The sequence below is a fragment of the Thermobia domestica genome, unplaced genomic scaffold (assembly GCF_964235325.1).
Source record: "Thermobia domestica unplaced genomic scaffold, izTheDome1.hap1.1 HAP1_SCAFFOLD_574, whole genome shotgun sequence".
Taxonomy (NCBI): Eukaryota; Metazoa; Arthropoda; class Insecta; order Zygentoma; family Lepismatidae; genus Thermobia; species Thermobia domestica.
The window spans coordinates 1-114537 of NW_027656284.1; the positions used below are offsets into that span (position 1 = coordinate 1).

Consider the following 114537-nt stretch of genomic DNA (forward strand, 5'->3'; position numbering starts at 1 on the left):
ATGGTATTTTATATTTAAATATAATAAGATCTATGAGTGTGTCGCGAGAATTCAAGTTACACCCATAGTGTGCCGCAAGTTAAAAAAGGTTGGGAAACGCTGCTCTACCGCCACCTGAAATAAATTAAAAAGAATATACATTAATAACAATATAACAACAAGAGACCCAGTGCGAAACAAACATTGGTTTGTACATATTTCTTCTGAGTTTTTCCTGTCTTTTACTACTTCTTTTTATGTTAATATTTTGTTTATTTCTTGAGATCGCACCAAACATTCATATTTAAGACACACAATTAACAATATGACACTAGCACTGACACTAAACACAAAACAAGAGTAGCGTCTTCCTAAGTGGGAGGAAACGGGAGGAATGAAGAAAGTGGGAGGAAACGGGAGAACCCCGAGAAAACCCACGCACACGGTGTTTGTCCATCACAAAGTTCACTTGGCGGGGGCTGAGATTGAACCCGAGACCCCAAGCACCAGAGGTGAACGCTCTACTACTGAGCCACCGCGGCCCCTACAGGTTACTATATGACAGACTTGAATAAAGAGGATGTTTGTACATTTCACATAAAGTACTCGACAAATTTTTTAATGGAACGCCATGAAAATATAATTTATTTAACCTAATCTACTATATTTTAATATTTATCTATTTGTTATATAATATAATTATATATTGGTACATAAATTTTACAATACCCACTAAAACATAAGTTCCTTCTTTCGAGCTTACAGTTAGGAATGCAGTTTGTCCCGAATTAGGAGGGACATCCCGAATTTTAAGAAAATTTTCAGCATCCCGAATCATACGGCCAAGAAGACGTGTTATATGGCAGGATGATAAATTATCTAAAACATTTACAAAATATCCGAGAGAAATTCCTAGTGATATTTTGTAAATTTGGATCCACAATGTATACCTATGACTATCAGGATATCGACATAGTCCTACCGCTAAAATATTTTGATGATTGGCAGCCAGAAATGCCCGAAAGTTTTTTTTTTTCAAGGGGAATGGGGCAGGGAACAAAAGGTCAACAGACGAACGAAGTCGCGAATATACGCATCTTGATACACATAGTACTTATATAAAACAATTATTATTGGCGGGCATTGCGTAACTTTATTAACTACAATGAATAAATTAATTGCTACAGTGGGTGAGTAAGCAAATCCAATGTGTTTTGACATATATTTTGAAGAACTGAACCCTTTTCTAAGATCCAAGGGGGCAATTGCCCATTTCTCCCCCTCCCGCTGCAGGCGCCCATACTGGTAGCAATCCGCCTATGACGTTATTCCTTGATTGGTTCAATGGTTCATAACTTCTGTTAACTAACCGTCAACAAACTTATGATGCTATGAGTTTTCTCTGTGTGTGTGTCTGGTTTAAATTTTCATTGAAAAGAGAACATGTCCGAGGACATCTAGTAACCTTATACAAGGAGCTTGTTGTGTGTACTGTATTGAGGTCTTTAGGGGGAGCTCAATAGCAAGGTTTCTCAAACTTTTTTCAATTGGGTTACACTTTTATTAGAATGTTCTACGACCGGCTCAACCCTTAACTTACCTTTAATTTTGTATTAGTATTAACAGAAGAAAACACACATTAGTTTGTTTCAATATTTTTTTATAATAATATAAGCTATTATAATTAGTATAACCTTTACCCTAATAAAATGTATAATATCATCATCATCACCATAAGTATTCTGCAATTATTAGCAAGTCACTTGCCGCAACTGAGAAGCTTCCTTGCTCCACGGTTTTCCGCTAATCTCTTCGTCTTCACGTACGATTTTTCTGTTTTGATATCGTCCGTTAATTGTAGTCTCCTTCGCCCCCTCCGTCTCTTTCCTGCCACCATACCCTCTAGCACATCCCTCACGATACAGTTTCTTCTTAGCCAATGTCCCAACCAGTTTCTCTCCCTCTCCTTAATACTGTCTAAAATTGTTCTTTCCCCCCACCATTTCTAACACTCTCTCATAAATTTTCCACTTTACCCAGTTAATTCTCTCCACTCTTCTCCACACTCACATTTCGAAAGCTTCAAGTTTCATTATTTTTGCGTAATATCCTTGTTTCTGGCCCATACAGTACTCCACACAAAGCATTTTATAAGTCTTTTTCTCAACTCTTTATTTAAGATCCCACAAAAGTGATGTGTAGGGCTAATCTATTATCTCCATAATTTACACTTACCTGTTCGACATTATGAACAAGGGGCGTACGCAGGAATTTATTTCTGGTGGGTCCCAATTTATTATGAGGATAAATTATATTAAAATTTGTAAAATTACCACTAAAATGAGACCATATTTACAGAAAAGTTAGAATTTCGGGGTTCTGGACTTCCAGGATCCACATCTCTACGTCCCTGCTTAATTGCACTATGCAATATGCAATTCACTTTAATTTAATTTTTCCGTTTATTTTTTTAAAATCAATGTTCAGTCCAAGATGACCACAAGGTGATACCTGGAGGTGTTGGCGGATCCAGTTCAGGACCGGCGGCCTAAGCCCCCAGTTTTTTCAATGACAAAAAAAAATTAAGCTATTATTTATATATTTTTCAAAATTTATACAAAATCATGATGCATATACCATACTGTGAGTTCTGGTTGTCTCCCTCCCTAGCAGTTTTTTACCTTCTAGGTCCGTCACTGCCTGGAGGACCACTTATGGTCCGCGGATTATAGTTTGAGGAGCGTTCCTATACACAAAATTCATCAAGCCCCTTCTCTGGTCTAGTAGCCAGCGCGCGCGTGCGCCTCTGTTCCACAAGATCTCGGGTTCGAATCCCAGTGGAAGAACCAGCCTTGAACGTATTACAGTTGTTAGTATCCCATTGTAATTTTTTTTCTTTTTTCAACTTCACGTCAAACATAGTCTTGGCGCTGAACAGAGACTAAAAATTTCAATAAACAAACATATTCATCATCAGTAGTTCGTTACTGCTTTTGTGTGGTGATGAAAAGAAAGCGGTATAAAGGAAAAATAGTCTTTTAAAAATCTGTTATATAAAGTTTATTTTTGTTGCATAACATTCGTACCTACTGACTCAAGAAGCAAGTTTAAAAAAAAATAAATAAATAACGGGAACGAGTGAGAATTGAGAGGCAAAGAGAAAAAAAAAACAAACAAACAAACAGCAAGACATTTCAAATTCATTTTGCTGTGGTCATGGTACATTCACCTGCGTGCAGTATTTCGCTTCATAACAAACGAATACACAATATATCTTATCTTGATCTATAGCGCTTATCGTTAAGACAATTTCAAGTATCGTACAGTACAAGCAGAATGAGTTAGTACTTCTCATGGTTACACGTCGCAAAGAATACTTTTTTTTTTTTTACTTTCTTTTTCTCGTCACCTGTTTGGAGTGGAAGAAAATATTAAATGCTAGACGCTTCGTGACCTTGATACTACTACTACACAAGTTAAATAGATTTTAAAGACATTATTAAAGGAACCTGGTCATCAGAAGAAAGGTAGTACCCAAAAGAAAGGAAAACCGTCAGTTACTAGTTGGTTTGGTAGTCATGTGACCAATGACGACGAACCAGTAGTAAAAACTTGTGAACTTGGTTAGAAATAAGAATCAGATGGTTGCGTGACATGTGGTAGTGTTCAACACTCAACGCGCGCAGTGCAAAGGAAGCTTTCAACACAAGAAAAGAAAATGCTGGACTTGGAAATTGAAAGGTAAATAATCAATATTTATTTTTCTTTTTTCAGACTTAGCATATATAGTGCATTACAATATAAATGTATATATAAATATATATACACAGTACACTATATTTGTATGTGAACGTAGAGCTAAACCAAGTGACAAATCTTGACTGGAAATAGCTATATTTAAGGTACTAGCGTTGGAGATTTTTTTTTCCTTTGGTTGCTTATTTGTGTATGAAGAAATTTTATTCTGTCACTAGTTTTTTTGTAACATGACTCGTGTGTTTACATAATAAGTAGATTACGAAATTCTTCATTTAGTAACATATGAAAACAAAGCAATTTTGATATAATGAAGGACCGTTTATGAGTGTTCTTTTGTTTTGAACTTTCCCGAACACAAATTAAATTTGATTTAAGATCATGCGTAACTACAAAGGTATTTAAATTTATGTTTAATTACAATCTAGTATTTTTGGAATTTATATGATCCTTTTCAAGCCGGTAGCCAGCCCAAAAATGTAGTGAAGGGGGCCCGGCTGAAGTTAGGGGGCGCCCGATCCAACCATATTATAGTTCGTCACCATATTTTAGTTCAATTGCAAGCCTACCGTGAAAATTTTAAGGGGTCCAGCAAAAATTTAGGGGGATCGCCCCCTAGACTCCCCTGGATACGGGCCTGATCCTTTTAATGTGTCATGTAGGTACGATTCTTCCTTTCTTTTTAAGAAGTAATATTATTCTGGGGGCAAAATGAACAGCACCTTACGTTCTTTCGTTTACAATCTAGGCCAGCGTTTCCCAACCGGTGTGCCGCGGCACACTGGTGTGCCGTGAATGGGCCGTTGGTGTGCCGCGAGGAATCGAAACAAAATTATTAATTTTATAGCAATCAAATTGTAAAACGTAGGGCAAAATGTATATTTGTATTTCACATTACTATGAACCTCTACTATGAATCTACAATTTTAAGTTTCATACCGGGTTACTGTTCTGTACATTTCTAATGTTGAAAAAAGTATTTGTTATCATTGTTATGACCATTATTGATTCTTTATTGTTGCAGATTATTTCGTAACTTGAAAATTTAAAATATCACTCAATCCTTTCGACAAATTACCTACATTTGTGTTTTAAAAGTAAAAGAGATTTGTTTGTTCGTTCGTTATTTAGTGATTTTCTTCTTAGTAAAAGGTTGGATACAGTTTTCGCAAAAGAAAGCTTAGTTTTAAAAACCTGAGTCCAATATTTCATTGCAATTGTTTTCTATTTTTAAATTAGAATGAAAAATAAGCATAATGATTTACCACGGGGAAAAACCAGTGTTTGAGCTTTCTTCTCTGTGAGAAGGAGATCAATAACAGACAAAATATCACTATGTTTTATATTTACAAATAATATTTATAAGTGTGCCGCGAGAATCCAAGTAACACCTGTAGTGTGCCGCAAGTTGAAAAAGGTTGGGAAACGCTGATCTAGGCTATTAATTACTACAGTGAATTGACTTTTGCAATATTATATGATTATATCATTATGTATTTGTATATTATTATTATTATTATTATTATATTTGCTGATATGCCAAAACGAATAGGTATATAATCCCCCCCCCCGCTTCATACTGGTCCGCCTTAGCACAACGCAAAGGTTTCGTTTCTGACAGAGACTAAACACATATTACTCGCCGTTGAAAATTAAAATGTCATGTGTCAACTGCAGCATATTTTAATTGTATCTTTAAAACGTAGAAATAAAGGAGGGGGGACAGTACATACTTGTGATACTAGAGAAATATTGTTTCTTTCGTAAATACTATATTTAGAGGTGGAAAGACAATGTTAACACCTGGTTTGGGCGAACCGGCTGAATGACATAACTGTATACAACTTGCACTTTCCACTAACGGTGTACTTTTCTAGACATCGCTTGGCAATGTTATTGGGGATGAGACATGCAAGTAGCAATAGAATGAAATTATTGTTTGTGTAGTTTAATGTCCTGTTTCAGAAGAGAGGCTGTGTGAGACGAGAACCTATAACGTAACATGGGATACAAATCACATATACACTTACCGGAGTTTGAACTCAGGTCTTTAGTATACGTGCAGTAGCTGTGCCAATCCTTCATTTGTGGGCTTTCCTTCAATCCTTCAATCTATGGCCACATAAAGCTGTCACATATGAAGGATGATCAGCAATCACACACCCTGGAAATTGGGGAGGAAGGAAGTGGCCTGGGACTATTGTTAACCATCCCGGTGTTTACCTGATGTGAATAAGGAAAACCTTTCTCAGGATGACTGACTACAGTTTTTCGACCCAGTGCCCCTGTCGGAAATCGAACCCAAGACGTAGGGTAATTTAGTGGTAGTGTGTTAAACCTCTGATAAGAGTGGTCCAAGGTTTGATTCCAGGCCATATGAGTTTGTAATAGACAAGGGTCTTCGTGCTCGTGGGTTTCTTCGCAGTTCTCCAATTTTCACTTCATCAGTTAACTCATACTCCGTGAGGTACGCAGAATTTCGTCAAGGGGTAGGCCAAGCACTCAATTTAATTTCCTCTTCGGACAAATGAGATTTAGATATATAATGAATAGTCTTCGACTAGCTGGTGACTTCCGTAGCAGGCACTTGTGTCTCATATTTCAGCCCCTTTGCTTCCATTCTTTACATGTCAAGAATACGTTTATGGCATTATACTTTGCGAAAAATTTAAAGTTCTTTTCTCCTTAGAATCGACCAAAGTGTTAAAGTGTTCAAAAATTTATTTCAAATGACGCACCCGTTTTCCCGTGATGATGGTACTGACAACCTTGAAGTCGTTTTTTGTATATTGAGAGAAAAATAGCCCCCTTTTCTCGTTTAAAGCGGATATTTGGAACCCTGTGTGACGGAATTTCTGGATACGCTGTGGCAGTAGCGTAGCCAGGATGTGTGTTTGGGGGGGGAGTGCTGTTGTAGGTACACATAGAAAAATTACAAACAAAAAATATAAACATAAAAATATATAAAAAAATTACAAACATCAAAGTACCAGAGTACATTGTCGGACCTCTTTTGGGGGGGGGGGCCTCTGGGCCCCCCTTCTCTACGCCACTGCGCTGTGGTATATACCCATTTGTTTTGAATAAGGAATTTATGTACTAAGAGTAAGTTCCATATCCGTAACATGTTGCTAATCTCAAGGTATTTCGAGATACGGCTATCTTATAACAATCGCATACCCAACCTTTTCTTATTCCCTTCTAAAGAAAATACCAAGAAACGCTTAGACACGTATTTAATTAACGAAGACTAAATACCAAATTCGTGACTTTAACCTTAAGAGATTTCAAGATATGGCGATCCTATTACAATAATTGTAACTCCCATTCTTTTTTCTGTCCACTTTTCGTAGTCACTTCTAGGGAAAATATCAAAAAAACGCTTAAACCTGTCTAATTACTTTAAATGAAAAGTATAAATACAAATATCATGTTTGTACCCTTAGTGGATTTTGAGATATAACCAACCAATTATAACAATTGTAATCCTATCTTTTTTCCGACTTTTTTCTTCCCTTCTAGGACAAATATTTAAAAAAACGGCGAAACTCGTGTCTAATTGTTTTAAATGAGAAGTTCAAATACTGAATTTCATGTCTTTAACCTTAAGAGATTCCTAGATATGAGCATCTTATAATAATTATTTCCACCTCTTCTTCCTTCCCACCCCTTTTCTTCCCTTCTATGTCAAATATTAAAAAAAAAAAACCGAAACGCGTGTCTAATTATTTTAAATGAGAAGTACATAATACCAAATTTCGAGTCTCTAACCTTGAAAGATTCAGAATATGGTCATTTTAAGGTAATAATTGCCACTCCTCTTTTCCCTAGTCGAATTTCCAAAATTCCTTCCCTAGTGGTACAGTATCTTACATCACAAATCTCTTGTCCTGTGAAAATTTCAGGTTTCTAGCCAGGCCCGCAACCAGAGGGGGCCTGATCGCCCCTAAACTTTTCGTGGTCCCTTCAGACCGTAACACAAAATGCTATTATTAATACAAAAATCACAATTTAGCTATTTGTAAGAGAATTTTTAATAACTTGGTCCCCCTAATATATTCATGGCCCCCCCAAACTTCTGTGGCTGACTTCTGTTGCAGGCCTGTTTCTAGCTTATGTGGTTCGGCCTGAACGTTGATCAGCTAGTCATTCACTGAGGACTTTTTTTTTTTTTTGGAAAGAGATATATATACAGTAAATGCTTACTTTTCCATAATATCTTGATCGAAGGGAATTTAAACCCTGAACCCCCTTGTGTACGCCACTGCCCATAATCAATATTTTTCATCAATCATCCGTCTCTTATAGACCTGTTTTGTTAAGAATGGCTAATTTCTACTAACACAATAGATCAATGTTTCTCAACCTTTTGCTAGTCATGTTCTGTGGACTACAATTTTCTTAATCTCTTTAAAGCAAATTTATCAGTTAAAAATGTTTTGAGCATATACCAGTATACTTATATTTTAAAAGTGCTGTTAATGAAAATTCCATCTGTTTTATACATGTATTAGGATAAGAAAGTGCATACCCAAGATTTACGAACAACCTTCCTGAATATCCTCTTTCTTCTGCCCATGGACAATATTTCCAAACGCCCGCAACTACAATCCCACTCGCTCAGTAGTATTTTCCTTTAACGTAAACAGTTTTTACCAGAGCTGTACTCAAAAACTTTACTTTTTTAAAACTCTATTTTGCACTTTGTGTTATTTTAGCTACCATTGTGGGTAATTAAGGTAAGACAAGGCTAATTTAATTTTTATTCTATGTTCTGTATCACAGAAAAAAAAAACAGTTTAAATGTTTAAAAAAATCATTCCGTATTCATGTTTCTAAAACGAATTAATTGTACTGTATTTACATGAATTTCAATGTGTGGTGGACAAACACCGTGTGCGTGGGTTTTCTCGGGGTTCTCCCGTTTCCTCCCACTTTCTTCATTCCATCATTTCATTCATTTCTCATCATCACCGTCTCCTTTAGCCTAACCGGCATAATCGTGGGACGTAAAACTCAAAGATTTCATTTCTTTTTCTTTTTTAATTTCAATGGGGAAAAAATATTTCGACTCGCGATCAGCGTTATGGAACGGATCAAGTTCGTGACCCGAAGGTTTACCATATGTCTTTTTTTTAATAATTGAAGGCTATCAAAAATAGTTTATAATATAATACCTGTATCTAAGTTATAGTATTTATATGCTAAGAGGCCGCAGCGACTCAGTGGTGCTAAGAGAGGCTATGATTGTGAAATGAACAAAATTGTGAATGAAGAAAGTGGGAGGAAACAGGGGACCCCCCCAAAAGAAACACACTCGCAATGTTTGCCTTTGGTGCACGTGGTCCCAGGTTTGATTCCCGGTGGAAGGGAGTTAAAATTTTTAAAAGAAATAAGTTTGGTTAAAGAAAAAAGTGACAAAGGAATCACCTATGTTGCATGGAATCCCTGGTTCGATCTGAGCTCGTGTCAAGTAGGCTTGGTCGTGGACAAATTCCATATGCATGTCCTTTCCCGGGGGTTCTCTCGTTTTCTCGCACTTCCTTAATTCCAACATTTCTTTCATTATTATTATTATCACAGTCTCTCTTAGGCTTGGAGCATAAAACCGGCTGCATATTGACCAGAGGAAAGCCGGTCAAGTCGAGGAAGAGGAAGCCAGGAGAAGATGCGGAGAAAATGGCTTGAATGCATTGACTGCGTGCCTCAGTCACAACGTTGAAGAGGCGGGTATGCTCGAGTGAACATGCCGTATGAGGCTTTCTTGCATTGGTTACAGTATTGAACCTCGGCTCGGCTATCCTGTCCTCTAGTCAATATATTGCTGGCCTAAATGTAGGACGTTAAAGAATGTTTACGAAATTGTAAAATTTATTACTCATATAACCTACCTTTTTGAAAATTTCAATTGTAGTGTGAAATATGCAGTTTATTTGAATTTAATTTTTGGGTTTTCCTTTGATTAATGTTTGTTCTAAGAGGATCACTAAGACAAACGTTGAGGACCACAGTTTGAGAAACAGTGATACAGGCAACATTGAAGAGAAGACCTCAGTCTTCAGTTGCCCTCTTGGCACAAGTCACTTTCGAACCTGAAACCTCGTGATTACAAAGCGAAAACTCTAGTCATACATATACGAGGACGTATCAAAAAGTTCATGCAACCACCTAGAAAAGATCCACTCTAGAAAACTCTGACACTATGATGGTATTAGTCCTTCTGTACATAGTCACCGTGCCTAGCGACACATTTTTGCCAGCGGTTCTTCACTTTCTGTAAGCCCATTTTGTAAAAGTCTACAGTTTAGCTTTGAAACCACAGTTCAACCTCAGAAATGACGTCACCCCTACTGTAAAAATGGCATTCTCTTAGTGGACGCTTCATTTGTGGAAAAAGAAGTCACTGGTGCTAGGTCCGGTGAGTATGGGGTAGGGCAATATTTCATATACTAATTCCACTGCCTTCGTCATCGATGCACGGACGCAATGAGCTGGTGCTAGTGTTGCCACGAGACGAGACGAGACGAGACTTTAGGCTGTCTCGACTCGTCTCGTGTAAAGCTTGTCTCGTCTCGTGTCTCGTCTCGAAAAAATGTGCTCGTCCCGTCTCGTCTCGAGGGGTTCTGTCCCGTCTCGTCTCGTCTCGTCTCGTTTGTCTCGTTTTGTCTCGTAAAAAATATAGCAGCATACCATGGGAACGAAAGTAAAATGTAGCAGACAGCACCATGCTAATCAAGATACAACTAAGTTACACGTATTACCCAGAACACACAAGACAAGAAATGTCACGGTAGCTACACCGTGAAGCCTTCACCTCTGGTGTATGTGGTCGTCGGTTCGATCTCGGTTAGTGCCATGTGAGCTTTGTGGTGGACAAACGTCGAATGTGTGTGGGGGGCGCGGTAGGTCAGTGGTAGAGCGTTCACCTCTGGTGCTTGGGGTCTCGGGTTCGATCCTAGCCCCCGCCAAGTGAACTTTGTGGTGGACAAACACCGTGTGCGTGGGTTTTCTCGGGGTTCTCTCGTTTCTTCCCACTTTCTTCATTCCACCATTTCATTCATTACTCATCATCACCGTCTCCTTTAGCCTAACCGGCATAATTGTGGGACGTAAAACTCAAAGATTTCATTTCATTTCATTTCATTTTTCGTATGTGTGTGTTTTCTCGAAGTTGTCTAGTATCCTACCACTTTCTTCATTCCCATCAACACTAATTTTCCCATCAACATCCATTCGGGGTGGGCCAAAGTTGCCTAAAGGTCTTAAAAATAAATTCAAATAAGCTCACGAGGCAAGGAAAAATAGTTTACAAGATAATATATCTCTGCTGTTAGTTGTCTGAGGCTTCTCGACCCTGTTTTTTTTTTTTTTTTTTACATTCTGAAACATTGTAATTTGTTTCACCAGTTTCAATACACGAATATACAGTAAATTGCTCATAGGTACGTCGAAGATGAAGACACTAATGTCAAATAACACTGGTATACAAAATTTTGCTTATTTTTATTTCTTGATGAATTTTTATGTATTTTGACCCCCTGAACACGAATCTGGCACTTATTTTTATGCAGTGTCAATATTTTCAATGATATAAGCATGTTTTATTTTTCTCCTATACTGATTTGTGTAGAGTAATTTGCGTCCTTTTACTTCGATACTCGCTAGGTGTTATCGCATTTGTTATTAAAGATAATTGTTCGAAGTACGAAACAGAGAATATAGATTCTAAAGATACATAGCAGAATTGTAAATTGATTAAATAGAGTTAGTTATTCAAGTGTGAAGCTGATGTTGGAGAAAACAAAATATAAGGAACATCAATGGGACGTGTGTGGGGATTTCAATATTATTGGTTTTCTTCTTGGGTTGCAAAGTGGTTATACTAAATATTCCTGCTTTCTATGTCTGTGGGACACTCGGACAACTAACCAGCATTATGATCAAACCGTGTGGCCTGAAAGAACGGAGCTTATTCCAGGAACACATAATGTGATAAATGCAGTATTAGTGCCCAGGGGGAAAATTCTCATTCCAACATTACATATTAAGCTGGGATTGGCAAAACAATTTGTGAAAGCTCTGGGTCGCAATTCACCTACCCTACAATGTATCAAACAAATGTTTCCAGCTTTATCAGAGGCAAAAGTTCTGGCTGGCATTTTCACAGGGCCTCAGATTCGTGTCATGCTTAATAGTGCTCCACTTAAACAAAAAATGATGGAGTTGGAAAGAAACGCTTAGGAGGCCTTTCATAAATTGGTGACGGGATTTCTTGTGCATAACCGAAGTGAAGCGTTTGAACACCAAGTTAAGACACTCATTGATCAATATCGAGCATTGGGATGTAGAATGTCTTTAAAATTACATATGCTACATTCATACTTGGATTTCTTTAGGGAGAATTAAGGAGATGTTAGCGAAGAGCAGGGAAACGTTTCCATAAGGACATTGAGGTAATGGAAAGCAGATACCAAGAAAGGTGGGTCTGTGCAATGATGGGTGATTATATTTGGGGGTTAGTCCATGACTAAGTGAGCGTTTCCCACAAAAGAAAAAGAACCAATAACTTTCACTTTTGACTACGGAATTTCAGTACTTGATGAACACTTCCCTCCAATCTCAAGTACTTTTGTATATAATTTTTATAAGAAATGTAATATTCATATATTTTAGTATTTATGTATTGTTATGTAGATTTTTGTTACCCAGAAAGTTGATGTCCAAAATGTGTTATGTTTGTAATTCAATGTTCCTATAAGACACAATTGTATAATATATTACTGTTTGAGTAAAATCTAATATGCTTATAGCATTACAAATTTTGACATTACGGGAAAGTAACTGTCATACTCGTGTTCAGCGGGTGCAAATCATTAAGAAACCAATGAAAATCAACAGAAGCACGACTACAATGTTTGTGTTATGCTTGTAGTTCAATGTTCTCATAAGATACAATTGTATAATATGTTACTGTTTTAATAAAATCTGATATGCTTATATCATCACGACATTACGGGAAAGTAACTGTTATACTCGTCTTCAGCGGGTGCAAGTCATTAAGAAACCAATGAAAAATCAACAGAAGCACGACTACAATGTTTGTGTTATGCTTGTAGTTCAATGTTCTCGTAAGATACAATTGTATAATATATTACTGTTTTAATAAAATCTGATATGCTTATATTATCACAAATTTTTACATTACGGGAAAATAACTGTCATACTCGTGTTCAGCGGGTGCAAATCATTAAGAAACCGACGAAAAACCAACATAAGCACGACCTTGATCAAAATTTGTATACTAGTGTAATGTTTACATGACAAGCAAAGTTCGATGTAAAGGTGTCACCATCCCCGACACTATCAGCCCACTTGCTTTATAGTGTCTGTATATATATATATATATATATATATATATATATATATATATATATATATATATATATATATATATATATATATATATATATATATATATATATATATATGTAGAGAGAGAGATGGAAAGATATATAGATAAATAGAGAGATAGATATGTGTGTACACTTTGATTTCATATATTCCAGCCTTTAGGTTTCCATACCAATCCAAAAACTACTTTCCATTTTAGCATATTTAGATTTGTTGCAGTTCTTCTTTTTAAAAAAAAAAAAAAAAGTTCGGAACCAAATAATTTTATTGAGTAATGGAAAATATTTGATTGAAATGTTATATGTTACTGCACAGTAAGCTCTACTTAAAGTGTCATAGTAATGGGAGCTGAAAGACACATTGGACCAAAGAATGCTTGGGGCCAGTCTTCACCTCCATGGTACAAATCTGTTCCCATAACCGCGGGGTGTGTGCCACTATATGGTGGTTGCCCCGTTTGTGTAACAAACTTATGACAGTACACCCAGATTAGCTAGTAGTCTAAAAGAGTAGTTGATAGTGGCCATTTTGGATTAAAGTTTCTTATATTGTCGTGATCTATTCGCAATCATACAACGTACATCTTCATACCAAGCCGAGCGGTCTGCGGCGATAGACCATCGGCTTGAAGGCCCCGGGTTGAGTCCCGGAAGGGTCATGTGTATGGATTTTAACAGCATTTGTTTTTTCGTATTGTGTCAGGGAGCGAAATCGTACGGGATAACAGGATTTCAGTCTGAAAAAATTGGAGAGAATATCCTCCCCAGGATACTTTCATGGGAGTAAGAAATTAGTAAAAATATAGGATATACATTTTATAGCAGGTTTAAAATTATGGGTATCCTATTTCTTTTCTGTTAATTATGTTCTTCAATGTTCGCATTTTGATCATTCTCATGATATTTTCTGCTTTCAACGGAGTTCCATGAATGTTATACCAAATGTTCTTTACACTCTGTAAGAAACCATTTCTGAAGATAATTTAGGCCCTAATGAATATTATTCACTAGGAAAGGGAAATATTCCTCTCCTCTCAACATGGAAGCAGAGAGCAATTTCGCACTCTGGTCAGATCAAACATTTCCGCGTAACAAAACGAAGGTCCTCCTGTAAAACCTCTTCACTTCTAAGTGTTATTGTTAGTATCATAAATTTGCTGAAAGCAAACAATTTGAAGTGTTCGTCGATAATATCTTCGCTTTTTTGTCCTTCGACCGCCTTCCAAACAAAGAGGTGAATTTTACAACATGACTGCTGTATAATAAGCGAGCGATTGGTAAAACGGTAAAAGTGTGTTTTTATGTGTATGTGTGTGTGTGTGTGTGTGAGAGAGAGAGAGAGAGAGAGAGAGAGAGAGGACAAAATTTTAGTTGCAAGATGACATACTTCAATTGCCGTTTTCGGTTCATATAGCAAAAAGAATACCGCCACCAGAGAATAAAGACAAGTGTAGTGTGTTCTGTTCTCTTCCGCCATAGCAGCCAGAACTTTCAACTACAGCCTGTAATGAGTGTAGACCTTATCCAGTTTTCAAATTGAATAGATGGTCGTGGTAGTTTGGTTTCTTGACCTTGTAAAAATCTTCCCTGTCTTTGATTTTGTTTGTCATTATTCCAGCCAGAAATGAAAAAAAAAAATGAGAATACCTCAGTTTACAGCAAGGGGAATTGGGGACAAGACATTAAGGATGATATTCCTGGAAGCTCATGTATCACGATTGTTTCATTCAATAGACAGAGGACACTTTTCTATGAAGGTTTTCAACATGTTTTCACACAAACATGTCTTCTCCTTTTGCAATCTATATGACTACTGGCAATTTCAATCTTGGCCATTTCCGCCAGCGTTTTCATTTTCGAGACACGAGACGAGACGAGACATTTCAAGAGACGTCCCGTCTCGTCTCGTGTCTCGTCTCGTTTTCGAGACGGGACAAATAGTCTGTCTCGTCTAAAAGGTTCTGTCTCGTCTCGTGGCAACACTAGCTGGTGCGTTGTCTGCCAACAGCAACATCCCTTTTATGACGAATCCACGATGTTTTTTCTTCAGTTACTTCCATAACTTAGTCAGGAGATGGGAATTATAGGTACTAGTAGTAGTTTGTCCCTGTGGTAGGTAATCTGTCGTGATCAGCCCTTCACATTCCCAGAAAACTAAAAGCATCAACTTGGTGGCAGACTTCTACACTTGTGCTATTTTAGGGTCTGGGGAGGAGGGGTGTTTCCAATGTTTGCTCATTTCCTTTGTTTCTGGATCATAAAGATAAACCTAACTTTCATCCATGGTCACTAGTCTGCTGAAAAAGTATCTTCATCCAACTCGCAATGTTTCTCTTGCAGCGTTCTTACTATTTCTGTTCTGGAAAGGTGTGTGCAGTCGTGGCACGTACCGTGCCGACACTTTCTGAAAATGCAGCCGGTTGTGAATGGTATTCCAGGCAGACTCATAACTTATACCTATTGTACACGTAACACTTTCAATGGTTATCCTCCTGTCTTCTATTATGATCTTCACAACTTTCTTCATCAAGGTGGCATCATCAATGAAAAATGGTCTTCCAGATCTAGAGGCGTCCGCGGTGGTCATGTGTCCAGTTTGGAATTGCCGTTTCCATTTGAATACCATCTCCTAGGATGGGCTTTCATATCCATAGTCTTCTTACATCTCTTTGTGGATTTGTTTTGCTGATTGCAGATGGAACAACTTAATTACGCTCGGTGCCTCAAGCTTGTCAATCATCGTATATTTAGTGGTTTACCAGAAAAAAAAATAACGAGTCCAGAATTTGCATGTTAACATACAAAGACCTAACTGTAAAATGCATGTCCGAGGGAGTTCGTAGTTTGTCACCTTCTAGGATTGCACGAACTTTTTGATACTTCCTCGTACGTCCTTCAGAATTTGAAATATGTCGACCAAATACACGGTGATTCTTTATAGGATTTACAATTTCCATCAGTTATAATTCTTTATTGGAGCCACATACAGACTTTGTTTATATGTCATTATAATGCAAATCACTTCAAGTTTGACTTACCTAGTGAGTAGTTGCGGAGTTGACCACACGCGGCGCCATCGGTCAGTCGTTGAAAATTGAGACTCACTGGTGCAGAAAGAGCTATGTGAATGTTATGGTTTGAAGAAACGAAGTCAGCAACGAGTGTACAGCATAAGTATCGCATACACAATATGGCAAGGAACCACCCAGCAGACCAACAGTGTACAAATGGCACCAGACATTTGTTGAAACAGGTTGTTCTGTGCGACACACAAAGGCTCCAGGGCGCTCAGTTGTGACTGACGATGTGGTGGAAGCAGTTAGGGAGAGTTTTGTCCGCAGTCCTCCAAAATCTGTACGGTGTGCATCACAAGAAACTGGTATCCCTCAGACCGCTGTTTGGCGTGTAATGCGTAGATGTTTGTCCATGAAGTCATACAGACTGCCCTTGGTTCAAGCACTGAGTGAAGCGGATAAACATACCCGACATGAATTCTGTGTTACCATATCGGATCACGTTAGTGGTGATGAGTCATTCTTGAACAATGTGGTATTTAGTGAAGAATCAATTTTTCACCTTTCCGGCCGAGTTAACACACACAATTGTCGTATTTGGGGCACGGAAAATCCACATGCGCACGTGGAGCTGGTTCGTGACAGCCCCAAATTGAACGTGTTTTGCGCTGTATGCATCATTCTTCTTTGCAGAGAGCACCATCACCGGCACCGCCTATCTTGATTTGCTCCAGAACTTCCTTGTTCCACAGTTAAGTTATCACGATGGCCGCTTATGGTTGCAACAAGATGACGCCCTGCCGCACTACCTGATTGACGTAAGAGAATTTCTTGATTAGCGTTTCCCGTATAAGTGGATAAGTTATGGTGGCCGCCACGGTCTCCAGTTTACACGCTATTTGACTTCTTTCTGTGGGCATTTGTGAAAGATAAGGTGCACACCCCTCCCCTACCTAATAATGGTAAACAACTGAAACATCGCATCACAACAGCCATTGCGGACGATACCTCCGAAATGCTGGCTACTGCTTGGCACCATATCGACTTTCGTTGGAATGTGTCCAGGATGACCGCAACTGCACACATTGAGCCATAATGGATGTGTCACAAAAAACTTGAAGTGTTTTGCACTATAATGACATATAGACCAAGTCTGTCTGTTTCCAATAAAGAATGATAGCTGATTGAATTTGTAAATTTTATAAAGAATCACCCTGTATTTAATTACCTTACCAATTTTATACGGCCTATATTTAATAAAGTAAGTCTGTCCTAGTTTATTTTCTTTTAAATGTAAATATCGTTCGTAAACAATTTTATTTTATGAATTTACAGTTGCATACATAAGTATTTATGCTTAATGTTGTCAATGGTTTGTTGTCTCCATCATCTGGTGATGAAATCTGTTTGTGTACTGCTGATGCATCTGTTTCACTTCTTGTGGTGTATTGTCTGTTTTTTTTACTTGCTTTCACCAAACTATTATATATATATATATATATATATATATATATATATATATATATATATATATATATATATATATATATATCTCTAGTTCAACAGTCTTGTATAACTCGTGTCATCTTTACCCTTGGATAGCAACTGCAATAGACACACGTGTTCAAGAAGTTTGTCCTTGCCCTCAAATATTCATTTCTGTTAACTTTGTGACGAGCAGTTTCTTTCATTGTGCTAGGATTTAAATAATCCATCTGAATCACAAAGATGGTGAGAAACAAAGTCGAGATTTTATTAGATTACAATCAACTAACATCAAGGTTACAAGATACTCACTTGCTATATTTGAATTTTATATTTGTCATTCTCCAGGAATGGGGAATTTTGAGTTTATTTTCTGAGAAAAATATGTTTGAGAATTACATATTATTATTATTATTATTATTATTATTATTATTATTATTATTATTATTATTATTATTATTATTATTATTATTATTTGGTCTAGGAATTAATTCGTGCGGGTGGACAAGAGATGGCGCAACGAACGGAGCGTCCCACAGTTCCGTGTATCCACACATGTGTTGCAAACCCCTGTCATCGCGTATCGTTCGTAGTATAGGGCAGTGGATTAAAGCGTCAACAACACCAGTTTGTAGTTAAGTGAACATGGCGCAATTTGTGCCTGATAAAGTGTTTTTGCGGGGTGTCCTGCTGCATTACTTTAACATGCAGAAAAGTGCGACTGAAAGTCATCGTATTTTGGTGGAAGTGTATGGTGACCATGCTCTAGCTGAGCGAAAGTGTCAGAAGTGGTTTGCACGGTTTAGAAGTGGTGATTTCGGCTTGGCAGACCAAGAGCGAGCTGGACAGCCAAAAAAAATTTCAAGACGAAGAATTGACAGCATTGCTCGAGCAGGATTCGTGTCAAACGCAGGAACAACTTGCAGCAGCATTAGGCGTTGATCAAACAACAGTCTCCAAACGCTTGAAAGCCATGGGAATGATTCAAAAGATGTCACATTGGGTTCCACATGAATTGAAAGACAGAGACGTTGAAAGACGAAAAACCATTTGCGAATTGCTGCTTCAAGGACAGAGCAGAAAGGGGTTTCTGCATCGAATTATTACGGGTGATGAGAAGTGGATCCATTACGAGAACCCTAAACGAAAAAAGGCCTGGGTGAAACCAGGTGAACCAGGTCCATCACAACCAAAACGAGATATTCACTGTGCAAAGGTTATGCTGTGCATATGGTGGGATATGAAAGGTGTGGTGTACTATGAGCTGCTGCAACCGGGTGAAACTATGAATGGAGAACGTTATCGACGACAATTAATGCGTTTGAAGCAAGCTCTGGCCAGAACACGACCAGAATGGGAGAACAGACATGATAAACTTATTGTTCAACATGATAACGCTCGCCCACATGTCGCAAAACCGGTCAAAACCTATTTAGAAAATGTCGGATGGGAAGTTTTACCCCACCCGCCGTATTCACCAGACGTTGCTCCTTCGGACTACTACTTGTTCGATTGCATGAACAACGATTTGATTGGACAGCGGTTTACTTCTTCAGAAGATATCGAAACATGGGTCTCTGACTGGATCGCTTCCAAGGATGAGGACTTCTTTCGCCACGGAATCCGTACATTGCCTGACAGATGGGCGAAAGTGGTGGCTAGCGATGGACAATATTTTTCTTAAGGTATTTATGTATTTTGTGTTTGTACTACAGCTTCAATGTGTGCGTACCAACCGCACGAATTAATTTCTAGACCTATTATTATTATTATTATTATTATTATTATTATTATTATTATTATTATTATTATTATTATTATTATTATTATTATTTTGAAGCACATTAATGTAGTAAGTGTATTTTGGTGGTCAGCAGAGATTAAAACTCATTACGTACTTTTTTTTTTTTTTACTAGTTTTTAAATTTTATTTCGTTCATTCCATGGATCTGACTATACTTCATACGAAGTTGATAGTGGCGCGGAGCAGGCACTATTGGCATTGCGTTGATTCTCAATATGGATTTTTATTTAATTATTTATACATATTTCTGGGTGTAACAGCCTTTATGGACTTAAGTTCGTCACGCATGAGGGATGACGTCCCTCGGCTGCGAGCGCACTATCCAGAGGAAGGAGGAAGGAAGGAAGCGGCCTGGGGCCGGTACGTTAGGTACCATCCCGGCATTTGCCTGGTGTGAATGAGGAATACACAGAAGAAAACACCCTCTGGACGAATGACCTGCAAGAGCTTTTCTTTACCATTTCGACCGAGCGTCCCCACCAAGAATCGAACCCGGAACCGCTTGCATTGATCCTCAATTAGAGAACAATGAAGTTTCTGTACATATTTATTTCCGGACTTAGACTTTGACCTACGAAACCTAAAAAGAGAATTATATATGAAAAGTGACTAACAATTAGTTTTGAACCTGGATAACTAATTTGAGAAAAATAAATGTGAATCATATTTAACTGTAATTTTCCGTCAACTGAACGAGTGGAATGTTTTACCGTTAGCTTTTTGAGAGTAGCTAATAATGTGTAAAATACTTACATATATACATAAAAAAAAAAAGAAACTTTTCAAACTCGTAGTGAAATGAAATTCTTGTAATAAAGTAACTGCTTTCGAAGCTATCTCATGTTGCGAAAGCTTTCACAACTTTAGCCTTTTAAGAGATTCCTTCTACGATGAAGGCTGATAAAAGCAGACAACACACTTGTTTAATATCTTTTTCCTCCTCCCACAATTCGACTTCTAGGAATAAAAACGCTTGTCTTGGTTTTTTCACATAAATTTGATGTGAAACAAATAATTTCCATCATTTTTGTTATTGTATCCTTTACCCGAGGGGTTTGTCTACTATGTAAATAATCATTTAGAAATATATATATATATATATGTCTATTTTCCAATCTCCCCTAAAATCAGTAATTTTATTGGGGATCTATGTGAAATTTTACGAACTTTATAATTCATAATTGCTCTAATCATTTTCAAACATATATAGTTTTCGTATTTTTTTCTGCATAAACTCTAGAGAGACTTTATTTTCATTTTTGTTCTTTCCCATTACTTGAGCGAAGGACGAAGTTTGCTTTTATTTCCGAAACAAGTAATTGAACTTTAACCATTTCTTCACCTCCGTGAGCTCCCTCGTTTCTAAGCGGTTAGCGTACACTCCTTTGGCGTGGGAGACAAGGATTCGATTTACGGTCGAATCTCATGTAGTTCGGATTCCACGTTAATCAGTATGTCTGCGTCTAATATAGCCTACCTGCTGAAAGGGACACTAAATTCAGACTCAAATCTTCACCTTTGTAGATAATCTTAGACCTTTTGTTATTTTCCTACGTTTGTTTTAGGATAATTTTTAATTTGTTGTTGCCATATTTCATATTTCTTCATATTCATATTGTCATATATCTTTTAGGTTTTTGAACTTTCTTTTCAAGTTCAAGCACCTTTCCTCTACACTTTTTTGTTGTGTGCGAGCGGTCCCGAGTTCGATTCCCGGTAGGGGCACTCGGTCGAAAAAAGTGGAAAAAGCTTTTTCAACCCAGCCATCCTGAATGAGTTTTTCTTAGGTTTTCTCATTCATACCAAGCTCATAGACGCCGAAAGCATAGAAATCTAAATTCTAAATCTTCTATTGTTGTCTTATGTTTTCCCTCCTGTTTTCTTTCTCGATCTGAGAGAACAAAGACCACTATCACTTTTTTGAATTATTATTTTTACTGCTATCATGAGAGCGTACATTAAGTTGAGAGCTACAAACATTAGGTCCGGATATCGGTTAATCGTGATGAGCATCTTGATGTGGAACTTCGTTTATATCAAGATCAGTGCTTGGTGGAGGAATGTCAGTGTTAATACTAACGCCCCTTATCTTTCGATTAATCCTAAATGAGCTCAAAGATAATAAGGACGGGACCTACAGTTTAACTTGGATTCCAAACCACGAGATCAAGAGTGATGAACCTACATGTTCGGAATAGTATTCGAACTTACGATCTCTATCTGCAAAGGTGAACGTGCTCCATGTTAGTCACTTTAAAATTTATCAACAAAACTAGTTTTTTTCGTGACATACAACGAAAAACAAAAAAGACGCAGATTACATTCGTTGAAACGAATTCTCTTAAATGTAAAAAAAGAAAAAAAAATCCATTAATTTTCTTAAAGAAAACCCTTGTCCATTAACTTATTCAATAGAAAGTGTCTTCAACTGACCAAAATAAGGTTGTCCACTCCATGCCATAACTACTATCAGCTCCATGGATGTGAATAATATACGTAGTGTCATGGAGCTGAGGAAATCACCAATAAATATGGCTGTGCAATCGTACTTTCCAAAGAAGAACAATGAACTAGTGCACACAATTTTCAGTTGATGTGATCTAGTAGTTAACATTTATATTGGCAAGAAACTTCTACAACTATTCTATATATAACATAAACATTCAAACTCAGCAATACTGTACCAATGCATTTAGAAATGTAAGCATATGGAGCTGAGATTTTATATATAACTAGCATTGATTACCCACTTCGCTGGGTTGGAATAAAAATTATAAATGCACAACTCCTTTATATACATTCCCCTCTCTCAAATTGCGGAGCTGAATTTTGATTTAAACTGCATTGGAAGTGTCATTGTTCGTCTCAGTGATCCCGAAAACTGTGACTTCTACATTAATATCGTTCATTTTCAATCATTTTTATATATCTCCCTCTCCTCCGCCTCTCCCAAGTTGCGGGGATGAATTTGGATTTAAACGCCATCGGAAGGGTTTCTGTTCGTCTCAGCTATCCCCAAAACTATGGATTTGGCACTAATATTGGTATCATTTTTGATCTTTTTAAATATCTCTCCTCCCTAAGTTGCACTGTCAAAGTGAAATGATAGAAACCTTTCAAGGCTCGAACCTCATCTATGTTGAAAATTTGATCGAGATCGGTCGGGTGCTCGAAGAGTTAGTCACTTTCACTTTAATTTTATAGATTATAAAAGAAAACTAATAATCTTTAATGTTGAAATTGTAAATTGCAGTGTCCCAATACCTTCCCCTGATGCTCTTCATTATTTTATTAACTACAATTAAAAGAGCATTCATACAAAACCACAATAAACCAGTATCAAATCACAATGCCTAGTTTCTGTGGAGAATTACCCATATGTATAAAAAAAAAAGTCTCTGACTATCTGGGGACTTCGCTTCCAGAGCGCATTTGCTCGGCCTGCGGCCTCGCACTAGGAATGCGCTCAAGTCGAGACACGTCTCGAATCTCGACTCGACTCGTCTCGAATTTGAGTCGAGATTCGAGACGAGGCATATTTTGTAAAATTCGAGACGAGTCGATACAAATGTATTTTTCGACTCGAATCTTCGAGTCGAGACTGCTCGTAAAAATCCCGACTCGACTCGAATATCTCGAAACTCTTTCTATAATTTTTAATATTATTTTGAAGAAAGTATTCACTCAGAAACATATTTCGATATCAAGATTTAATTTTCAGCTCAATTCAGTTAATTAATGTGATATTTAGTTGTACTTCAAATATAATAATAATAATAATAATAATAATAATAATAATAATAATAATAATAATAATAATAATAATAATAATTGATTATCTAGTTTGTATAAAATATTGCGATAAAGTGAACTTCATAAATTCTCTGAATGAGTAATTGGCAGTCTATAGTAATTTAGCATAGTTATAATTATTGTATTTTCGTTCCCATGAACGCAATAGGGCTATATAACTTCCGGATTATTCGCTTCCTCAACTATTTTGAGGCTTTAATGTATTGCAGCATATCACAAGTTACGGATAATATATAATGTAACATTTGTTGTACATCACACATTGTAATACAAGACTATTTTACATAGTATATTACAATAAATGGAGTGCTTGAATGCCAAGAATAGTACAAGCAGGTACGTTTCACTTCTATAGATATGTATTTTTTTAAAAGGATTTTTGTAAACACAAAATTATAAAACAATTAACTACATAGAGTAGTTATGGTTCTGGTTCCCAACATAAAAGAAATATGGGTTGTTCATGAGATATTGAACTTCAACTTTCACTCCTGGAAAATTTGAATTTTGGAGTTGGACCACTTGGCATTAAAGCAGTTTATTGTGAGATGAAGACACTCCTCACTTTACTCTAGTAACATAGTTGTTCAGGAGCCTGGGGTTTCCATCCTCTCAAATAAAAACTGAACGATTGCTTGATACAAACTGACTATATAGGAGTAATAGTGTATTAAGTTTTCGAGCTTTGGTGCGTATTCGTATTTTTGGAATTTACGGGAATTTAAGGGAATTAAGTGACCTGTGTATGCATATGTGGTGCCAACTCTTTCCAGCGACCTACCAAGTATCATGCGTCCATGCCAAGACGCGTAGCCGTTGTTATCCGTACCAAAGGTGAACATATTGACAAATAGGTAGGTAGTCATAATGCTCTGGCTGATGTGTGCGTATATTTTAACCCGTATATTTTGTCTCGACTCGAATTTCGAGACGTCTCATCTCGAATTCGAGTCAAGTCGAGACAGAAACATATTTTCGAGTCGAGATACGAGTCGCGACAATATTTGCTCGAGATGAGTCGAGACAGGCTTAAATCTCGACTCGACTCGACTCGTGCGCATCCCTACCTCGCACCTCTCATACCCCTAACCTCTAACCTCTCCCCTAACCCCTAAATCAAGCTGAACAATATAATATTCTTCGGGGCAGGGACGGACGCAGGAGGTACATTCTGGGGTCCGGACATCCTCGAAATCTCGATTTTTCTATAAATTTAGTCTAGGGATAATTTTTTACAAATGTTAATATAATTTATTCTCATATTGAATTTGAACCTCCTCGAAAAACCTTGTACTCCTCGAAATAAATTCCTGCATACGTCCCTACTTGGGGGTAAATTATCATCCGTAGGTTTTGAGAAAATAAAAAAAAGAAAAAAACTTTTGTGGCGCTAAAAAGTATCATTTGCGTTGCCAATAATAAGTTACAGTTTTTAATTTGCTGAGAGAATTGTTACTTTTGTATCTACTGTATATGTAGCAAAATACGCTGTTAACTAGCAGATTGTATCTATCTTCTGTTATATGTCTTTAGCTACCAGTGACACACATCACTCCTTTAAGCACATACTACTTTAAAACCTGACCAAAGTGAACAGTTATTATTACTAATTTGTGTTACAGTTTTCGGCAATATATCATTGCTATATATTTTCTACGTACTTCTGAAGTTGTAACACAAGTTAATATTAACCTTTATAAACCGGACAGGGATTTGAAAGAAATCGTAGACTCTCACGTTAGGTGTTCGATTCCCGGCGGGAGCTTATGTGGTTCGGATTCCACGTTAATCAGTAAGTCCACGTCTCACATAGCCTCGCTGCTGAAAGGGACGCTAAACTAAAATCAAATGAAATCAAATCTCACGTTAGGTGCCCTGATGGCTCCCTAATTACCACAGAATAATAATTCATACATCATTGGAAAGCTTATGGATCATCGTTTCCAACGAGGTAACGCTTCTGTAATTCCCGCCCTATTCGTAGAAGAAGAAACAAAAAACCTTTAAAAAACTATTAAAAATATAATTGGGAGGATGGTAACCCTTATAGTTACTCTACGCTGACCAAATGGGGCTAATTTCTAGGCAATATACTTGTGACAATAGACCCTAATATTAGAAAATAGTAGCCATTTTTACAATACAAAGCCAGATAAAAATTCAGAACAAAATTCCTATAAAACGCCCTGTGTATCAATCTCGAGGGCTGTTGCAGACATTCACGTTGTCGCGCTGGTGACTTACGTAATTATTACAGTCATAATTGATACATCGTTGGAAAGCATATAGAACACAAATTCCGCGTTAACATTTGTGCAGATCAGTTCAATGAAAAGATATTCTGTTTTATATGGAACTGTCCTGAAAACAAATGTAATTTACATATATAACTAAGGCTCAAAAATTGGCCAACTTTGCCCCTCCGCTACTTCCCTCATATAAGCAACAAGTACTTTTGCAGAGTATTAGCGTGTAATGAACTACTTCATTGCTTCACAACTACCAATTTTTATGACTGTATCCCCAAGGCGGAATTGGTCCCCAAAAAATCCTGAGTCAAAAAAAAAAAAACGAACTTTACCCTTCCCCTCTCCACCGTGGTACCCCAACATACATAAAATACATATCGATGGCAAGCTTCATCCTTCGGGAACACATTGATACCAAAATTATCTTTCTAGCTTAATTAGAGACTGAGCTATTTAGGTTTAAAGTATTGACGCAGCAGTTGTTTAAAGGGTTTCTTTCGTCAAATTTTATTTTTATTTTTTTTAAATAAGTAGTGTTCTGATAGGTTAATTCTAAAGTTAATATGGTAATGGTGGGACACATATTTTCTTCCTAAATAACCATCCAACACCGGTATGCTCCGCAATTTAAAAGAACATTATTAAAATTACATGTTGACAATGGAAAGGAAACAAATGAACTCTTTATACTGTATAAATAAGGAAAAATTACTATTTGCAAATACTTCCTCTTGCTGAGAGGAGTTTGAAGCAGAAAACTGTATGAAAGGTCAACGTTCTTGGATGGGCTTCTATCAAGGGTTCTCAATATATTCATCTAATCAGCTGGCATAACCATTGACAAGGTCACGTTGAGTAAACATTTGAAACTAATTGCGTAATTCAATAGTTTAGAAAATGGCTTTTTTTTATCCAATTAAATCGTCAGCAATCTGGAAAAAGAAAGAAAAAAACTAAAATAGAAAATAAGGAAATCAGATCACAGTCCCGCACATGCGGAAATAAACGTACCAATGTACGAAATGTGTATAATTATCTTTAGCACTATCAAACTATCACCCCTTACCTTGAACCCAATACTGTCGACTGTTATTTAACACAAATAGAAAGGAATGCTTAAAATATGTTTACTTTCTCCATGATTCACATTTAATGTCCAGAAAGCATTGTCCAAAAACATAGCATTGTCCTATTTAAATAGAACTACGTACTTACTGTTTAATTTATTTTATGGACAGTATATATGCAATTGCGTGTTTGCCGTATATGCTACGAGTATTTAATTACAATTACGGATTTTTATAGCACGGAAATAGCTTTTAATGTTCTTTTATTTAGGAAATTAAACAAATAAAAAGAAAACTTTCTAAATGAGAGTAATTTGTAATAATTTGCAAGTTGTTCAGTGCGTAATACAATTAAGCATGTCTAAGAGGCCAGGCCATGTTTCGTTTCACAATACATATTCAACTCTCATTAATTTATTTATTTTATTTAGGGGAAATGGCACAGAGACGCCATTGGTTTATCCACATAAAAGGTCGCTCAAGTAGCCCAAGTTTTCAATTAAATCGTGTATTATTAGAAGTATCCTGTAAAATGCAGTATTTTTGGACTTACAGTTCGGTGTTTTGTGTCTAGGCCGTGATCATTCGATGCATCTATCTTCATTTTGAATACGCTTTCCTCACCTTTCCTTTTAGGCCTGACATTTATCCTGAGAAAATTGGACACCTTGGTGGGGGTGGGGGGTTGCCAAGTTTTTGGTGTTGCTTTGGATTCAGAAACTGTGCTATATTATTTGCCTCGAAGATGCCTCTTAAGGTTTTCAAACAAAATAAAATTGAAAGGGGTTAGGTCCGGGTTGTGTGGGGGTGAGGTATGATTGTGCGCAAGAGGTCAGTTCAAGTGCCAGCGTGAGGTTTGTCATAATGGAATATTGTGGCCTTTCTGTAATTTATTTTCTTTTCCACTATTTTATCAGTTTGTCAGTTCGCCTGAGAATACCTTCCCTCGATCACTGTCACATCTTCCTCCAGTTGCACCATGAGACTATGAGAACCATCCTATTTTATCTCAAAGCACAGTCAACATAATTTTGTACTCGTTTCAAAATATGGGTTTCTTGTTCCTGGAAAGTTAGTTGTGAAGCCATTCCATAGACTATTGCTTCGAATAATGACCATACAATTATGCTCACGTTTCATGTCCTGTTACATCATCAACGAAGCCATATTTCCATTTAACACATGTCTTTATAAGGTCCTGGCAAATTACTTTTCTTTAAGCCATCATATCCTTTGTAAGGAGCGGGAGACCCGGGTTCGATTCCCGGCGGGAGCTCATATGGTTCGGATTCTACGTTAATCAGTAGGTCCACGTCTCATATAGCCTTGCTGCTGAATGGGACGTTAAACTCAAACTTAAACCAACCTTTGTAAGGAGCTTAGAGACCCATTAGGTGCATATCTTGCTGCAACCAAATTCATTTATCATACTAAATACACTCCCATTGGGACAATGTAAGGCTTTCATCATGGTATGACTCTTGTCATTTCGAATCAATTAGTCCCATCCTACCTGAATTTAGATTCGGTATCACCGATTGAAGTTTTACACTTTTCTGGTCGGTCATGGATAATTGCTTTGCTAGCCATTGAAGTGTGGAAGTCATCTAAGTACATCAATGTAGTTTTTTCCAGTTGTCAACAAGTTTAGATTTCAGAACTGAATATATTTTCGTAGATTCCTTAGAGGAGGCGAAGATAGGCCTACAGGAAAATACTTTAGTATCAGTAAGACGACTTTGCGTCACTAAATGCAGAGTAGTATTTAGTATTCTCGGTGTGTATTGAAGAAAAATTTCATAGAAATGTTTTCTCGGTGTATTGTAGTGTACGGTACAAAAATTGAAGATTATGAAGAAAACTGAAAATTTACGCTCAAAGCATGGATATTGAGAAAAATACAGAAAGTAATGGCGAGAATGGGACGACAAGAACAATATCGAACGTAAGTAAAAGAAAGAAGAGAAACTGACTTAAATATAGAAAACAAATTGTATTTTAAGGTTTGTGATAGGAGATATATGGAGTAAGGAAAAAGTAATAAGATGTAAAGACTGTTTGTCTCGAAATGACATTAGGAAGGCTCAGACAAGGCAAGAGTGAAACGAGACAGTCTCAACTCGGCGGTCATGGGCGGGTTATGGGTCACCGGATCACTGTGAGACGATCCGCTGATCCGGTTCAGCGGTATTTTTTTAAAATTTTCTAAACAAGTTTTACAGATCGATTCCACTTCGACTATTCCCTCATAAGAGAAACATGTAGTTTATATTTTCTGTGATTTTTACGTGTTATAGGGGAGCCAGCGAGAGAAGGTCCCTGACAGCTCGCAGTGATGTTGCCACTACTCACGTGTCAAAGCTTTTTTCAGTGCATCTATAATGGCAATTTTTAATTAATAGTGTAAGACAGAGTGACCGTGGTTGGTAACAGTAGTACCAAATCAGGGGCTACATTGTCCCTCCGCGTGGTAAGAAACGTCAGAGACCATCTCTTGTTGGCTCCACTATAGTACTCTGATAAACCTTGTAGTTATATTTCAGTGAATGGTTGACACACACACTGCGAACAACAAACGAGAAAGAAAATTACATTTAGTGAAAAGGACATGAGAAGAGGATCATGTTTATTAGAATTGCATTAGTAGCCTCATACATACTCCCCATTTATATGTGGGCGTTTCGTGTCCGGGTTGTAACATGTCACTCCGGGTCATGCGGACAGACCTGGTCACTCCGTATTACGGGTCTGTCCAGGACAGATTTGGTCACTCCGGACTATGGGTCTGTCCGAGATAGACCTAGTCACTCCGAACAATGGGTCTGTCCGAGACAGACCTGGTCACTCCGGATTATGGGTCCGTCTGGATCAGACAGGGTCTCTCCGGGTCACTACTGTTCACCGGATCAGGTGGGAAATGGGTCTTGACTAGTGATGTAAGGTGGAAAATTTTCCGTTCTAACTCTCTCTCGCGCGCGCTGTGTGTGTGTGTGTGTGTGTGTGTGTGTGTGTGTGTGTGTGTGTGTGTGTGTGTGTGAAGAGCAGGGAACATAAATAAGTGAGTGGAGTTGATTTTGAGTTTAACGCCCTGTTCAGCAGCGATGCTATATGAGACGTTGACCTACTGATTAACGTGGAATCCGAATCATATGAGCTTCCATCAGGAATCAAACCCAGGTCTCCCACGCCAAAGGCGCGTACGCTAACCGCTTATCTACGAAGGAGTTCTGAACATAAATCGAGTTCGTAGAATACAAATATATCATACCATTGTTTAAAATGTAACAAGAAAGCGAAAAGAAACTTTTGTGATTTTATCTATCATTTCAAAAACAAAATTCCACTATTTCTTCACATATACGCCTGCCTATGTAATGAAATAACTACATAAAACATAAAAGTTCCAGTTCCTTATAACGATTACCTTTGTAACAGAAAATAAGAAGAAATGCTTTGATTTTATTGTGTTTAAAGCTATGAGAAAACACCGTCTTTTACGTATTAAATTAAGGAAATGTGAGATCAAAGGTGAATTTTGAGGAAAGAACATATTGAAGCTTTTGAAACATTTTTGCAGAAATGAAGAATTGTTAGATTTTCACTTCATGAAACTTTTTTCAAACAATATTTAATACAAATAAATTTTACGGCTAAACAACGATATAGGAATAAGTGGATTATGTTTTTATGAATAGGAAAATTTTCTGGAAACATCACTGGTCTTGACTGTCTTGGGTTTCTTAGAATCACGGGTCACGAATTTCGTGATCCATTGCATATATATGAGGAGAAATTTCACTGACCCGCCTCTGAAATCATCACTGGTCTCGTCTTATCTCGTCTCCCTTTTCTTGGTTGATTAAACCGATTGAACTTTAGTGACCCTTTCAGCAGTGAGGCTATATGAGACATGGACTTGCAGTTAAACGTATGATCCCAAACACATGAGGTGCCGCCAAGAATCTAACCTGATCTCCCGCGCCGAAGACTCCCTGTCGTCTTGTACAATACAGTGGCGTAACTGAGGGGCTCCCAGGGCCTGCAGTGCAGAGGGCCCGCAGAGTTTGGGGGTCCACCGCGAAGCATATGCCAAGAACTATAGGCTACAAAAAGTGAGCTGAATACGGAATATCCATTTCCCTGAACAACATTATTTACTTTAGAAAAAAATATATGCTCTGGGTGAAAATTCATCCTTCTAGCAACACCAGTTTAAAAAATCATCTTAGCACTCGAAGGTTAAGGGAAAATAAATTTTGCCTTTTTCGGTGAGTATTAATTTTAATTGTAATTTTATTATAGCCCATGGATTTATTAACCATTGTCTTCTACAGGGACATAATATAGTGGGAAATTATTGGGCATGGGAAGCGCGGCCCAAAAGTAATCCTGCGGGGCCCGTACATTTTTCCGTTACGCTACTGGTCTTGTAGGCAGCCCTAAGCAAGGCATTGTAGTGAAGGTGGCAGAACACTTACACATAGTCGTTGTGAGAACTGAAAATGCATCCTGCGGCCTTGAGCACTATATTTCATAATCTAAGATAAACGATTCTTTTACTTTTCCGTTACGTTGATGAAAGTGAGTACTTGGTGTTGCATTCCTTTCCCTGACTCAAGTGTTTCGTCAGACAGATTTTACTCTACAGCTTCTCTTGTCTTCGTTCATTATCTTACGCACAATATCTTTGGTCTGAAACTCCTATAGTTCATCACTGCTCTACTATTGAAAAATTCTTAAAGGATTTGAAGTAACGAAAACAAAATCGTCTTGCTAAAAGCTTATGTCCAATTAATGTCCTAGAACAGCGACTCGTAAACTGTGGTTCGCGGGCCCCTCGCTTTCTTGAGCGTATAGTTGGAGATCTACAAATCAAACTAAATTTTATTTAATTTCATTATGATGAAAATACGAGTACAATCAATCATTCATGTTTTGGAATATAATTATAGCTTATTTTGTTATTGACCAAGCTAGTTTTTTGCAAACTTAGTAATGCAGCTACTAAACGTGAGTTGAGTTGATTTTGAGTTTAGCGTCCCGTTCAGCAGCGAGGCTATATGAGACGTGGACCTACTGATTAACGTGGAATCCGAACCACATGAGCTCCCGCCGGGAATCGAACCCGGGTCTCCCGCGCCAAGGGCGCGTACGCTAACAGCTTAGCCACGGAGGAGCTCACTACTAAACGTGAGATTGTAATAATTTGTGCAAATAAAAATACCGTATGGATATGGTTATTTTCTTCCTTCTGTTAAAGAAATAGTAAGAAGTCTGACAGAATGCGTATCATATATATATCAAAGGGTCCTCGAAATTGCAAAGTTTAAGAACCGCTGTCGTAAGGTATTTGTTATAAGGATAACTCTAGCGTTATATCCTAAGGCAGCCCTGTAGAAGGTGGCGCCCGTAGCATGCTTTCCTGGCGCTCTCTGAAATCTGTTTTTATTGATATCGCGCCTGCTATCTACGGTGTGGAAATACTTCAAGATTTACAACTTGCTGTTGTAGCACTGGCGCAAATCCTGGGGAGATGAGGGGGACATGTCCCCTCCAATCTTGGAACTGGGGGAACTGTCTCCCCCAATAATCCGATTTGAAATGTGCTCTTTGGGAAGAAGTGTCATGATTTGTGAACGATTGCCACAAAGCAAAGTGAGATGAAATTGATGTGTCCCCAGAATAAGTCTCAAATCTGCCCGCCTCCCAATGTTGAAGACAACTCTGCTCCCATGATCCTCCACAGGATTGTTTTTCAACTTCACAAATGTGAAAGCATCGTTTCACAAAAAAAGAAAAAAAGAAAAGAAAAGAAAACTGTCTTACTTGTCCCCCCCCCCTCCAATGTTGAAAACATATTTGCGCCGTTGCCCTGTAGTAGATTTCCTATATAGTTAAAAAAAATACTGACTTCAGTTTCAGTTTTATTAGTAGTATAGTAGTAGTGTAAGCCAACTATGTGCTGTTAATCAATGGTACATTGAAGACACTTACTAAACTACGAGGTAATTAGTAGTCATAGTCATTTCTAATGTTATGTGTAACAATTAATAAGTGGAATATACAGTTTGGCAATACGGAAGGATCAAGAATTGAGATGCACGAATTGTCCCTTCAATGCATGTGTGATTAAAAATGTTGATACGCTTGTCAGCGTTAATAGTGCTCTATAATGCGAAAAGAAAAATCACTTTTATTTCCTTACTTTAAAGACACATATAATGCTATGGGAGTGACACTACATGAGAATTCACTTTACTTTAGCCTTGGAATAAAGATGTTAATAAGCTCATCTGTAATCTATATATATAAAAGAGAACGCACAAATCCTTTGTGAACTCATCACGCTAATACGGCTGAACCAATTTCTTTCATTTTTGGGGGGTTGTTAGGATTTGGACCCTAGATGGTTTTTATCATATCACTTTAATTTTTAATTACCAGTGTCTTGAGATAATTGACCATTCAAGTGTCCATACGTACAAATCCTTTGTTATTAGTTCATCATAGGTAAAAATAAACGTATTTATATGCAACCCGCATGACCATGTGACTCGGCGGGTTAACATAAATGACAGGCGCTATAATTTTAACATTTACTGCAATTTGAAAGCGAAAAAGTAAAAATTATCTAAGTAACAAAGTTTATTGCGTTCCGGGGTGACCGCAGCGAAGCGGGGTGAACGCTGCTAGTGCTATATATTGCTTTATGCACAAGGAACTCAACACTTTCTTCCTGTACCTTGGTTTGTCAACAACTCTGGAATAAATTAACCAATTAGAGTACCGTTAGCGTACTATACGTTTCCTTAACGTCATAGAAGATTACCAACATTGGTCAGTTTAGCTCTAGTGGAATGTTAATTCACAAAATAATATAATAGAGAGCAGGGGTAAAAGTGGATCTGAAAAGGTAGGGGCACGCATGACGTCACGCCATTCTCATGCCTATCTTTACCCATTGTAATTTTTAGGAAGTGGGGGGATGCCATATATATTTTTTTTTTTTGAAGTGGAGTAACGTTTTCCCCCGCGTTCCCTCTCGCTTTTACCCCTGTTGGAGAGAAGATAACCGATTTTATTGGCAATAATAAAATACTATAGGGGTGAAATCTTATAGCTAAGTGTTCAAATTACTGAACGATAAAAAGTCAAGATCATTTGGACCACGTGTTGCCTGTTAGCAAACAATCGGACACCACGTGTTCTCTGAGAGGAGTTGGGTCCGCTGTCAACATTATAAGAATGTCCACACTGTTTTCAAACAGAAGATATTTTGATGTTAGATGAGAGAAGAAAATCCCTGAACATAAAGCAAGTGGGTTTTCTTTCATGTTGTGGAACTACGGTTGATTTCTAAACAATGCGGAACCAATATTGAAACTCACTGATTGAGATTAGAGATAGAATGTTAAACTTTTTAGACGCTGAATCCTAATCAGAAACTGTTTCTTCTTATATAGTTTTCGGTCTATAGAAACCAACATTGGTATCAAAATTCTACCATTTCCGGTTTCAGAAGAAAGAGATACTGTATAACCTAGCTTTGTGACACTGGATCAGATAATTATTTTCCGTTGTTTATTACAGTTTTCTCTCTGCGCCGAAAGCACGTACACTAACCTTATTGCTAAGAGGGAGCTAACCTCATAGTTATGTGTAGCACAGTTTGGAAGTCTAAAATGTTAAAAAAAAGAAAAAAAATGAGAGAAAGAGAGATAGTAACCGGTGTGCGACTTTTAAATAGAAAATTACGAATTGTTAATCCAGTATTCCTAAGTTTTAAGAAGCTAAATCTTCGATTTAGAAACCATTGAAAGTACAATTATTTTAACTGAATTCTGAAAACCAGAAAAAAAAAAAACACACACACACATACATATATATATATATACTGTGATCAAAAGTATCCGGACATCCCCAAAAACATAAGTTTTTCATATTAGGTGCATTGTGCTGCTACCTACTGCCAGGTACTCATTATCAGCGACCTTAGTAGGAATTAGACATCGTGAGAAAGCAGAATGGGGCGCTCCGCGGAACTCACGGACTTCGAACGTAGTCAGGTGATTGGGTGTCACTTGTGTCAGAAGTCTGTACGTGAGATTTCCACAGTAGTCCACTGTGTCTAATGTGATAGTGAAGTGAAAACGTGAAGGGACACGTGGTACAGCACAAAAGCGTACAGGCCGACCTCGTCTGTTGACTGATAGAGATCGCCGACTGTTGAACAAGGCCGTAAGGTGTAATAGGCAGACATCTATCCAGACCATCACACAGGAATTCCAAACTGCATCAGGATCCACTCCAAGTACTATCAGGATCCAACGTGAGGTGAGAAAACTTGGCTTTCATGGTCGAGCGGCTGCTCATAAGCCACACATCACGCAGGTAAATGCCAAACGACGCCTCGCTTGGTGTATGGAGCGTAAGCATTGAACGATTGAACAGTGGAAAAACGTTTTGTAGAGTCACGAATCACGGTACATAATGTGGCGATTCGATGGCAGGCTGTGGGTATGGCGAATTCCCGGTGAACGTCATCTGTCAGCGCGTGTAGTGCCAACAGTAAAATTCGGAGGTGGCGGTGTTATGGTGTGGTCGTGTTTTTCTTGGAGGGAGCTTGCACTCCTTGTTTTGCGTGGCACTCTCAAAGCGGAGCCCTACATTGATGTTTTAAGCACCTTCTTGCTTCTCAGTGTTGAAGAGCAATTCGGGGCAGAGTTGGCGTGGGTCAATGAAAACTTGACCCACGACCCACCGTGACCCACTCTGACCCACCACCCACCGTGACCCACTCTGACCCACCACCCACCATGACTTACCGTGACCCACCACCCACCATGAACCACTCTCATCCACTGTCACCTACTCTGACTCACCAAAATCCATCGTAATCAACTCTGAACACGATCCACGGCCCCTTCTATACTGACTAAAGAGTTTACACTTGTAATAAAACAAAACTGACATTGTCACTAATCGGAGTTTGAATTACTAGTCAATCGCTCAAGCACTACTCTGTTACAATAACGGTGGATCTGACGTTTACGATATAAAATGGTAAAGTGTTTGTCAGTGAGGAAATTGAAACAGTTCGAGGTGGGGGAAATTAGTGTGTGCCTAAAATATACTTGTACTAAGAGAGTATTCTTGCAAGTGTTAATTTCTGAACGCATTTCAAAAGAAACTTCTATTCGCAGGAAGATACCTCTGTAAAATATGGAAAAGGTTATGGTTTCTCAATTCACAGTATTTTTCTCACAAAAGACTTGAAAAATCAGTTTTTCACAGTGTATAAAGGTGCTCGGGTAGCCTATGTGAGAGTATCTCCATAAGGTATGCTCATAATTGTAATTTGTGTAATCACTAAAACACCACGTTAAATTTAAGTTACAAATATGCATAATTGCAATTAATATGTATATTTATTCAAAGTAGTTGACCTAAAGCAAAGAAGAGACTTACTAAAAATTAGGTACAAAGTTGAATAATACAAATAAGCCATTAGTAATACAAGTATACATTTTCCATAATTCGTAATTTTCCACCTTAAAACAAATCTGAAATCGGGTTTATTTCCTGTTGGTAACTTTTTCGTAGTAAATCATCCTCAGCGGAATGATGCCCATCCTTCATCAAGAAATAACTAGCTCGTCTATTTCGAGCTTGTCTAGCGGTGGGTCATTGATGAACAACAAGTTATACAATGTTTGAGCACTTAATCTATTTCTAATATCAGTCATCTGTAAATTCATAAGGGGAAATCTCCGTTCGCACTCTATCGTGGAAATTGATAATACTTCTACCCAATTTCTGCAACTCCTCATCGACAACCTGCTTGTTAGACTTAAGTCTGATAACGATTTTTCTTGGTCAGTTTTGAAATATTCAGCAAGAAGTATCTCTCTCTATCACCATACATCTTTTCCATATCGATCATGTCAGTTTGCAATGTCGATTCATGGAGAACAGAAACTTCATCTACCACGCCTTCGATAGGGAATCTTGTGAATAAATTATCAATTAAAGCCTGATAAACTGATGATTTCTTATTTGTTTATAAATTTAATTTTTGTAATTACACATGAAGGTTTGATGCCATTACCAAATTCCCTACCCCGTCTAGAAAGCGAAAGGGAACGAGGTTCCTGGAAAGTGCTCAGAGGTGAATGGGAATTTCCCTTCTTCCCCTTCAATTACCACATTGCTGTTTGCCATGTGCCACATTACGATTAAATTGTCATAGTATAATTATTTCCTTGATGAATTATCGATACTTTTCAGTGAAAAAAAGGATGAAATTTGAAAGTTCCAAATCAAGGTAAGTAGACCAACGTAAAGGGGGGAAAAGTGTAAACCTTTTCATATAATTATGCGTACAATCCAAACTTAAAATTTCCGTGTAATTAAGCTTACGGTACAAATTGTATGCCTATTTTTCTCACAACTTAATGGGTTGATTGCTCTGTGATGTAAACGCTCCATATAATAAACATAATCTTCAGCAATTATTATAGGAGAAAGCAATGGATATATGAAACCAAGCATTGTATTTTTTGTTTGATTTTTTCTTAAATAATATCGATCGTTTTCGATCATTTTTACAAACCAACTCACTACCAATTTTCCATATATAGAAAGTCACCCACCCACCCACCCACCCACACACACACACACACACACACACACACACATAAAGAAGAATTTAAAAAAATGCTAGGACACATTTTGTTTATTTTCAATAAAGAGCTAATACACTGATTTTCAGCTCCGTAAGTTTAACGGTTTGCGAGATACTCAATTTTTTCTCAAAAATTCGGATCCTCACTACTCCTTAGGATATTATGCATTATAATGAAAGCAATATAACATCCCGGTTTGGATTAAGGCCTAACTATATACCAAAAATAATTTCATTTGACTTTGCAATTTGACCGTGATGATCAGGCACACATAGTTACATTCAGTTTTTTATATAATTTATATATAAATATTACAGTCATCCAAAAATGTATTTTTGCAGTAGTTAGCTCTTCTAAAAACTCACAGGCCTCGAAAGCCAAGTAGTAGTATAAGTCCTATTGCTATTATTATAATTAAAAATATCAATATCCAAAAGTGCCTGAAGTTCTTTTTTCACTTAGATATACTCACCTCAGGTAAGTAGACAGAAACAAATGGAAAAGGAAGGGAAATGAAGGTCTTGAAAGTAAAACAGACAAATTTACCAGTCTTCAGAAGATACTGTCTACAATGCAGTGAGCAGAGTGAGTCGGTAGATCATACTGAGTCGGTGGGTCGCAGTGGGTCATGGTGGGTGGTGGGTCGCAGTGGGTGGTGGGTCACGGTGGGTCACATGCTGTTGACCCACGACTTACTGACCCACCCAGAAAACTTGATCCACTGACCCACTCCATCTCTGATTCGGGGATGGCGATTACATCTTTCCAGTGGCGGATCCGGGGGGGGATCGAGGTAATCGCCTCCCTCAGAAGAGGAAACTTTCTTATTTTATACATATAAATAAAACCCATCCCAGAGTTTGGAGCTCTTAAAAGTAGCTCTAACTAGCAGTATCACAACTCACCGCCCCCCAGAAGTCTGTCCTGGATCCGTCCCTGCATCTTTCAACACGATCGACCACCTGTTCATACTGCACAGCCTGTGACGGACTGGTTACACGACCATAACATCCCTGTAATGGACTGGCCTGCATAGAGTCCTGACTTGAATCCTATAGAACACCTTTGGAATGTTTTGGAACGCCGACTTCGTGCCAGGCCTCACCGACCTACATCGATACCTCTCCTCAGTTCAGCACTCCGTGAAGAATGGGCTGCCATTCCCCAAGAAACCTTCCAAAACCTTCCAGCACCTGATTGAAAGCATGCCTGCGAGAGTGGAAGTTGTCATCAAGGCTAAGAGTGGGCCAACACCATATTGAACCCCAGCAGTACCGATGGAGGGCGCCAGGAACTTATAAGTCATTTTCAGCCAGGTGTCCGGATACTTCTGATCACATAGTATATATATATATAATATTGAGCGGAAGAGTCTCTTGGTCTTGCAATTTTTGCAAGAGTCTTGCATGCAAGACCAAGACTCTTGTGCAAGAGTCTTGCACAAGTACCGGCTCAGTGGTACAGCGTACATCTTTGGTGCATGGAGTCCCTGGTTTGATCCCATCTTGCGCCACGTAAACATTTTTGGTGAACAAACACCGTGTTCGTGGTTTTTCTCAGTGTTTTCCTGTTTTCTTCATTCCACCATTTCATTCATTTCTCATCATCACCGTCACCCTTGGCTTCGGTGCATAAACGCGTTACGTTAATTTAGATATTTAATTTCAATTCATTTCAAAACATTAATGGAATTCTTCTTCCAAAATTTAAGAGAAATGTAGTATTGAACACAGGGGCGGATCCAGGACGGACTTCTGGAGGGATGCGATGGGTTGTAATACTGCTACTTAGAGCTACGTTTCAGAGCTCCAAATTCTGGGATTGGTTTTATTTATATATAAAATAAGAAAGTTTCCTCTTCTGGGAGGGAAGGGCAATTGCCCCGACCGTCTCTCCTGGATCCGCCACTGATTGAACATTGGTAATTCCGAACACCACAGGTGCCGACTACATGGGTAGGCTTATGACCTTGGCCCTGAGGCTCAAGCATCCATTGGAAATTTTTAATGTGTGCTCATAAAATTAATATCGAAATAACATTTTTATGACATTGACAAAAACTAGTACATGTGACTGCAAGTTTGATGTCATGGGCGGGTTTTATACGTTGAATAATTATTTATCAATATAACTTTTAGCCTCCTTAGGTATTTGGTACTTCGAAGATTGAGAAATATAACATTATACAACAATAAATCATCCATATTCACAAATGAAAAGTGATTTTGTACTGTTATTTTAAATCACTTGGAGTTTGATGTCGTTTTGTATTTCTAATATAGGTCAAAAGTATTTATATCAATTGAGTTTACATAAAAGACATAAACAGTTGAGTCGTATTCAGTTTTCTCCCAAATTATTCTAAAATATTATTAGGTTTGATTATAATCATTATTATTTTATTTCTCTCTCTCTCTCTCTCTCCTTTTCTAATAGTGCTAAACATATCAGCCTAGCTATTCTGCCATTATTAGCAGGTCGCTTGCTGCAACTGAAAAGCTTCGATTAGGATGGTTCTTAGCTAGTCTCACAAGTAAACCTTACGTTTGGGTGAATCGAGTTGCTGACTGAGACACATATGAGAAAGTAGTACTAAATGTAGTCAGTATTTCAGTGAAGTTGTAGCTGAGAAGCTCCAGGGGTTTAGGAGATACAGCTACCAGAACATCACATGGAAATACAGAATAGTCTTCATACAGTTGGTTGTAAAAGCTCTGTAAGACCTCTTGTAACGACAAAAGATGAATAACAAATATATGGGTACATATTAGGACTAGGGAGAAGTCATATAGTAAGGGTATACCTGACGGCGGCCATCTTGAAATCCGTCATTTTGAATTAAGGTTAAGTTTTTAAAATAGGAATAGGGTCATGTGATACATGATTTAAGGCGCAAATTTAACCAGAAGAACAATGGTGACGTTAATTTTGATTTACGCGCAAGTGGTAAAAAGTTACAGGGAAATTAAATATTGTTGCAGCATATGTATTAGTCCTTTACCCCACCTCGTAAATTTTGTGATAATAATTAAATAAAAAGCAGGTGGATAAATATTAGGTCTATGGTAAGAGTTGCCTTGATGGCGTCCATGTTCAAATCCGCCATTTTGAAACAGACAAAAGTTTTAAACAAAACGCATAACAGTGACACCTTATTAATAGCGACGATCCCAGCCCCCGCCAAGTGAACTTTGTGGTGGACAAACACCGTGTGCGTGGGTTTTCTCGGGGTTCTCCCGTTTCCTCCCACTTTCTTCATTCCATCATTTCATTCATTATTCATTATCACCGTTTCCTTTAGCCTAACCGGCATATCCGTGGGACGTAAAACTTTAAGATTTCATTTCATTTTTTATTAATAGCGAATTTTACCATAAATCCAACGGTATAACCATTTTTGCTTTATCATTAACCAGCATTTGTTATCGCATAAACAAGTTGCTAATTTAAGGAAAAATGACCAAAGTGGAATTGAGTCATAATTGAACTTGGGTCTTTCTTCCAGGAAAGTCCTCAGTTAGTACAATCAATATGTAGTTCAGAAAAGAGTGCATGACTTGCACAAATGCTCTGCTCACAGTGAGCACACCTAACAAGGCAATCGATTTGAAAATGGCCGCCATCAAGGCAACTCTTACCATAGACCTAATATTTATCCACCTCCTTTTTATTTAATTATTATCATTAACACAAAATTTACAAGGTGAGGTAAAGGACTAATACATATGCTGCAACAATATTTAATTTCCCTGTAACTTTTTACCAATTGCGCGTAAATCAAAATTAACGTCACCATTGTTCTTCTGATTAAATTTGCGCCTTAAATCATGTATCACATGACGCTATTCCTATTTTAAAAACTTAACCTTAATTCAAAATGGCGGATTTCAAGATGGCCGCCGTCAGGTATACCCTTACTATATGACTTCTCCCTAGTCCTAATATGTACCCACATATTTGTTATTCACCTTTTGTCGTTACAAGAGGTCTTACAGAGCTTTTACCTCCAACGGTATGAAGACTATTGTGTACTTCCATGTGATGTTCTGGTAGCTGTATCTCCTAAACCCCTGGAGCTTCGCAGCTACAACTTCACTGAAATACTGACTACATTTAGTACTACTTTCTCATATGTGTCTCAGTCAGCAACTCGATTCACCCAAACGTAAGGTTTACTTGTCAGTCTTGACGCAGCAATTTTTTGTTTTAACACCTTCCTCCAAATACAGTCTCCTTCACTTCTTCCTCTCTTTCATTCTACCATACTCTCTACCACGTCCCTAATAAAACAGTTCCTCCTCAACCAATGTCCAAAACCAGTTAAATAGATATATATATCTCATCTTAAATATATCTCAAATTCTTCTTTTCTCCCTTACTGCTACTATTTCTAACATCTCATTCATTTCTGTTCAACCCAGCTAATTCTCTCCTTTTTTTCTCCATGCCCACCCTCCAATTTTTTCATCCCTTTTGCATAATGTCCATGTTTCTGCCTCATAGAGTACATATTGGAATAAGTAAACCAAAATCTCAATATTTAATGGGAAGTTTGTTCAATACAAAGATTATCTAATCGTGGTTGAACAGAAAAAAATCTGACGCCTTTAGAGTGTAAAAATAATTTTGCAATTCATGACATTTCAGTAATCTGTGCTGTCTTGATTTTCTTTCATGCGTCTCAGGGGTAGCTTCCCCAGTTTGGGAACCAGAGGAGTATTGGATCTGTTAAAAACTATAAAACGATAACGAAACATTGTGACTTATCTTATAAGTAGTGAAGCGTGAACACTAATTATAAAAATAAAGCTCATCGCCTATGTTGTACACTATATCATACCTACACGAAGTTAAACTATATTACATTTAGAAACATACTTTGTATTTCCATTACTATCGGCGCATTGCACAATTTATTATCCCTTATATCCAGAGTAAAATTTACCTATGAAAAGCATAAGATTTCTTGCATGACTTGCAAGACTGTCGCAAGCAACACCAAGACCAAGACCAAGAGTACCACTGCAAGACCAAGACCACCCGGGGCTTGGTCTTGATCTTGCATTTGTTGTCTCTCTCTCTCTCTCTCTCTCTCTCTCTCTCTCTCTATATATATATATATATATATATATATATAGAGGAAGGTTACCAAAGAGCACGCACTTAATATTCATTTTCAAAAAGCTCCGAAAGTAATGAAGCAAAAATTATATAAATTGTACAAAATTTTAATTGAAGTTTAGGCTACATTGTAAGAAATAGAAAAGTTTACTACTAGATGTTGAAATGGAGATATACGTTAAAAAGTTAAAAAACTCAAATGCGTACTCTTAAGGACTAGTGTCCCAAAGAGTGCGTTTTGCGGTCCCTAAGAGGGCGCACTCAACACCTATCATACTTGAAACCTAAACCCCTTCGTAAACTTTAATTTACCCTAAGGTTTGTTCGTATACAGGCAATTCTAAACTATTTTGCTTTTGCTTCCAACAATTTCTTCATTACACGTCCATGTGGTTTTAAAGAATTTATTATGAACGTACACGAAATTTAAAACATTAAAGAAAATCTTCGTTTAGTTTCACCCACAAATTATGATTTTTATGAGTAAAATTAATGATTATTTTTTAAAATTCTTAGTTCGTGGTTTCATTACATTATTCCACCAACTGGAAAAGAATCCTGAACAACACCTTTAGTGTATGTCTTTTTTAATTCTTAGTTTGTGGTTTCATTACAATCGTAATCGAAGCCATATTTCACTCAGCATCTTCCTCCAGAACACTTCCAGAATCTTTATTTTGGTAATTTCCTCACTACTTAGGACGACATCATCATACTATGAAAGGCAATGGCAAACTACCATGGACCAAAGGCCTACCTTCGGGCAGAACACCACATCATCATTGTAATTTAAGAAATTTTGTGAATTTAAAATACTTCTTATATATGATTTACAGTTGGTGCTTGAATCGAAGACAAACAATTACAAATAATTCTACAATCCATTCAAACATCATATTACACTCCGAGAGTAACTGATGAGAATAACCATAGTCCGTAATATGAATGCCGCTACCCACACACACTATCAAAGAAATTCTCCCAAAGAGTATGTGCGCGTTCTTTGGTAACTCACTAACGCGCACTCTTTGGGAAACAGCAGTCAACTCGAGTAAAATTCATCCATGTGGCTGCATATGCAAGACCCCCGAAACAAAGCCATCGTAAACAATTCTATCTGCATTCATGTTTCCTACCATGCAACAAGAGTACTGTAGTTAGCTGCTATATCAGAATAATTTCTTAACTAAGAGTATTAAAATATTACATCAAGAATTCAAAAAAGTTATTTTTAGCTGGATTTTCTGTTTGCAGCGATCCGTTAACTTCCCTTTTCTTCGTATCAACTCTCACACAAAGACGCATCAAACAGCGTAGCAATAACAATTCTGTGTGTTACCACTTCAGCGTAATTGGCACTGCGCGCTCTTAGGGCGTGCGTACTCTTTGGTAACCCTCCTCTCTCTCTCTCTCTCTCTCTCTCTCTATATATATATATATATATATATATATATATATATATATATATATATATATAATATGGCCGGATCCAAGATTTTCTGAGGGGGCTGCACCAATGACTATCAGTACATTTGAATCAAATTGAATTTTTAAAAAATGCCTTTAGCATCTGTGATGTGTATGAGGAACTGACTTAAACTATTGTGTAACGGAGGGGGTGCACCCCCTAAATCCAGCCCTGTATATATATATATATATATATATATATATATATATATATATATATATATATATATATATATATATATATAGATATATATATATATATATATATATATATATATATATAGATATATAGATAGATATATAGATATATAGATATATAGATAGATAGATAGATAGATATAGATAGATATAATATACAACATAATACAGAACATACAATGGTTATCTATTGACATTCAACATGGACATTGTGTACGTCTATTAGAAGGCCATATTATGTTTAGTATGTTAATGACACAGGTTCAATGGTAGAGGCATGCAAGGAGTCCCTAGTTCTTTCTCGCGCCAAGTGGGCTTTGTGGTGGACAAACACCGTGTGCGTGGGTTTCCTCGGGGTTCTCCCGTTTCTCTCTCACTTTCTTCATTCCACCATTTCATTCATTTCTCATCATCACCGTCTCCTTTAGTCTAGCCGGAATAACCGTGGGACGTAATCATTTTTTTCTCCTGGTTCGCTGTGAGTTTTCGATGGATACATCGTTTTCGTGAGTTGTTTCTTTCTTGTAGCTTGTCCTGTTCTCTTCCACATTCTCAGTTATCTGTTCTTTTAATTAATTATCGTTCGTTAATTATCCATCTTATTTGTAGGTTACAGGGCATAAGCATAGGACAGTAAAACTAAATACAGGAATCCATTGCATTCTTGATTAATTCATTGCAAGAAACGTCCGCGCTTGGAAAACCATGTTGATCGAGGTCTATTTGTGTAATGTTTAAATTGAAAAAATGAAATCTTCGTGTTTTACGTCCTACATTTATGCCGGTTAGGCTAAAGGAGACGGTGATTATGACTAATGAGTGAAATGGTGGAATGAAGAAAGTGGAAGGAAACGGGAGAACCCCGAGAAAACCCACGCACACGGTGTTCGCCCACCACAAAGTTCACTTGGCGGGGGCTAGAATCGAACCCGGGACCCCAAGCACCAGAGGTGAACGTTCTACCACTGACCCACCGCGGCCCTAAGCTTAAATTGAATTTGTTTAACACAAAAATTACGATAATCAAGTCTTAAAATTAAAAAAAGAAATTAATAATACAGAAAATTCTTTTAAAGATACAAAAAAGCAGCTTGCCAGTATTTGTTAATCGTTTTCATTTTATGGCGATAAACGTTGAAACCGAAGATAATTTCATCCACTTCCGGTTTGAATAACGGATTAACAAAGAAAATTTTTGAGACGCTGAACCAATTGCAAGAAAACTCTTCTCGATATCTCTTACAGTTTTTGTTCCGATACATGTCGACAGACAAACGGACGGACAAAGCTGTTCTATAAGATCCGACACTTATGCATAGCATAGTTATGAAGTCGAATAATAAAAACTACGTTAGAACAAAACCCACCTGCATATATCAGGGGCGAATCACGGGGCATCCACGGCGTCCGGACTCCTCCCGAGCTCATTCCTGGTTAAGCGGTTAGCTACGCGCGTTTAGTTTGGGAAACCCGGGTTCGATTCCTGGCGGGAGCTCACTTGGTTCAGATTCCACGTGAATCAGTTGGTCCCGTCTCATATAACCTCGCTGCTGAAAGGGACGTTAAAATCAAAGTCAACTCAACTCAACCGGACCTCTGCTCCCCCCCTCCAAAAAATAAAATTTCGTAACACGACAGATATACATTTTTGTGTTGCTTAAGTTCATTTTCTTAATAAAATATACTTGCTTTTAATAGGAAAATGATTTATGTAGCCTGAAAATTTGGCGCTACACTTCATTTAGTTTCTTTGCTTATGAAAATAATTTAGTTTTATATTGTTTTAAGTAAAATAATTTAGTTTTATAATTTTTTAAATAATTTAGTTTTATCATTAAGAATTATCTATCAGTTTTTTTTCTGGTAAGGCATAAATAAAATTCAGTACTACATAGACGTAATGTCTTGTATTGGACCCAGAGTTGCCAACATTTCTTAAGAAAAAAAAAAAACGGAACGGGACAATAAGTGTTGGAGCCCCCTCCCCCCAGAGACGACTGCACGTGTCAGAAATCGGTACAGTCCCGATAGAACCGGGACGGTTGGCAACCCTGATTGAATCCTTCCAGAATATTGGAGCCTTCCCCAACAAAAAATTGATCACCCGTCATTTTGCATTCTATAGACGGGAAATGGATTAACTGAAATGCTATAGATGATATCCTGTGCCGTATAAGATTTGTTTTTCCCTTTAATAATGGCAAAGCAGTAAACTTGAACAATCTAACAAACCGCAGTTACGTTTTGTCTTGATTTTTAACCGATGACGTCAGAATAACAACAACAACCATGACGACGACTTTGAAAGTTCCACGTTGGTTAAGATTCGTAGAAGTCATTGACAGCACTGGAACTGCTGATACATCAACATATAAAATAGAAATAGGTTAGAAATAAACAGTCTGTTGTTACGTAAATAGAAAGAACGATTTTTGTCTTGAGAAAGGCAACGAACACTTAGAATGATGATACATTAAAAGTAGCACACAACGTTGAGATAATGAAATGAGGACACAACACTTCTTTCTTTCGTTCTTCTTTTGATCTGAAGGAATGCATCCAAAGACGTTTCTTAACTCTGTTTGTATCGTATAGCACAGGCTTGTGCAAAATTGCCAGTTCTTGTTATATAAAAGGTGAATAGTCTTCTTTAAATACCAAAATGAAGTGAAATACTTTCATTTTCTGCCTCACTGGTTTTAAAGAGCCTTATTTTATTTATTTATTTATTTTTTTTTAAACGTCGAAACAAGTAGATTAACATTTGAAGTTGCTTAATTTTCATGACTATATGTTCTATAGGCTAATTTCAAATTAAGTTACAAACAAGTGAATTTTATTTTTCATTTTATGTAACTAAATTAGGCTCCTAAAAGTATCCAAATTCATTATTGAAACCATAAATAATACATCTCACTAACTTTCGAATGCAATAAAGGGATAAAGTCAGGGATGGGATTTGTTTCTTGCTGTATGCTACTGAATCAATATTTAAAAACATTCTTCTCGTTATGACATTTTTTTCACTATAGCAACTACTATTAAAACCGGAAATCGTAAATTTCCGCCACTTCCGGTTTGAACAGAGCAATAAGGGTAAGACGCTGAATCCATATCAAAAAGTTCGATCCCCCTCCAAGTAAGTTTGTGGTGGACAACATCGTGTCCGTGGGTTTTCTCGGGGTATTCCCCGTTTTCTGCCACTTTCTCTTTCCACCAATTCTTCCATCATCATTCACTTGCTTTAGTCATTGTATTCCTTAGCCTAGAGGGCATAATAGTGGGACGTTAACTTGAAATATTTCATTTTTCTATATCAAAAAGCTATTCCTACCTATATTTCACCGTTTTGGTGTACGAATGTCAGTACTGAAACCGGAAGTTGTAGTAAATTTCTACCACTTCCGGCTTTAGTAGAGAGAAAGAGGGATAATAGTGGAGATTGGATTTGTTCTTGGGACGGTGAATAGATTCCAAGAAACCGCGTCTCATTATCTCTTATCATTTAAGCTTTGATACCCATCAATAGATGAATTGTGACGAACAGATTTCGGCAGTGGCAGATTTAGAAGGTAAAAATTAGGGGGGGGGGTCAGCTAGATCCCAGACTATGATACGTGTATCATGAGTTTACTATAAACTTTCAAAAATATATAAATAATAGCTTCAATTATTTTTGTTACTCAAAAAGCTGGGGCCTAAGCCGCCCGGCCCCGGGCTAGACCCGCCACCGGATTTCGGGGTACGAAATCCTGAGGGGGCAGAGGGAATTCCTCTCCATTTATTGTTTTTGTATTAACATTTCCCCATTGATAAGCTACTAGGTGGATGAATAAATGGCATTATTGTCAGAAATTTTCGAATTAATTATGGTAATTCATATCCTAATTATAGAAACAACACACCTCAATCTGACAGACACGCTAATTCCTAGTAGTTTAGTCAGACGACACGAATAGTTTAGTAGTTGACACGAAGCTGTTGCTGGTTTAAGAGCGCGAAGGCTTGGAGAGAAAGAATTTACAAGTGAACTAGTGGTTAGTTGTATTCAGTGTAGTTTAATAAGTGTGGATGTTCAAGTATGTGAAGTCAGTGCTAACTAATTCTCTTGGCTATTAGTAATAATATTTTCTAAGCACGGGGGTAACACATCCATGAAAACGAAACTTTAACTTAAAATAATCAAGTCATGATTACTCTAAGATGGGCAACTACTTCCTTATCAAAAATATCAAGTAATTAGTCAAATTATATAATTTATTCTGTCAGTTAAAATTTACTATGGGGCTGTGGTGGTTGAGTGAGAGAACACATCTCTGGCGTATGGGGTCTTTGGTTCGATCCCAGTTCCCACCAAGTGGGTTTTGTGGTGGAAAAACACCGTTGTGGGAGTTTTCTTGAGGTTCTTCCGTTCCGTCCTATTTTCGTCATTTCACCATTTTATCATTCATGCTGTCTCCCTTAGCCTCGGTGCATAATCGTGGGACGTTAAACTAAAAATAAATACCTGTATATTATTTGGTATAAGATTCAACCGAGGCAAAGAAACCACAATTAAATATGGTAGTTTAGTGTGTATACCTCTTTAACTCGATAATTACGGAAATTACACCTTTCTTGACTGCAATGTGGGAGTTTTCTCATAAAGGATTTGATAATTCCAGCTGTTGAAATCCTTAAACTTTCCTATTATGTAATCCTGCTCTTTGTATTAACTAATAAAAGAAATTTTGAAGTTTACCTTTAAACTGAAAAGAATTCAAGTTATACAAACAGAATAAAATTGATTTTAATGTGGATGCAGTCTACATCATATATTAAATGATTTTTTTAAAATGTAGATAAAGTGTTGAGTTTTTTTTATTCGTCTGTGATTACTGCATTTCATAGGTTTATTGAATTATTGTGTATCGTCGTTGAATATTTATTTAAAATAAAACATTTACAAAAACGAGTAAACATACAACCCTATAATGTAAGTTGTTTGAAGCAAAATGGATATTTTAAAATTAAAGCTTTAGGGTACTGGTATAGATATATAAAATTTGGTTTGGGGCCGCGATGGCTCAGTGGTAGGGCGATCACTTCTGGTGCATCAGATCCCTGGTTCGATCCCAGCTGGCGCCAAGTAAACTTTGTGGTGAACAAACATCGTCTGCGTGGGTTTTCTCGGGGTTCTCCCTTTCCCTCCCACTTTACTTATTCCACCATTTCATTCATTTCTCATAATCACCGTCTCCTTTAGCCTAGCCGGCATAAACGTGGGATGTAAAACCTGAAAGATTTCATTTCACTTTATTTGATAAAATTCGGATCATAAGCAAACGCGAGATTATTTTATCTTCTTACAGAGTTTGATTTTATATATTTGTCTTGACTGTCTGTGTGACCATCTGCGCGTACAGAAAACAAAAAACTTCAATAACTACTTGATGGATTACCACCAGTTTGGCCATGATATGGAGAGTCAAGAATTGGGAATGAAATTCGTTGATGGAGGTGATATTCAAACCGGAAGTAATGGAAACGAAGCACTTCCGGTTTAAATGTTGATCACTATAGAGCAAAAACGCTAATGGATAGCAAGACACGGTTTCCCCGAAATCGTTGAAGCGTTCAAAAATACATTGTATCTCAATCTTTAACTCTCCACTAACACCACAAGTGATTGAAATCCACTCCAACTTTCGATTTCCATATTCGACCTAATTGAGAAGATATGATTCTATAAGAACCAAAGCTCTTCACGTGAGTCACGTAGTGTATCGCACGATATTACAACTTTTTTTGTGAATGAAATAAAAGCTGGTACCTAACATGCAAACATCACTTAGAACAATATTAATGATATATTGGGAGTACTTGTGTGTCCCTAATGTCAAGTCAGGTGCAAAAGAATAGAGCTTTACTCCAAAACTTCACAATGGGTTAACCGATTTTATTTCAGATTCTCCTTAAGTTATTGAAAATGGAACATCCTTATTTGACCTTATTCGATAATACACTCCGGTCATTTCCAACTAGATGCTCTCTGATGTCACCTTTTGGTGTTCTCGTTTTCAGGAAACCACAAAGAGAGAAAAAGGAGCATACAGAAAAGCTGGAGTTAACGAAATCAGTGTTGACACCCTAACAAGAACGTTGATGGCATAGTGGATGGTTTTGGAGATACGTCACTTGTGAATCTATGACTACGCGTACACTGCCAACACTTACTTTGTCCCATTCTCCTATGCTTTCATTTACCCTAATTCACGCTACCTATTGATGAACACGGTAGCTCAGTGGTAGGGCTCTTACCTTTGGTGTGTGGGGTTCCTGGTTCAATCCCCTGACAAGTAAGTTTGTGGTGGGCAACATCGTGTCCGTGGGTTTTCTCGGGTATTCCTGTTTCCTCCCACATTGTCGTTCCACCAATTCTTCCACCATCATTCACTTGCCTTAATCATCCATTTCCCTTAGACTAACGGCTATAATTGTGGGACATTAAACTTTAAAAAAAAAATCCTTTTTTAGCCCATTGTACGAAACCTGGCCCAAGGGGAATGCAGTAACGCTGTAAAAATGGAAACCACAGACCTGGGGACAATAAAACTAATTATGTAATGTTTCGAAATCTAGCTTTATGATTTGAGTTGTAATATAAAGTTAGTTTCTTTTTTTATTTTACAAATCTGTCTGGTAATAGGTATGTTCCTCGATTCTTAAGTCACCACCCGCACCTCAGAAAGATGAGTACACAGACCTATTGTCAATTATTTATCCCGGAATGGGTCAACCCATACTGGGATCCCTCCTATTGGCCATCCGAAACGCATGAGCTTCCACTGGGAGTCGAACCCATGTCTCCCGTGCCAGAGTCGTACGCTTACAATATAGCCACGAGGAAGCTTGATGGCAGAGTGAATTAGGTAGTCACGAAATGGAGGGCAAACGGAAAATACATCTTACGACGCTAATTTCAAGTGTAAAGTATGTAACTGTTCGTTTTAAATGTTTCTTTCGTGTAGGTACTGCGGTATTATATTTGACAATAAATGTATCACATAAATAACTCTGTTCTTGTCAGTTTATATACAAATCCATTGTTGTATATAAAGAAAAAATGCTTTACAGTACGGTCGGAAAGTCTTGTCACTCCCCATGTTTCAGCTTGTTTAGTAATTACCATCAATGTTGAGGCACAATATGATACGGCGCCGCCATGTCCTGTGTGAAATTTTCCGCAACATGGATGGTGTGATTTCCTTGAATGCCTTCCTAACAGCTTGCTTTAAATCTTCAGTTGTCTGGTATTACTGATTCGAGATATACTGCTTAACCATTTCCCACAGGGAGTTACCGCACGACGTTACATCTGGGCTTCTGGGAGGCCACTCGATTGATACTGATATATTCACTGATTCTCTGCCTATCCACTTCTAGTATAACATCTCATCCAAGAATTCCCAAACAAGAAGAGCGTAGTGGGCTGGAGCTCCATCTTGTTGAAGCAAATTGTAAGCAACAATGTTCAGTCTCTTGGAGCTTTGGTGTAAACAAATCCCGCAATATTTGGTGGTAAGAATGTTTGATTGACTATACCGTAAAAAAAAAAGAAAAAAAAAACTTATGAGGTGCCTGCTGGACATTTCAGCCTATATTTTAACATGTGGGGCATTGTGTTCTAATTTCTGAATAATACGGGCTTTCCTTGCTCCAGAAACACACTCCCCTATTTCTACAAGATCGATAAATTGTACATTTGTCTAAGAAGAAAACTTTGCTCCAGTGTGGGAGCGTCATGAACACAATGAGTAAATTAAAGAATCTTCATGTCTTGGTCTCATGTTCATATCACTCAACTCGTTTACGAGTGTGTAAGTATAGTCTTTTTGGAACTCCAAGTTCACAGGATCTTTTCCGCGACTATTTTCTGGGAGATCTCATCAGCACATCCGTTACCTTTGCATACGTTTCTTCTGTTGGATAATGGTCGACCTGTCCTCTTGTTATCCAAAATGGATCCAGTTCGGAAGAGTTACTCTTCCTATTGCAGTATCGTTGCTTCGGTGGTACTTCTTTATTGAATCGTGGTGCACAGTCCCGTTATGGGGCGTTTACACTTGGTCGATTTAGTCGCACGGCTAAATCGACTCGCTGCATTTGCGACTAAATCGAAGCAACTAGACCGAATGAGATCGATGGATGTGTTCAATTGTTTCAACCGAAATTGAATGCTGCTTGTCGACTCACTCTCCTCTGGTCGATTCGAAATCGACTGGTAATTTTAAAGATGTCCAAGCAAAAAGTAATTGCTACAATTTGCGGTGTTATACAGGGGTGCCCACAAGGGGGGGCTATGACGCAAACTGCGTCATTGAAATATTTGGGGGGGGGGGTTAAAAATCTATATAAATATGTTTGGCGGGGGGGGTAAAATTAATCGAAAAGATTTTTTTTCATGGAAGAATACCTATAGATAGACAATTGCGGGGGGGTGCGTCATGGACATAAGGGGGGGTGGGCACCACTGTGTTATAGCAGAAGAAAATAGAATCGACCACAGAAAATAGAACGTCTTTCAATTCAGTTGCTAGTCGATTAGTTGCTTTCGATCAACAAGCGATTAAGTTGAAGTCCTGTTTACACGGTCGATTAAGTTGAAAGTAACGTCAATTCAACTGAATCGAACGCAAATCGACTAAGTGTAAACGCCCCATTACACATCTTCCATGGTATCTCCGGTGTGTGGGCGTTCATGAGCATATGCACTTGCCAGAACACATTCCTGCACACTGCATGTACTTATGTCAGTCATGTGAAAAGAAATTGGACAATAAATACACACAGATTTTTTTTAAAAAAAAGTGTCATACATATGAAAAGAAAATGGAGTAGAAGTACAAATACATACAATAAAAAAAAGAGGGTGATGAGACTTTTGGATCATACTGTACTGTTGATGCTCGTTACATTTTGTCCCAACTTTTTTTCCTCCAAGATATTGTAAAAGTCGAAGAACGATAGTTTCTACGCAATTTTTCTAGCTAGTACAATGAGTTCAAGGTTTTTGAGAGTCTTCGTCCTTGTCCAGTTGCTTTTCTGAGAACATAATATTTTTTTTTTTAATGAGAACGATGTCACATTTTTAAAAAAATACATATTCTTTGACAATGTGGATTTTTTTTAAAAAAAAAAAAAAAGCTTCTTATTATCTTACTGTTTTGTTCTGGTATCCGTCAACAGACGGACACGCCGGTTTTATACGATCTTCTATGCTTATGCATAGCGTATTCTGAAAGTATTATTATTATTATTATTATTATTATTATTATTATTATTTCTCTGATAATATTTTCGTGTTTAGAAAGTACTGCTTCGATATATAATCGATTCGGCGTCCCAAGCATACGTCTCGTCTCCTCCCTTAACCTTCTGTTCAAACCATTACTCGTGTTTATATATGATACCCCCACCAGGGTCGAACCCACGATCGCGTATGATGAAAGCATGTGAGTTACTACTTAACTACGAAGAAGCAGTTTTCTGCTTTTTCAATTCTTATATGTTTTGCTTTTTACTAGCAATATTATTCTACTTAGATCTCTTAGAAACTACGTAGAAAAAATATTTGGCGAAGAAATTAAGAATAGCACCGGGAAAATCGTAGTACTATTTCGTGTAGAATCTGTTGTCATCACAATACACACTGAAATAATTTAAAGTAGAAAAATAAAAAATAAAACACATAAATAGCATAATTTTATCCGTTGTACTGTATGGTTGTGAAAGTTGAGCCTCACAAAAAAAGACATGCTGAGTTTTCGAGAGTCAAATCGTGAAGAAATATTTGATAAGCAAATAAACGGATGAAGGGAGAATATTATACAATATCACAGTATGTATACATTATTGAAAAATGTGTGGATAGTAAGATTAAGGCATATGGCATAATAGTGACACGTTTCTTTCAGAGATCTAAGGGAGTTTATAGGATTCTACTTTGCAAGCAATAAGTAAGGGGTCTTTGAGTGGACGAAGAACAATTCGGTTTGAGAGCCGAACTGCTTTTTTTTTTCTTCGAAAAACAATTGCTGGGTAGAATTTCAAGAGAGTTTATGATAAAACTAGTTCGAAACCCGATAACTAATTTGACTTTCTTAGGAAATCGGTTCTGGTTCGAAAACCGAAATCGATTTTTAAAAAATTATTGGGTCCGTTATCGGAAATAATATTGTAACAAGTCCGACCTTTCGTTACTGTTGGTGGTTCTCTCATGTTATTTCACAATTGAGGAGCTCAGCGCAAGAGTGGTCTAACCCTCTCTGCCACGAATTTCTGTATTGAGGTGCAATCTGTTGTTCACATGAAAGACTATCTAGGCATGATGTTGGTTAGACCACAATGTGATAATTTTAATGCGTACAAGTTTTGTGATTTTTTGCCCTGACTAAATTGTATAAATAGCTGAGTGCAACAGTGGTCTAACCCAATTTAGCCAATGGGGAGAGAAAGAATAGTCACATGTCAAAACAAACAATATGGCAGACAGTAGACAGTCTGTGGACATAGAAAGTCCCAATCTTGAAGTTGGTATGTCTAAAGAAGAACAATATTGGGGCAAAAAGAGAAAACGAAATGAACAACAATGGTCAAGGAATGTAAAAATGAACAAAATAAACAGTGGACAGGAATATACAAGTAGCACAGGAAAGAAAATATCTGCCCATCAACCTGGTCTCCCATGCAGCTGTGTAAAAAAAATGTTACGAAAGTATTGGTGAAAGTGCTCGTAAAACATAGTTTCAAAACTTTTGGAGTCTTGCTGACTTTAGTATGCAAAATGCGTTCATAAATGGTTGTGTTAAAGTTAAGTCTGTGAAGGAAAGGTATGGTATGGACAAAGACAAAAGCAGACGTCAGTTTACACGTGAGTATTGTGTGCGTGTTGATGGTAGTGATAAAAATGTGTGCAAGGAGCATTTATTTGTTAGACATTAGTAATGGTAGATTTTCTCGTGCTGTGAAAATGAAACAAACTGAAGGTGTACCTAAGCATGATAAGAGGGGTAAACATACTGCGAGGCCTAACAAAACGTCGCAGGCTCAGATAGACTTTGTGAAAGAACATATAGGTAGCTTTCCGAAACGTGCCAGTCATTATTCACGACAGAAAACACCACACAAAGCATTTCTGTCTGAAGGTCTGAACATTGCAACAATGTACAAACTTTATGTTGATTGGTTGAAAAGGGAACATAATGGGGAAAGTGTTGTGAGTGACATATTTAATACACAGTTTAATCTAAGTTTTTGCAAGCCTGCGGGTGACACATGCAAAGTTTGTGACCTACTGAAGGTCAAAATACAGTCAGCTGATAATAAGGACAAACAAGCTCTCCAGTGCCAACTTGATCTGCACCAAAGTAAAGCTGAAAAGGCATACCATGAGTTAAAATCCGATGTTGAGAAATCTAAGAAAGATGGCAGCAATATTAAAGTGATTGTGTTTGACATGCAACAGGCATTGCCAAAACCATATGTTCACACAGGGGAAGTGTTTTGTAAACGACAGTTGTGGACATATAACTTCTGTGTACATGATTGCACTACCGAAGATGCGTATATGTTTGTTTGGCCAGAAACCATCGCAGGTCATGGGGCAGATGAAGTGACATCATGTCTACTTAAATATACACAATTTAATGAAACCCTACATAATGTGGACAGACTAATCGTGTATTCTGACAATTACTTTGGACAGAATAAAAACATTTCGTTAGTGGCATTTTGGTTACAGCTTATACATAAACAATGTGTCAAAACAGTTGAACATAAATATCTTGTTTCTGGCCGTAGCTACCTACCTTGTGACAGGGACTTTGGTCTTATTGAAAAGAAAAAGCGTCTACAGAAGTACGTGTTTACACCAAGTGAGTGGGTTGATGTTATAAAACAATCAAAAACATCACGGAAAACATTTCATGTTACGGAAATGCAGCAGAGCGATTTTGTTACAGCGAAGCCTTTGCTTGCTTAAGTGTGTAACAGAAAAGTTACTGAAAGAAAGCACCCAGTTCGGTTTTCTCGCGTTGCAGTGTTAAAAGTAGCATGTGAGCATCCATGGAAATATTTTGTTAAATATTCATATAGTGATGAATGATTTTAGTGTGATAAATGATTTAAGGGTAAAGTTCGCCGTGAGAAACACACTCTCGAACTGCATGCAATAGGTTTGCCTCAAAAGTACGAGAACCAAAAACCAATAAAAGTTAGCAAATTAAATGATATTAACGCTCTACTGCAGTACGATCCACCAATGCATCACGCTTTCTATGAGAACTTGATATCCGACAACTCACACGATTGTAGCGATGAGGAAGGGCAATATTTGAGTTTCACGACTATGTCTAAAACAAAATATTGCGTAACAGTCTAAAATCTAGCAGACCGGTGTGTATTAATGGTATTGATCTTGAAAGTAATCTAAAAATGACTTTATGTTTGCCTTTAGCTGCAAGATAGGATTTTTTCTTATGTTTCATAAAATGCTGCTTATACTGGGATAGAAGAACTTGTAAAACAATGATTAAACAACATGACTAGAACGCTGTTGTAAAAATAGGACAAAAGTGCTGTAATAATGCGGAGTTTGCTCTGTTATCAATAAAATTTAGTAGTAGTAGCAGTAAACGAGTTATTCTTATAAGCATGGTGTGTTTTGGGAGTAGATGTCCCGTATTTCTCGTGTATTTTCGCGTGAATAACGGGACATTCCGTATAATGCGGGACAAATGGCAACTATAAAAAAATGTTATTCATACTCTTCATTATAATATGGTCGTAAGTTATTCACAACTTTGATTTATATACGCGGAGATGTGTGTGTGGGGGGGGGCACTACCTCCAAAAGCTTCAGTACAAAATGTGTACAATAGCTTCATATACTTTTATAGTATGTTATCAGTTTGTCCACCGCCCCAAATGCACCCTCCTCAGCAATATTGCCGTATTTCCTCCTATGTTCATAACATATGCAATATACATTGGTAAATAGTACCTTTTCTTAGTCTTCACGGCATTAATTTGGGATAGACCGTTTTTGCACACAAACATCTGACAAGTGCAGCACTTCGGTGCAAAACTGGTCTAACCCGACATACAGAGGTTTCAGGAATCTTTCTGCATCTATTTCAGCACCTTATCTAACGAAAATGACAAAACAATGTTTCTCACATGATAAAGAGATTACTTGTTAACAACCTGACCAAGTACAGAAACGTTTTCTCCTTACCATGAAAAACCAGACTTTCTCAACTTTAGGTTTAATTTTCTCAAAACTAACAAAATGTGGGTTAGACCACTCTTGCGCTGAGCTCCTCAATTGTTCAACATCTTTTGCAGCTTGTAAGCATTTTAGATAACGATGTTTGCAAATTATAACGATGAAACTTTCGAAAACGTAATTCAATATGACTTCAGTTTCTTGAGCCAGAGATCGAGTGGGTCAGTTGGTCGTGGGTCAAGATTTGTGAGAGGGTAAGTGGGTCATGGCTAAACAGGATGTGGCAAACTGCGACCCACCACACACCGTGACTCACTCTGACCCACCATGACCCACTATGACCCACAACAACCCACTCTTCTCGGTGCATTGTAGACAGCATTTTCTGAACAGTGGTGAATTTGTCTACATTTTTCTTTCAAGGCCTCATTTTTCTTCCTTTTTCACTTTTTTCTTTTTACTTACCTGAGATGAGTATATCTAAAAGAAAAAAGAACTTCAGGCACTTTTGTGTATTGATATTTGTAATTGTAATAATAGCAATAGTACTTACTACTTGGCTTTCGAGACAGCCGAATTTTACACTGCTTTATTTATTTATTTATTTACTAGCAGCGTTCACCCCGCTTCGCTGCGGTCACCCCGGAACGCAATAAACTTTGTTACTTAGATAATTTTTACTTTTTCGCTTTCAAGTGATATGATAAAAACCATAGAAGATTGCAGTAAATCTTAACATTATATCGCCTGTCATTTATGTTAACCCGCCCCGCTTCGCTGCGGTCATCCCGGTGCTGGCATATTGTAAAAGTGTCTGTAAAAATAAGCAAATCAATTAAAAAATTTTAAACAGAAGATTCAAGCTATTTTCCGCTGTATATCGCCTGTCATTTATGTTAACCCGCCGAGTGACACGGTCATGCGGGTTGCATATAAATACGTTTATTTTTACCTATGATGAACTAATAACAAAGGATTTGTACGTTATGGACACTTGAATGGTCAATTATCTCAAGACACTGGTAATTAAAAATTAAAGTGATATGATAAAAACCATCTAGGGTCCAAATCCTAATAACCCCCCAAAAATGAAAGAAATTGGTTCAGCCGTATTAGCGTGATGAGCGGACAAAGGATTTTGTACGTTCTCTTTTATATATATAGAAGATAGATTTATTTATTTTGTTACCCCTTTACGTTGGTCTACTTCACCTTGATTTGAGACCTTCAAATTTTATCTTATTTTCTATTGAAAAATATCTGTAATTCAAGAATGAAATAATCATATATGATGAAATTCATCCTAATATGGCCCATGAAAAACACTGCACCATTTTATATCGTAAAGTTCAGATCCACCGGTTTTGTGACAGAACAGTGTTTGAGCAATTGTCCTTAGAAATTCAAATTCCGGTTAGTGATAATTTCACTGCCTTGTTTTATTACAAGTGTAAACTCTTTAGTCAGTGGAGATGAGAGCGTGAATTATGAGTCAAAGTTGATGACGATGCGTTTTGGTGGGTCAGAGCGGGTCATGGTTGGTCACAGTGGCTCAATGGTATAACTACAACAATACTGCGGCGAGGACCACCAAATTTATATGAGACTAAATCCCAACAGGATTGAGTATAGCCCGCTGCCCCCAGTGATTTTTAACGAATCATAGTGATTCTAACGATTCATACTAGTTCATAATGAGTCGGAATCGCATGTTATAAAGATTTAAGATGTAAATCTTGTGGTAAGGAAGCTTTAGTATAAGTAGTAGTAGTAGTAGCGGTAGTAGTAGTAGTTAGTAGCAATAGTATTAGTAATAGTAGTAGTAGGAACGGGTTAGAATCCCTGCAGGGGTTGGTTGGGTTCTGTTCTCGATATAAGTAGTAGTAGTAGCAGCAGCAGCACTAGTAGTAGTAGTGACTTTTCCAGTTCCGGTGACAAAGAACTGGGGGGAGCGGGATACACAAACCTTCCAACAGTTCATATATATTTATACAACTACAAGGCTACTGATTTGTCAAAAGCCATTTTATACACTAAATCAAGTTATTACCCTTTTATTATGGCACTTAACAAATTAAGCAAATGCACTTCTTAGAATTATGCATGTAGTCTTTTACAAGATGGATCCGTAATTATGAATTGTTTATTCTTCGTTGCTATGACAACTAGAAAATAAATTACATCTCAAGGATCTTATAAAATAGAGGATCTGCCCTTACAACAAAATCTTGAAGGACGTCACAGTTTCGCCACTCTCTACTCTGCACACTCCGCTCAATAGGATCGCAATGTTTTGAGCCAACAATCATGGCTGAAACGAAAGTAGCCAATCAGACGATGGTGGAAACGAGAGTAGCCAATCAGACGTGCCGATGCTCGGTTGTGTTTTGGCTTCATCGATTTAATAGGATGACGATACATATGGGCAGATCCTCTATTTATAACATCCTTGTTACATCTATATATTTTTTTCTTCATAATCTTCTTCTTCCTTTCTTGAGCAGCTTGTGCATAATTTAAAAGTACTTCTGCCCACAAATACAAATAAAGATATAATAAAGAGTGATGAAATACAAGTATCGTTGTAATGGGCCATGGGTAAGTTTTCATTGACCCATGCCATCTCTGTCTTGAGCAGAACCGATACGTCGAAATGTATTTCGGTTCTTATTCCGAACCACGCCAAATGAAAACATTTATTTAGGTTCCTGAGCCTGAGCGGAAAATATTTTTGGTTTTGTTACCATTAATAAACCTAGTTAAATGACAACAAAGTCCTACCTTGTTACAAAACAGATTTCAATAGCTTTTTCTGCAGCAATGAATGTAATGCTAAGTATTAGTTCTGCTAAACCTCAAGTAATTCGTTACTCGAATTATAGATTCTTCGAATAATTGTTCGAATTTTGAAAACGAATATTGAAATACTTGCAAAGAATTTTATCGGCTAAATAATCACTTGGCACGTTATGGCCTTGATCTCAATTCAAGATGTTTCGCTTATTTCCGACCTCGTAGTCAGGGATTAATATTAAGTGCGGATATAATCAAATTTTCAATCGCCTTTTTCGTTTTCTCAAGGGATCCCGTTTGCTCATTAATTGACCGCTCACATCTGGTCATAAGGTCTCTAATTTGATCCCAGCTCGCGTCAAATGAACTTTGTTATGAACAAACACTGTGTGCATGGGTTTTCCCGGGATTCTCCTGTTTTCTCCCACTTTCTTCACTCCACAATTTCATTTATTATCATTATCGTCTTCCTTAACATCGGAACATATTTGTAGGACGTTAGGGTCTAATTTAAAAATATATATAATTTCTGCTGAAGGCATTTGCTGTAGAAAAGGGTTTTGTCGTATTTCCGAGTGGGTAGTGCAAATGAATCATAGGTTCTAGTATACCTAGTGCATGTAATACCTCATGAGATAGGACAATCCCATCCTTTCTTCGGAAGAAAGTTAGGTAGCTACCATACTATAAATGGAAGGAGATTTGCTTTGTGTGATAGTAAGCTCACTATAAACCATTCCAACCAATGTTTTACTTATAGAAGGAAGCTCATTATGGACCATTCCAATCAATGTTTTACTCACAGGAGGAAGCTCATTATGGATCATTCCAAACAGTATTTTATTGATAGAAGGAATCTCAGCATAGTCATCATCATCATCACAGGTATTCTGCCTTTATTGGCAGGTCACTTGCTGCAGCGGAAAAGCTTCCATGCTCTACGGTCCTCCGCTAACTTCTTCGTCTTCGCGTACGATCTTTCTGTTTTTATATCATCCATTAATTGTAGTCTCCTTCGCCCCCTCCCTCTCTTTCCCGCCACCATACCCTCTAGAACGTCCCTCATGATACAATCTCTTCTTAGGCAATGTCCCAACCAGTTTCTCTTCCTCTTCCTTCACCATAGACTATCCCATTAATCCAGGAGAGACGAATTAATTTTCTTCACTCTAAATCGCTCATTTAGAAAATGTGTTAATCTGTAATTATGCCCTTGGTTTCATAGCTTTAGTATCAATAGTAACATATACAATGTGTATTACTTTAATAGTTTTGCATCTGCCATTTTATATAGACTAGTTCCCGCTTAATTTTCTTAATTTCAGTTGATCATTTGGAAACAAAGCGCTCGTTCCATAAAATATGATCGCTCATGCATCTAACCTTCGACAGAAAATAAAAATATCCACTTCCAAATAAGAAATATATTCAGAAACACGTTTTCTTTGTGTCTATATAATGTGTATAAAAGCTGAACATTATGCTACTAGTAGCTGAGATCCCGCAGAAAAGTCAGGGTCACCAAAGCTCTCGACCTTCTTAAGCGACAGCAGGAGCCGAATAAATCAAGCTGTGAGTAAGTCGTCAACCTAGAAAATAATAGAAGCATAGAGATTAGTATATGCGCTACTACATGATTTCATTAAACATAAGTGTTTATCAAGTTGTTGATTGTATTCATTGAATATCAAGACTCTAAAACGAAGTTTCTCTCCACGTGTGTACACTTAACACATGTTAAATCCGTTATTTTTAAACTTCTATTTACCTGAATATCACGCTTCCTAGAATTGTTTGTTATCTTTCGGGTTAATCGCCATAATAAAAGTTACATTGTATGCATAACCTGTTAACTCTCGCGCTCGTGCTATATTACGTACATCTGTATTATCATAGTTATTGCTAGAGTTTTTTGCTTTCGACCGACTATGAAAGTGAATAAAGCTTTTCTAATGATAAAGAGAAGTAGAATTCGAGATTACGACTCATTTATACGTTATTTGCACTTATGGGGATGGCATTTTGTTTGTACTTGTATTGGATTCAGATTTTCTTTTCTGTGAACAAGTTTGAAGTTCAGGACAGGAAGGGAGGGGGCGTTGAAATTTCAATGTTCTACCACCGAGACTCGAACTCGTGACCGCGCGCGCTAGCCATTAGACCAGCGGGGAGGACTGCAGACAAATTGGAACTAGTTCCTTTGCTCTATACAAATCCACAAGCCTATAATCGAAGAATACCAAGTGAAAGAAAAATCACACATGTTAATTTTATTATTTGTGTAATATCTATATCTATATCTATATCTATATATATCTATATTTATATCTATCTATCTATCTATCTATCTATCTATCTATCTATATCTATATATATATATATATATATATATATATATATATATATATATATATATATACAGCAGTCTAAAATGGTAATTTCGTTTTCCATATTTGGCAGAAATGTAAGTAATGGCATCGAAAGCAATTATATGGATATTCTGTGTTAGTGTAATGTTATTCGATTCATTGATGTTATTGACGAATCCATGATTAGATTTTGAACTTATAAAGGAAACGTAGAAAGTTCTGTCGCTCTTTCACCCACTACCTTCGAAAATTGATATGTCACCTAAGACGTATTTGGAAGATCAAAAATAGTCCCCATCAGCTAAGACGATCTTCCGTCAACGTTCTGGGGGGCCATGGATTCAATCGCGGTAGAACTTGGTGGGCCATGAAGCGAAGAACGTATCAAGTGCATTTTGTACTTTTACTAGGGATTTGAACGGCATAGGTGATCTTCAAGGGATGGAACAGGTGATAATTGAACGGTGCCATGTCCGGTGAGTATGGAGGATGCAATAGTGTTTCCCATCCAAGGCGTAGAATGGTGTCTCGGTTCATCCTAGCCACGTAGGACTTAGCGTTGTCCTGTAACAGGAGGACCCCTTTGAGATTCAGAAGTGCTGGCTTCAGAGTTTTGAGTTTTTCTTTAACACTGCTCAACTGCTGACAGTACAGAGTTGCATTGATGCTCTGACCAGCTGGTAGCAGCTCCCGATGCACGATACCACCAAATACACAGGAAGACCTTCTTCTGGTGCAGTGCTGGTTTCGGCTGTTTTGGGGCCGGTTCATGGGATGCTAACCAATCATGACAATGAAGTGGAGCTTCGTACGGGATTCACTTCTCATCACATGTTATCACCCTGTCCAGAAATGGCTCCTTCCTCAGACGAGGTAGCAAAGAAACAGGTGTCTGCTCGCGTTGCCTTTCTCCCCGGAGTCAAATCATGTGGGACCCATCGACCCAACTTGTAGTGTTTCCCAAGTTGATGGAGGTGCTGTCGAATGGTTTCTCCACTCACACTGAAATGTAGTCCAGTTCCTCACATATCTGGCCACTGTTCGCCTCAATTGCTGCCTGAAGATCTTCATTTTGTACATGTGTTGGTCTTCCGGCACGTGATAGTCTTCGAACGCTTCGTCACCGTCCTTAATCTTGTTAAACCACCACTGCACTATCCGCGTAGTCATGGCACCCTCACCAAAGACCTGGTATATCTTCCACCCTTCTGCAATGGCGTTTAACCGCAGTTTGAACTCGTACAGCATACACGCCCTTATAGGTTCCATACAGGCCCCATGTTCACTCTGTCCTTACGCAAGTTTACGGTGTAACTGAACAGCCACAACTAGGTAGCATGTTGGATATACCCACACCAATAACTGACCTTCGCCTTATTTCCATTCGCACTCAGCTCACGGTGTGAGGGTCAATAGAATGCAGACCTCCCTCAAAAGCGACAGATGTTCCTTGATTACCTTTATACATAGAAATGAATTGTCAAAATGCTAACTTGCCAGATTTAGGATGAATTCAGTCGAGTTGTTATGTGGGCAGCGTAGGAAGGTTGGAAAATTAAATCTGTATTAGAGTGGCGGGAATTCAAAGCGATGTCAGACATTAGGAAGAAGCTTGCCACGTATCACAAGCCGAAGACTTAATAAAATGTCACCCACTATTCTTTCTGCCGGGAGTTCATGCTAAAGCTCAGTTCCCATAAATATTTTGTAGCAACTATTATTAACTTCTCATTTCTTAAGGAGGAAAACGATCAATTTACAAGGTCTTCGCCACAATCCCTTGTAACAAAATTCCTCAATAATAATAATAATAATAATAATAATAATAATAATAATAATAATAATAATAATAATAATAATAATAATAATAATAATAATAATAATAATATAAATACATTTTCCTTATTTTTACGTCCTATAGTTATGTCCTACAGGCTAAAATAGGCGGATGATTAATGACGCTGAATACTTATAATACAATTAATGAAATGAGAATGTAGGAGATAACGGAAGAATCATGAGAACCCACAGACAGAATGTTGTGCACGACAAACCATCTTGCCTATAATAGAACCCGGACCCCTTTTACTAGAAGTAGGTGATCTACCACTGAGCTAATGTTCCCCTCCTAATAAAGAATTCCGAAAATTAAAATATAACAAACAAAGACCAGCTATATTGTACTATTAGAAAAAAGTGCAACACATAGTCAAATTCATTTAAAAATTGGAATTTCTGTTTTCCATTGAAGATCGTTTTGGTTTATTTGTTTGAGTCACATGAACCAAATGGGGCAAGATGTAAATAGACTGTGAGAGTAATGTCAATATGCAGAATATCTGTAGTTCAGTAGTTCAAGGTTGATTCGAGTGTTGAGAATTAGGGCACGAAAGTATGTCACATTTGCGCATTTTATGCACATAAGTCAGGACATATCAACGCAAGACTGGTGATAATAGGTTATAGGCGTATAGTGCACAGGGGCCAACAGATCTCCTTGACAATACACAGTCCAAACTGTATTTGCCGTCATCTCGTTCTTCTCAGAGAACAAATATTGACTCTGAACACAAGATCATACAACTGGTAAGATTCGGTAACTCTTCCACCCACAGGTTTCTTCTTTTTCACTTTTTTTTTTCTGTAATTCTAAAATAGTAGTTCCCGTGGCTCATGTTTCACCTAGCCCCCCTTAAAGTTATGATTTCCTCCATAACTTTTTTTTAGCTTGCACTACTAATTTTATTAAAAGTGTGTGTGTTTGAAAAAAATTGAAAAACTTAGTACAAAATACAAAAGCAATCAAAAATAAACCAGTTGAGAATGCTCCAACAGCATTGCCAGAAAGAAGTTAAAAATAATTAATAGTTCTTATTAACTTCTACAGGCTTTTATACCAATTGTTCTATGTACTTTATTATTATGCTCATTAATTGTTGTAATATATCTATCCATTTTAAATTTCCTTGAGTACTAAATTTTCTCCACATGTTTTGTTTAAGAGTTCTGTTAAAACGTTCTATGATACGTTGTTTTAACGAAGAGACATACTCAAGATGAAGGGCTCCAAATTGGAAATTCGCAAAATCATCTCTCTATGACTTACGGTTCCCGAGATATGGCTCCTGAAATCCGAACTTTTTCGGCTAATATTTGGGGAACGGTGGCCAGTTGGCCAGTGGCTACCGGTTACTATTTGGTACCAAAATGTTCACCATCCTCTTTAGGTATTGATCTACACCAATGTGATCTCTTTATGACTTAGGGTCCCGAGATACCGCCCCATAAATCTCCTGAAATCGAAACTTTTTTGACTAATATCTCGGGAAGTGACTCGAAAACTTCCATTACTTTCTCAGATAGTCAAGTGGAGGGCTCAAAATTGAAAAATTTGCAAATAACACACATACAGAGGTATAGAGAATTCAGTAAAATACAGAAATATTTACAGTTAGAACATGATCTTCTTGTAATATTTGTAATAACTTATATTGTTTCTTTCAAATTAATGGAAATATTATATAAGTCATCAGTATCTGTAGAAGAGGTGGTGACAAATCCTTCAATTTACGATTTTACTACTGAATTGATTTTTTGTAAATCATCATTTATATATTGTTTGTTATACTGCAAAATTGTATAATTGTTTCGATTTCTAAGTAGAAAAACTCAATCCTGTTTTAAAACCCTAAATTAAAGGATTCTTCACCATGCTGTCTGTCAGGGCCGAATTAAGGGAGGAGCTTAGGGGGATGTTGCCTCGGGCCTCCACTCTGATCAAAATCTCAACTGGCTGTCTATAAAGAATCATGCAAGATACAATTATCACCATAAGATAAGACATAATCAAAAATATGAAACATATTCCCTTAATTTTCCTGCTGAACTTTCACAGAAGTGTTTTAGGCGAAGTCAGCAGGGGCCACATATTTTTTCTAGCTCCGAGCCTCCAGATGGGTTAATCCGGTCCTGTTGTATGTGAAAAAAGCTTAATTTTAACAGTGGCTTTTTTTTTATTTTATAAATTGTATAATGTATCTAAGTTCACGAATTGCTTTCCTAAAAAATCAAATTTCCCCCAGTGCTGCATGCACCCCACATTGGGAACCACTGTTCTAAACCAAAGAGATAGGTAAGGTTACAAAGAGCTAGGCTAGGTAAGATGAAGGTAGGAAGATATTTCTGTTGTCGAATAATGATATCCGTTGACATACTTATATAACATACTTGATTTTGTAATCAAAGTTTAAATACATTTGATATCAATACTTTTTCTATCAAATTTACAATGAATATTATAAAAATATAAAAATACTTCCTTAATAAAATAAATGTTCATTGATATATATATATTTTTTTTACCAAACATTGTTAGGGTCATCAAGTCTAGGAGGCTCAGATGGGCAGGTCATGTAGCCAGAATGAAAAAAAGTAAGAACGCTTTCAAAATTGTAATAGCAAAATTAATTGGGAAATAACCATTAGAAATTCCTAGCTGCAGATAGGAGGATAATATTAGAATGGATCTCCCAGAAACAGGAATACAAAGTAGAAATTTGATCCAGTTGGCTAGGGACAGAAGTGAATGGAAAGCTATTTGTGAACTCGGCATTGAACCTCCGGGTTCCATAGAATTAGTGTTCATATTACCATAACTGTACAATATCAAAGTTGGGATACGCAGTGGCTCAGTAGTAGAACGCCCTCCTCTGGAGCAAGGGGTCCTTGGTGCGATCCCTGGCCACGTGAGTCTGTGGTGCATATCATTATGTCCATGAGTATTCTCTGAGTTCTCCGAGTTTCCTCCCACATTCTCATTCCAACAATATTTCAGAATCATCCACTTTCATTATTCGTCCTTCTCCTTTAACCTAAAGCAGTAGCTTTAGGGAAATTTAGAATTTAAAAATCATATCTTAAAATCAATTTTAAAACAGACTTTACTATTTAAGAGGCTGTATCACAGCGAAATTAAAATACCGCTAATTTTACAGTAATTATGTGTTATCTTCAAATAGATAAAAGATAATCGAAAAGTGAAACAAGAGCTCCCTAGACAATATTATTTTACATTAGATACTGTTATCACGACTCACTTATCTGCTTTCGATTTTCAGCCATTTAGAAAATCGGAATTATTTTCGCGTTTCTAAATGGCTGCAAACGGAAAGCTACTAGGTGACTTGTGATAACGGTACCCCATGCAAAATAATAGTATTGTCTAGGGCGATCTTGTTCCACATTTTCATTATCTTTTATCTATATGAAGATATCACATCCTTACTGTAAAATTGACGGTATTTTAATTTCGCAGGGATAAGGCCTCTTAACTCCTACAACGACAGCAACAACACTCAGTATTGCATAGCCTAGAGATACTACTTTATACAAAGTTTTGGTCTTATACTCATATAATTCATATTATTCTTTAACAAAATAATAATAATAATAATAATAATAATAATAATAATAATAATAATAAAGTGTGTCATGATATCGTGAGTGTTCAATTAAGTGTGTCGTCAGTAAAGAACGGTTGCAAACCACTGGCCTAAAGCCAACCATTTCAGTTTAATGCCCCACGATTATGCCTTTTAATCTAAGGGAGACGGTCATGGCTAAGGCAAATTAATGATGATTGAAAAATTAATGGAATGATAATATAGGAGGAAATGAATGTACCCGAAAAAATCCACGGACACAATATTATCCCCCATGTCTTTTCGTATGTTATACAGACACGCTTTATGATTTAGTGTGTTTCTCGTTCTATAGTTGGCGCGTGATCGAACAACCTTGCACGTGTTTCATTGCCTTGGCTCGAACCGCCACTGGAACATTGCTTAACAGCTCACACAGACGTAACAGCTCAAATTTGGTTGTCTGATGTAGAGGGGGGGGGGGGTCAACAGTAAGGAATCTTGTTCGTTGATAGAGCTGGTCTATTCAATTAATTCCGTGACTAAGCAAATCAAAAATCGATTTCCCATGTATTCCTATGGGTGTAATTATGTATATCATCCTTGCGTGATAGACTACCTGCATTGCTGAGATTAACGGCTTAGTATAATTGCCGGGATGTAAAATACTAATATGTATGTGGAATACAGAACTGAAATGAAACTAAAATGACTTTCAACTCGACAGATCCAAATATTTAAACACTTTCTATTTTTAAATAGTCATTAATCTTAAAGAAAACTTCATTTGATTTACGGTAAAATTCTTTTAGTGAGAAATGGGAGTGAGGGAAAATGAATTTAGTGGAAAATGAAGAGTGAGGGGAAAATACTTTTAGTGAGAAATGGAGAGTAAGTGGAAAATGCTTTTAGTGAGAAATGGAGAGTGAGGGGAAATACTTTTAGTGAGAAATGGAGAGTGAGGGGAAGTACTTTTAGTAAGAAATAGAGAGTGAGGGGAAAATGCTTTTAGTGAGAAATGGAGAGTTAGGGCATTTGCACACGGCAACGATAATATCGGTGGAAGCGCCGATAATGTCGGCGGTGAAATCGATTTCAATGTACTTAAATCGTAGCTTGCACACGCCACCGACATTATTGGCCGATCCTCCGATACGCAGATGTTGTCGGCCAAGCACCCGATATTGTCGGCGATATCGCCGACACCGATTTTGTCGGGGGCAATGTTTTCTTATGATTGGATGCACACGCGGCCGATAACGTCGGCCGGCCAGTGGGTTAGATGAAGAGAGTGAATGACAAGGCGCTCTGTATTCTTGTTTCTTTCTTGTCTTTGGAATTTTATTGTTTACATTTTTCTATTACAATTGTATATTATTATTATTATTATTATTATTATTATTATTATTATTATTATTATTATTATTATTATTTTATTATCTTGTCCTACAAACAACTTCAGAACTGCTTATTATTTTTTTTACAGTCTCTGTTTTGGAGTAGCTAATTCCCTTTATTAAATAAAGTATAAAATGTGGGAAGTCTGAAGAGTACTGGTTTCCCTCTAAATAGGCATTACCAAATAGAATATAAGAAATTTAGATTACCAATATCTTGATTATTTTCCACTCCTTTTTAAAAATTTTTGTTCTCTTTCTCTCACACACACACTCTTTCCTGGTATCTTTTTTAATCTACTAATGCATTTAAATTTTAATACATCCTGGAAATTAATTTCAGCGTAATTTTCAAAGTTTGATACACTGTGAACATAAACATATGAAAAAAAATCCTGATTATTATTACTTTCTTTTATTTTTATCAGAATTGCGTGCAGATCACTTTTACCGGTCTCACTCAATAAAAAATGATTGAATAGAATATTTGTTGACAAGTCAAAGTAGAATTATTATTATTTTGAAACTAAACCAGCACAATTAAACACTCTTTGCAAAGCTCCAAGGACAAGTGACTCATTTGGTAGTTTTTTGATTGTGATCTCAACAACAGGGATGTGACTCCATGCTTCACTTGTTGCAGATTTTTTCTCTCACTTCCAAAACTATCCCAAATCCCCCATTTTTTAAAAATAATTTCTGGAATGGCAATTGAAAACAAAGACCAAAGCTATGTATCCAAGTTTTCCCTCTCCCCTTTGTACCGGGCTCGATCCCTCTGATAAGAGTTCTGCAGTTTAGCTACAGTGACTGTATGGAAAGGTTGGTATTATTGCATTCTTACCTTTCTAGTTTTGCTTAGAATTTTAGAGATGGCAAGAATTTTTCCATATGATATTTTAACCCTTATTGAACTTGTGGAATGTAGACCTTGCATATGGGATAAGATAACAGACTCTTTCAAGGACAGAATTCAAAAGCAAAAAACATGGTGAGAAGTTTATGCAGGCCTTGCCGAGGATTTTGGTTCATGGACAAAAAGAAACGAGAAACGACAGATGTGTATGGAGCAATGTAAAACAAAATTACAAATTCGAATCTTATCATTTAATCTACTATGACATAAGTGTTAATTGCATGGGAAACAAAATAATATACATACATACAATATGTAACAGTGTTTCAACAAAAATTAAAATTAATATAGTTTGCAATGTACCGCAGCATCAATCCTCATCGAAACGAAAATAATGTTTACGAAATCTATTTAAAACGGCACTGTTAAATCTAAACATGTTTAGGCATAGGCCTATTTTTTCTAAGTTTTGTACCGTCCTCCACACCTCTTCAGAACAGTTTTTGTAGTCCTTGTTTTAAAAAATAATTTTCCCGATTATTATTACTTTTTGCTTTCATATATGGAGATAATTTTTAAAAACACAGTGCAGTATAATGTCTGTGTCGATTACTTCGCTCATCACCGGCAACGATATTGTCGGGGCTTCCACCGACATTGTCGGCGACGTGTGCAAAGTATACCGACACCTATATTATCGGGGTTTCCTCCGATTTTGTCGGTATCGTGTGCAAACACGCTAAGGGAGAATGTAAATATTAAAAAGACAATTTTTACGTTGTGTATACTGTGATAAACCATACTCCGCCACGTGTAACATTGCTTGAAGATGTGTGAATTTTATTTGCATGTAAAGTATAGGACATTCTTCAACACATCTGTGCAAAATTGATCTTAGTTGAAGAGGTCATACTCCAAGTCTTTTTCATCATAAACTCTATTAATTTAGCTTGTTGATGAACTGTCAAATATCTGCGAGTCACAAAGGAGGAAAATGTCCACATAAATACTGCCTCATACCAGTACGAGATATATTATTTAACCTCTAACTGAGAAAGGAGGAAAAGAGAAAGAAAGAGATTAGATTCTAGTGAATAATCAGTGTGTTGCTCTGGGAAGTATGAGGAGAAAGACCTTTCGCGTGGTCAGTTGATTGATTGATTTATTGAAATTTAATGTACGTTTCACCACTTAGGTTATATGAGATGGAATGTATTGCTTAAAGTGGGATCCAAATCACTACTAAGGTTTCTAGCTAAGTTTTGTGTCCCCCCTCCCCCAAGGATTGAAGCCGGAACCATACATCCAGAAACTACCTGCCCTAGTTACTGGGTCTAGAAGAGGCACTTTTGGGAGGACGAGAAGATGGGAGAATAATATTTGATTGGTGCGATTGAAAATTTGCCCAATAAACATCTGTCGCTTTCAAATGGAACATTAATAATAATAATAATAATAATAATAATAATAATAATAATAATAATAATAATAATAATAATAATAATAATTAATAATAATTAATAATACAGCTTCACACACACTCCGGATAAGCCAGTGGTTCCTAACGATTTTTGACTGAAGACACTTTTACTAAACGCCGATGATATTGTGATACACTTACTTGTTTTTTTTTTAATTAATAATAATGTGAATTACTATAGTGTAAAATTCTGTTTCTATGAAAATAGTGACTATGTAACATTTAGTATTGGTGCTGCTGCTGCTGCTGCTGAAGACGCTGAGTAGTATAATCTCTCTCAAAATTGATTTTTTACAAATTATTAAATACTTCTTGGTTTTGATATTATAAAATTTCGTGACACACCATGGGACTGCGCGACCTACCAGTTGGAAGCTATTGCAATACAAGGATGAGGCATAAGTCTTGGAAATACTCTAGTACGCAACGTACCCGTAGTTATTACAATATAATGAGAGCAGATTAACATTCAAAGCAGAGCCCCTCGTGTTGGACTGTTTGCATTCACTTTCCTACCAGTTTCTAAATTCCACGTCGATACAATGTCTTGTTCTTAGAGGTGAAAAAAAAAAAAAAAAAAAAGGTCAGTCACTACTGTTTCCACCTCCTGCTGCATGGTGATTTCAAGAAGTGCGTCATGAACCGATACAGGTAGTAATCCGAACGGGCAATGTCAGTACTGTATGCTGGGTATGGCATTAGTTCGATGCCATCAAGTTCCTGAGTTTCTGTTGCGATTTTCGACCCAAACGTAGTTTTGTGTTATCCTGTTGCAGCAGGGCGTGTTTTCGATTCACTAATGCAGGATATTTTTGGCGTAGTGCAGCATATATCCACTTTAATTGTTCGGAATAATAGTTGGCATTGATGGTACGACCGTTTGGAACGAACTTGAAATGAATTATTCTTTCATATTTTCATTACACACAGGGCATCATGACTTTATGCTCGAAATGGCCCTGTCTCACTACCAGTTCTGGAAGTTAGCCTTTGCTCAACTATTGTTTTTGCATATTCGAATTTCGGAGATATACCCATTCTTCGTTGCATGTAACCATCCGTTTCACGAAATGTCCATCACGCGAATTTTACAGCAGTTGTCAGCACACCCACTCTCTTCTGGGTCTGAGCTAGGGTCAATTCAAGTGACACAATGCGGTAGTTCCTGATATTTTCCCGAGTTCGTGAAGGTGACGCACTTAAGTGGACTGGGACACAGTGTTCGTAGTTTGAGGTAAATTTAGCAAAAAGGGAATTTTTCGATAAAACGTGAAAAATTCAGGGAAATTCTCTAGCTGACTCACTGACCAATATCAATGCTTAATTTTTTCTTTGTTTTTCAGAAATAAACCAATTCAGTAGTAATAGTTTGTATGTGCTAACAGTAGCATAATTAGCACCTTGTTGACTGGATAGGGCACAGTGGCTAAGTGGTAGAGCGCTTACCTCTGGTGCATGAGGTCCGTGGTTCGATCCCCCACCAAGTAAGTTTGTGGTAAACAACATCGTGTCCATGGATTTTCTTGAGGTACTGCCGTTTCCTCCCACTTTCTCATTCTTTCATCATCGTCTCCTTTAGCCTAAAGGCATAAGCGTGGTTCGTTAAACTGGTTGGGCACATAAAAAGATTTCATTTGATTTCATTTTATTGGCTGGGTGTATTTGTGTGTATACTTTTGCAAAAAATAATATAAAATAAAATAAAAAATAAAGAAAGAAAAGAAAAAGGCGAATGGAAAGTAAACTAAAAAATAGAAGCAAAAAGCAAATGAATAACACAAATGTGGTTAGTATTTTCTCTAATACAGCTAAATTAACCTTATCACATAAATTCTGTCAAGGGTATTGGACACTCAACGAACTATGGAAAATTTTGTGTCAGTCGAAGGGAATTTTCTTAAAGAAACCTACGAACACTGCTGGGAAATGCCAAGTTAGTTTAGCAATCGTGACCTCAGAATTTGTTTCTCTGAGGTAGCCGGACCGTGGCTGATCTTCGACAGATTTACAACCTTTACGAAATCTCTGCATCCAGCGAATTGGTGTACACTTTTCCTTTTCGCATAACAAGTGTTCTGAGTTGCTGCCCCAGCGTTATGCCCGAGTTAACACTTACATAGTAACAGTTCATGTATAAGAAGTTGTTGAACACTCATCGTCACTACTAGTAAAAATTGACTGAAGATACTGACGCAGTGGCGTCCTCTGTATTAAATAATCCACTTGCCCCACTTTCTTGGGCCCATTTGAACTTGTACTTATTGCTGACCACGTCATATACACGTGCCTGGTGTTCGAGATGTGGAAATATTGCGAGACTTATGACTAATCTTTGTAATCATTACTATTACAGACGAAAATTAAATATAATTATTGTTCTTAGTATGGGTTAATAGTGGCTAAAATGAACAGCAATGCCGTATCAACGACATTAACTACGAGCGAATTGGGGTAGAAATTAAGCTTTTACACTATAATAGATCTTACAAGTAGATTCCCATCCTGAGGTAAAAATTCTCCTTTAAACGGGATAACTGACCCTAGCAACAAAGAATGACACTTAAGTTTTGGAATGGCAAAGAGAGGGGAGTAGGTGAGTTTCCTTTGATTGCCTATAAGCAGTAGCTTCTTTGGAATAAATAGACGAATTCGGGAGGGAATGGAAAACAAATTTAAACAAGGAATATCGTAGAAGTTGTATTATTACTCGCACTGTAACTGCGCCAGCTGCAAGCTTTATAAAAAAAATAAGATAGGCCTACTTTTTTTTAGTTTTCATTTTTAGCGTAATTTGATGAATTAACATCATAAAGTGGACTCTTTATTTTAATTGTTACTGAATACAAAAAGTACCGATGTATAATTATAACATACCGAAAGTATTAACCTAGGAATATAATTAGGTAAAATGTTTCTTTGTCGCTTTGATAGAGAAGCCGAAGTCAATCAACTTTGCAAAAATTCCTGCTGGAATAATTAACATATGGAAAGTACGGAAATTGAGTCAAACGCCTGTTATCGAACTCTGTTATCTTTAATTAGTTCGTGGTAATAATCTAAAAATAAAATAGCAGATACAAACTTGTACTTACACACGGTACAAGGAAATTACAGAACCTAATTCGCAACGTGTCAGAAGTTTTTTTTTTTCTTTCTTTTTAAGAGATTTCTACGATGAGATCCATACAACTTCTTCCTATAGAGTAGAGTCGCTTATCAGTTTGGCACATGAACCCAACGTCATATTTTCCTTATATATATATATACTGTATGTAACAGTGCTTTGGCATACGCGTGTGTATAGTTAAATCCTGAAAAAGGCGACAAAGGTCATTTTTATCATCAAAGGTCATGGGTACTTTGCAGACAGATTCTTTTTGCGACAAATAAAGCTAGCAAAAGTGTTTCTTGTGTTTGAGTAATGAGTCTCGTCGCCGAATTATTGTATTCTCTTCCTTCGCGTGTAGAAAAGGATGAAGTTTCGCGCGGGGCGTAAAAAGAAAATACTGAACCAATGAAACGATTGTTTGGTTTCGACTCCGAATATAAAAGAGGGAAGGTAGAGTGATAAGATACACACATCGTATTTTTATAGTTGAGAGAGGAACTTAAGTGGTCTTGTTTAGTTGTTCTGGACAATAAGTTGGACTTGATAATATTACCGATACTTTGTTTGTTTAGTTTATACTACACATAGTTACAAGGTTTTAATACAAGAAATCTACAAATATTACATTTAAAAAGAACTATTCTCTTGTGTATTTAAGAGACGAAGCCAGTTGTGGCATGTTACCTCAAGAGAAGTCTCCACCTACAGTGATGAAGCCTGAAGTCCAACCACTTATCAAAAACTTCAAGCATGTGCAGTCGTCATCTTTGTTTCGACAGGTAAGTGTCTGCTTTATCATTAATGATTTTCTACAAAGATACAACCTAATTTCTAAAAGAGTAGCGTACGGTTTAATCAGAAGCCTTAGTCTTAACCATCTGTGAGATATCGCATCGTGTGATATATTATAGTTAAGTCCAAGGTCATTGAATTGAATTGAATCTTCTTATCGCAGGGTTAAACAGTTCATTACATTTATTATTTAAAATGATACATGTAACAGTCAAAAATACTTCGGAAGAAACTTACAGAGAACTGCTTAACATTTTATTATTTGCTAAAATTATAACGAATTGCCCACAACAAATTATTTTTATTATTATTTGTTGCCGTCATTATTTTAGACCGCATTGGTTGTCTGCTGTGTTTACTCTAATTTTTGGTTTCCAACATTGGTACCAAGCTGAAACTTTTCAAGTATCATTTTTGCCCTATAGACTTTTCACACTAATAATAAAAAGACACCACTAATGTTTTAAATATGCAATCAAATAATTCAGTAAGTTGGTTCAAAGCCTTTTTTTTTTTTTAACGACTTGGCTAAACCTCTTAATAACATGGATTGAATTCTATGAAGAATTTTTTGCTAAGTAAATTTGTGTCATCCGAAAAAAAAAAACTATAGGCCCATATTTAAGGAATAAGTCTTCTAAAAAAAGAATAAAATACAAGGTAATAGCCTCTTACATTCTGTTCCAGATCCAATTAAATGCTGAATGTTTTCAAAAATAAAGTATCTGTGAGCAGGTAATTACTAGAAATAGTCAGGATTGGTACAGTGAGAGCAGAACTACAAATTTGATAAATTATGGACAAAGTGGTGATGAAAACTTTTTTTTCTTTTGTTCAATTGAAATATAAACAAATTTATCTTTATATTACCGTTATTATTATTATTATTATTATTATTATTATTATTATTATTATTATTATTATTATTATTATTATTATTATTATTATTATTATTGTAATGCAATAGTGTTACTGTAAATAAGCTTAAATATACACAATTACGAAGCATTTTAATAGTGAAGGGGCAGAATTTCATCCTTTTTTGATTTTAGAAGTCTATATAGATACTGTGTGCTTGAGAGTCAAAATTGACTCGCTGCAACATTTTTGTTAATATTGCCTCCTCCTTTAGTAGTAATAAAATAATGTATCAGCTTTTCACATAGAAAGCGGTCAACGAGAATCATCAAATTTTGTATAGAGATAGATCTTCATCAGAGCTAATCACGTACAAATCCCGTTTTTTTTTTTTTTTCAATTTTCGGCTCAGAGGAGTCGGATTTGGAGCTGAGCTGAAAGTGTATGCACTTTTCGTTTCTGTTTTTAAGGATGCCTTGCTTGTATGCAGCCAACTTTACGTTTTCGTTATGCGAATTTACATAAAGCAGATGATAAATAATCGGCCAATATATTTCTTTTTGGATCAAAAGATCCAATATATTTCAATCAAAAGTGTTGTTATACGCCTTATATCTGGAGAACTACATACAGTGTAGCGAAACCCAAACTATTACTTAACTCACTCAGTACGATGTGCTTATTCTGTAGAAAATACGAAAATTTGATTTAAGGGTCGTTCAAAAAATTATGTCGGCCCTGATCCAAAAATTAATTTTGGCCAAGATCGCAATCTTGTGACCCAATTCTGATTTTCCTAATTCTTCTTTATGTAAGTTTTGAAGTAAGGCGATGGGTGTTTACTCTTTTCTTTTATCCAGTTCTGAATTAAAACCCAGTAACGATAGGTGCTTACAGCTAGTAAACGATCAAATAATAATAATAATAATAATAATAATAATAATAATAATAATAATAATAATAATAATAATAATAAAAGATTGGAAGATGGTGTCTCCAGAAATGGTAATTACGGGTATTTGAGTGGTATTGTCGGTATTCTATGATTCAAAATCTATACTGAACCAAACATTCTACTTCGAGTATTTTTTTTAAAGAGGTTTTGAGCCACTAAACTCAGAAATAATTACAAGAGTCCATATGTCTCGTGAAAATGAAAGACCAATATCATAGTCAGGATATATCTAGAGAGCAATTGACTAGAAAACTTTCATTTACCACAAAATTTGTCTTCATACGTACGTACACATTGTATAATATATTCCTCACGCTCGCCTGAGGCTGCGCCACTGAGTACTGGCACACATGTTCGTAGATTTTTTTTTTCCGTATAGTACAGTATGTACTATTTTGTTTCACACACTGTCGCAATCGGTGAGACAGCTGCATGATCCTATTTTTTTAAAAACATGATAACGTGCTAAATGATGAGCTATTTCAGAGGTCTTACGCACGTTTGGAGTGAACTAAAAGCCAGTTTGGCAGAAGGAAGAATTTTTTCCCTAGCTTTCTAATGAACTTTTGACTCACAATATTTACAGTAATTGGCCTAGGGCACGAAGCTCAGTGGTAGACAACTTACTTCTGGTGCGTGGGGCCCTGGTACGAACCCCAGCCAAATAAATTTATGGTGGACATCATCGTGTGCATCGGTTTTCTAGGTCTCTCTCCCGTCTCATCCCACATTGTCGTTTCACCAATTCTTCCATCATCGTTCATTTTCCTCCATCACCCTAACCCTTCTCCATTAGCCTAAAAGGTATAATTGTGGGACGTTAAACTGAAAAAATTTAATTACATTTCACAGTAACATAACTCGAATTTCAAGCAGTGGCAGCCCTTGAGGAAAGTTACAACGATAACAATTTAAATGCTATCGCTACAATCCAGGTCCATAGCCAGGAAAGAGCTAGAGCGGGCAGTGTCCGCCTTGAATTAATTTTTTCGCTTTCGCTCTAAAATAGAACGTTGGAGAGAATTTGTCATTGCCCTCTCAGTCCTCCCTCGTCCTAACAAGAACGTCCTTGTAAGAAATCGTGCTGGTTTGTTACAAGCTAAGAGAAGAAAGTTTCAGAAAACTGTAGACAAAAATTAATATATTATGTAAGCTTTTTTTCTTTTACTTTCTTTCGATTAAAGTTTTGGTATTGTGACTTCTCTGAAGAGCACCCATTGTTTTGAAAAGATGGGTGTGATGAAACTTTGCCAAATGACAAGTCGAATCAACCGGTGCAGTCTATGCATTTTTTAAATTAATGTGTTTCGTTCGTGTTTAGAACATTTTAACGTTTCAGAATATGCTTCTGATAATGCATGATTTTGAAGTGTGCGAGGGTAATTCTACGAGGATAGTTCTATTTTTTAAACTTCCATTAAGCGACCAGAGGAGAACCACATGAGATGCCGAAACGCGGATAAACCAAATCTGTTCATTGTAGGTCATACATACCCTAAACCAAAAGCCAGACTGCCGTTCAATCATTGTAGAGTGGCGAGCATCTAAACATGTCGAGTTGAATCGAAGCGCCCTCCAAGTGTGAACTGTATGATGTAATTCGATTTCTGTAGACGAATGCTGCGTTATCTGAAATCCAAAGATTAGGCAGCTCAGAAACTGCATTCTATCCCTTCCACGAACTACATGATCCACGCATTCATCAGTGTCGCCTTCCGCCACAGATTTCCAATTCCACTCTCGGCTGCCTCGTAAGTCCTTCTTTAAACTCTCTATAGTATTTGTACACACAGCAGTCACTTATAAAGTTCCCGTCACAATCCTTAATCATTCAACGATGAATTGCGGCTGTATTCTGCCCTTTCCCCAGGAGTAATTGAATTATACACGCAGTTCACACTTGGCGGGTCTTATGAATCAACTCGATATGTTTAGATACTCTCTAGGGATGCTCACGAGACAAGATTTCAGGCTGTATCGTCTTGAAAATGTACTGTGAAAGTGATGTCTTGATTCGAAAAATGTATATTTCTCTATTGGAAGAGCTGTGTCTCGACTCAAACTTTGTCAAGAAAATTCTGTCTCGTCTCGTGTGCATCCTCAATGTTCTCTATTTCACAACCATTCAACAGCAGAGTCTACCTTTTGGTACGAGGGATATGCTATCTCCAGTGAACAAAGTTAACTTATCCACGTTTCACCATCTCATGTAGTTATCCTCTGGTTGCTTAACGAAGGTTCACAGAAAAGTCCTTGCAATTCCAGGTTCATAGAGCAAAATTTCAGCACCTATCTCTGGAATTAAACTGAGTTTTGTGAATATTGTCTTTCTTTGAGAAATACCGGTGCATTGGGAACTAAGGCTGACATCTAATAGCAATTAGCACGCCTTTAATTGTTTTATGGGACCTCTTTAGGGTCTAAAATAGGTGAGAAATTCGGTAAATAGGAAAGGTAATATGGGATATTTCAATCAAGATGCTCTAATTTCTGCTGGTTCTGAAAATAAACTTGGTGGTTTATTGTTGTCTTTAGAGAAAGCCAAATTGCAGATGCTTTGTATCTGTTACTGCTTCCAAGTCAATCCAATTAAAAACAGTAGGCCTACATGTTAGCATTCTGATGTCGTGTGATAGGATTATTTTCAAAGATCATTACCACTTACTCATCATTAATCACTGCAGGCCTTTCAGATCAAAGCTACCACTTCCAAACGATCGAACTGTTTACGAACATTACGACTGCAGTCAGCACACATTCTCTAAATTATTGAGCATATTTATCCTTAAAAGTATAGCAATATATTTTAGAGCAATATAGTTTAGTGAAGTGTTATCAATTTGAAAGACACTAAATGAATCTAAAATTTGATTTGCGTTCAAGTTCTTGCCACTTCTACTTTTCTGGACGTTATAACCAAACTATCAGAAGTAGCTACTTGTTCTTGGCAAGGGAAGAAATAAAAACAAACAAAGTCTGAAACGCATGCATAATTATTCTAAATGAAAAGTGGAAATACCAAATTTCACGTCTCTAATTTAAAGGAATTCCGAGATTGGACATGTTATTATAATAATTGGAAGCACAATTTCCTAGTGGTACTTTATGTGATACCACTCTCTCTCTCTTACGAACTCTCAAAATTTCATTGACCTCCGCGTTGATCAAAACAGTTCTTCTTTTACATATATATATATATATATATATATATATATATATATATATATATATATATATACAAACAACAAAAGAATAAATAAAAGGTATAGAAAATTTTCAAACATTCCATTTTAAAATATCCGGAACTGTTCTGATTTCCCAAACGAAATCGTATATATTACACTACATAATAAACTTCAAGAAATATTTTAATATAACGCGTTTGAAACAGTGTTGCGTTCAAAATTTCAATGCTCTCCCGCTGGCAATCATCAAAACCTCAGACCACGTGTACCAAAAACGTATGATGATATTTTAATATGTTCACTAGTGCAGCATTATTAATAGTTGCAGTGACATACAGTTTCGATTCAATATTAATTTGAATATCATTTTGTATTAAATAATACTGTATATTAAATATTTAATTAATGTAACTACAAATATTGAAATAATTAAAACGTGTCTGAAATGCGGGTTGATCATTTCTACATTTATTTATTTATTCTTAATTTGTAATGAAAAACACATGTTTTGTAAGTACAAAATGTCTTTTTAATTGTATGTGGATAGCAAAGGTATTTTGTAGTAGAAGATTTTGTTTTTCATTATAGACTAATAGATATGTTTAAAGATATTGAGACATGTGATCAAGCAGTGGCGTACGTAAAGGAGAGTGTCGGGGTTTAAAACCCCCTTGAGCAAGATATAATGGAAAAATAAACATAACTATACATGTACAGTTAGCGACCGTTTGATAAAATTATTTTCGTAAATAACTTCAGAATAAAAGGACTATTTGAGTACAGTTTTCAGTAAATTAAAAAGAATGTAATTTTCTGTTCGTTCCAGCCCGTCTACCGTTATTTCCAAAATAACTTTTACAAACGGAAAAAACTTTTGTCGATGATTGTACAAAAATCACACTTGTCAATCATATGAGTTTATGGTCCCTCAATGAAATTCTGCGTACACAACTGTAGTTAAGATTCCCTCGCATTTTCATAGCAGTCAGAATTACAAAGATAAAAGGTAAAATTTCATTTATATACAGTAGAGCGTCGGTTATCCGAAGTAATTGGGGGACATGGGTGTTCGGAAAACTGGTTTGTTCGGATAATCGAACTGTACATGTTTATTTGCCAAAAAGAAGTACTGTACAGTAAATTTATTCATAAAAACAGGCATCTCTTTAAGTATTACAAAGTAACGTACAAAGGCAACTTTAGTAGGAATATATAGTATGTGGTACAGTTTATTAAACAAAAATATGTACATATTACATACGCATTTTGCATGAATAATACACACAGTACACAAAATTAACGTTTTAAAAAATCATTTATTTTGGTCTGTCTAAGCAAGCCTACAAGCTTACGAGCAGCTAAGTCACGTACTTTTTTCATTACAGATAACTTAAAGTGGACGGTGGGGTGGGAGAGTAACAGGTGCGAGCGAGTACATAGTTCGGTTAAGCGGTCGTTCGGTTGACCGACGTTCGGATAATCGACGCTCTACTGTATATATATATATATATATATATATATATATATATATATATATATATATATATATATATATATATATATATATATAAAAATAAAGAATCAAAATTTGTTTAACGTAAAATTGTCCTGTTCCAATAAAACAGCAACCCACTTGGAACTATGCCACTCAACCGAATATATTTGGTTTTTACGTCGTATGCGGAAATATCGTACGTAGCTTATTTACTAATAGAAATCGCGCGTTATGTAATATACTGGATGTATGTGCTCTGCCTTTCTTCTTTTTCAAATAGTTTGTTTATTGGCAGCCATTCAAAACAGCTCTCTCTCTTATGTGCTACAACAAAACATGACAATGCGATGGCCAAAGTTTGAAGTCATCTTAATCATGATTCTGCAGATAATAGGACAATAAGATTCAAAAATTAACAAAGACGTGTAATATAATTAAATAGAAGGGTGTGTACTTTATAGTTATAACTACTTTGTCATGTTCCGGTGGATTATAATACTGCGGGCATAGTTCAAGGATTGTGATGAAGGCATTTTTTTAAAAATATTATCCAGTCAGGCATATTGTAATTATTAAAGGGTATCATAATTATTATGCCATTACTAACACGGTTTTTTACACAACTTGAAAACTGGCATTCACTACACTATTCCGCTTACCTTTTCGTCTTAGCAATTACCTACTTCAATAACTTCAATTCACATATCTTCTTTGGTCTACGATCACAAATTATTTTTTCTCAGATCGACGTATAACGAGCATTTGCCCGCTTTTTAATTACTAGTGACAATTTTGTTCTTAACTCTACTTAAAAAAAAAAAAAAAAAAAAAAAACCAGATAGTTATCAAAATAATGCAAACAGTATAACAAAATGTGCCTTGCTTGCTTAATACGGCATTGGATTTACCTGTAGCCTGTAACTTGTATTGTTCGCGAAGTCAAGGCACTTAACTCGTGGAAGATTCTTCATGATTGTTTCGTTTAATTGCGTTATAATGAAATTGAAAATCTTCTCCGGACACGCTGTACGATCCTTGATCCTGGAAGTTCAATAAATTCATGTCAGGTGGTTAAACAAGTCAGGGGAGGTACTGATATAGTGATGGGTAAATTCCCGGGAATATATTTTTCGGGAATATTTCTGGGAAGATTCCCAAAATGGGAATTTATCCGGGAATTTATGTAGAATCAGATAGAAAATTGCATTCTATTACTATATTATGATTTCAAAGTTGAATTAATTTTTATGTAACAGCATATTATTACTGTTGTCCACAGAGGATTCTTTAAAATGTATATTCTGAACGGTACTATGTTACTTCATTAACACTTTATTATATTTAGAGAGTACGCATAAATGTATATTTATTTACAATATGTTCTATCAATTAAATGTGTGAAAAAATTATATAGTAAGACCTAATACTTTTAAACCACTAAACAGTTTAAATTTATATGTAAGTGGATTTGCTCAACTTGACTCTATTACTGATATTATAAACACATTAAATTTATAAATGTTATAAACCAATTACATTGGGTAAATGCTACAAGATACATGTCTCACCAATTTATCAACATTTGCGCATACGGATTTATGTTCACAAAATTTTCAAGATACTTACTTATCTTTATATTTTAGCACGTAACATTGCCATACACGACCTTTCATTCCACCTATTTCTCGAAATTCCATACGTTAATTCACATGTAAAAGAAGTCCGAGTACCTACCTCTTCAGAAATTCGAGTCAGAGAGAGGAGACAGACCGACGTCTATTACTAATGGTGCTTCAGGGTTTATTAATAGTACTTCATCTCTATTTCTACATAATTCTAAATTACTTTACAAAATGGTTCCTTTTCATCATTTGTAAATTAGTAGTTTGCTAATTTTGGCTGTTCTTTAGCATTGGGGCCCAGCTTTTGCACCTACTTTTTTGCGATATTCTATTCCGATGCGGTTGTTTTATGGTTTCATACGTTAAATTACGCTACCAACATTAAATTCAGATAGCATTGCAGAGCGAGCGTTAGCGGATGAGGGCGGGTTAGAGCCCCGCATGGCACGTTGTTTTCTATCTTCGTTACCAACAATTCACTTTCTTTTCTCACATAAATCACTTTCACTTCCACTTACCTTTCCGTTTTGTATAAATCCCCTACTGTCCTAAAAAAAAAAATATGTTCGATACTTTCTTGACTACTTGAACATCACTATCAACTCATTTCTTCCGTAAATCATCCTATTTTTTGCTAGTTTTGGCCCCCCAATACTAAACAATTACCTTACTTTTTAGTGCAAATGGAAATGGAACTTAAAAACTCATATTATTAGTTATATAAAGTACCGTCAAATAATTTTAAATTTTTTAACCTCCAAATTCTTTAAAACCTAGAAGTAAATCATAATATATTAAAATAAAGTAATTAGTCATATGGTTCTTATAATTTGGAACATAAAGTAGAGAAATGGAAATAAATTCCTTCTCGGGAATTTATAGGCCAAGGAAAAACCCGGGAATATTCCCATTTTTTAAAATTCCTTCCCACCGGGAATATTCCCACTGCCCATCACTATACTGATATCCATAGCGATGTTCCTCAAATTTATCGTCAGTAGGTCTAGCTGTACTATATTATTAGCACGTTGTCATCCTGGAAGATTATCATTGTTAGAGAACAACATCCATATCATAAGAAGCATCTCAACACCTAAAATATTCACATATCAGTACAGTGGCGTCTCGTGACGTAACTTTCCAGTAGTTTATAACCGTTAGAAAATATAATTGGGGGGCACGGTGGCTCAGTGGTAGAGCGCTTACCTCTGGTGTATGGGGTCGCTGGATCGATCCCCGACCAAGTAAGTTTGTGATGGACTACATCGTGTGCGTGGGTTCTTTCAGGGCCCTCCCACTTTCTCATTCCACCAGTTCTTCCATCATCGCTCACTTGCTTTAATCATAGTTTCCCTTAACCTAACAGGCATAATCATGGGACGTTAAACTGAAAGATGAAAGAAAATATAATTTCTATCCTCGGTTACTACTAGTACTTTTAATATTCTAGATAAACGAAATAATAAAAACAATTGAAGTAACAATATGAAACCCATTCTCTTGGTCTTTTGGGCAATAAACTTTTCTATACCTTTGTCTGAAGTCTAGTACGTTCTTTATAATCTTCTTTCTACAGCGTGTCATTATGGAAGCATATCATAGCCAATTTAGCAAGACAATTCTGAGTTATGGCATGGTATGCCTCCATAATGCGACAAAAAGCATCTTTGGGTTTCTGAAGTGGTCATCGGAATAGTAAATACGATTTTCAAGAGCTTCGTTGTGGACTGAAAGGTTCATAAAGCCCCAAATATCTTTCTACGGATTCACCATCAGTTTCATAACGATACACTAACACTATCTGAATTATACTCAAAATATTTGTTGTCTCATATGCTTGTATTGCATGAATGCTGCTTTATGTTCACGGAATACATGCAGCACGCAATACAATAAGTTATTGTGCAGGGATCTCCAGGGAGGACAGGAGAGGGCAGGAGGAGCAATAGTCTCTTCGTGAGTTTGAGATATACATATATTTTAATATGTTGTGTATATGTTGAGAACCCTGCCGGCTCCAATCATAATCTGAAATGACGCTGCCGTTGTTCAGCTGTCCTTACGGAGGTTTTATCCATGTATTTGTATTAGTGCATCAAGAAAACATTCCACGATTGATTATTATGTATTTGCGTCTTATGTCAGCAGCAAGCTATATAGGATGAGACTTAAAATTTAAAAGTGGAATTTGAACCACTGTAGTGCGTTCGATATTCTTCCATCGGGAATCAGACCCTTGCGTACTTAAGTCATAGTCATAGACCAGCGAAGAAAATAAAACACTTCATTGAAGTCCATCACACTTTCGGAAAACACCGAGAAAATCTAGATTGACAGATTCATATTGGACACACAGAGTAAATTCAAACCACCCAAAATTGGTGTAATTAACCAAAATTAAAATGTGACATTTTTCTTTCTACAAACTTATCTCTCTATATAAAGGAGGAAGTTTTGACTGATTGATCAACTCTCATGCCAAACCGCTAACGCTAGAAACTTGAAATCTGGACAGGGCATAAGATTTGTGACGTTCGACGGGGAATGAGGGAAAGAGGGAGGGGGGATTATAATCATAAAATGTCTATCTCTCGGAATTTCTGAGAGTTAAAATTTTGTATATCGACTTCTCATTTAAAATAATTAGATTCGTGTTTCAACGTTTTCAGATATTTGGCCTAGAATGGAAGAAAAGGGAATGAGAGGGAGTAGAGATTAAAATTATTACAATAAGATGCCCATATCTCAGAATCTCTTTACATTCACAATATTATATTGCTCGCCCAGGTCAAGTTTATTTCTACATTAAGATCTCTGGAAAATAATAACTTTTTGATTGAGATGGTAAAGGTATCAAATTTAAATAAAATTGAAGATAAGATTATAACCAAACTAGATATCGAAAGACCATATAATTTAGTAGTGTTAAATCAAATGAAGTCAAAGTTAAAAGATAAATGTTTTGAAATATGGAAGGGAAAGCAAAGTCAAGGGAAAGGTACCCAATATTTTCATAATGGCCTTATCTCTATTTGTTTTCTTTTTGACAATGAGGTTCTTCCGGATAACAGGTTTATAGACGCATTGAAAATCGTACTAACACTTGTGGTGTTAGGGTAGCTCTGGCTAGAGCTCAGCCAAATCTAAATGTTGAATTTGTACGCATTTGCAAGGGATTTGCAAGGGACTGATTGAGTCCATGGCCCATGTTTTGGGAAAATGTATTCAACATGGTAACCGCCGTATATTTAGACATAATCAAGTGGTTAACATCCTGGAGAAGCATTGTCAGATTAAGGGGTTTAGAATCGGCAAAGTGTTAGAATTAGATACCAGTAAAGGTAAACTGAAACCGGATCTCATAGTTGAAAATCTCACTCATAGATATATCCTTGATGTTACAATTCGATTTGAAGAAGGCAAGATGGAAGAGACAGCTTTATTAGAGAAAATTACTAAATATGAAGTTTTAAAGGAAAATTTAATGATAACAAGAAATTCAAGGTACCACCGGTAATTATTGGTTCCAGGGGAGCACACTGAGAAAGAAATTGTAGGTGGCGTACTTAAAAAGATAGATTACATGCGTAATTCCTGTAGTTTTTGGACTTAACGTACAGCAGACGTATAACTGAAAACGCATGTTTTATAATACTTTCTGTAAAATGTTCCATCTATACGTACTTTCTGTATGAAACAATGTAGACGGTCAGGATCTCACATACAAATGGACGTATATAACATATAGCTTACGAAGGTAACATAAGTATATACATGTGATATACCGAAAACTGTTAGATGTCAGACATCCTGCAACTGCATGATGTAACATCTAAGGGCAGTGCCTATGTAGCATGCGAATAACGTATGCTCTGTACTGATTTCTATAGTAAGCAAGAAGATACCGTATATTTGTACAATATACCGCTGTCCGGAGAACGGATTTTTCCCTGTACAATTAGTAAAAGTCCTTAAATTTTTTTTTGAAAGAATTTAATGTACCTAATTTATTCTCAAGCGTATTGCTGTACTAGCTCTGAAATCAAGTATTGGCATTCTTAACGCACATTTAGATTATACCAACTAATTTTATTAGTTTACGAATAATGATGATTTAGAAATTTTTAATGTAGTGTTGAGACGATTTTGTTTATATATAACAGAATGAAAGGCTTTTAATGAGTTTTGGTATTTTAATAATTGGTTTCTTGTTCATTATATTTATTTATTTCATTTTTATACTGGAGATGTTGGTTAAATAATTTTGTTATAATGTTGTTATAATAGTATTGTTGCTGAATGGTATTGCTTTATCTTTCATAACTTGGTTTGTGGTGTGCTTGATAATGTTTGTTAGTTATTGACTTGCCTGTTTTATTATTATTGGACTGTTAAATCTTTGTATTTTATTTAGGGTTACACAACTACAGGGTGCGGCACGTAAAACCGGCCCATAAAGTGAACACATAAAATGAAATGTAGTGTATTGAATATGATTAACTACAACACATAAATGAAATGTAATGTATTGAATATGACTACTCACCTTCACAGCAGGTGCTGAAAGTGTCCTCCGCCCACTTCAACACACATATGAGCACGATTGAGGAGATTCATATATACCCTTGTCAGTTCTTGTGTTGTAATGCTATTGGTGACATCCTGGATCCTGATCTTGAGTTCTTCAATTGTGTGTGGATTTGTTTCGTATACTCTTCCCTTTAACAGTCCCCATAAGTAAAAGTCACACGTGGACAAGTCTGGTGACCGAGGAGGCCACAAGCCTTTGCTGATTGTCCTCTCTGGTGTAAACATCTCATGCACAAGGGACAATGATGCATCTGATGTGTGGCATGTTGCACCGTCCTGCTGAAAGTAACATAACTGACGCTCCTCTTCGGTCAAGTGTGTATAAAACTCCTCCAGGATTCCCATATACACGTCACTGTTCACTGTCGTCTCAAAGAATATGAGCCCAATAACGCGTGTGGCGGAAATGGCACACCAAACACCAATCTTCTCATCATGCAAGGGTACCTGGTGGATTGCGTGTGGATTTTCTGTCGACCAATACCGGTTGTTTTGGGAATTTACGTACCCAGACAGGTGGAACCACGCCTCGTCACTCATGATGAGCATTAGTGGATCCAAGAAACCACTGGCAACATTGCTCAACAGCCATGAACAGAAATGCACCCTCTTCTGCAGGTCAGGCTCCTTCAGTTCTTGCACAATACTTATCCGGTACGGTTTTAACTTCAGTCCCTTAAAACACATCTGCAACTTCTCTCACTCGCATGAACCTGTCGACTCAATCTCCTGGTTGACTTTCGAGGACTTCTTGTCATTATCTCCTCACCTGCATCTTTAATTCAGGTGTGCAGACAGATGGTCGTCTGTTCCTGGGAGCATTTTGAACCGATCCTGCACGCTGCCATTTTTCAATCAATTCCTGAATGGTGCTTTTTGCTGGCACAGAACGTCCTGGAAATTTCTCCCGAAACAAATTTTGTTTTCACAAAAGATCCAGTGAGAATGAACCCTTCAACAATGGCAACACGCTCGGGTATCGAATACGGCATTATCACACACTGACACTCACCCGGCTTAACACAACGAGGCCTTTTTCTCAACTGGTTTCGACAAGTTTCACTGGCTGCGGCTGCACGTGACTGCTGCAGGTCACGTAAGTCGACCCGACCTCGACACGCCATCTCTTGGTAGGAAGGTAGATTATTTGAGTGTTGCCAAAAACACAATATACCAGAATATTACGACGGGCCGGTTTTACGTGCCGCACCCTGTATAAGTATTAAAAGGTTGTATGATAAGTGTTGTAACAGAACTAACAGTCAGAAAGAAGGTAGAACGGGATAGAAGGGGAACTGAATAGAGTTATACATAAATCTATCACGTAGATTTCTGTTACGAAGTACCATTGTATTTTACTATTGTTTGTGTATATACAATGTGTGTTAGTGCAAAGTGTGAATTGATTTTTAAAACTGAATAAAGATAAGAGGGGGGTCAAAGTGGTTCCTAAGATGCTTAAATTTTTACCAGCTCTGGGAAACCCCTTTGGGCCTTTATGTTAGAGATATGAAATTCGGTATTTGCACTTCTCATTTAAAATGATTAGATACGTTATTTCAGTGATTTTTCATATTTGACCTAGAAAAGAAGAAAAGAGGGTGGACAGAAAAAGCGATGGGGATTACAATTACTATAATAAGATTCCATAATTCATAGAAATATAATACCTGCAATGAGGTTAATGAAATATTTGGCGCACCCATACCAGTTCATTTTAACGTATTGTTAATGCGTTTCTTATAGTTATGTTTCTTTACTATTTCACCCCAGGGGCGGATCCAGGGGGAAGTGATCGGGGCGATCGCCCCCCCCCCAGAAGAGGAAACTTTCTTATGTTATATATATAAATAAAACCCATTCCAAAGTTTGGAGCCCTGTTTCCGCCCCTGTTTCACCCAAATGTCATAAGTTAATTACACCGGTTCAGGTTCACCTGCGAATCTTCGCCAAATAAAGACAAATATTTTAATTTCATAATCTGTCAGCCATTTATTGTTTTGGTAAAATCAGCTTTAAACTTTCGACGATGAGTACGCCTTTTACTTTTCACTTACTGATGGTAGTAATTAACTTTGGCTTATGAGGTCCTAACTTCTCTCCAGTATCGGGCTGGCCAAGTTGAGGACCCTTGGCACTGGTCCTTAAAGCTCCCATATATATACTCCCATAATAGATTTTCCAGAGGAGAACCTGGAAAGGGAAGTTGAGTAGTATATATGAACAGTGTACCTATGAGACAACAGGTGAAAGCGAATAAGCGCAAGGGCCCGTTACGGACTAGAGGGAGCCTTTGCTAAGTACGAAGTTTCATTGTCTCACAGGGCCGTATTGATATGAGCAAGCGGGGTCCGAGAAGACTTTGTCGGAAAGACGAACTTAGGCTTCCTCAACCTTCTTGGTAAGAAGACTTAAGAAAGCATTTGCGATTGCAAAAATTCGACCAAGGCCTACAAGTCCTGCGTCTCGTGATCCCTGCGAGGCCTGTACAAAATATTCAACATATTATTCTAATTTATTTATTAACGACAGAACAACACATAAATAATAATTATTATATTTATTTGGAATATAATATTCAGGCTGTTAAACGATGAGTTATTGATATACCTCAGGGGGTCCGTGACAGCAGAAAGGTAACAAATGGAATCGAAGATAATAAACATGTTGGGCTATGCAGTACTTTCTTTTATGTCCCCCCCCCCAAATTTTTCATGTCAGAGACGCCACTGGTATGGAGAGAGTATTTTAGAAAAAGTTAAAGCTAGGAACCCATGTAGACGACATATTAAACATCAACAAATATATTGTATATTTATAAATCAATCACTACCGTATACTACCACGAGAGACATTTTCAATATTGCCACTTTGAAATGCATTAGGAGAATCATGTCTCAGCGCATCAAATACAATCTGTAAGTTGAAGTAACTTAGGAAGAAAACAAACACTACAATGCACAGTGTTCCAGCTGAACGCATGTTACTGCAAGTGTTTCATTTTGCATGTGATAAAGCAAAATCTTGAAATAGGAAAATTAGTTCCAAAATTTTCTCACATTCAGTTTATTCATGCAGGAAAGATATATCCGGAAAGGTATATCATGCAGGAGTAATATATATCAATACAGTGGCATATTTACGATTTTGTTTCAGGGGGCTTTGCCTGAAAATGTGAAAATTCTGCAAGATATTTCATATACCTTACTATAATGAGTAAGATTTCGGGAGGGGTTTAAGCCCGGAAGCCTCCCCTAAATACGCCACTATATATATATATATATATATATATATATATATATATATATATATATATATATATATATATATATATATAGATAGATAGATAGATAGATAGATAGATAGATAGATAGATAAAATGCAATTTTATCCTGTGTTGAGACTCTTGGGAAAAGGTTTCTAATCTTCCCATCCCCTTAGTATCTATTTCCCGTTTGCTTATTTTCAATATAAGAAATTGATACAATAAGAATTACAGGAAATCAGTTAATGGGAGTTGTCAACAATGCAAAATCCTGCGGTACTTCCGCAACAGATTTTATAGAGGGAATTTGGCTACGGACATATAATTTGAAGTACTCACCAATTACCTCTATAAAAAATGTTGTGGAAGTACCGCAGGATTCTGAAACATGGATATTTGGATAGGGCACATAGTAGTTCCTAAGTGAAGTCTTGACCTGACTGCGGTAGCTTCCATAGCTTTGGAGCTATGGATATTTAAATTCATTTTTTTCATGATTTCGGCAGCCTATAGCTCCGAAAGGAAGCATTTGTGTACCCAAGTTGGTCTATACTTTTTTTTTTTTGTTTTGTTTTATCGTGGTGTCAGGAATCACCTCCCAAACGTTGTCGGTGTTGTTTTGAAATACCCTGTATAATTAGCAACTCTAATGATCAATATAAGATAGGATCAATGACTTCTATAAAATCACTCGAAATTAAATGTATATCGAGCCTAGAAAGCAGAAAGGTGCTAAGCGCCGTTCTCCTTGATTTCCAACTAAGCGCATATCCTGACTACCCATTTCATGCTTAATGTTGTGCAGAAAGGAGACAAGGGGCAGGAGACAATATGAAAGGTCTGCAGTGAAAACTGAATTCTATTGAAGAAAGAAAGAATCGGAATTAATTAGTTTCATTCGTTTTTATTCATCTGAGAAATTTGCATTATGGCGCTTAGCACCTTTCTGCTTTCTGGGGGCGATATGTTGAACCTATTGATATTGATTATATATATACTCGAAAGAATTAGAGACCTTCCAATTCTGTATTAACACATTAAACTAAAAAAGAGAAAAAGTGAAAACATTGGTCCAATTACATATAAAACGTAACTTTTTATTCATATTTATCATATTATACAAAATAGAATTAATCTAATATACTTTACGATTTAATTACTGAAGTTGTCTATTTGTAGGTTGTGGCTGCCACGGGTCCTGTACTGGCTGGAATAAGCTTTGGCATGACAGTAGGGTACTCTGCAGTGGCACTGCCCCAGTTAAGGCATCCAAATAGTACTATACCAATTAACACAGAAGAGGCCTCATGGGTTGGTAAGTATATGATAAACGTTGGTTATTGAAAATAAAAAATAATAAAAAAAAAGTTTCAAAATTTAATTCTTTGTTAAAGACTTAGTTTAAAAGCTAAAAGAATGGAAAATTTTGTTGGCAAAAAAATCTGAAAGTAACTGATATTAAAATAATTTATTAATGGCAAAAAATGGAAATAACATTCATCTGTAATAAAAATCATATCTGGTGTCCTAAAGAGCATATGATTGTCAACACTTTAACCTTGATATTTCATTCCAATGCTTGTATCAATATCAAAGGATAAGCAAGGTAGGAGTAGGTGATCATGAGAAGGCTCATGAGGACAAGATCTACCTAGATGGTAGGTGGTCAAATAAGAATACCAAACGAGAAAAAAGAAAAAAAAATCAAATCTTTAACATCCCACGCATATGGACTTAGACTAAAGGAGGCGGTTGGTTAATGAAAGCGAATGATTCACGAAACTAAAGTGAAGGTCTTCAGTGAAGTGTTGGCAATGATGGGCTTAAAGGGTGAACTTTTTATGGATTTTATACTTGTTTTCCATTGGATAATATAGTTCAACATAATGTCAAACTATTATTTAAGCAACATTGATCAATATTGAACTTGACATCTGAGTTTTATCTGAGAATTGATAAAAATCAAAGAAATTCAAACGATTTGTAACATTCTATATTATTTTTATTATTATAAATTAATTAATAATACGATGTGATTTCATGACCTGATTTCGGTAAATGTTTTGATAAACCCGAAATAGGAGTACTGTTTCTAGTATCCGGTATATGCTTTTTAACACTTATTGCACGAAAGGTTTCAAGCAATACTTTTTCCCACCGCGTTATATTTTATTTTTTCAATGTTTATTTTGACCTTATACTAAGCTGAAAATTATATAAACTTCAGTGAAAATTATAAATCACCATCCATATTTGTTTTAAATGTGTTTACAATTTGAATATACATGACAAATAAATGTACACCCAAAACTTTTAAATTTGTTTCTTTAAAAAAAAAATCAAATAATATACTAATCAAAGCTAATCACTTAAATTTATGATTAGACTTTTAACTAAACAAGTTCCTAGCAAGGAACGAATGAAATCATATTCCACAAGAAACAGAACTATATAGCTAAATCAGATTTTGTGTGAAAAATTCCCATTTGACTAGTACTTTACAAGAGACCATCTTTTAATCCCCTTATCTCCCACTCCAAGAATTTCCACAATTTAGTCATTATTAGCGAAGTTTCAGAAGTTTTCCCTGGTTCTCCAGTTTCTAAATTGATTTACATTAACTTCAATTGGACCCATATTGATTAGGACTTCTTAGCTTCATGTGCGAACATAGATGTTTCGGTGTTGGCTCAATATCATGAATCAGTTGGATAGTTCAATGTAGAAAGCCAGAAATGACAGCTGTAGAACCGATGTATTGATGTGCATACTTCCTAACAAAAAGCTGTCTGTTCATTTATCGCCCTTTTTGGGTTGTAAAGCCAGGGGATAAAGAATGTCCTCCAAAAATTTTTCTTTGCCTACAATATTACAACACATATTTAAAAATATAGATATACTAATGCATAAAGGAGGTAACGCTGGAAAATGAAGTGTAGTTTCTTTATTCTTGAAGTTATTTATTCTTATTAAACGTTTACATCTTTGCCTCAAAAGCTGCACTTCTGTTCAGTAATTGAAGGGTATGGTCGAAAAAGTTGATAATCCACAGGAACTAAATTGCTGAGTAAAAAGTAATTAAAGTTCTAAATTAGTGTACAAAATTGTATCTTCCAATCACCTGCTCGAATTTCCCTTTTCAATTGATCATCATTCTAACAATTTGGTGTGGTTAAATAGTTAATAAATATTACGGTATGTTAATTAGTTTGAGAGAAAGAACATCAGATATGTTTCGTAACTTAAGAATGATATTAATTGATGTTTGATGCTTAAGAGGAATATTTTCTTTAGTTATGAATACTGTTAGTTTTGAGATAGATATTTCAGAAGATAATACATGGTTACTTAGAATATCCAAATAATAGAAATACAGGTTGTTGAAATCTCGCTAGTACAAAGGTTGTTCAGTCTACATTTGGCCAATTTCGACTTACCTAAAAATTTAGAAGAATCCATGGCGCCAGGTCCGTAAGTGCTCGATGTGTTTAACTTGGTTCCTAACAATAGCCCGACAGCGCAATTTACACTGTAATAGGCTTCTCTGAAGAACTAGGAGGGGCATCTTGTCCCATTCCCTTTGCACAGCTTTCCAAAGTCCTTCCACAGTTGTCACACGCCGTTTTTTCAAAGCCCGCTTCAGCAATCCAAATCCACAATAGTACATAGGGCTTGCATCTGGAGATTTAACAGGTACCTCATTGAAAGGTATCACCTGTATACCACTTGCTTCCTCCATCTCCCTGTAGAATGCGAGGGACGATCGTGAGGTATGTGATGAGGCCTTGCCCATGTGAATGCGCAGCAGATTGGCGCAATTTCCGTACATTGTTGAAATCTCATACCCGTAGATCGGCCGCATGATCTGCTCTTGAAAACACTGCGAATTTATTTTGCAGTTCTTCGCCACCCTACGAATCTTAAGTTTACCTCGGTAACAGTAGCCAGTAACGACCATGAACCATTTTGGGAAGGATTCTTTACAGACACGGACCCACCTTCTGAAGTTCTTGGCGCCTTTCTCTCGGTACATGATTGCTCTCGGTTTGCCGCAGTCGAAAAGGTAAATAAATGCTTCATCGAGCGTTACGACGTACATCCACATTTGTTTTATCAGATGTCGTTCGTACAGCTTCCGGGCGTTACACTTTCGTTCCTTTTGGTGGGCATCCGTGTGAATATGGCCGCGAGCTTTCATGAATTTTTCCAGCTTGAGTTGATGGTGTAACGTCAGGCTCACAGTCCCCAAAGACACGTCAGGACGATTAGCCATGCACCTTTGTGTTGGCGGATTTTCTTGCATTGCCATTTTGCAAAGTTTCCTCTGGATGGTTGAGGTGGGTTTGGTGCATTCCCGCTTCCTAGGCAATTTTGTTGGTGATCCAAATGGTGGAGCTTCGTTGCCCTTGTAATTTTTAATAACATTTTTTATTCAACTTAAACTGATGTTGCAACCATTCTTATTGCACTGTTTTCTAATGACAGAAACACTATAGTGGGCGTCATAAAGGGCCGCAACATAGCCGTCCCAAAACCGGCTTAGTTTCGCGGCATTTTAGTCACAGAGCGGAAACCCACAAACTTGGAAACAAATTTAACACAACACTCACAACAATGGACCTGTTTTGTGCGTTATTGTCGTCCGCGCAGGAAAACAACTCCGTTCTCAGGAAGCCACTGCACAACACTGCAGAACGCCACGAGCCAGGTCGGGTGAGCCCATTCTGCCCGGGATGGGGAAGGAACGAAATCGGCCAAACGTAGGCTGAACAACCTCTGTAATTGAAAAGAATAGGTTAGATGCATCTATCTATTTACATTATTGATACAAAGCTTCATTTAATTAAACAAAAGCATTGATAGAAACAGAATTTTGATTTGAATGAATTAAGCCTGTCTAGGAGGAAAATCTCCATGCACATGAACTTATTGTATATTGTCTCTTTACATAACTGATAATCAAAGGTTTTTACTTACAGTACAAAAGAGGAGTTAGAAACTATGTTGACCATGATGCTGACTTTGTATTGAAAATTAATCAATCTACAAGTCTGATAATACTGACAATTCTGCTACTTCAGATTATTCTGACGCTTCTAACCCTTATTTGCTTTGCGATCAGGTTATATATTTTTCAGTCTTGGCCTTTCACCTGTATGATTTTTCTGTTTGTTTCTATATTTCGATGTTTTCCACTTTCATTTCTCTGATTTCACTTCCTTGAAAGTGCATTTGCTTTTTTTCTTGCAGAAACTAAGCCTTTTGCTTTACTTTCAATAAAAATGTTAATATGCATAGATATTGTTTTTAGCATTATATTACAGATATATAAAAGATTAGAATGATAATTATCAAGTTTCTCAATTACATCCTTTGATTAACGTTTACTTTTGGTGAATTTTTTTTTAGTAAAAAAAATATCGAAAGTGAACGAAAACTAATGAATAGAAATGAAGATTGTTAAGCAAACATTGTTAAACTCTGGTTAAGCTCTTAATATATTAGCACAAAATCCTTCCTGCCCACAAAAGATATATTCTTGTTCATGTTCTTATATTCTGATTTTTCATATACGTAGTAAAAAGAATAAGTATTTAGCAGGAAGAATGTGTCTACATTTAACAGTCAGAGAGTATCTCATTTCATTTGTCATGATGGTTACCTTCTTCATGAACAGCAACAGTCATTTACATAGTTCAGTAGAGTCATATCTATAAATGTGCAATTTTAACATACTCATAAGTTAATAGGTTTAATCTATACTAAATTTTGGAAATTGGATAAAATAATCCTTATACGTGTAACTTATTTTTGTATGATAATTTTTAACATCATTATTAAATTTAAGATATTTCGTTGTATGGAAGATTATCAACAATTTTTCTTGACTGCTCTAACAAACAGATTTGTAGAAAAAAATAAATTTAAACATACGAAATATAAAAACAAGAATTTTAAGAATGATCAAAAAAATGGATCAAAAGATTGCAATCTTGGCCAAGAATTTTGGGAATGATCCAAAAAATGCATAAAAAGATTTCAAACTTGGCCAATAATTAGTTTTTGGATCAAGGACCGCAAAATTTTTGAACGGGCCCCTAAATCGTGTTTTCATACTTTTTTGTTTGTTTGTTTACGGAATAAGCACATCATACTGAGTAAATTGTTTATTTTGGTTTGACTACACTATATGTAGTTCTCAAAATATGGGGCGTAGAATAAAATGTTTGATTGCATGAAATATATTGAATTTTTTGAATCAGGGGCCATAAAATTTTTGAACGACCCCTAAATCGATTTTTCGTACTTTTTTTTAACGGAATAAGCACAGCATACTGAGTAAATTGTTAGTTTTGGTTTGGGTACACTACATGTAGTTCTCTAGATATAAGGCCTAGAAGAAAATTTTTGCCTGAAATATATTGGATCATTTGATCCAATAAATATTTTGAATATAAATATAAATAATCAAAAAGGAAATATGTTAATTGATACCAACAAATGCTTCATTATAAAAATATCTTGAAAATTTGGAACTACAGAGCAGAAGGTTCAGTTCTCAAGGAAGTATGTATTGACTAGATCAGTCTTCTGGATACTTTCGTCAAAGAGACATTAAACAAACCAACCAGTGGCGGATCTGGTCCAGGGCCAAGGGGCCTAGGCCTCCACTTTTTTGAGTGGAAAAAATAATTTAAGATATTATTTACATATTTTTGAAACTTTATAGTAAACTCATAATATATTTATCATAGTTTGGGTTTGGCCTGCTCCCCCGTTTTTACCGTCTAGATCCGTCACTGAAACTAACATAAACTGTTTTGAAAATATCTCTTTGTTAATCTCTAACATAACCTCGTTTACAATGTTAATCAACATAGTAATGCAATATATTATTTAAATTTCTACTTATTATTTTACTTATTTGTTTGTTCCCAAATTACTCCATTCCCATCGAGGCCAGTAAAGTACTGCATTATTAATTATGGTATTTTTAAATACTATTAAAGTAACATGCCCTTCATGATATACAAATTAACTAGCGTCTAGTACAATCATCTGAAAATATATATAATTTAACTTTGATTTACAGTGTATTCAATGGAAATCCGAGAGCAATTATTCAATATCGTATTATTTGCAAGTAATCTTTCAGAAACCACTAAATATTACAGTTGAACGGAAAGTGCATACTAAATCAGTATACAGATAAAATTACCAATTGTAAAACTAAATTACCAGAAATGGTAACCTTAATGAAAAGGTACTATACTTTAAAATTTTATAGTAGTGATAGGCAATTTATAATCCATTGAGAGCCAGAACCAAATTAAAATCACACTTAGAGCTCAGACAAATTAAAAATAAATAGAGAAATAAAAATAAATGTCAAATGATAGGAACTTAACATATGTTCATGTATTTTGATAATTTGTTTCTGTTCTATGTATTCTATTTTTTTTTTTTTTTTTTTTTCGTATTGAGTCCAATTACGAATGCTTAAAAGTAACTCTATGATATTTACATCTTTTCTAAAAATCGCCCCGGAACCAATGGTCTTACCTACATCAGAATCAGCTTAGTATTCAAAAGATTAGAGAAAATATTTTATTAAAACAAGACACACCGACCCGACTTCGATTCCCAGCGGGAGCTCATGTGGTTCGGATTCCACGTTAATCAGTAGGTTCCGTCTCATATAGCCTTGCTGTTGAAAGGGACTTTAAACTCAAAATCAACTCAAGTAAAACGAGACACAATAAAGTTTCAGTAGATAATGAAAGTTCAGGATCTTGCTTACTAAAAATTGATTCTTTCATTTTTTCCATTAAGAGGGGAAAGTGAATCTAAATCAGTATTCGGAAGAAAAATCTATATTCATTTTTAGTTTTTCCCGTGATTTTTCTATCTCCTGAAATAAGATAATCATTAATTTTGCATTGATAATGTGCGTGTGTTTGTTGCAAAATATTGCTAATAATAATAATAATAATAATAATAATAATAATAATAATAATAATAATAAAAGACAGAATTTCATTAAGTCATTAAAATATTCTATAATTTATGTGTATCACTTTCTTTTCGTTTGTCCTACTTAAACACAAACACATCTCGCACTTTTATTCTCTCTTCCGGTTTCAGTTCTTGATCAATATAGTAACTATTCAAGTATATTAAAACAATTTCTCAAATTTGTAGAACACTCTTTTCACAGGAGCATTCCATTCAATTCCAGTATAATAAGAAAGATACTTCAGATACACAATAATTATAGAAAGCAATGGCCATTGTTATTTTTAAAAATAAATCTTAACGCGAGGTGAAACATTGGTCGAAATACTGTACAGAAAATATTCATACGAAGTTGTGTAGCAGTTTTTCTTCTTTAAATGATAATTTCTTGTCAAATACAACAAGAGAAAAAGGGGAAAGGAGCTATATATACACCAAGGTATAACACTTGAACGTAAAGTGCTATATTTCTAGAATGCAATATGGAATTTAAATAATACTAATGTAAATTTAAAAGAAGTGACTCGGTGTTTTTTTTTTTTAAAAAGTAAATTAAACAATTACAGTTATTGACATCTTATTTTTTACATATCCTGGAAATCGTAACGGTATTCACAGAATACACAGTCTACTGATTCATTTTCACGTTGGTTAAATGCTTTTCACTCGGAACGGTTTAGCCTTTCAGATTTTAAAATGTATTCAGAAATGCTGCTTAAAACCTAAAATTTTCGTACGTGTGAATGGTGTTGTATAGAGAAAAGGAGAAAGTAAACAATTACAGAATAAAAGAACTTTTACTTGTAGTTCCAGATTTCCATTACATTCCGCATTATTTGCATTCAATCACAAAGATATTCAGAAATTAAAGCATACAGTTTAGAGTAAAAATCCAGATTTTGTCATGGAGAAACTATTTTATAAACGAAGAGGTGTGAAAAACATTTTTTTTTTTTTTAGTACCCATCTCTACTCATAGCAACTCTGTGCTTTAACCTAAAAATATTTAGATTGTTTCTAAGTTGTCTTCAAACAAGGAAACAAGAGCCAAAGAAATACTCTTTTTGTGGAGATACGTATACCATTAAACTTTGGGACAGACCCACTCCATATAATGCAGATTGTGGAAGTTGCAGATTTAGATGCTAAGACAGATTACATAATGCACAGGAGAACTTATTTCCTTGTGCTTTTGATAAAATCACAGTAACAATTTTGTAATTAATTATGACCTTCGTACATATTGTTTACAAGCGCAAAGCTTAAGTTAGGTTAAATTAGCTATCAAGTTAAATTGGCGGTACTCCTAAATTATATTGTAGAACAAAACTCAGGGTTTCCACAGACCTGGAAAATCAGGGAATGCCAGGAAATTTGATTTTTGTCAGCGAAATTATTGAAAAGTTCTTTAGTGTAGGCGAAACAATGTAATGTTTCTCGATAATGAAGGCAACTTTCAAGTAATAAGATTATTTGGGATTTAGAGATCAGCAATACAATATTGAAAAATAGGTTACAAATACATTAAGTTAAATCAAGGAGTGTTGTTCCATGATAAATGGTTAGGTTCTTAATTCCGAAATCAGTTGAAGGATAGCATCTTCCTTAATGTACTAGAGAGAGAGAGTCTCTGAACTGAGATACATACGTGTTTTTAACCGACTTAAAAAGGACGAGATTCTCAATTCGACCCGTTGATATATACATGTATGTTGTGCGTATGTTCAAGCATAACTCTTCAACACAGGTGCAGCGATTTATTATTATTATTTGAAAGTATTCTCTTCCGTTGATTCACATAAATTTCATGAGAATCTAACCATACTATTCTGAGCTAAACCATGAAACTTCTGAACGTTTGATAATATCGGAAATAACCGATTTCATTGTATGCATGCACACGCATAATTTCAACAGAGATTGCACTGATTTTAATTATCCTTTCTTTTGTTTCAAAGCGTATACTTTCTCGCAGGTTTCATATAAATTTTATCAGGATCTAATCAGTTTTTGGAGTTGTCCGTGGACAGCTTCAAATCGCCAGCCAGTCCAGTCACGCCTTAATACCGTGTGTATGTTCACGTATAATTGTTTCCGTAGACCAATTTTATATATATTGCGTTGCGAAATTGTTTTTAGTGTTGACTATACTGTCGTGATACAACAATGAAGTAGTTGAATTGATAGCGGACTATAAAAAAGAAAGTTAAAAATATTTGCGTTGCTAGTCTCTGAGCTGACTATATTCTATCCAGTTCAGCCTTTACTATCTGGCGTTCCAGAGCTTTTCATATTACAAAAAAGGCCACGGTTGCGTTTACTATAATGTTCGGTAATTTTTTTGGTTGGATTGGCATTTAGCGTCCTTTTTAGCAGCGAGGCTATATGAAACGTGGACCTACAGCGTAATGTGAGATCCGAACCACACGAGCTCCACACCGAGAATGAATCGAATCCGGATCTTCCATACCAAAGGCGCGTCTGTTAACCAGATAGCCACGAGAAAGCTTAATGTTTGATTATTGGTGGTCTTTATTAGCTTGCAGAACACAGATCTGTAGTCGGTTCTCACGCAGTGTTACTATAGTACTTTTTATCTTCAAGATGTACAGATCTATTTAATTTGGTTATCAAACTAAGTTTTCTTCGAATAGGCCAAATAGAGTTAATATAATATAGAAAATATTTCGACGCCATTGGCTTAAAATTCGAGAAACAAAAGTGATTTTAAAAAAGTGAAAACTTATTACATTACAATGTTACCATTAGTAATAATTGTTCTCCAAACAATCCAAATATAATGTAGGAAAATTACAAATCGATATCTCAACTTTTTGAAATGACACCATTTGCTTGAAATTCGAAAAATAAATAAATAAATAAACATAAAATCATTATATATATATATATATATATATATATATATATATATATATATATATATATATATATATATATATATATATATATATATATATAAGAAAATAAGTGAAATAATTATTATTTTATATCTTGTTACTCTTGGTAATAATTGTTCTCGAAAAGAGTTCAAATATAATGTAGAAGAAAAATTCAGAATGATACCTCAAGTTTTTCAAGTACCCATTAAATTGTGGAGAAGAATCACAATTCAAACTGTAGTCACCTCCTCGTGCTGAGTTCTAAGTTACTTCCAATGTAATAAATTTACTACGAAATAAGTAAAGAGGTGCAGAGACTGCAATATGGTATCTTAAAATCAATTTTCTACAACTTTTAAGGAATTTTAAGCTTTTCAAATGTATAAACCCTCGAATAAGTTTCATTTTATTTACGTTTTACTCCATTGTGAATGATACCTAACAATAAAATATTCGTTAACACTTTTAAACATTTTTCCGAAATTTTAACAAATATACAAATTTATCGAATTTTTTCTCCTACAATTCAATGTGATGGCGGTACCTGAAAAAATTTGAGGTATTTTTCTGATTATTTTTTCTACAATATATTTGAACTATTTATAGAAACTATTTATAGAAAAATTATAACTAAGAATAACACGGTATAAAATAATAAGTATTTCACTTACTTTTATTTAAAAAAAGAAAAATCGACGATTTTATCATTTGTTTTCGAATTTTAATCCAATGGCGATACCTAAATAAATCGAGGTGTCGATTTGAAATTTTTTTCCATATTATATTAACTTTATTTGGCCAAAAATGGTCGCTAAGGGAAAACATGATCTCGAAGAAAAAAGTTTTTTTTTTTTTTTTTCAACACGTCCTACTGTTCGGTCTTCAACAATCGTTTCAAGCTGATGAGAGAGAGAGAATGTGAAAAGAAAGAAAAAAGTCAAATAATCGAGTGCTCTAATTCTCATATAATAACACTATTTATGGCTTTGTATTGGATATTGTAACAAAACAAACACTGACCAAAGCTTCAGCATACACTGTATTTTAAACTATAATGTCTTACAGTTTCGAATATCTACCATATCCTTCATCAGATACTATATAGACACTGTAAAACATAAATGAAGATACAGACATATATATAATCATCCTTATGAAAAGTCTAAATTCTATTGGCTGAAGCCTTCCATATATAGACATGAAGACATATATAGACCAATCATGTGTCTATATAGTATCTGATGAAGAATATGGTACATACCGAAAACTGTAACACATTATAGTTTAAAATACAAGGTGTGTTGAAGCTTTGGTCAGTGTTTCCTTTGTTACAAATCTAATTCTCATGTTATATGATAATTGCATATCATCTCCGTGGTTTTCCTTCCTTAGAAATCCATGATCCAATGTCCTTTCGGGAAAACTTTTCATTTAAAATACTTAAAGACCATAAGCAGATATGCTTTTTAGAAAAAGTGACAATCGAAAGTGTAGATTTTGAGTATACCTGAGAGAGTGAGGAACGAAGAAACAAATTGAATTTTCTAAAAGTTCCTTCAGTTATGAAGAGAAAGTTACATATTTCATATGTTATCAGATTGAGAAAATATACTTGTATGTATGAAATTTACTGAAAATAGTTGAACACGTACATGAATGTTAATTTTATTTTAATTTTCACAAAACATCTTACAATAACTTACTCATAGGTAGCACTAGTTTATATATATATATATATATATATATATATATAAACTCCAAAGTGTATATATATAGCTCTTCGCTAAAATACTTCATGAAATATGCTTCAGGAATGGAAATAATTAGGAAGAAAGTTACAATTTAAAAAAGAAATTAAAACTTATTACAAAAGTATCTGTTGAAGAATCTTAGGATAATTTAATATAAGTAGTCAATCAGTTATATGCTATTGTCTGCACTTCTGTATAATTAGTCTTACGTATTGGGGTTGAACCTATTGCTATGTTTGTAATGGAATTTCTGGCAGTGCTTTTGCTATCGTTTTGTATTATCCAACCCCAATCCACCTTTTTTGTAGACAATTAAGCATTCGTATACTTCTTAACCAAAAAGATCTGTAGAGTTTTCACCTTATACCTATATCTCATATTATATATAATCTCTGTAACAACAATCGAGGATTCTACGCGCGCTGTCACTCTCTCCACAACCTAGCCTGTACCAGCTCCAATTGAGGTCTCTGCCCCTGGTTTCCAGGTTTTATTCTCCTGGAAACTAGATGGAGGCTCCAGAATGGCGGAGGATAGTTTGAGGATTAAGCGATGCCTCATCTGCTTTATTATTTTCAGTGGTTACGTATGATACCGTGTAATTACAGAGGTTATATATAATATAAGCTGTAGGTATAAGATGAAAAACTCTATAGATCTTCTTGGTTAAGCAGCACATGACTGTTTGATTGTCTACGAAAAGTGGAGGAAATTTTAGTAGGTAATTTCAGCAGTTAACGATATTGCTTAAAATTTGGAGAATTTTTATAGTATTATTATTGAAACTGTTATATTTAAAATTGAGTTAAGTGAAAAAATAAATTTCGTTCCTCAGCAGAGAAAATTATTGAAGTGGAGACAGGGTAGAAAAAAAGAGGAACAGATAAAAAAATATTGAAATGACTTGATAACACAAAGCTACTTGTCAAAACTCCATCAGATCTTAGTAGGATGCATCGCCAATCTTTTATTACCTATCAATATGGGTGCCCACAGTATTATTATTATTATTATTATTATTATTATTATTATTATTATTATTATTATTATTATTATTATTATTATTATTATTATTATTATTATTAATAATAATAATAATAATAATAATAATAATAATAATAATAATAATAATAATATAATAATATAATACAGGCACTTTTTGCATGGATATAAGTCGGGCGTAACTTTCTTTGCTCTGTAATTAGAAATGACAAAGATGAATTCGTATGTCCAAAATTCTGTTTTTCATCTTCAAGCAATGAAATAAAATTAAATGAAATCTTTAACATTCCATAATTATGCCCTTGAGCTTAAAGGTGACGAATAATTAATGAAAACTTTGACGGAATGCGGTTATGGGAGGGAACCGGAAAAACCCGAGAAAGCCCAAGGACACGATGTTGTCCAGCACGAACTCACATAGTGGAAGAATAGAAGAAAAATCTATTTTAGTAATATTATTTCTTATATATGATTATTCTTCGCATTAAAATCTTTCTGATATGCAGATAACTAGAAAAAACCTTGCAATAGGATGAGATCAAACTAGGGATCCATCACACCAAAAGTGAGCACTCTATCGCTGAGCCACGATCCCCCCCTTAAAAAAATGAAGTTATTGTGCTTAGGAACTTATAATAAATTATCACTTTTTCTTAGAAACTCTTTTATCATTTTTATATTAAGGTGCACAAGAAACCTATATTTCAAATCTTTTAAATTCACTATTCAGTGGTTTTCGTTAACATTACGTGGGTTGCATTTCAGTAACTTTTTAGGCTTATCACTTTCACCCGAGTAATTAGAAAGAATGTATTAGGAAATTCTAGATATTACAGGAGGTAAAGATAATAAGAAGAGGTAATTGCTCTTAGGGACTTTATTCTTCTTTGCAAGAAAGTAAAAGTACTTCCGTCATTTACATCATGTTTTCTATCTATTATTTATAGATGAATGTTTATTGTTCTGACATTATCAAGTCAATGAAATTACTTTAATGAGTAAAGAGAGTCAGAATAATTTCGATGGGGAAAAATAATTTCGGTTTACGAACAGTGTAAGGAAACGAATTAAGTTCGTATCATGTGGGTCCACTGTACTTTTAATGTTCTTAATTTCTTCATGACAGCATACACATTTTCTATTGCTAGTCTAGTGAAATCTCTTTTGATCTTAAATATCATGTGAGAAGTATTATTTTATTTAAATTATAACAATAATGGAAATATTATGCTATTTTGAAATTATATTCTGATTTCTGATTTTCTGATATTTTCTCTTTTCAGCTGGTATTGCTGTTCTTCCGACAATTTTCGGCAGTTTACTAGGAGGAGTATTAATGGAACACTTCGGAAGGAAGTTAACTCATTTCATCCTGTGTGTTCCATTTGTTTTTGGATGGGTACTCGTCGCTACGTCACGGAATCTCCCAATGTTGTACACAGGCCGCTTCTTCACCGGCCTGTGTCTTGGAGCACTTTGTCCACCCGGTCAAGTGTATATTGGTGAAGTGTCGGAACCAAAATACAGAGGATTTTTCTTAGCTACTCCAACATTTGCAGTGTCAATTGGTGTAGTTCTGGTTTATGTAATGGGGACTTTTCTGGATTGGTCGTTGGTTGCAGGTATAGCTGCAACTATTCCGTTTCTTTGTTATGTGGTTATGTCACTTGTACCTGAATCTCCTAATTGGCTAGTATCGAAAAGCCGCCTTCAAGAGGCTGAACGATCTCTTCAGTGGCTCCGTGGTGGATATTCTGCTGAAGTCGATAGAGAATTTCAACAACTCGTGAACTCTTTAACTGAAAAAGATACAAAATTACCTTCAGCAACAGAAAAGTTTAAAGAACTCTTTAAACCGTCATTTTTGAAACCGTTCATAATAATAAATATATTCTTTGTTGTGCAACAGTTCTCTGGAGTTAATGCTGTTGTGTTTTACTCTGTACACATTTTTGAAGAAACTGGTGGTAATGGAAACGAATATATGGCCACTATTATAGTTGGTGTTGTTAGAATGGTAATGTCTATTGTGGCGTGTATTCTTTTGCGTAAAATAGGACGAAGACCATTAGCAATTATATCAGGCATTGGAACAACAGCTTCTCTCATTAGTCTGGGACTGTTCTTACATTTTGCTCCAGAAGAATTTAAAACAGCATGGCTATCCATGATATTCTTAATCACCTATATGTGTTTTGTGTCTATAGGCTTTGTTCCTCTTCCTTGGGTGATGATTGGTGAAGTATTCCCATCAGCTGTTAGAGGAATTGGTAGCGGATCGACAGCTTCATTAGGATTTCTTCTGTTTTTCTTGGTTGTGAAGACCTGCCCAGCAATGTTTGAAACTTTAGGAAGCGCTGGCGTTTTCTGGTTTTACGGCGCTATAGCATTTTTTGGTACAATATTCCTAATGATCTGTCTTCCAGAGACTAAAAATAAAACATTAAAAGAAATTGAAGACCATTTCAATGCCTCTAAAACAAAACACGATACACTTAAATCTATGGATATTGCGTGATATTACTGCAATTAGAACTCTCTATATTAGTAGCTGACATGAACCTAACAGTGCAGTGATAGTCTAGTAGATTGACTGACTTGATGTGTAACAAAACTAATTAGTTGATCTCATATTGAGATATATTCTGACATTAATAAAGTATTGTGTTTGTATGTTATATGCACCTATTTTCCTACAGTAAATACAAGTGTGTGACGTATTCAATCACACAATTTTTTTTAAAAAAATAATAAAGGCCAGTTGTTGCTTGTAAGGTTAATTAACACCCCGAGGCAATATAATATTTCACAAAGTACATAATACTTTTATTGATAAATGGGTGTGAATAAATGCTGCTAGAGTACAGTTATCCAGTATTTGAATAGTCTAACAAATATTTTTTTTTTCTAATATTCAATCATTCGAGTAATTGTTTGAAAAAATTATTCGAATGACCGTTATTCGAACAATAATACGAATACTTTAACAGCACTAAAATGTAAATCATAAATAATTGGTGAACGATGTGTCTCCATTTTTATGTTCAAATATCAAGTATGCATGAGTTTATTTGTATGTATACTATGTGTGAATGTGTAAAATATTCTAGAAGAAAAAGAAGTCTTCTGTAAAATATTATCCACTCTGAGTTCCGTTCCCTGAGATTTGTAGGCGTTAATAAGGCTGTGTTGTAATAATTAAATGTGTATTTTTTTGTTTGTTTTAAATGTTCAGAAGTATACTATTGCAATTTGATATTGCAGATTTAAAAAAAAAAAAAAAATGTGAAGTTATTTTGAAATATTTATAAACATAATAAAATTTTATATTTTAAAATTTTATTTTTATACCCATGATATTTTAATGTAAATTTACACGTGTGTATTACATGTTACTACAAAACGTACATAAAATGTTAAATATATATCTACAATTGTTGTTTACTAATATTTTGAGTAATTGAGGCTTTTCGGGTAATAATAGCGACCTCAACAGTCTCTTCTTTTTTTAATTTTCCCACAATAACAACAATAATAATAAGAATTTCAACAACAACAATAGTAATATTTAAGTGATAAGAGAGAAATTTTCACCCGAGAAGAGTTTAAAATCGTTATTTTCTAAAACAAGCCTTTGTTAAGTACGCCCTTACTACCCAGAATGCCTCAATTTATTGTTTTCAACCAAACTACCGAAGAAATTATAAAACTTAATCTCAAATTGTTTATTATAAAGAAGTATTTGAAATTCATAGACTAACAAACTCTATGGTCTATGGAACCCAGAGGTTCAATGCCGTGTTCCCAAATGCTCTCCTCTGATCTCTATCCTTAGCCAACTGGATCCAGTTTCTACTTTGTATTCCTATTTCTGCGAGATCCATGTTAATATTGTTCTCCCTTCTGTGTCTAGGTCTTCCTAATAGCCGTTTTCCTATTGGACTTTCAATTAAACCTTTGAGCGTTCCTACTTTCTTCCATTCTGGCTACACCATACCTGCCCACCAAGCCTCCGAGATTTAATGTTCCCAACAATGTTTGGTAAACGGTATAAATCATGTAGTTACTAGTTACGAAGTTTCTGCCATTCCCCATTCCTGTTTCTCTTGGGTCCGAATATTCGTCTCAGGATCTTGTTCTCAAATACTTTCAGTTTACGTTCTTCCCTCAGAGTAAGCGACCATGTTTCGCAACCATACAGAGCAATAGTCATGATTATCGTTCTATATAGTTTAAGCTTCAAATTTTTCGATAGAATTCGCGACAAGAGATTTTAGATTCAATAATAACACGAATTCCCTGCTTTTAGTCGACATTTAATTTCTTCGTGAATATGGTTTTGGTCTGTTAATATTCATTCTAGATATTTGAAAGTACCACTTTATTGAAAATATTATTCGGTATTTTAACGCATCCATAATTTGCCTTATTACGATCCCAACGAACTTCCATGTATTTAGTTCTCTCTCTGCATTTACTTCTAAACCCATGTTCCTGCAAGCATTTAATAAGACCTCTGCATTTCCTTCTTTTGTTCTCCTAACGTCAACTATTAAATTTACATCATCAGCATACGCCATAACCTGTTGAATACGATAGACGTAGAACGAAAATCAAATAGTGCTTTCCTAAAATGTAATCAAGTGAATGTGTACTATCAGCAAGACTAGAAAATTAAAAACAAGGAATATATTTTTTTCAACTTCTGTTAAGCCACCAAAGAACCACTACGTGAGATCACGAAACGGGAATAAGACAAACTGTTCATTAGACATCACCCATCTGCCATACCGAAAAAGAAATTCTATCGTTCATTCATCGTGAAGTAGCGGATGCGAAACTGGCTGATGAGTAAAATAGATTAACCCTTTTACGATCTTTCGTAGTTATAACTACGATAGGGTAGTATCTTCATTATTCGATTAAAAAGTGATAATAAAGCTTTTTATTTCGTTTTTTTTTTGTCTGCGTCGACACGTAGGGGTAATGACGTCACAAACATATATGTTTTCGTTAGGCCTATTTTTATTATTTTTTTGGTGGACTTACTTTTGCACCTAGAAGATTGAAATTTTGCACACGCATTCAGTGTACCCCTTAGTATTTTTCAGATTTGTTTCAGATCTCTGCGTTAAAACAGGTAGGGGAGTCCAGATGGGCAAAAAAGTAAAAAGGGGTATTTTAAACAAAAAAAGACCTTTTTCCGCGATTTTCCCGCCTCAGATACACGATGGAGACATCTGAATAGTACAATTTGAAAGTCTGTTCTATTCTGAAGAGAATGATTTAAGAATCATGATCTTATGATAAATAGGGATGTCTCAGAAAATTTGTATATCAGATCTGTTTCTTTTGGACTAATCTGGGGCATTGTGAGACTCATTGTTAACTATTTTTTCCGCCCTTACTATTCAAGATAGAAGCTTCAAATTTTGTATACATATTTAGCACACCCGTTACTATTTTTCAGTTGATTTTGAGATCTATGCGTTAACACGGGGGGAGAGGGTTCAAAATAAAAAAAAAAATTCCGATTTCTCTCAATTTCTCGCCCCAGGAATACGATAGGAAAATATGAATGGTACCATTTGAAAGGTTGCTCTATTGTGAAAAAAGCGAAGTATGAATCATGATCCTACGATAACTAGCAATGATGCAATGCTTAACTGAGTCTATAATTACCTAGAAAAGACAGGATTTTAAAAGGGTTAAATAGTTCGGAAAGCGCAACCTACGCCTTTCACGAACCACATGATTCACACGTTCATTACGCATTGACTGCTGTTACAGATTTCCACCATTGGCTAATGTCGTCGTGTATGTTGGTAAGTTCTTTTAAACTCTCTGGAGTCCTCACATCACTTATAAATTTTCCGCTGTAATCCTTATTCATATAACGGTGAAATACATCTGTATTATGTCCTTCAGATAGTGGAGAAATCGAATTACATATAGTATACACTTGACCAGCGTTTTTAGTACATTCGGTATATTCTCACGCTCACCACTCATCAGCGGAGTTAAGAGCTGTCCGCTGGGGGGACAGGCCTTCCGGGAAAATTGATAATAGAGAAACTCATTTCAGAGTATATTTTACTCTTATTTACTACAACTTACTTTTTTTTCTTTCTTTAATTTTTAGTTGTTGGATTTTATGCAACTTGGCATTGCTCTTATTGCCTAGTTTTGGCGGTGAAGCCAGAAATAAAAACAAAGATATTAAATGTGAAAATTGGATTTCTTTTAGAAAACTAAAATTGATTTCAAATGACAAGTAAACAAGCCTCGGAAACTCAGTATAATTAAATGGTTTACAGATTTTTTAAACTAATAATACATAAATACTATATAAAAATTAGTACAATCTAAATGGAACAAATTTCATGTCTCTTTTTGAAGTATTTGTAAGCCGAATCTTCCAAGTTATTTTTTGAAACAATACTTGACTCTGAAAATTCAAGTAGTAAGTTGGAAAACCGTTCCTGAGACATAGAACACTTCAGTCAGTTATTAATTACACCCATTGCCCAGAACAACCTCTCTCAGGTTGTACTGTTTGAGAGAAGAATAAAGCAAATTGTGAAAAAGAATTTTGAAGTTAAGGTAGATATCGACCTTCTTGTTCAGAATCTGTTCTCCTAAGGTTCCAACTACCTCTTTAAGAAGTTTTTCTTGAAGACTCATTCCATTTGCTTTGATGACATTTCGTAAACACCTTTTCTTCTTGAAGCAAGGCTTTGATCAAAAATAAAACAGGATAAGCGTTTATTAACAAAAATAGATTTTCTTCATTCAGCCGAAGAAAATCTTCACAGGAATTATAGTGATCACACGGAGTCGTGGAGTTTGACGTAGATCTACCAATTTCAGTGACGAAATATAAAGAACTGGAAGAGGTAGTTTATTCCTAGGGGTTAGTTTTTTTTTTTTTTTTCGCACAGTTTCCTCAATAACGACTCAGGTGCTTTTGTTTATGTTTCCTAAATAAAGATTTCATTAATAATGTGACAATATGGCATAACTCATTTGTTTTGAAAAAACGTATAATCCGCACAAAAAACCTGAACATGAGCATGTAAGTTTGTGAAACGACGAAGAATTTTGCTCCAAAATAAGAGTACAGGGGAGGACGCCGAGATTTCTTCTGGCGTGATTCGTGCCACTTAGACGTTATGTTGATTCCCTGCGCTAGTAGGCGTAGATTCACAATAAACTTACATGCTCATGTTGCAGGTTTTTTGCTGCGGACTGTACAAGGGGTAGTTTATTCTTGGAGATGAGGGTTTTTAAGAACCATTTTCTCGAAAACGGCTTAGGAGATTTTCTTCATATTTCATTAGTAACCTGACTCTATAGTATAGTTCATTTGTGCTGAAAAAATCTACGAGGGGTGAATTGTGTGAATGATTTTCATTTCATAAATAAAATTTCATGAATAACCTGACGATATGCATAACTTATTTGTGTTTATTAAAAAAAAAAACAGGGAAAGTTTATTCTTGGAGGCGAGTGTTATTCGGCCGATTTTCTCGATAACTGGTCATATCATTTTGTTCGTATTTCGAAAATAAGTATTGCATTGTTATTCTCGTAATATTGCATAAATAACTTCCACAAGATTATCCAGAAAGGGAAGTTTACTTTTGGGGTAAGTTTTTTTTTTAATACAATTTTGTAAAATACCACACATGCGATTTTATTATTATTTTATGAACAAATGCTTCATTAACAACTCTAACATGTGGCGTAAGTTATTTCTTACAGAAAATTCTACAAGGAGTAGTTTACTTTTTGGGGATGAATTTTCTTTTGGTGAAGTTATCTGGTAATGCCTTAGAATTTTGCTCGTATATCACACGAAAATGTTTCATTAATAACTGCAGCATAATATGATTTAGTTTAAAAAATTGAAGCGAGAAAGTTTATTGCGTTGGTCTGCACGCTTTACTTTATTACGAAACAGGGAAATTGATTTAACTGTATTATTTGTTTTAAATTCGGCTGATTTAACCAGAGAATATAGTTGTCCAAACAGTATGGCTAACTACATTAGAATTTAAGTCAAATATTTTGTTCTTTACTACAGCTTTGATTCGCATACCTTATATTCACTTTATAGGATTACGTATTCATTTTATAATCAATTTGCAATTTTCAGAAACTGTTAAAATCATATGAAACTGTGTTTTTATTTATTTACTTATTTATTTCATTTTCCGCCTTAAGAACTCTGCGTTTCATGACCGTCAAGATTTACATTATTACAGTACAAGAATTAATAGTACAAATATTATATATTCAAAATATATATACGTAACAATAATACTAAACTAAAAATGTATTTTAAAAAAAATTAATTGTACCCTGTTTTATATATTTCGACATTCAAGCAAATCTTAATATTGATATTATACACAAAATTAGACTAACGGTATGGTATTCCCCTAAACTATAGAAAACATGTTTATTTATCCACAACTTGAGGTGTCTCTTAAACTTCAAGTTTGGCATTTGTTTGACACATTTTGGCAATTTATTCCACAATTTATTCGTATGTGGTATAACGAATTTTGAGTTTTTGTTAAACGGAAATTTTATATATGAATATGATTGGTTGTTCTTTTGTTGTATTGGTGTAGGTTCGTAGTTGTTCTTGTGTTGTATTGGTGTAGGTTCGAATTGAGTTTGAAGTTTATTTTATTCATATTTATGAATAATGTTGTTTCGAGAATGTATATACACGATAATGGTACTATTTTTAGTTTCTGAAACAGTGGTCTACTTGGTGTATGAAACGGAACTGATATCATTATTTGTAGCACTTTCTTCTGCACTGTAAATACTTTCATCGCATGGCAGGTATTACCTCAGAAAATGATCCCGTACGATAGAATTGACTGGATCAAGCCGAAATATGTTGTTTTTAATGTTTCCGTAGTTAGAATCTTATTAAGTTTACGCATAAGACGCCGGAGTGAGTGGACGTGTTTTCTCTCGCTCCTGAATGTAGTGAACCGTGATGGGTGTTGAGCTTGGAATTTACAGAGCCAGAATAGGCTTATTCAGAATTGCTGTGAAAGAGTCATCATGTTCTGCTGTGTTAGTAAATACATCAGGCTATACGAAGGTATTTTTTTGCCTACGGATTAATAATATTTACATTATTAATCATCGGGGGTGTAGAACAGCATCCCGGTCCTCCAAGCACTCAACGTAATGATATTGCAGAAATCAAAGACATGGTATCATCTCTTCGCGCGTCCAATGAAAAAGTAGTGGCCGAAGTTGCATCCTTTTGTGGTGCTAATGAACGCTTAACAACGGAAATCCAGACATTGAGGGAAACTGTAACGAAATTGGTTGATAG

At 36.0% G+C, this 114537-nt stretch overlaps 1 protein-coding gene across 1 annotated transcript; it reads left to right on the forward strand.

Annotated features, from left to right (window-relative positions):
• The first annotated feature begins 3392 nt into the window (after positions 1–3392).
• LOC145677054 (facilitated trehalose transporter Tret1-like) lies at positions 3393–108599 on the forward strand. The gene is made up of 4 exons (XM_081747742.1): positions 3393–3720; positions 75398–75518; positions 92681–92816; positions 106454–108599. The coding sequence occupies exons 1-4, from the start codon at positions 3698–3700 to the stop codon at positions 107686–107688; spliced, it is 1515 nt and encodes a 504-aa protein (XP_081603868.1). The 5' UTR covers positions 3393–3697; the 3' UTR covers positions 107689–108599.
• Positions 108600–114537: the final 5938 nt, after the last annotated feature.

Excerpts from the sequence above, each read along its gene's own strand:
- LOC145677054 (XM_081747742.1), top strand. The coding sequence starts at position 3,698 with ATGCTGGACTTGGAAATTGAAAG. Across the intron at positions 3,721-75,397 it reads CTGGACTTGGAAATTGAAAG|AGACGAAGCCAGTTGTGGCA; the intron begins GTAAATAATCAA and ends TGTGTATTTAAG. Across the intron at positions 75,519-92,680 it reads CGTCATCTTTGTTTCGACAG|GTTGTGGCTGCCACGGGTCC; the intron begins GTAAGTGTCTGC and ends GTCTATTTGTAG.